The 144,179-nt window shown below is 41.1% G+C and overlaps 3 protein-coding genes across 8 annotated transcripts; 1 reads left to right on the forward strand and 2 right to left on the reverse strand.

Annotated features, from left to right (window-relative positions):
• The first annotated feature begins 251 nt into the window (after nt 1–251).
• On the forward strand, nt 252–39,422 carry MYEF2 (myelin expression factor 2). 6 transcript variants are annotated; one of them, XM_084888960.1, is made up of 16 exons: nt 253–586; nt 6,095–6,303; nt 7,525–7,585; nt 8,923–9,016; nt 16,649–16,840; nt 17,576–17,729; nt 18,259–18,308; nt 18,428–18,491; nt 23,269–23,370; nt 25,178–25,228; nt 25,510–25,578; nt 25,870–25,968; nt 26,262–26,333; nt 28,052–28,260; nt 28,340–28,391; nt 36,318–39,422. In XM_084888960.1, the coding sequence occupies exons 1-16, from the start codon at nt 420–422 to the stop codon at nt 36,479–36,481; spliced, it is 1,809 nt and encodes a 602-aa protein (XP_084745086.1). In that variant the 5' UTR covers nt 253–419; the 3' UTR covers nt 36,482–39,422. The 6 variants fall into 6 exon arrangements, with proteins under 6 accessions (XP_084745088.1, XP_084745090.1, XP_084745091.1 ...); XM_084888962.1 differs by lacking the exon at nt 26,262–26,333 and having other exon boundaries at nt 252–586; XM_084888961.1 differs by lacking the exon at nt 25,178–25,228.
• SLC24A5 (solute carrier family 24 member 5) lies at nt 37,038–57,765 on the reverse strand (the record flags this gene model as incomplete). Its single annotated transcript, XM_084889014.1, has 8 exons — nt 57,114–57,765; nt 44,641–44,724; nt 44,443–44,546; nt 44,018–44,118; nt 42,199–42,482; nt 40,336–40,542; nt 37,841–37,942; nt 37,038–37,360 (listed from the first exon to the last, which is right to left on the reverse strand). The coding sequence occupies exons 1-8, from the start codon at nt 57,340–57,342 to the stop codon at nt 37,038–37,040; spliced, it is 1,434 nt and encodes a 477-aa protein (XP_084745140.1). The 5' UTR covers nt 57,343–57,765.
• A 74,778-nt stretch (nt 57,766–132,543) lies between these two features.
• Nucleotides 132,544–132,910, reverse strand: LOC311620346 (large ribosomal subunit protein P1-like; the record flags this gene model as incomplete). The annotated part of the gene is made up of 2 exons (XM_084879661.1): nt 132,544–132,741; nt 132,791–132,910. The coding sequence occupies 2 exons, from the start codon at nt 132,908–132,910 to the stop codon at nt 132,544–132,546; spliced, it is 318 nt and encodes a 105-aa protein (XP_084735787.1).
• Nucleotides 132,911–144,179: the final 11,269 nt, after the last annotated feature.

A 144,179-nucleotide genomic window follows, 5' to 3' on the forward strand; every position in this document is an offset into this window, starting at 1 on the left:
CTGAAATGAATAGTCTGCATGGAGCAGAGCCCCGGAGGTTTCTAACACCCTGAGCCTCCCAGGGAGCAAAGACCCCCACCACGGGGTGCCCAGCGAGCGAGCGACAGGCTGGCGAGGGGGGCAGAGCCTGACCCCACGGGGGGCCCTGGTCAGCCCCGCCCTCCCTCCCGCCATGAGCGGGGCGGCCTCCGCATCCCCGCCCTTCCCCCCACCGGCCGCTGCAACCCTGCCCTTCCCCCACCGCACTCCCACCCCCCACCCCGCTCAGCCTCCCCACCGCCGGGCCCCGGCTGGTTCTCGCGAGATCCGGGCCACTGGGCGCTCGGGGCCTTTTCAAATCGGGATCCGTTACCGCGCCCCCGGCCGCCGCCATTGTCGCGCTCGGAGCCTCGCAGCGGCGGCGGAGCAGCGGCGGCGGGATGGCGGACGCGGACAAGGCCGAGGGGCCCGGCGCCGCCGGCCACGACAGCCCGCGGCAGCAGCCGCCCGCGGAGCCGCCCGCGGAGCCGCGGCGGGAGCCGCCGCCGGAGACGGAGAAGCAGCCTCAGCTCGGCAGCGGCGGCAGCGGCGCCAACGGCGTGAAAATGTATTGTCTTTTCCTCCGGGGACGGGACGGGGCGGGGGCGCAGGTCGAGGCCGGGGCCGTTTCCCGGGGCCGGGGCCGGGCTGGGTCTCCGGGGAGCGGCCCGGAGGAGCAGGTGCAGCCGGGCCGCTCCCAGGCCCCGCCGGCCGGCCGGCCGGCCTCCCGCCCTCCTCGGCGGCCCGGCCCGGCGCGGGGTGCGGGGTGCGGGGCCCGGCCCGCCGGCAGCCGGAGGGCCCGGCTCCCCCCTGTGCCCTCCTCCGGCCGGGGGCCCGGGAGCGGAGCCCTGCGGCCGCCGCGGCTCCCGGGGAGTGTCCGGCTCCGGGAGGCCGGCGGCGGGTGCCCATCACTAGGCAGTAACTAGGGATGACATCATCGACATTTCCTCCCGGGGATCGCCCGGCCTCCGGCCTCGTGCTGCCGAGCTTTGTGCATTCAGCGGTCCCGTTGTGTTTTCAAAGGAAAGGCTCATTTCTGCACGGAGAGCTAGGTACCCAGAGGAAGTTGACCAGATCCATTGTGTTCCCCTAGAATTGGAAGAGGTGCTTTACAAAGGGGGAGAAACATGTGCCTTTGCTCGCCCTTCCCGCTCCTCAAATGTGTGTCCACCCCTGCAGGCTTTTTTTTTTTTTTTTTTTTTTTTTAACTGTGTGTGATGGCAGGCTCATCCTTTGGTAAAATGGTACAGCGATATTTCCTTAATTGGGGGAAATCCATTACTTTGAAGGTCGCACCTGTCACTAGAGCCTATAAAGAAGGGAGCTGATGGGAACACATCATGATTTGTGGTGACTCTAAGGAAGTGTGATCACCACCCCCCTTTGTTCTTGTTACCAGAGGGTCTGTGAAGTCAGGCATTGGTTTGTGTATGCCCAGCTCTTTAAACCTGAAGTTGAAAGTATGTGTTATTTTTCCCCTTTCTCAGTGATTGTTCGGAGTAGAAGGCAGTGAGCCTGTGCTCACACTACAGTAGGCCAGGGGCATGCTCTTTCTTCCGTTTTGTATAAGAGTGTTGGAACCAGTGTAGTTAATCGGGATCAGTCTGTTTGAGGGTGGTTTGCACATAAGGTTGGTTAGGATCACTCTTGCTCTCAGTTTGGCTTGAGTAGGATAAGGCAGTACCTCTAGCCAGAAAGGAGGTGAAGGTATAAGCGAAGGAATGTGGTGCACCTCAGTGACTGAGGAACCAAAAGTGACTGAAGCTCCTCCTTGCATGCTTACCAATATGTGGGGCTTTCAGGGCTTTGGCATCATAAATATGAATGAAAACCAGTGAAATGATACACTTAAAACGTGCTTTTCTAAAAATATCTAAACATGGGTCTTGCCACCCTTTTCTCTTGAACAAAAAGGGTAGCCTTGGATGACAGAGAGTAGTCCTACTTTACTTGGATATGAAAAGTTTTATATATCATGGAACAAGATTCCAATGTGTGTGGAGCCCTTCAGTGTATATGTTTCCACAACAGGTAAAGCTGGTATCGACACTTCCATCAGATCCAACAGTCTCTAATCCCTTTTAAAGTCTCACTGTGGTTTAGTTAGACAGGAGAGGAGAGAGGTGGAAAAAGAATCTCTTTAACTTCTAATTGGAAAAAGAAAATGCGAGGTGAAGGAATGTTACTAGTAAGTCCGAGTGCAGATCCTTTTCATATTGCTTGTTATTCATTCCTCTGCTATCTTTTCCAAGAAGTTGAGTGAAGAGGTCAGTTTACTTTCTGGGGTTTCTGGTACCATCTACTCTATTCCATAAAAATATATAATGGTCCAGCATGGGTGACCTACTCACACTGAAAAACTAGCAATCTAACAACCATTTTTTGGACCCTACGAACCAACAGGAGTAGTAACACTCAATGCATAAACTTGAATTGATTTCCCATATATTTTTAATGATAAGAATTCATAGAGATGATAAAAATTACCAAATATTATCTTAAAATATATATTGCTTAGAATTAAACACAGTGCCTCTTGTTATCAAGATTGAAATGACTTTTGCTGAGGTTAATCCATAGACACAGGATGGAGACCACTATGTCTTACTCATCTTTTATCCCCAAGGTATTATGATTAAAAAGACCCAGTAAGTACTTATTTAAGAAATGTAGAAGTGAACTTTTATGATCATGAAACTCATATACAGAGGACTTAGTGGGCATGTTCACAACTTTTGTCAAGAAATTAAAGATGTTTTCCTAGGTGTAGTCGTCTTTTGTGAGTGTGTGTGTGTGCGCCAAATAGTATTCTACCTCTCTTAAGTGAATATCAGGAGGAAAAATAGTATTGTTGTAACTCCTCATTATTTAAGGTTGAGTAAGTATGTGGAAATTGAGAATTATATTAGGGTACTAGTGTAAAATATTAAGCGTTGGAGAAGGGTGAAATAGTTGAAGTAGAATAGTATTTTTTAAAATCATATTATGAGTAAAGAAAGGAACTGGGCTTAACTTTGGATCTCATGCTATAGCTTTATGTTTTAAAAATATTGAAACATTTTCTTGTTTGATGTTCATTATTGATTTCTTTAAAAAATTCTGCTATCATTTGGGTAGGAATAATTCAATCGTAAGAGTAGATAACATTTTTGTAACTTAAAATAGTCATAGTCTGTACAACAGTATGGTGATGACCAGAGCGAGAAGGGTTGGGAGGAGGTAGAAGAGTTAGGTAAAGGGGGATAAATAGTGTTGGTAGAGACCCACAGATTGAGAACCACTGCTGTAGACCATTGGAAAACACAGATATTTACATTATGATTCATAACAGTAGCAAAATTACAGTTATGAAGTAGCAATGAAAATAATTTTATGGCTGGGGGTCACCACAACATGATGAACAGTATTAAAGGGTAGTGGCATTTGAAAGGTTGAGGACCACTGGTCTAAAGGAATAGTTTGGGAATTATTATATGAATTTCTGGATATAGTGCCAGTATTTTGATATTATATAGCATTGTTTTCCTAAGAGATTTTACATATATTTTTACTATGTCTTCCATAATGTATTTAGGACATAGAAAGAGTTCAGAAAAGGAGTAATTGTAGCTTCATTTCTTCATCAGATCATACCTTTGGCTCAAAACTAATCTGCCTTCCATAGGCAGTCTTAATTATGCATATAGAGGAGCAGCTGCCATTTTTGGTAGTTTGCTAGAGTTGGACAGGTGAGATGATCCTTTCCAAGCTGTGCCATTTCTGATGAGGGAAGATGTTTGATAGTGAAGGTGTCCCTTTCAAGGTCTGAAAAAGTGGCAAAGCAAATGTGGTCCTAATGTTTCTTAATTTTAGCAGTTTTTCTACTAAAATTAAGAGCTAACTACCATTTGACTGTTCACTCATTTAAGAATTAACATTTATTGAGCATATGTTATATGCAGTCACCAATGCTAGATGCTGCTGATAACAACACAGTTTTTGTTTTTGTAGAGTTTTATAAATCATATGTATGGCTGTGTTTTTTCTTGCTCAGAAAAGTGTGTGAAAAGTTCTATATATCATGGAATAAGATTCTAGTGTGTGTGAAGCACTGCAATGTATGTTTCCACAATTGCTTGGCTTAGAAGATAATTTAGACCCTGGATTATGAAACCTGATTGGTTATCAGATTATCCAGAAAGTTTAAAAAAATGTAGATTCTTGGATGCCATTCCCAGAGATTTTTATTAATATACTAGAGGCCCAGGGCAAAAACTCATGCATGGTTGGGGTCCAGTCACCCAGTCATACATAAATTCATGCACAGGTGGGTCCAGTCGCCCAGCCCAAATTGGGGAGGATCAGGGCTGGGCCAGCTGGGAGGAGGGGCTACAGACAATTGGCTGGTGGGTCCTGCCCAAGATTGGGGGGAGGGGAGTGGGCTGATTGGGGGCAGGGCTGGCTGTGGGGAGGGGATATGGGTGGGGGAGGCTGATCAGGGATCAGCTGCCTGGGGAAGGGCTATGGGAGGTTGGTTGGCTGGCCCCACCCCCAATTGGGCCAGTTTGCTGCCTGCAATGGGTATCAGAGACCAGTCATTCAGTCATTCAGGTGTTCCATTTGCTGGCTTTTTATAGATGTTTATGAAAAATAGCTTTAAAATCAAAGTTTTAGTTAATTTTAAATTCACTAGTGTAATTAGTGATTTAAAATAAATTTGTTATTTCTGTAAAAAAAAGTAAATTGCTTTTCAAAAATATATATTTAAGTTTTTATCTATAGGATTTATTTTAAGTGTATACTTACATCCAAAAATGGTTAATGGATAGCATCACATATAAAACTGATTATAGTTTTATAAATTAAATAACTTTTCAGTTAGGGCCTCATTAAAAGGTAGTTTTGCCCTGGCTGGTTTGGCTCAGTGGATGGAGTGTCGGCATGTGGACTGAAAGGTCCCAGGTTCGATTCCAGTCAAGGGCATGTACCTTGGTTGCTGGCACATCCCCAATGGGGAGTGTGCAAAATGCAGCTGAATCGATGTTTCTCTCTCATCAATGTTTCTAACTCTCTATCTCTCTCCCTTCCTCTCTGTAAAAAAAAAAAAAAAAAAAAAAAAAAATCAATAAAAAAATATATATTTTTAATATATATTTTATTGATTTTTTTTTACAGAGAGGAAGGGAGAGGGATAGAAAGCTAGCCTCCTGCACACCCCCACCAGGGATGTGCCTGTAACCAATGTACATGCCCTTGACTGGAATCGAACCCGGGACCCTTCAGTCCACAGGCCGACGCTCTATCCACTGAGCCAAACCGGTTTTGGCAAAATATATATATATATATTTTTTAAAAAGGTAGTTTTATAGAATTCTGGTTGGTGGTGTATTTAAGTACTGCTCCCTCTACTTCATCTCTCTATTACAGATAATACTAATAAAAATGACATGATTCTATAATGTGCCCAATTCTAGTTTATAGGTTAAAACACAGAAAATTTTGAGCATGAAAATATTAGGATAACATCAGTTTTCTATGTTGATTAAACTGAAAATACAAAAAAATTTGAGTTATGGGAGTATGTACATATATAGATATGTAGTTATACCTATTTTTTTTTTTTTAACTATTTTTCATCAATGGAGGAGAAAAGGTCTGGGAAGAAACTGTTAACCTTTAAGAGATGAAAATTTTAAGGAATCATTTTGTAAAATAATTTTTTAGATTTCTGAATAAGGCCCAGAAAGTTAATTCTCCATTAAAGGTGACAGTTTTACATACTGTAGGAATAAAATCAGGCATTTCCCCCTCTTAAGTTCTAATGACATTTTATTATGCATTATGATGAGAAAAGCTGGGTGATTTTTTTGATTCTGCAGCTATATAATATAGGGGGGAAAAAGGATTGTGAAATGAGAATTTTGGTAATATGCCCAAATCCTTGCTTTGAGAGATGGCATTGGGTAATTTCAAAGCCAGCAATCTGATTTTCCAGCTGCTTTGCTGAGATCTAACTTGTGGATAGTATTGTGAAGTGAAGTGATAAATATCGAATGTTTAATATAGACTTCCATTTTGTTTTGTTTTTAATTCATAGGGAGAATGATGAATCAGTGAAAGAAGAGAAATCTGAATTAAAGGAAAAGTCTACAGGAAATAAGAAGGCCCATAGATTTCATCCTTATTCAAAAGACAAGAATTCAGGCACTGGAGAGAAGAAGGGTCCAAATCGTAACAGAGTTTTCATTAGCAACATCCCATATGACATGAAATGGCAAGCTATTAAAGATCTCATGAGAGAAAAAGGTAAACATCTATGATAAACTCACTGTTGAATAATCACATTGAAGGGGGAGGGAACTAAGCAAACTTTTTTTTTATACCTCTGAGCCACACAGACTCAAATAATTGATTTTTGTTTATTTCTTGACACATGAATTAATCATTTCCTCTTCTTTCACTTGACACAGTTTCATTACAAGGTAGTATGGATAAATAAAGTTTTTTCCTTTTTGTTATTTTAGCAGGATAGTAGCTAGCCAGCATATGCATGCCACCAAGAACTTTGTTAAAGTGATTGCTTTGTTTAGTTGAAGTTTTTATAGATTTTTAAAGGGCTATTGCATTAGTTAAGTAATACATTTAGCTGTTAAAGTATGAATAATAAGGTCTGATAATTTTTTCCCAAAAGCTGCTTTGTTATTATCTTGGTGGAGTCTGGAATCTGGCTGTGGAATTCATTTTGTTTGCATTGTCATGAATGCGATGATGCTGTCTCTGCAGTTCAATTTAAAAATTGTGTTATTGCTGTTACAGTTTTGTTTTCAGAATAACCTGAAAACCTACATTTTCTATACATGGTTGGTTTTTGGGGAAAATAATTTTAATAATTGATCTTGTAAAAGTTAGTTTTGTTATCTCTTGAAAAATCGAGTTTCAACAGTCCTGCAAACTATGTACTTGGCTTTGAGGCTGATCTCCTCTAATAAACTAAAAAAAAAATTGCATTGGTGTATCTGTTGTAAGGTGACAACTATTTGATTGGTTTTATTCATTGACTTTATTTAGAAAGTGTGTGGCTTGCTGTGAAGCATGACTTGTAAATTTAGTTTGATGGCAAACATGATTGAAGACATTCAGGTAGGAAGTCACCTTAAAACAGCTGTTGTGTGTAGGCGACTAAAGTTATTTGAAAAGTGCTAATGTTGATGTTTTAATATGATAGGCGAAGGGACCATTTGTATGTATATGTGCATTTGTTCACCAACTATATCATGCTGGCCAAAATATGATCTGTAGTATGAATTAGGTTAATATGGTTGTTAGCTTTTTTAGAGAATGTGGATGATGTACATTTCTGAAAATCAGTTAAATTTACAGAGCCATTGACAGGAGGTATGCTGGTCTGGTTTTGATTGTTGGTGAATAAGAGGTGCTTTCTGTAGAGCTGTGCACAGGGTGCAGTAAAGCAGACACGGTGTTTAAATGCTTTGTCTCTTGGTATCTTCCTTTTGTGTGTCTATGTAGTTGGTGAGGTTACATACGTGGAGCTCTTTAAGGATGCGGAAGGAAAATCCAGGGTAAGTGCGTGGGCAGTAACCTGCTCAAGGTTTACAAGTGCCTCGGCAGTTTACTTTCTGTATCATACTGTACCAGTTTTTTTGGAAACTTAAGTTTCATTTTGTTTTACTTTATTAAGCAAGATTTGAGGCTTTATACTAGCAAGTCTGACACTTATACAAATCAAGCTAGCAGCCTGGAAGGGATGGGTTTTATAAATGCTCATAAAGGGCATTCACTTTTTTAATGCTCTAAGGTAATGCTTCTTCTTAGACAATAGATTTTAATATAGGATTTTTTTTTGTTGTGTTTTGTTGTCTTCAAGGATATTTCAAAAGTCACTGAATTGATATTTCCTTAAAGTCCTATGAGAGGCCTGTAACTTAAAGGTGCTGATTCAGAATGTATATTTGGAATTTATATTGAAAAAACCTAATTTGTAGCCTACAGGACTACATAAGAGGCAGTGCTCTGACCAATTGATATTGATGACATTGATGATTTAAATTGACATAGAAGGGGTTGGGTGATAGTCAATTTTGATTTTTAGCAGCAAGAAAAGAATATGCTGAAAAATGGAAAGTTCTTAACAGTATTTAATTTTATTAGCAAAAAACAATTGGATGCACAAAACAAAAACTTGGTCATTACATCCATTGTCACTTTGAACAGTAATAATGACAAGGAATTATTTTTAAAAATGATACTACAAATTTGTTTCTTTAACATAGGTGATTTTTTTTTTTTTTTCTCCTTCTTGGGACTGGATGCTGTTAAGTTGTATGCAGCCAGTTTGAGAACTTTGTTAAAAGTGAGATTAATATTTCCTATTTTGATTTTTTTTTATAAAATTGAAAAATATACATTTAAAACTATTTGTGTGCAAAATAGCTTTAAACTATTTCTAACTATGGGAAGGACAGGTATATTGGAGTTTTCAGTTATTTGTTTAAATTACTTTTGATTGAATTAGTGCAATTACATTATATTAGTTTAAACATAAAGAAGGGTCATCTAAAATGTATTCTAAGCTTATTATGCTAGATCCTACTATCTTAAATAGATATATTTAAAATTATAGAAACATTGTGGTCACTGCCTTTTATGTTCTGGAGGTATAAAAGAAAAAAGTGACTATTAACTGATTGCTTTTAATGACTTACATGTTAGACTCTACCATTAACTTCGTCTACTGATAAAACCTTTTTCTCTTTTGCATATATTGACAAATCTTCCTGGATATAGGGTTGTGGGTAAGAATTTTTTTTTTTAAGTATCTTAAGTCAAATTTAAACTTCTGATTGTAAAAAAAAAAAAAATAACCTTAGTACATAAAAATTTCCTCCCAATTTTTTCTCAATTAAGTGTGGTTGAATTTAAAGATGAAGAATTTGTAAAGAAAGCACTAGAAACCATGAACAAATATGATCTTAGCGGAAGACCCCTGAATATTAAAGAGGTAAGAGTTCTTATATTTGGAATAATTTAAACATTTGAATATAAGGACATATTTCCTTTGGATTTTTGTCTGAGTACATTTTCTTTGTTTTGTTTTAGCATAGATGTTCATTAAAGCATTATTTATTGGTGATAATTTTGCTTATACATGATTTTCTATTTGACTTCAAGCAGTTATCCTATATATATGATTTGTTTCAAATTATTATAAGCAGAGGTACATTATTTAAATAAATTTCAGGACCCAAACTATGGCCAATGTGGCTCGGTTGGGCATTGCCCTGTGCACCAGGAGGTAGCCAGTTCTCAGTCATGGGCACATGCTCCGGTTATGGGCTTCATTCCCCTGGTAGAGGGTATGCAAGAAGCAGTTGATTGATGTTGCACTTTCATATTGATGTTTCTCTCCTTTTTCTAAGAATCAATAAACTATTCTTTAAAAAAATTTTAATGATGACACGATTTTATTGATGTATACATTTTCAATTTTTAGATTGTGTTGCTTAACTTGAAAAATATAGTCGATACTAGAGGCCTAGTGCATAAAATTTGTGCATGGAGGGGGTTCCTCAGCATGGCCTGCACCCTCTCCAATCTGGGACATCCCTCTTGCAATCTGGAATGACTGGCTCCTGACTACTTGCCTACCTGCCTGCTTCCCTGATCACCCCTAACCCTTCTGCCTGATTGCCTGATCTCCCCTAATCCCTCTGCCTGCTGGCCTGATTGCCCCTACCTTGCCCCTCTGCCTGTCTGATCACCCCTAACTGCCTCTGCCTGCTTTCCTGATCACCCCTAACTACCCTCCCCTGCCAACCTGATCGCCCCTAATGGCCTCTGCCTCGGTCCCCACTGTCATGGCTTTGTCCAGAAGGAAGTCAAAGTCAGACATCTGGAAGATGGCCGGTCAACCTGGTCTAATTAGCATATTACCCTTTTACTAGTATAGATAGATTATATAGGATAGGATTGCTTAAATGGACGAGGGGAAGAGCCTTTTTCAGCAGGAGAAAATGCTCTTGGCAGACAAAAACACATAATCCTATATCTGGACTAATAGCCATATGCATTATATTGCCAAACCAGTCATTAAATACAATCATTTTCTTACACCTTACACAAAATAGCTGTTTCCCTTAAAACCCTTCCTCAGCCCCTACCTTAGGCTCTGCCTTTGCAGTTCACCCAGATTAGGTTTTGATTGGTCAGTTTCTATGCCAGTCAGCGTCAAAAATCCCACCTCCTAGGTAGCCATTGGCTTCTCATAATTCACTCAGATTTGGTTCTCATTGGTCGGTTTGTATGCCAGTCAGCATCAAAAGCTCCACCTCCTAGGCAGCCATTGGCTTCTTGCAATCCACCCAGATTTGGTTCTGATTGGTTGATTTCTATGCCAGTCATCATCTCCAGGACTATCACGGGGCCTGATCATAGAGGTAGGGCTGTTCAGCAGCCACCCCAGGCTGCTGGCGAGCAGCTGAACTGCTGACCTCTGGGGGGGAGAGAGAGAGAGAGGCTTGGGTGCTGACGAGGGAGAGAGAAGCAGGGTCTTGCATCTCTTTCCTGGCCTCACCAGCAGCTACTGCCACTGCTGATCAGCCATGCCCCTCTCTCTGAAATGAAAGGCCAGCAGTTCAGCCTGCTGACCTGCTGTGTGCACAGCCTAATGAACAGTCAAGCCTCTGGTCATTGTGGATGTGATAGATCCAGGGTTTGTATATATTAGGATTCTTATAGTTGGTAATCGAGTTTGCTTAATAATGCCTTAATAAACACCTTATGAATTTGAATAAAATTGATATTAACTTTTAATAAAATTAATATGAAATTATATCAGATTAAAATTTTTTTGAAGTTATGTCTGTTAGTGAAATTTATAACTGGAACGTGGAACTCCCTAAAATGGAGATATTCCCTTTGTGTGGAATTGTTGGAATATTAATAAATTGATAAAAGAATGATCAGAACGTATATTAAAAAACTATTTATTGTTAAGTATAATTGACCTTAAAAATAAGTAGCTTGAATAGCAGTCATTTTCTTATCTTCATTTAGTTCACATTGTTAATCTTATCTGAATAGTTTGATCACAGACCAGACCAGTTATATATATACACTAGAGGCCTGGTGCGTGAAATTTGTGCACGGGGGTGCTGTGTCCCTCAGCCCAGCCTGCACCCTCTCCATTCTGGGACCCCTCGAGAGATGTCAAACTGCCCGGTTAGGCCTGATCCCACAGGCCTAAATGGTCAGTCTGACATCCTTTTCACAATCCAGGTCTGCTGGCTCCCAACCACTCATCTGCCTGCCTGCCTGGTTGCTTCTTACTGCTTCTGCTTGCCAGACTGATCAACTCCTAACCACTCTCCTGCCAGCCTGATTGACTCCTAACTGCTCCCCTGTTGGCCCAATTGCCCCTAACTGCTGTCCTCTGCTGGCCTGGTCACCCCCAATTGCCCTCCCCTGCAGGCCTTGTTATCCCTAACTGCCCTCCCCTGCCGGCCTGGTTGCCCCCAACTGCCCTACCTTGCTGGCCTACTTATCCCTAATTGCCCTCCCCTGCCAGCCTGGTCGCCCCCAACTGCCCTCCCCTGCTGGCCTGGTCAAACCTAACTATCCTCCCCTGCAGGCCTGGTCTCCCCCATCTGCCCTCCCCTACAGGCCTTACCCCTTCCTATTGTCCTCCCCTGCCAGCCCGTTCACTCATAACTGCTCTCCCGTGCTGGCCTGGTTGCCCCCAACTGCCCTCAGGCCTAGTCCCTCCCAACTGCCCTCTCCTGCAGGCCTGGTCCCTCCCAACTGCCTTCCCTGCTGGCCTGATCGCCCCCAATTGCCCTCCCTGCCAGCCATCTTGTGGCAGCCATCTGTGTCCATATGTTGGGGTGATGGTCAATTTGCATATTACCTCTTTATTATATAGAATATCTTTGCTAAAGTCTGTATTAAAAAAGGATAGAGTATATAACTTTGAGACCATGAAGAGTTTCCAGTATTACGGATGTTAATCATTGGTAATAGAGCAGTACTATCAGTTACAATTTTAATTTACTCTAGTAGTGATTTGAGTCCCAGCTCTATCACCTTTTAGCTATGTGAGCAGGCATGTTACTTATTCTCTACTAAACCTTAGTAATTACAATAGTAGTAGAGATAATATTTACCTAATAGGGGTTTTATGAGGATTAAATGAGATACATGATAAACCTATATATTTCCTATCTCTAAAATGGAAATAATACTAAAACCTATTAATAGTGTTATAAGGCATCAGGTATATATATGTATATATATATATATATGTGTATATATATATATATACACACACACACACACACACACACACAAACACACACAACATTTAATAATGTTAGTATAGTGCTCAAAATATTGTAACTATATAATAAATATTAGCTTTAATAATCCTACCTAATAAAAGTAATATGCAAATTACCCATCACTCCACTACACCCACAAGCCACACCCACCAGTCATGTCCACCAGCCAATCAGAGCAAGTATGCAAATAAAACCTACCAAGATGGCTACCAGAAGGGAGGCATGGGTTTTTCTGGCAACTGAGGAAGCCAAGCTTTCCACACACTCTGGCGGGCCCAGGCCTTCACTCAAGGATACAAAGTTTCAATTATAGAAGGTAAACAAATCCAAACAGAAATGGCTGCTGGCCATAGAGCAAGCAGGAGGCTTGGCTCTGTTCCAGGCTACAAAGTTTCAATTGTAGAAGGTAAATAAATTCCAGATACCAGGGCCTCTGCTTGGGTTGCCAGGGGGCGTGGCTGGCCTGCAAATTACTACAACCACAGGCCCCTCGCCCAGGCCACTCCACGTCCCAAGAGAATCCCACCCTGATCTGGGACACCCTTAAGGGCAAACCAGCTGGTCCCCACCCGTGCACCAGCCTTCTATCCTGTCTAATAAAAGAGTAATATGAAGATTGACCATCATGCCAACACACAAGATCAAGATATCTGCCCCCATGTGGTCAAAGATCCTGTCCCCATGTGGACACAAGATGGCCAGCAGGGGAGGGCAGTTGGTAGGGACCAGACCTGCAAGGGAGGGCAGTTGGAGGTGATCAACCCTGCAGCAGAGGGCGGTTAGGAGTGACCAGGCCAGCAGAGGAGGGAAGTTTGGGGCAAACAGGCTGGCAGGGGAGCAGTTAGACATCAATCAGGCTGGCATGGGAGTGGTTAGGGGGAGATCAAGCTGGCAGGCAGAAGCAGTTAGGGGAAATCAGGAAGGCAGGCAGGCAAGCACTTGGGAGCTAGCAGTCTTGGGTTGTGAGAGGGATGTCCAACTGACCCCTCATTTGAAGGGTCCCAGATTGGAGAGGGTGCAAGCTTGGCTGAGGGACACCCCCCCCCCCCTCCTGCCCCTGTGCAGGAATTTTGTGCACTGAACCTCTAGTAATTAATGTTGTTATTCCTGTCCAAGGTGGGGATGTTACTGGTCATTTTCTCTTATTTCTGAGTATATGTTGATAATGCAGTAGTTCCATTCTTCCTTGTCAATAAAGGGATACATTCCAAGACCCCTGGTGGATATCTGAAACCACGGATAGTACTGAACCCTATATATACTCTTTAAAAAAATTTTTTTTATCCATACATACCTTTTCACTTAAAGGAAGCTCTGCAACTTCCCTTTGGCATATTTGAATTGCCAGTGTCACTACTCTTGCATTTTAGGACCATTATTAAGTAAAACTAGAGGCCCGGTGCATGAAATTTGTGCCGGGGGGGGGGGGCGGGGGGGGGCGGGGTCCCCCCTCAGCCCAGTCTGCACTCTCTCCAATATAGGACCCCTCAGGATGTCCGACTGCCAGTTTAGGCTGGCCTGCTCGCCCCCAACTCTCCCCTCTCCCCCCGCTAGCCTAGTCATCCCTACCTGCCCCCCCTCCCCCAACACCAGCCTTGTCACCCTTACTGCCCACCCCCCTGCTGGCCTGCTCACCCCAAACTACCATTCTCTGCCAGCCTGGTTGCCCCACATTGCCCTCTACCAGCCAGGTCACTCCCAATGGCGCCCGCCTCCTCCTCTTTAGCCTGGTCGCCATGCAGCCTGCTATTCAGTCATTTGTCATCCCTCGCTAACCCCCCTGCTGGCCCGGTTGCCCCACACAGCCTGTGTTCGGTCATCTGTCCCATTGTTTCAGGCATGATGGCCCCTGGCTTTTTATATATTAGGATAAGGGTCACTTGAACACAAATTCTGTGATAGCATGATAGTTGATCTGATAACTGAGGTGGCATTTAAGAGACTAAAGGGTGGGGGTAGTGTGTATAGTGTGGAAGATGCTGGACAACAGTCGGATTCGTGTCCTAGGCAGGATAGTGTGAGACAGCACAAGATTTTATCTTACTACTCAGGATAGCATACCATTTAAAACATATGAATTGTCTATTTCTGAATTTTTCATTTAATATTTTCTGATTATGCTGACTGTGGGTAACTAAAGCCAAGAAAAGCAAAACTATGGATAATTAGTGCCTGCTATAGCTTAAAATGAAAGGACATGCTACCAACATATACAAATATCCCAAATCCCTTTATTGAAGTTAGCCTCTGAATTCCTCTAATCCAGTTTGAACCTGGGTTAATTTTTTCTCTCTGGTTGGGAAGTGGAGAATGGTAGAGAGAGTTTAGACTGTTATGGTCTGTGTCAACCATTTATTTAGTTTTTTTTATGTGTAAGCCAGGACCAGTGTTCCAGAAATGTGTTGATATCCTAAATAATTTCCCATAAGGGTGACATTTGTAGAATAACCTCTCTTTGGGTCATTATTATTTTGAGAATTATGATTTACTGTTTTATGGTGTTTTTTGTTCTTCAAAGACAAGTATTCTAGATTCTTAGTGTTTTTCTTTTTAATTGGAAACAAAGTTTATTGGATACTAAAGGCCAGGTCCATATAGTTTGTCTTCTTTTAAGTTTTAGCAAATTGTAGATCCTCAATAATATTTCAGAGACCATAAAATATAATTATGTGATCTATGCCAATAAAGCATACTTTTATTTTAAACCTTTCTAAGAGGAATAAATGGTATAGTTTGGCCTAATTAAATGATGAGATGTTCTTTATTCAGTTAACTTTTTGGATTAATATCGCTAAAGGTCCTGTTTCTGGGAATAACTGATTTTCCAACGGGTGTTATGTCAGTGCTGAGAACTACTAGTGAGAGTCTAAGGAAAAGTTTATTTCTAGGATTCATTTATAGAATTTTACTTCATGTAATTCACTGGGGGTTTGTAACAGTTATAAACTAACTATTGGCTTTTTTTTTTTTTTTTGGCAATAGCAAACAATAACTAGCATGTTGACATCCAAAGGAAAAGGAGGAATAAAAACTATGTTATATATAATTTGTGTTATATAAATTGTATTGTATATGTGTTTTATATATGTATATATGTTTATATATGTTATGTATATAAAAGACAAATCAAAACCTAGTAATATACTTTATTAATGTTAAGGACAAACAACCTATCTTAGTTCATGAAACATTTAGTCTACTGTGTTCTCCTTCATAGGTAACCAAAATCTTAAATTTTGTGTTTGTGTAAGATTTTGAAACCTTAGACCTGAAACATTTATTATTTTATAGCATTCTCTAAAAACACTTATTTCTTTACTTCTGTATTTCTTTTAATTCTTCATGATGAAACAAATATTGGAAGCCAGAATACATTTATTCTTGCATTCATTTTTTCACCTTCTATTCTCCAAGCCTCCCTAGAGAATTTATTACCTAGAGAATGTTTTAAAGTCACCAAACTTTCTTTTAGTATTCCCAGACAGGCCAGCAGAGTAGAGTTGATGCTTACATATATCATAATCATTTGGTATTGCAGATGAAATAGCCTATTATTGTGTTTAGGTGCTTTTTTTTTTATTTTTTGCTTTTCATCTAGTGAGATGAGTGAGAAGTATGTTTAACTTCTTTGATTTAAAGGTAGAATATTTCTCCTATAAAGTTAATTAAGTAAAAATATCATTGCTCACTATCATTCTTCATTGAGACACTTAGCCGTTCTTTATCCCCTTTCCCCCGCCTTACATCATAATCATGTTGAGGAGGGAAAGAGGTTGGAAGGTGGATAATTACAGTTTGCTTGTTCAGGAGTGAAATTTGCACATTATCATAATTCCTCTCTGTCCCAATATTCCTGGGTTTTATAACACTCTGCTCTGTAAAGCTTTGAATTAGTCTCAGTTTGTCTTTGCATTGGTCATCCAGTGGTAACAATTCTCTATTATTGCATTTGGGAAAGAAAAGAATTACAGTAAGTATTTTGTTCTTCTTTGAGTTATGTGTATGTGTCCTATATTTTTACACTAGTACAAGGGCGAAATTAAACTAATTTCAAGTTCTTAAGTGACTTTAGTGATTGGAAAGAGGTATTTAATTTATATTCCTGGAGACTATAATCTTTTATCTGTCTACAGGTTTTTATGGGACTGAATTTTCTGGATAAGAAAAAAGCTTACTCTTTAAGAGGGCCAGTAATTTAACCCAGATGGGATAGCTACTGTAGAATTTGAAGTTGTTGTTTTAATTGTGTAGAGTTTCTGATGTATCTAGTGGTACTTAACATTCAATGTGTGTTATAGGATCCTGATGGAGAAAATGCTCGTAGGGCATTGCAACGAACAGGAGGATCATTTCCAGGAGGACATGTACCCGATATGGGATCGGGGTTGATGAATTTACCACCTTCCATTCTGAATAATCCAAACATTCCTCCTGAGGTTATCAGTAATTTGCAGGCTGGTAGACTTGGTTCCACAATTTTTGTTGCTAATGTAAGTTGAAGCTTTAGTCTAAAATTTTACCATTCAGATATAGTTCTAATTATGAGATTATTTATTTAGATGAATGGGTTATAGCTTTATAGAACAGTTTATTTTTAACTGAAGTAAGCCAAACATAATTATTATAAGCTGAAACCTAATTAAATTAAATTATATATATATATATATATATATAGAGAGAGAGAGAGAGAGAGAGAGAGAGTATATATACAAGTGTTTAGAATTTTAAAAAAAGAGAACTGTGGAATTGATAAACATTTAGCAGTTCTTGGAAAATATAAACACTTAGCAATTCTTTTATTTTTATGTGACTTTTGTTTTTATTGGTAAATGGATTTCTTTAGCTTTAATATTTGATGTCTGTGAATGTGCATGTTGTAGTTGGTTTGTCATTTGTTCTAAGCTTTTGAAAGTCAGTGATCGACAATACTTTCCAAAATCCGAATTTCTTTCAGTAAAAATAGGTGTGCAAATTTCACATGTACAAAACAGGATTGAGTAGGTGAGAGACTATTTTTGGAATTTAAAAAAATTAAGGCGAAGGAACAACATAGATGTAGCTTACCTAATTTTAAACAACTGAAGATCTTTTTATTTGAATATTGTTGACATACTGTTTAAGAAGAATTATAGTTCTTTATAGTTTTGAGAGTTTAGAAAATATTTATTATTTATAAATGGGGAGGGGTTTATTAGGTACGTAACTTTATATGATTTTATATTAAGCTTGACTTCAAAGTTGGTTGGAAGAAGCTAAAGGAAGTGTTCAGCATAGCTGGAACTGTAAAGCGGGCAGATATTAAAGAAGACAAAGATGGCAAGAGCAGAGGAATGGGCACAGTCACTTTTGAACAAGCAATTGAAGCAGTTCAAGCAATTTGTATCCTAATTTACACGTTAGGGTTATTTAATAAGGTTGAAGAAGCTTAATACCATTTTTTTGGGAGTCCTGGAATTTAAGGTTTCCTGGTTTAAAAATATGTGTTAGACTTTAGTCTCCAGTAAGCAAAACCTTTTCTATGTCCAAGTACTAAAGTCACTCTTAAAACTTGAATTAGCCATATTGTACAGACCTGGTATGAATCTTTTTCTACTTTTTCTTCTTGCCACAATTAACTATGTATACATGCTCTTGACAGTTATGCAGTCTATTGTAAATTAATACAGTTACTTTAAATGAAGACTTGTTAATTTTCTTTTTTTCAATGGTTGAAGTAAAATATTATATTTTATATATAAAATCAAACTATAAAACAAAGAATTGAAGTTTTTGAGTATTTGGAAGAGACTAATACAAATAAGTAAAATATTAAAGATAGTCTGATTCAATAGGATTATTAAAAATGTGTTTGTATTCAAGTATAATTTTAATAGTTGTCTTAACTGGCTTTCCTTAACTGAACCAACAGCTATGTTCAATGGGCAGTTTTTGTTTGATAGACCTATGCATGTGAAAATGGTGAGTTCCTATATATCACTTCATCTCTCCAAATTTTTCAAATCTTTTATCTGCTATCCTCTATGTTACAGATCATTTTCGTTATATAGTAACCTTATAATTATTGTTTTTGCAAATAGGATGACAAGTCTGTCCCTCATGAAGACTATCGTTCACATGACAGTAAAACACCGCAATTACCTCGTAAGTAAAACCCATTAGAAACAATACAGGCTATTGTTTTTCAATTTCATTATATGCTAAGCAGAATTGTGGTATGTTTTTTTTTCATGCCTATATTCCAAGCTGCCCAAAGTTTGGAGTTAGTTTAGAACTATGGAGATAGTTTGGCATGATTGATTAGGAAGACTGAGAAGATAAATATTTGCCATTTTTTTCTCTCTTTGGTAGCTTTTCCTCATTGTAAAAATAATATATACTAAAAGATTTGGTTAGTTTATATACATGAGTGGGGAAAAAAATCCTCTTTATAATTTTACCACCCACAAGCAACCTCCATTATTACATTGTTTGGTATTCTTTTCTAGTCTTTCCTTCTATGTATATTTTTTACATAGTTGATAATTGCCATATAATAATTTTGTATTTTTTGTTTTGTTTAATAAAGTATAAATATTATTCCATGTTGAAAATTCTTCCCAAATATTTTTTATCAGATGTATAATAGTCTATTATATGGATGCTTCATAACTATTTCACTGTTAGATATATTTAGGGTTTTAACTTTTTCCCCTAAATAGAGTAATTCATGCACTTTTGTATACAAATCTTTGGTATATTTTTGGTTATTTCCTTAAGATAAATATCCCGAAGTAGATTTATAGGTTCTCAAAGTGTACTCATTGATCAGTATTATCAAAATGTTTTCCAAAGGATTATAAAACCACAATGTACTATACTTAACATGTGTCTCAATACAGCATCTATAGAATGAGGATAATAATAGTACCTATTTCATGGGATTGGCATCAGTATTGTATAAGTTAATCTATAATAATAAAAACCTAAGTGACCATTGCAACCAAACAGACGACTGGAGAGGCTGCATGGGGTGACTAGGCTGGCAGGGGGGGTTAGTGAGGGGCGACCAAACAACCAAGCCAGCAGGCTGCGTGGGGTGACCATGCCGGCACCAGGGGGCAGTTGGGAGTGACCAGGCCAGCAGGAGGGGTAGTTGGGGCAATCAAACAGGCAGGCAGGTGAGCAGTTAGGAGACAGTGGTCCCAGATTGTGAGACGGACATTCGACTGCTGGTTTAGGCCCGATCCTTGGGATGTGCTGTTGCTTTCAATTGGACCATTTTAAGGGACTGAGCTGAAAAAGGATTTTCTTGACCAGGTCACATTGATCTTTCCAATTTAGCACATGCTTCTGTACTCTACTTTTTAAAAAAAGTATGTGGTTTTCTTAGCCCCTAATTGCTACATTAGCTAGCCAGGCCCGGAGCAGCGGCTGCCAGGCTGGGAGCGGCCAGGCCCGGAGCAGCTGGGTCTGGTGCGGCCAGGCCTGGAGCAGCAACTGCCAGGCTGGGAGCGGCCAGGCCCGGAGCAGCAGCTGCCAGGCTGGGAGTGGCCAGGCCCGGAGCAGCGGCTGCCAGGCTGGGAGCGGCCAGGCTCGAAGCAGCCGGGTCTGGTGCGGCCAGGCCTGAAGCAGTGGTTGCCAGGCTGGGAGTGGCCAGGCCCGGAACAGCCAGGTCGGGTGCGGCCAGGCCCGGAGCAGCAGCTGCCAGGCTGGGAGCGGCCAGGCCCGGAGCAGCGGCTCCCAGGCTGGGAGCGGCCAGGCCCAGAGCAGCGGCTCCCAGGCTGGGAGCGGCCAGGCCCAGAGCGGCCGGGCCCGGAGCAGCCGGGTCGGGTGCGGCCAGGCCCGGAGCAGCAGCAGCCAAGTCCAGAGCAATTAGGTCGGGAGCGGCAGTGACCAGACCCGGAGCAGCTGGTTGTGGAACGAACCAGAGCAACAGAGGCCAGGCCCATAGCAGCCAGGCCCGGAACAGCTCGCTCCTCGCCTGCCCCTGCCCCACGGCTGCCTCTCAGACATGGCTGGAAACTTTTGCGGGAACTTGAGGGTCTGCTGAATCAAGTGATGAAGGCTTAGATCTGGATGTGTTGAGTTAGTATAGCGCTGGGGTGTTGATCTGTGAGTGCCTTGGGTGGGGCCTGAATGAGGCTGGTTGACCTATTTGGAAATGTCTTTTGTGTGAAATGTATCATTGGGCATGAGGAGGTATTATTGATATGAGAAAATGCTAAGTAACTGATTTACTATCTGAAAACGGATTTACTATCGGGGAAAGGGAGGGAGGAAGAGACTGAACATAAACTGCACCTATGGATGAGGACAATGGGGGATGGGGAGGGGGCGGAGGGTGGGGTGGGAACCTGGTGGAGGGGGGAAGAAATGAGGAACCTTTGTAATAAGATGAACAATAAAGATTGATTAAAAAAAAAAAAGTAGAATAAAACAACTCTAGCTAGTTTGACTCAGTGAATAGAGTGTTGGCCTGAGGACCAAAGCATCCTGAGCTTGAATCCGGTCAAGGGCTCAGACCTCGGTTGTAGGCTTCTCATTAGCAGGAGGCAACTGATTGATGTGATTCTTTCACATCAATATTTCTCTCTGTCTTTCCCTCTCTCTTCTACTCTCCGTAAAAAAAGTCAATGGAAAAATATCCTCAGGTGAGGATTAACAACAAAAAAGATAGAATAAAACAGTTCCTATTTAAATATTAATTAGTTCTATCTTTAATTATTTTCTTTGAAGAGAAGTAGTAAAAAGAATATTGGATTTAGGAACAGAAAACTTAAACTCTAGTCTTAGTCCCATAGCTAACTGGCATTGTGGAAGTAAACTAAGGTCTCAAAAATTTCCTCATTTATGGATAGTAGATGTGAAAACACAAGTACCATCCTACCTAATAAAAGAGCAATGTGCAAATTGACCATACCTCTGCTACACCCACAAGCCACACCCACCAGCCAATCAGAGCGAGTATGCAAATAAACCCATTCAAGATGGCTATGGCCACAGAGAGCAGGAAGGAGGATTAGCAATGGAAGAAGCCAAGCTTTCCACCTGCCCTTGCTGGCCTAAGCCTCCACTCAAGGATACAACATAGATAGAAGGTAAACAAATCCAAACAGAAATGGGGGCAGCCACAGAGCTGGAAAGAGCGGGAGGCTAGGGTTGCCCCCGGCAATGGAGGAAGCAAAACTTTCCGAACACCCTGACCAGCCCAGGCCTCCACTCCAGGCTACAGTTTCAATTATAGAAGATACATGAACCCCAACAGAAATGGCTGCCGCCACCAAGTGAGCATGAGGCTTGGCTCCGCTCCAGGCTACAAAGTTTCAATTGTAGAAGATAAATAAATTCCAGATACCAGGGCCTCTGCTTGGGTTGCCAGGAGGCATGACTGGCCTGCAAACCACCACAGGCCTCTTGCTCAGGCTAACCCACTTCCCAAGGGAACCCCCACCCTGATCTGGGACACCCTTCAGGGCAAACCAGCTGGCCCCAACCTGTTCAACAGGCCTCTATCCTATCTAATAAAAGAGTAATATGCAGATTGACCATCACTCCAATACACAATATGGCTGCCCCCATGTGGTCAAAGATCCTGCCCCTATGTGGACACAAGTTGGCCAGCAGGGGATGGCAGGTGGGAGGAACCAGGCCTGCAAGGGAAGGCAGTTGGGGGTGATCAACCCTGCAGGGGAGGGCAGTTAGGGGTGACCAGGCTGGCAGAGGAGGGAAGTTGGGGACAATCAGGCTGGCACGGGAGTGGTTAGGGGGAGATCAGGCTGGCAGGCAGAAGCGGTTAGGGGCAATCATGAAGGCAGGCAGGCGAGCCGTTGGGAGCCAGCAGTCCTGGATTGTGAGTCGGACATCCCTTGAAAGGGTCCCAGGTTGGAGAGGGTGCAAGCTGGGCTAAGGGACACCCCTCCTGCCCGTCCCCGGGCCTCTAGTTTATATATAAGGCTAATATTCAAAGTATCCCCTCTGGACTTCCACGGGGAAACTGGGAGTTCGATCCCTCATTATGATGTGCGCTGACCACCAGGGGGCGACGCAAAATAAAGGGAGGCCCTGGCTGGCAGCTGGTAGGCCCTGATGGGCCCTGATCGCCAGCCAGGCTTAGGTACCCTATCCTTGTATGAATTTCATTAACCAGTTTTCTAGTGTAAATATAAATATGTATTTGTGTCAAAGATAAAAGTAGGTAATAAAACATTTTCTTTATTCAATATTTTCATGATAATTTTTAGTTGGAGCATTTAAAAAGGAATTCTTAGATCTTAAGTGGTTCTACAAATTTGAGAAAGTCTGATTTTTAGATATGTATGCCACATATAAGGTGATACAATATTCAAAATCCTCTTGGTATTTTATTATTCCTTTTCCATATGCCTTTAATTGGGGTATGAGATACACTGCTTCATAAAATACCTCTCATTATAAACTAGAGGCTGGCCTGGTGAACAAAATTAGTGCACTTGGGAGGGGAGGGTCTCTCAGCCTGGCCTGCGCCCTCTCACAGTGCGGGAGCCCCACAATCAATCGCCCCCACAGAGGGAGGCCCCAGCCACCTGCCACAGCATTGCTGGCCAGATAGCTTGGGCCTGCCTTTGTGGGGTGATTGTGGGACAATGGCACACACACCCCCCCCCCCCCAATCATGTTGCACCTTGGCTGGCCTGGCTCTAGTGTGTGTCATAGCGTGGTCATCTGGACAGTCATTCTTTTTGGCCATTTGGTCAATTTGCATATTACCCTTTTATTATTATAGATAGTACTATAGTGAGGGTTCAGTGCTGCATTCCAGTGAAAACAAGAACCATTGGTCTTATTTACAAGTTTTAGGGATACTACATTTAAATTTACAGGCATATAGCTCTTTAAAAAAATGTAGTACCAACCAAATAATCATAGATGGATTGATAATGTTCTTATATTTGTGTTTCAGGTGGTCTTGGAGGCATTGGAATGGGACTTGGCCCAGGTGGACAGCCTATTAGTGCCAGCCAGTTGAACATAGGTGGTGTAATGGGAAATTTAGGTCCAACTGGTAAGTACTTTAGCTTTATTTCTTTTTAAATTATGCATTTGCTAGGTCATAAAACTTACATGCACTAGTTTGTAATAATGTTTAAAGCCTATAGTTGATATTTAGGATGTCACTGCAGTTTGAAAAAGGGTGAAACTTTTGGGGAGCAGAGAACATGAAAAAGGATGGGCAAATGTCAGGAGGTTTTCTCTGAGGCCAGCTGTACTGTGGCTGGTCTTTTAGTACTGTGGAGTTTTGAAATGGTTTAAGGCAGAAGGTGAATGTTCAACATAGTGCCTTGCATATCATGGATATACATTATTGGTGGAATGGCTGAACGGCTACCATATAATAAACAGTTTAAATTTGCATATTTAGTTGGGTAGGTAGTTTTTTGTGTAGTATTCAGCTCTTCACCTGAACTAACTTACAGTTTATCTTTGAAGATTGGTTTCTAAACTTTTTGGTTTCAGAACCCTTTTATAATCTTAAATTTTTTGAGGACTCCAAAGTACTTTTGATTATATAATTATATTAATTAATATTTACTATATGAGAAATTAAAACATTTATCAATTCATTTAAAAATAATAAATCCACTCTGTTAACATAAATATACTTTAAAAATATTTTTAAAGTTGATTTTTAGAGAGAGGAAAGAGAGAGGGAAAGAGGGGAAAACCCATGATGCTAGAGGGAAACATTGATCAACTGCCTCCTCCATGCCCCCTACCTGGGATTGAGCCTGCTTCCCCTACCTGGGATTGAGCCTGCTTTCCAGGAATGTTCTCTGACTAGGAGTTGAACCAGCAACCGCTTGGTGCATGGGACAACACCCAGCCAACTGAGCCACACTGGCCAGGGCCATAAATTTGAGGAAAATATATTTTCCAACACAGAAGAATTAGAAGAGGGCATTGTTTTACCTTTTTGTACATCTCTTTAATGTTGGGCTTAATGCAAGACAGTGATGCTGTTTTATTTTCTGCATTTAGTTTGTTACACTATCATATATCATGTCGTAGTTTTTGGAAAATTTCACATTATACTCATGAGAGAATGAGAGTAAAACAGTCGAATAGTATCTTAGTATGAGTGAAATAGTTTTGACCTATTGGGCCCTCCATGATCCCAGACCATACTTTGGGAACTGCTATTTTAATTGATAAACTAAGAGTGATCCGATTCATTCATATATATATATATATATATATATATATATATATATATTTTTTTTTTTTTTTTTTTTTTTTTTTTTTTTTTTTGAGATGCTATAACTACACTTTAAGTTGTGGGAATAGTTATGCTAATCATTTTGATCCAAACAGATGGAGATTTTCTTCCTTACTGTTAGACCTTCCAACCTCTTAAATACATACTATTTTTATTCTTTAACTTCTTATTGCTCCCTTAGCTATCATGTGTAGCGGAGTCTGACCTGATGTCTAAATCTGCTGTAGTGATACTTCTGTGTTTGTCTTGTGGAAGGGGTGAGGGAGGGGGGGATCAGTGATAGGGTTATCTTTTGTCTGTTCTGCAAAAATAAACAATAAACATCTAGTCCTAGGTATTTTCTAAGTGAACATGAGTGTGACCAGAGAATTTTTTTTTTATTGTCTAATAAATATTCAAAGAAGCCTTTTTGAAGAGTCATGACTAGACATGTGCTGTGGCATAGCACTTTAAACCATCCCACCCATGTCCTGCTGCTTCTCTTAGTGTTCCATTGTGTCTAAACCAGTGGTATCTATTTTATTGTATTACATTATATCATTCTTCAGTCATAAAAATAAGATTACTGAAGTACATACTGTGTATTTTATTTGAGGTATGGGAATGGATGGTCCAGGTTTTGGAGGAATGAATAGAATTGGAGGAGGTATGTATAAGCACTTGTTTTTTGTATGTACCCATCACCACTTTTAGTAAACAAGGAACTGTGTTGAGAATTCCAAGGGAAAAAAAGTCTTGATTTATTGTTGGCTCACTTTCTAAAGGCTAATAGCAGAAAATTGAGCCTGGTACATACGTAAGGGATATAGAAGGTGATGTGCACAAGGTAGGGTAGATGAAGAGCTTACTGGTGAGACTTAACTTTACAAATGTATCTTTCAGCTATACAACTGAGAGCCACATCTCAAAATTATCTTTATTCCATAGGAATTGGGTTTGGTGGTCTGGAAGCAATGAATAGCATGGGAGGATTTGGAGGAGTTGGCCGGATGGGAGGTAGGTAAATGTATGTAATGGGTTTTATATGCTATATTTTGTTTAACTCAATATTTAAAAATGTTTCCCCATACTTAGGGGTGGGTACTATAGATGTCTTCAGAGGGCATTTGTGAGCACTTGGTAATAGGGACAGGCATAGTGAAACGAGATATATGTGGCATGTGAGGTAAGTTGGGTAAATCACAGACCTTTTTTATATTTGTCACTTTTGCTGTCACTATAATTTCAGTGGATTACTGTTTATTGATATACTTGAAAAAGGGCTAATTTGTTGCATGATTTTTTCAGAGCTATACCGTGGTGCAATGACTAGTAGCATGGAGAGAGATTTTGGACGTGGTGATATTGGAATAAATCGAGGCTTTGGAGATTCCTTTGGTAGACTTGGTAGGCTGGCTGCATACGTCTTTTCTTTACCCAGGTTATAGTTTTCAAAGTATGTTTCTCCTTTTCGTGTGAAAAATTGGAAATTTATAATATTTCACACAATTTATTGCTAGAAGAAAAATACTTTATGGATTTTAATGTACTAGCTATCTTTTTCACTGTCTTACACATTTGAACCCTATTTATAGAAGACTATACTTTTACTGTACATCTTCTGAGAGCATAGTACCTTGGGACTTTTGAAGTATGATTATTTAAATTAATTAGTGTGTTATCTTTCCGTCCTTGTTTAGGCAGTGCAATGATTGGAGGGTTTGCAGGAAGAATAGGAGCTTCTAACATGGGTCCTGTAGGATCTGGAATAAGTAGGTTTAAATTTTACTAGAATTTATTCAGTAATATTTGTGTGCTTGCAAATGACTGCAAGAGTAGTTATTGTAGTATAGTAATACTTTGTTTTTATATGTTGATGTCTTGTTATAATTTAGAGAAACTTTGATACTTACTGACCTTTTCTATTTGATCACTGAAATTTCTAAAGTAACTTTGAATTTCACTTATTTGATATTTCTAAACTAACACCACAGTATGTGTTAACCATAAGCCAACCCCCAGAATCTCCTTTCCAACTGGGGATTTCTCTGATCATGTGTCAAAAACAACTTTTACCTTTGCACCAACTTAGTTTCCTTGCTGATTCTCTACAACTGCTTTTGGTTTCTAGTTTATTTCACCTGCGAACAACTTTTTTGTCTTTTGGAAGACACAGGTGAATTTCCCCACATAAAATTCTTCTAGAGAGAGACCTCCTGAAGTTGAGGGATAAGGTTGAAAGAGATGCATATTTCCTCTCCTCTTAAATCTTTCCTGTGGTAGAATCAAGAGTAGTTGAAACACTGGGGAGTGCTGAATCTCTTCATCTGTTTCCACTACAACGTTTTACACCTTACCTTAAGGCTAAACACACGGCTTAGTTTTTACCTCTGTTGCTTATTGAATTGTGTCTCTGAGCTCTCCATAGTTTATTGACTTCCTTTAATTGATTAAAATCTTACAAATGGGAAACACAGTATATTTGAACTGAGTGAATTCATAAATCCTGTCAGCAAATGATACCTATTTCCATTGTTCTTTGCTTCTCATTTTATTCCTTCTTTTCATCATCTTTCAGCCTTGGCTATTTTCCTATTAATGGTAACTTCCCTACCTTCTGGTTTTCACCTCAGTGTTTATGCTTTTTAGCTAATTTTATATTTATTATCTACTGAAAGACAACTTGAGGGTGATGTTAATTTTTAAAATTTCTATGTATGTGGATTTTAGGTATGAGAAAAAAGGATAAGTTTTAAAAATGAGTAGGACTAGGATATTTAAAGAGGATGCAACACATAGAATGAAGTACGTATGTGCTCTGAGCTAAATTCTCAAGTTCTGGCTAAAGGGATATGATTTCATTTTTTTGTTGCTACCTCCTCAAGTTTTGTATAACATTGAGATTAAAAGTTACGTGTTTCCCTGGTTATTGAAAACTGGATTGATACAGAAAGAGAAATTGTATGTGAAACTGAGGTGAAAGGGAAGCTAGGGAAAGAATATTATGTAGGAGAGTAACGGTGTGTTGGAGTTGAATGATTTGAATTTGCCCCATTTATTTTTGCCTAGCAATTTTTAAGCTTGGTGCATTATTAAATAAAAATGAGGATAAACACTATAACATAATGGATAAACAGTAGAAAACCTATATAATGTATTTGATAAATTTTATGATCAGTATACAGTAACTTTATAGAAATATATGTATATAATGTATTATATTCTGGCTAAACTTAAGAAATTCAATTAGCCATTCAACTAACCAAATGTATGCCAAATTAAATTCTGTTTCTTGGAAGATTCTTATATTGTGTGTATGAAAATAATTTTATGCTTACATATTATCTAATTATATAAATTAATTTTTCTCTTCCTTTCTTTCTCAAAAATGATTCTTTCCCTCCTCTTCTCTTTTTTCCTCTTCCTTCTTCTGATTTTAAAATAAAAACACCAAACTTCAAAATCCTCTCATCCCTTCCTGAAAATCCAGGTGGTGGAATGGGTGGCATGAACAGTGTGACTGGAGGAATGGGGATGGGACTGGATCGGATGAGCTCCAGCTTTGATAGAATGGGACCAGGTATAGGAGCTATACTGGAAAGAAGCATCGATATGGACCGAGGATTCTTATCGGGTCCCATGGGAAGCGGAATGAGAGACAGAATAGGCTCCAAAGGCAACCAGATATTTGTCAGAAATGTAAGCAACTAAATATAAAGTATACTTAAAATTATTTTGTGCCATGTATATCTGTTACTAATACCTTTTTTCATTCTAGCTGCCTTTTGACTTGACTTGGCAGAAACTAAAAGAAAAATTCAGTCAGTGTGGTAAGTATGCCAATAACTGCAGTATGTTGCTAGTGATTATGGAGGAAAAGGTGATTTTAAACTTTTAAAGACTGTGTTTAGACCTTTACCTGTTCAGATACTTACTCCTGGATAGTCTACTTTCAATTCAAATAAATTATTTTGCTTTACTCTGACTTAGAGTAGTGCAAATAACTACTAAATACTATGATTTAGAGTAGAGCTTGTCATTGTCTCCTGTGGATAAAGAAAATGCTTGGTTTAATACCTGATTATTAAAAGGTTCCTATATCATGATTGTTCACATTAAAAAGAATTTTTATTGGGGAAATACTAATAAATGGTATATTTATTTTCTTATTTATAGTATAGCACAGTACATTCTCAGCATGACCCAATGAAATGCCGTGACATTTAAATGATTTGAAGTTAATAGATGACCCATTCTACATAACTTATTGCCCACTTAACTAATAGCATAGAACTCACTGTCTGGATTTCCTTAGACATAGGTATATTCTAGTGGCCCTTCTAATTCTTTTATAAACTGTTCTTGGATATAATGATACTATCTATACAACTTAATATGTTCATTAGGTTTATAGAAGATGACATGGTTTAGTATTTTTAAAAGAGGACCTTTTGTGTGTGTGTGTGTGTGTGTGTGAGAGAGAGAGAGAGAGAGAGAGAGAGAGAGAGAGAGAGAGAGAGAGAGAGAATTAGTGTAAGTGGAACAAAGTAACATTTTCTGCTAGTATTTTTCTGTTATTGGGTGGTGTCTTAGAGACTGTAATCACAATAGTAAGCTATATAGTTGGTGTATAATGATGAAAAGGGGCTAAACATGGTATATTCAGCCTTTGAGAGTTAATGAAAAGTTAAGAGTGTTTGAAATATTACAATAATTTTTGAGATCTTGAAGGGGATGAATTTAATATTCTCCCATGAAAATAGCCTGTGTAGCCACTTATCACAAAGTGATAGATCACTTATGAACAATTTGCTCACTGTGGAATCTATTATCTATTACTAGGGGCCCAGTGCACGAATTCGTGCACCTTGAAAGGAACTGTGGGGCCACGAGGCTGCGGTGGGCATAGGGGCGGGTCTTGGCCCATCCTCTGTGCCCCTGCCTGGCCCCTCCTACCTCAGCCCCTGGTCTCTCTGCCTGCAGCCCCGCTCCCATGTGCTACCAGCTCTGGCCTCACTCACACTGCTGATGGTGCAGAGTGATTGGGGCTAGTGCCAGCAGTGGGTATGAGTGGGGCCAGCCCCATCAGCGGTGCAAGTGGCCACTGCTGCCCTGATCACTCCTCAGAAGCAGGGGGAGGTGGAGAAGCCCTCTGGGGTGATTGGGGACGGCAGCTACTACTAGCACCTGCTAATGGCACCAAGCAATTGGGACTACCGCCAGCAGCGGGTGTGAGCAGCTGCTCTGGCACTGGTGCTGGCAATGGGTGTGAGAGGCGGTCGCTGGCCCCGATCGCAGCTCAGGAGCAGGGATAGGTGGAAAAGCCCTGAGGGGCAGTTGGGGCCAGCAGCCACCACTTGCACCTAAGGACGGGGTCCGTGATCAGGGCCAGTGCCAGCAGCAGGTGCAAGTGATGGCTCCGATGCTGGCAGCAGGTGCGAGCACCTGGCAGGACCATGGCACTCGGGAGCAGAGAATTTTTGGTAACCACCAGAGGCTCGCCCCATGACAGCAACTGGTGCCCCACCTTGGTCTGGCACCCCTGCTCACTTGCTCCACCATCCCACTACAGGCCATGCCTGCCATGTTTCGTGCTCTGCCACTTGCTCTTGACACCATGTTTCTTGCCTGTCCCCTGGTGGTCAGTGCATGTCATAGCCACCAATTGTTTGGTTGTTCCACATTCAGTCTATTAGCATATTAGCCTTTTATTATATAGGGTGTTCTCGGAGTACTTTATACCTAACTTCTGTAATAATCTGTTCACATGTTTTCTTCCTCCTAGGTAGAGGCTCTTGGATATAATGAGACTATCTATACAACTTTAATATGTTCATTAGGTCTATAGAAGATGACATGGTTTAGTAAAAATATATATATTTAAGTGAGTTAAATATTTTGAGCAAATCTTCGTCTATTTAGTTAGTTACTCATTTATTAAATCTAATACTATATTTTGGCAGTTTGTTGTAATTAGTATTTGAAAAGGCAAACAAAATAATGAATTATCTTCACCTTCAAAAAATATTCAGTTTGAGTCCATTTAGGATGTACTTTCGGCCTCATTTTTTTTTTATCATCTTTTAAAAATAGTTTATTTAAAGAAGAGAAACTAAACTTTTTTTTTTAATAAAGAAAAATTGTTGAAAATGAGTCAACTAATAAATAGTCCCCACTAAGAGAAGGCAGACTTATGAAGTTGTTTTGAGGTGCTGGTAGTCTTTGCAGGAGTAAGAGACCTACCAGAATGAGTAAGCAACATCTGGCCATGAGTCTCATAGATTACAGAGGAATGAACATACTGGGTAGGGGCTTAACTGAAGTATATCAAATGAGGAGCAATGGCAGTAGGTATAGATAATCTCTGTTGTAATTTGAATGAAAAAAAAATTTCCAAGTGAGATATGGCATTATTTAAAAAAATAGAAATGAGCCTTAGGCTGGTTTGGCTCAGTGTGTCAGACTGGGGACTGAAGGATCTCGGGTTCGATTCCAGTTAAGGGCACATGCCTGGGTTGCAGGCTCGATCCTCAGTAGGGGGTGTACAGGAGGCAGCCATTAGTGATTCTCTCATCATTGATGTTTCTATCCATCTCCCTTCCTCTCTGAAATCAATTAGAATATATTTTTAAAAAGTAAAAATGAAACAAGATAAAGAACAAAGTGGAGCAGACAAATAATCAAAATGTGACCAATATTGAGTTGACTACTCTTTATCCTATTTAGGCAGATTTCCTTTGATGTCAGGTCTGAGCAAGGCTTGAAGCAAATAAAGTTTTTTTGGTGGGCTTCTACCTGAAAGTGGTATTGTTTTGACCAAAGGACATCAATTAAAACACATTTTATGAAAGGAAAAAATAGTACCGTATTTTCCGGCATATAAGACGACCCCATAATTTTACAGTTAAAACATAGGTTTAGGCCTATATTCGCTGTATAAGACTACCCCCCACTTCCGAGGCAACACCAGTTCTTTTTTTAATAGACCGCCTCTCTGACTCTGGCCAATCTGAGCAGGCTTTTTACTAGAACACAGTGCACTCTGGCCAATCTGAGCAGGCTTTTGTTCTAGTAAAAAGCCTGCTCAGATTGGCCAGAGTCAGAGAGGTGGTCTATTAAAAAAAGAACTGGTATTGCCTCGGAAGTGGGGGGTAGTCTTATACAGTGAACATAGGCCTAAACCTATGTTTTAACTGTAAAATTAGGGAGTTATAGTTATATCATGAGAACAATAATTTTTATTTTTCTTCTCAATTCTAATTGTAAAACCTGACTTTTGGATTTATATTAAGATAATACCATACTTAAATAATTTCCTGCCATCTTTCTGTTTTTAATCTTGAATTGCATTGATGGGAACTAAACTAAGTTATATAGTAATTCAGAATTAAGTGTCTATCGACAATTGTGGAAATGACCTGGCTTGTATGAACTGAACTATCCATTTTTCTGCTCTATGACTTGGTTTTTAAATCTTAAAGAGCTTTTCTTTCTTACTATGGCAAGTTTCTTTGTAACCTGCTGTATGCCAGCAATAGACTGTTGCAGTAAAAGGCAGGTTTGTCCCCCCTCCTGAGCCCAAGGCACATACGTATATTCTCTTGGTTGCTTCCTAGTAAGCATCTAGTGGTATTCCATGTATCTCCCCGACATCATCTGCCAGTAAATGGCACACTAGTAGTCCCTCTGCTTATTAAATTTCTGTAGTGGTTAATTGTCCTCGATGGAGCAATTAAAAGGCTAAGAAATATACTTTGGGTCATATTGCCCTCAATACAACATTTCCTCAGCCTTTATAATTCAGGAAAAAAGGTGTTCACATATTCCCAAATATAAAAAAATGAGTAATAACTGAGTATAGTAAAATAGGTCTCTTTTATCCTGCCTTATATAATTCATCAGTGACATTTTAAATATATTAACTGACCCATTCAGAGTTGGACCCCATTATTAGTTCAGGTTGTGCTAATGAAGTCAAATGGGCATAGTCTTAAATTTGTCCTGTTTTTTTCTATACCCTTTAACTACTCTGGCCTTCCGGCTTAGTTTCATGCAGTGCCAAGACATTTTAGAATTGCAGTGCCCAACTATGTTAATACTGTTACAAACTATGTAAACAAATATAGTTTTTCCCCCCACAAATTTCCATTATGTAGTTTTTTACCTGAGAATGCTTATTAATTGCGATAGATTTTATTTACTAAAAGCACATGCTTCAAGCTTGAATTGTGGACTTTGACTCTAGAAGAACTCAACAGTAAAAATAATATATGAGGAACATTTATTGATGTAGACTCTTTATTTGTAAAGAAACACTAAAAACTTTGTGGTTTTTTGGGTTTCTTATGTCATGATTATTTCTTGTAGAATATCTGATTTTACTTTTTTTCTCCTGTGGTTATGTTATGTTACAGTTTTGCTTTAGACATAGATTTCATTGAATCATATATTTATGCTTAATTTGGTCTACTTTTAAATATGCTTCTCTTCTTTACATAAGCATTGCCTAAACTATACGCCACAAGAAATTATTTGGCTAGGTTAAATGAAGTAGAAAGTTTTCTTTTACTAAAGGATAAGTCATTTTTATAACTAGTAAAAATGTAACAGCAAACATTTGATTATTCTGTGAAACCAATTTCTCATTGCATACTATTTTGTTTTATACGTTTGCTAAAATAGTCCTGTTTTTGTTTTTCTTGGAATCATACAAGATATTTGTAGATATTGAAGTTACTAAAGGAAGTCCTCAGAGAATGTAAAAGCCAGAGAGGTCTAATTCTAATCAGTTATTTGAAACTAATTTTTTTCTCCTTAAATATTTATCTTAAGACAAGAAAATATCTTAATTGATGTTTTTATGGGGAAACTTAGCAGACAGTTCTTTATAGTTCTGTGCCTACTGGGATTTATGGAACAGTCTATCGATGAAACAAGTATCTATAGGCCACTTTCTATATAGCCTGAATGTCAAGTACCTTTGCTAAGAGACCATGTGAGATCAGCGGTTTGGGTGTCTAATCTCTAAACCAGTGGTTTTTAACCTTCCTAATGCCGCAACCCTTTAATACAGTTCCTCATGTTGTGGTGACCCCCAACCATAAAATTATTTTCGTTGCTACTTCATAACCGTAATTTTGCTACTGTTAATGAATCGTATTGTAAATACCGTGTTTTCCGATGGTCTTAGGCAACCCTGCTAGCAGTTGGACCGCTGCTGTATTAAAGGGTTGCAGCATTAAGAAGGTTGAGAACCACTGCTCTAAACCAAGTTTCAAGTACCTTTACTAAGAGACCAACTTTATGAGGTCAGCAGTTTGGGAATCTGAGTGATGATCACTAAACCAAGAAACAGTTGAAGTAGGGGGAGATGGGTGGAACTTGTCCTGAAATATTGAGACAGATTTTGCAAGAGATAATTATATATTTTCCTTTGAAGTTTTAAACATTTCGTGCTTGAATGAACATATGGTGGGATACTTATATTAAGAAAAGAAAACAAAACCTACATTTTAGGTAAAATTAGAATGATGACAAACTTTTAATCGTAAAAGCCCTAGAACAGTGGTTGGCAAACTCATCAGTCAACGGAACCAAATATCGACAGTACAACCATTGAAATTTCTTTTGAGAGCCAAATTTTTTAAACTTAAACTTCTTCTAATGCCACTTCAAAATAGACTCGCCCAGGCCGTGGTATTTTGTGGAAGAGCCACACTCAAGGGGTCAAAGAGCTGCATGTGGCTCGAGAGCCGCAATTTGCCAACCACGGCCCTAGGAAATTAATCTACTGAGTATTTAACATAAAAAATAAATTTTTTTGTTTTAAGTAGTTCTCTTTAAAACCAATGTAAAGTGCTGCCATTTACCAACGTATACTTCTTTAATTAAAGTCGCTTTCTTCCAGGTCCCAGCATTCAAGATATTAAGAGGACTCTGAAAATTGCTTTGTATCTATGTTAAAGTTTTTAAAAATAAATTTTCCAGTTTCATTTTATGATATTTATTAGAAAATGTGATTTCTCTCTCTGTGTGTTTATTTTTATGTGTATATATTTTTAACCAGTTATAGGGCAAATATTGTTTGGGTATATTTTAACCATTTTAACTTCTCAAAGGATTAGTCTGTTTTATAACTTTTAGAACACAGTTGAAGACTTCCTGCTCTGGTTTACAAAATCATGATTTGGGCTCAACGTGACATTTATTAACATGGGTCACTTAATTAGTTTTGAGTGAATGAGTAATTGCCTATCAGTTTTAAAAAATAAAGTTATAGTATGGGGTGGGGGATGGATGAAAAAACAGTAGGAAAGTACTCCAGGATGTTCCAGATAAGAATCAATCAGATCAAGTATTAAAAAAAAAAAAAAACAACAACAACAACAAAAAACAACCCACAAACCTTACTGGTGCATTGAGATTAAAAGTTGTTCCCATTGCCTGAATGCTTCTGGAATTTTTTGTTAAGCCCTTTGCTTTTACCTCCCTCCTTCTTCCCCCTTTACAGAACTAACTCTGAACTAAATATGTCTGGCTCTGATTTGTTGCCAGACTAAAATTAGCCCATAGAGATCTGGCAACTACAGTATTCAGGGGAGGGAAATATGGTAAGTAGTCACACACATCACACTTAAATCTTTGTGGGTCGAGTGATCATACATCCCAGGTTGCTTGGGGATAGTCTCACTTAACATATGTTATATACTCTTTCTAGTGTTCTAGTTTGGATGATAGATCTTTATGGCCACTTTGTATTATGATAATTTACTTCAAATTCCAGACTCTCGAGTCAGGAATAATTGTCTAGTTTTCTTTCTCTTTCTGGAAACTCCTCTGAGGTTCTTCTTTGTGCTCTTATCATAACTGTTTTTACCTTTATTGATTTAAATCTTCAGTGTCTCTTCTATGCCTATTTCTATATATATTTGGTGCCATTCCTACACTTGGAGTTCAGAATGTGATATTGAGTAAATTACTTTGCCGCTGTGGTTGGAAAGCAGTTAGCGGGGCCCTTCGTGACCTGGTAAAAATTAAATTTCTGGGCAGTTGCTATTATTTTCAGGGATCAAAAAGTTGAAATGGAGGATAAAGTGTAACGGAAAGGAGATTGGGCGAAAAGCAATAATTTTATCTAAATAGTTTTCTTAAAATTTGTCATTTGTCACCCAACCAGCATGGCTCAGTGATTGAGCATCGACCTATGAACTAGGAGGTCACTGTTTGATTCCTGGTCAGGGCACATGCCCAGATTGTGGGCTCAGTCCCCAGTAGGGGACCTGCAGGAGGCAGCTGTTCAGTGATTCTTTCTCATTGATATTTCTATTTCTCCCCCTCCCTTCCTTTCTGAAATCAATAAAAAAGTATTTTAAAAAAATAAATTTGTGGTTGTCATTGGGCATAGTGACTTGGTGGCATTTTGTGCTAGCTTGCTTTATTGCTATAAATTTTGCTTCCAAAACTAAGGATTTAAGATAAAAATTAATTTTTTGTTTTAATAAAATATTAAATCCTAAGCAAATTTATTTTAGTCCAATTTTGCATATTCTAACCTGTATATATTTATTACTTTATGTGAGTACCATTATATTCAGAATATAAAGTGATGTGAATAATACTTACATATGTTATTTTAAAATCATTAATGTTTCTAGTCAAGTTACATACTGCATTGGCAATGAAAATTTTCAAACCCGCGTAGTTAAATATGGAACCTGTTTTAATTGACGAGTAATTCTATAATTTTTCTTATACAGGTCATGTAATGTTTGCAGAAATAAAAATGGAGAATGGAAAGTCAAAAGGCTGTGGAACAGTCAGATTTGACTCCCCAGAATCCGCTGAGAAAGCCTGCAGAATAATGAATGGCATAAAAATCAGTGGTAGAGAAATTGATGTTCGCTTGGATCGTAATGCATAATTTCAAACCACGGTTGGAACATTTTTACATCTGTTTTGTTGAATCTCCTAGTAAAATTAATTTTAAAGTAATACTGTATGCTTACAAATGTTGTAAAAATGAACTTTTAAAACTCCCACCAGCTTTTAACAGGATAGTGTTAAATATACTGTGATTTTTGTTATCTCAAGTTTGGGTTTTTAAAGACAGCAAATCTGGTCATTCAGTTTAAATGAATGGTTATACTGTTTTTAATGAAATAAGCCATTTTCATGTTATTTTCAGTACTACATAGTGAGGTTTGTTCAAGTTTCTCCAGCTTTTATCAGCTTATTTATTGTAAGTTAAAACATAGATTTTTTTTTCAAAACTTCTGTTATCTATATGTAATTGTTCTTGATAAGAAAGTACTCAGACAAATTAGGATATGATTTTGGTTGGTTTAAATTACTTTTCTTCAGTAAAGAATTATTGTAAGTTTTAGAGTCTAAAGTTTAGGATATTTTTTATTTTACTTAAATGAAGAAATGGAGTTTCTCTGCCCCTCCCTATCATTCACATTTTCCACCTATTAATATTAATCTCCACAGCCCCTTATTTTATTATTTCCAATAATTCCTAGTTCATATAGAACTGATAATGTGGCAAGTCCCAAGTACAATAATAGACAGACTATTCCCAACTTTCTGTCTAGTTTCCAGCCATTGAAGTGAACTGCTAAAAAAAGAAAAATAATTGAAATGTTGAGAGAGAGAGTTACATAAGTTAGTCCTCTGCTGTTCACTTCTACAGGAGCTGATGTATTTATAAATACAGTTTTAATCAACCATGGAACACCTAGGCACAGCATATCAAACACATTGGATCCCACGATGTTAGACATAGCCATATCTCCTTTGCCTGCAAAAAAGAGCATGGTGTTAAAATGTGCATACCAATACTGTATTTTAATAATAAGCTTCATAAGAAAAGACACTGGATACTTTTTGTTTGTTGGTTTTGGAAAATTGTATTAGAGCAAAAGTCTTACTGAATTTGTATTTTTTAATTTGGGGAGGTTAGTATTTAAAGTATTAACATTTATTTATCTAATTATCTTTATTAAAGCATTTTTCAATAAGGTGTAGATTACTTGTTGCTTTTCATTCTAATTTAACATGTTTAATTACAGTTTAGTACACATTTCAGATGTGTTTTCTTCGGGGAATTAGATTTAGTGAAGTTAATGTTATTAAGTAGTAAATCCTTCCTCTTGAGTTACTCCTTTTTTCCTTCAAGTATGTTACTGAAGAAATAAATAGATTTAAAGGCAACTTTGCCTAGTGTAGTTCAGCTAGGCTTTAAGAATGAGCATTGCAGCTGGAGGGACCTAATTCTTACCTTTTCTTGCAACCAGCACACTTGCAATCGTGTCTGGTATGCTTGTTCCTGCTGCTAATAAAGTAAGGCCCATTATTGTATCTGGAATTTCTAATGTTTCCCCTGTAATAAATATAGATATTGTAAGTTACAAATTTTACAGGTTCACTAACCATCTTCTGCAGATATTTCAGATACGTATTTCCTTCCTGAACGAAAAGAAAATAGGCATATTTAGATTACAGAGCCAGTATGTATATACTTAGGTTTTAGTTAGCAAAATGACTAAGATTGGTAAATGGGGTAACATGGGTAGTACAGATTTTTTTCTTTTAAATACTTACCCGAGGATATGTTTTTATTGATTTTAGAGAGAGAAACATAGATGTGAGAGAGAAACAGCAATTGGTTGCCTTCCTTAAGTGCAACCCAAACCCTAGTTATGTGCCCTGACCAGGAATTGAACCTGCAACCTTTTGCTGTAAGAAGTAGTGCTCCAGGGCAGGTAGGACAGATTTTTAAAGACAGATATTTAATAGACAAAATTCTACCAAGGAGCAGTTCCCCTCCTTGCTATGCTTACAGAAGTTTTGGATGTCATCACTATTATAGCATCGAGGCTGTTGCTTAATGTATGCTAATAATATTGGTCCCCTTTTTCTTATTAAAAACTTTTTTCTTACAGTGTTCAGTGTTAAGCAAATTGTTTATAGCTATTTTTTAAATATAAATGTGTTAATATGGTATACATTTTTAACTCCTACTTTAGTGATATACCTCAATTTAGTGTTTTCTTTGAGAAATATCCTAAATCTGAAGAAAACAAAATAGGGTTCTTCTTGAGTTTTTGTAACATTATAGTCCTAATTTATTAATACTTCTGTTAAATTTGATGTCCGTTCAACATTTTTCAGTAATGTATTTATTCTAGGAAACAGGTCCAATGGGAAGTTAAAAAAAGTACACGTAACTGCTCTTTTATTGTTATAATTGAACACTTGCTTTAGAACTACTCTTCCTTTCAAATATTAATTTTAAAAAACCTTTACGTAGCTGTTTATTGCATGCTTATATATATTGATATTGGACTTGATTGTTAATTTTTGTTATGGTTGGCCAGAGTTCTTATGTACATAAATAACATATAAATAACATCTTGGGGATGTTCTATGATCTGTTACTTGATTTTGCTCTTTTCCTGTTTTCCCAATGTCAAATGTGTACTGGCTGAGAAAGTATGGAGAGATCTAATATGCAAGCTAATTGGAACTATTTTATTTTCCTCTTTAAAAACAGAAAACATTTTGTTTTTTTTGCTAGCATACAATTCTAAGTTACATATTAAATTGGAAAAAGACAGCAAGTGTGGTTTTTTTTTGTTTGTTTTGTTTTTTGTTTTGTTTTGTTTTTGGTAAAGAGCCAGATAGTAATTATGTTAGGCTTTGCAGGCAATTATTTGGCTCCACTAATGTAGTAGTGAAAACATCCATAGATAATATGTAAATGAATGACCCGATTAGCAAAAAACAGAAGACCAGTGCTTTGGACACTCAGGAGGTAGTTTGCTCACCTCTCATACTAGTTCATTCAGGTTAACCTTTGGGAGAAAATTCCTGAAGTTTTTGTTTTACATTTATATTTAGTTTTTCCTTTTGGACTAGGAATTCTATGGAATTAGAGCTGATTATGGCCAAGCAGTAATAGTTAAATTTTAGTTGTAAAAATAGTAGAAACCTAAAATGAAACTTTATTTTAGATCCTTTTTACTTATTTCATAATATAATTATATTGCCATGTCAAAAAGCAAAATAAAAACCCTGCTAGGTGTGGGTCAGTGATTAAAGTGTTGGCCCTTGCACTGAAGGGCATGTACCTGAGTTGCAGGTTATATCCCTGGCCAGGTTGGGGCACAAGTGGGAAGCACCCAATCAATATGTGTCTCTCACATCCATGTCTCTCTCTCTCTCCCTCTCCCTCTCTCTCTCTCTCTCTCTCTCTCTCTCTCTCTCTCTCTCTCTCTCTCTCTCTCTCTCTCTCTCTCTCTCATCTCTCTCTCATCTCTCTCTCTATCTCCCTCCCCCATCCTTCCCACCCTTTCACTCTCTCTAAAAATCAATGGCAAAAATAAATAAAAAGCAAAATAAAATGTATTCCAGTTAAACTGTGAACATCATTATTTTCCCCAAACATTGCCATCTTGCTATATTTTCTGTTAGGTGATTGAACTTAATATAGTTATGTTAGTCTAACAGACATCCTGTGAATTTATTTCATTTATGAGATGATTCCCTTAACTCATACCCCTGGGCTGTATAATTTTGAGAATATGGTTGATATGGAATATGAACTCACAAAATCTGGGTGATTGGTATATTAACATTGAATTTTTTGATAAATAGCATATTTACTCTTTGCTAGAAAATAAATTTGCTCCTTAGCTAGACTACCTTAATGAGTTCTTATGTGAAACTGATTGTTTTCTTTTTAAATTGTGCTTTTGTGTTCAAGATACATACCAGTTATGGTGACCATCCAAACAAGGATATATGTAAATGCAGATATCCAAAGTGCCGACATGAAAAAGGTTATCACAAAATAATTTTTCCAAAATTTTCTTCTACAATCTGGTGTGGTTAGAAAAAGTAATGTAATAATAGGAAGGGATAATACCCACAAAATTCTTTTGAAATCTGCTTCAGGCACGTTGAAAACACTTGGTGGATCTGTTGAGAAAAAAATGATTCTGAATTTCTTAAATAGCCAATTATGTTAGAAATGTCCATTTAGAAAGCTATATTGAAATAAATTAGCTGTATCAGTTTTAAGAGGCTATTTAAAACATTTGAGTACCTCATTACTGATATTGCTGGAAAAAGAAGCTAATTGAGACTTTAGGGCAAACAGTGTAAAATGTGATTCTCAGCATTTCTTGAGTTTGGGCCTTCATCAAAATGTCTTGGGTCATTCATTAAATATGTTAGAGATGATGTTTGTGGAATGTCAGTTGGACATCTTTTTGTTTTCTACAATGTGGGTGACCTTGAGTAATGTTTTTTTTTCTTATGGGATGGTTGTCTCCACTGCCCAATATTGATGAAGCCACAGCCTGCCCTATGTATCTTATAATGTATACTTAGGGATTATAAAATAATTTTTATTAAGTTGAATATTCCATTCTAATTCTAATTGTAAGTTATTTTGAGGGGCTTTTTTCATTAATTTACAATTCATCGCCAGTCTTAGAAACAACCTTAAGAAAATATGAACTAGTATAGATTCTACATGTAATGTATAAACTTGAGTATGTTTCTTTATTCAATTTGTCTTATGAAGTTAATGGAAGATAATAGCATATTGGGTAAAATGGGAATTCACTTTAAAATAGTTTAAAAATTTGTATGGCATTTAGAGAATAATATACCCATTTATTTGATCAATCAAATTACAACTAATGCTAGTAAAATAACTAGTAAAATTTGCCAAGCCTCAGCCAATGAGCCATTAAGTAAAATTAGGTATCATTTTAGTGTAAATAGTAAAATTTGGACTGATTCTTTTCAGCTTCTTGTTATAAAATTTAACTTAGAGATGAATAACTCTTATACCTGAAAGACTAGAAACTAATTTTTATATGAAGGGTAAGAGTCGTGTTTTTATATTTTGTAGGTAGTAAATTAGGATACATCCCCTTCCTAATGTACTAAACTAAATTTAGAATCTGTTTTATACAACCATTTTATATAAAAGTAACCTCTAAATTGATATTTCTGGTCATAGATGAATTTGACTTTCTACCAAACATATTTACCTAAATGGTTTCCTATTGCTTCAAATTACATGTTTCAAACTCAACTCCTTTCTTCTTCTCACCAATCCTTTCTCCTAAATTCCTAGTTTTTATAAGCAGTGTTCCCTTTTCTTAGTCATTTCTGATCAAAGTTTAAGAATTATCTCTTCGCCCTTTTATGCCCGTGTATAGTCTTTTAATTGCCCGGTCTTTGTGATGCTTTCTCTGAATTGGCTTATGTCTATTCATTCCCACTGCGTTCTCTCTGACTAGGCACCTCTTAAACACATCAGCTGTTTATTAGCCTCTTATAGACAGCTGTGTCTTTTATCCCTTGTTCTAATCTTCCTGCTCACAACCTATCCCTTTTAGGAAGCACAGTTCTGCTTTATTTCTTTATCTAAATATATAAATCCTCATATTTTAGTCACCCCCCCCCCTCACCCTTTGGTATTGGAAGCTTCATAAGGATATGGACTGTCTCTGCATCTCTGAGTCTCCAATGTCTTTTATATAATACGAATATATATTTGCTCAATTAAATGAAATGACTAGTGAATAGACTTAGTAGTGGACAGGATGTGGTTTTTACCTTCAGAAACCTGATTAAGACCATGTAAACTTATAGAAAGCTGGGAGTAACCGGAATCCTCATAAAATATTCCACTATCATTTCTGGATGGTCGACGGATGAATGGCCGACCCTCATCTTCCCATCCCATTAGTAGTTGATGTTCGCTTCTATCCTCCATAGCTTTGACAAGACGGGTACAGCAGGGACTGCATTTCTTTATAATATATTGGCTAATTTTAATGTCAAAACACAGCACCAGAACATATAATCCATATATCAAAAGTAGTAGAGTTCCTTCATACCTATAAATTAGAGAAATTTGTGTTTTTAAATAAAAAAATAAAATTATTTGAGAATAGCTTTTAAGCAGCATAATTTTTAATGCAGCATTAGAATAATCAAATATTTTTAGGTATGTTTTGGTGTAGATGTGTTACAGCATTATTATAAATTGATAGGAGCTTGAGTCTTCCATATTTAAAAAACAAGGTTTTGAAACTCAACTTCATTTATAGATTCCTTTAAGATGGTGGGCATAAAAATACTTGGAAAATAATGATTAAGATTTTCAAAATTAAAGTGAAACTAATGGATAGTAATGGGTAGTCTTCATCTCAGTTCATTGGCAGAATCCATTCCCCAAAATACATAATTATAAGAGAATATAGCATGTGTTAATTTTAACTGTCTCTTCAAATTTTATAGTGTAGCAATTCTGTGTAAAAATTTGGAATATGTTAGGCTTGCTTTGGGGTTTTCAGTTTCCTATACAGTTTTTTTTAATATATATATAATATTAACTAAATAAGAAAACAAGATATTCTCAAACATAAAATTATACCATAAGCACTGAAAACTTTTTCCCCCCTGGTTTCCTATTTAAAGAATTGTGATTAGCTAATACCATCACATTTGAATCTTGCCTTTACCCTTTATAGCTAGTAAATTGCTACAGCTAGAAGCACAGAGCTCTTGATTGCCGTGGTGGAGGGGTACTCTCACAGTCATTGTCCCCTTACAGATAGCAGAGAAATATCCCATCTGTAACCCATGGTTTTTCTTTGGGGGGAAGACGAGTTCCAGAATGATTCATTTAGAGATTTTGCTCCCTGCTAGATTTTAAGGTTTTTGATAGCAGGGATTATGCAGCACTGCTAAGTTAGTTGTACTGCCGAGGGGAGCCACCTGTGACATTTCTTTTTCCCTTATGATTGTCAGTGTAGTGGTAAATACCTAATAGGTTCTTGGTGCATATCAGTTGAAAAAGTTATCTGTCTACTAAGTCACTCCCTTTTTTATTTTCTCGGAACAGCAAAGCATAGGGAGATAAGTTAAAAAAAGCAAGTAATTCTTAACATTAAAACCTAAATATTTGTTATTCTGTGAGGAAGAAGGCTCTAGTTCCTCTTTCTAAATGAATAGAGAGAAAGATGAAAGAATTCAAAAGGGCATTTACTTTCTCCATCCCCATCTCCAATCTTGTGACCATAACCACTTCTAGGCAAGGTGAGCAATAACCCAATAGATGAAAAAGCCAACTGTTAGTACTTGAATGGACAACAACACTTGGGAGACTTCCTGGTCAGTCAGTGGGAGAAAGAGGGATGATAATATCCAGTGACTAAGGAGACAGAAAAGGAGACTGACCACTAAAAAATGCAAAGAAGGGAGAAAAGTGCAGCCAGCAATTGTGATGAGGAACTTTAAAAGCCCAGAGACCACTGGAAAGAAAGGGTGCGAAAGTGGCAGACATTTGAAGTTACTAAACCATTAGAATTTCATGAAATTTTCTCTATAATTGTGTTTTACATAATAGTGGTAATTCTTTCAAGCTTACCAGTACACTTTGTTGTCGAATATTATGCCAAGAACTGCTGCTACACTAATCGCATATGCCGCACAGTCTCTGAATAGGGGCCAGCATGATAGCGTTGAAACCTATAAAATGATAATTTTGTTTCCATTACACTGCAACTTCAAGTACATGCTTAATGTAATAAAATTGTATATTTGTGGCTAAATATCTTTTGCATATTGCCTAGAGAAAAAGGAACTTCAAGGAAAATTGTTTCTAAACCTCTGATTTTCATAAATTTGATCTAGAGCTATTTGTGGGTTAATCTAAAATTGAATACATGTTTGTTTTTCTACTGATTAATAAACTTGATTGAACAGATTACTAGTGCCTTGTTTGTTCTAGACTATAAACAGTTCTTTAATTTGTCAAGACAATAAATTTTGTTGAAGAGTTTTTGTACATACCACATTAGATAGCAAGCCACAGGCTGCACAGATGCCCAGGAGATTATAAGTTGCAGATCCAAGAATGGTGCTAATGCCAATATCTCCCTTTGTGATAAATGCACCTATGAGCAAGATAGTAAGCAGGTAAGTTAATGTCGACTTGAAAGAGATAAAATCACATGGGATTAGCAAAAAAATAGGAGATGCAATATTTACCTAGGAAAGCAGTCACTAATTCAGGAGCTGAACTACCGGCTGCCATAAAAGTTGCACCTGCAACATCCTGAGACAATCCAAGGGCTGAAGACAAATGAGATAATATTATGCCCAGTAAATTGACAAATGAAAAAGTATGTCTTTATAATTAAGTACAGTAGATTTTCAAAACTACAGCTTACAGAAAAACACACACTGACCTCAACTGGAAAAGTAAAATAAGCAGGTTAAGAAATAGAAGGACTCACTCCTTTGCTTTCATTGTCACTCCATGACCTAAAGTTTCTGTAGAAAGGGAGAGAAGGCCAGGAGTGCATCAAAGCACGCTGCAACTCAGTCCTCTGAATGCATTGTGGATCTTATGGGACCCAGAAAAGAGTCTTTCCTGGTTGTAGATGTGTAGCAACAGCACAACTTTTTAAAAACTGGATTCTTCAATAGGAGCTGAGAAAATGGGTAATTCAGGAATCCTAATCCAACTTGAAAGAGGAGAAAAAGTGAATATTGGCAGTATTTAAGATCTGTAAATGAAGCTGAATAAAGGAGCATGCTCACAAATTGGTAATTTCAACCTTATCTAAATACGAAAGAGGAAATTAAAAAACAAGATTGACTATTGTATAACAATGCTAATTTAAATTATGAAACCATGAACACGGTTTTAGGTTACCCTATTTTCCGGCGTATAAGACGACCCCCTAATTTTACAGTTAAAACATAGGTTTAGGCCTATATTTGCTGTATAAGACTATCCCCCACTTCTGAGGCAACACCAGTTCTTTTTTTTAATAGACCGCCTCTCTGACTCTGGCCAATCTGAGCAGGCTTTTTTTCGTTTCAAAAGTCATCTTATACGCTGGAAAATACGGTAGGAAATCTAGGAAAATACTCAAAATTGTGGGTATCCCCCATGTTGGCAAGCAAACAAATCCATTCAATGATTGATGGGATAAGAGTCTTAAATGTTTCTCCCCTTCAGTTTTAGAGCTAAGGGACCTGCTATGGCAAGGAGAAAAAGCCATGTGGAGGAAACCACCTTGCTTAGGGAAGGTTGGGACAAGGTAGCACCAGAAATGCCCAACCAGGCTTTGCCGGGAGAATGAAAATTAGCTGACAGATGTAGCATGCTGAGCCTTATTTACCTGGGTCACACAGACTAAAATTCATGTTCCCAAGGCTCTTGATAGCCATCCTTGGCTGCTGTTTATTGTTTATTTCATCTATTGATTCTTGACACTTCAGTCTTCCTGGGGCCCTCAGATTCTGCTGTGCTAGCTTGAGTCACCTGTGGTCAGTATTTTTTTGTTTTTTGCCTGTGGGGACCATTATCTGTTGCTTATTCTCAGGTCCTCCTCATGTTCTGCTTTGCTGGGACATCTACTCTTGACTTTCCTGATTTTTTTTTTTCCTTGGCGTGGCAGATTGTATTTTACAAAAATGGCTACAGTATTTCTGCTCACATGATTTCCCAGAACCTTTTCTTTCCTTATCAATAATAAAATTTTTTAAAAAGGTAGAGTTTGTTTGTCTCCTTCTGGGCTTGGATATGCCTTTGTGACTCATGCTTGGACTGACAGAGTGGCAGGGCCATTTGCCAGACTAAGACATAAAAGGGCAAACTTCCTCATGCTCTCTAAGAACATTTGCTTTAGAGCCACAGTTGCTATATAAAAAATCTGGCTGCCTTGAAATCCCCATCCTGGAGAGACCCGAGGAAGAACCCAAATTGAAATGGAGATGCACAAGGGATCATCTGTTTTGAACCATCCCAGGCACCCACCATGTAAGGGAGGGGGCTTTCAGATGACCTGCCTTCTTTTAGGTTCTTGAGCAAAACCACTTAGCTGACCCCTGTTTGGGGGCGATTTGGTAAGCAGGAATGGATAACGGGAACACCTAGCTATTGGTCATTTATTTGTTGCATTTACTGACAACCTACTATGCCAAATGCTTTTTTATGTACTGAGAATAGAACTGTAACAATCTTGTCTTTAGTTCTAGTGAGAAGAAACAGACAAGAAAGCAAGCTCTGTTAGAAATAGTGAAGAACAAAAGCATAGAGCGGGAGTATGAGTTGTCACAACAGAAAGATTGTAATTTTGCATCAGGTTACTGGGAAGGACTTCACTGGGACTGTAACTTCAAAGGGAAGGAGCGAGGCACACATACACCTGGGATAACATAACAAACTTCAAAGGGAGCGAGCCAGGCACACATGCACCTGGGGGAAGAGTATTCCAGGCAGAAGGAGGGAGGGCAAAGGATCTGAGGTGGGAGCCAGCCTATGTGTTCAAGAAACACAAGGCCAGCATGTATGGAATTAAGTGTGCGAAGGGAGGGAGGGAGTTGTTAAGGTCAGAGGTAACAGGCAGCCAGATCATGTAAGACTGTGGATCTGGTAAGGACTTGGGCTTTTATTCTGAAAGATTTGGAAGTAATTACAAAGCCATCCACATGCTTCCTGCTGATGGTACCAAAATCAGTCAACTTTCTTTTCTTTTTTTTTTAATCCCTGTGGGGTTATTTGGTCTCAGAGGCCCAACCAGCTCTAGTCTGTTAAGCTTTGTGAAAAGTGCTCTGGGGAGAGTCGGGATGATCCAATTCAGGTCCTCTATCCTATTCCTATTTGCCTCTGGTCATGTCACTCGATGAATACTTACCTGCAATGACTAATGAAGGGATAGAAGTAATGATTTATGAAAGTCATATTTCATAGCATTTCTTTTACTGCCTAGAGAGATTATATATATATATATCATATGTAATAAAAGGCTAATATGCAAATGGACCGAATGGTGGAACAACAGGAACATCCAACCAACCAACCAAACAACTGGTTGCTATGACATGCATTGACCATCAGGGGGAGTGCATGGAACATGGCGGGCGTTGGCCATGGTGGGATGGTAGAGCAGGTGAGTGGGGGCGTCAGACCAAGGCAGGGTGCCAGTCACTGTCAGGGGTTAGCCTCTGGGAGTTACCAAAAATTATTTGCTCTTGTGCACCAAAGTCCCGGACGCCCAGCACTTGCACCTGCTGCTGGTGACTGTGCCAGTCCTGATCACTAGGTGCTATCAGAGGTGTGAGCAGTGGCTGCTAGCCCTGATCATCCCTGAGAGCTTCTCCACCCCCTCTTGCTCCTGAGGGGCGATTGGGGCAGCAGGCACTGCTAGTACCTGCTGATGGCACAGGCCCCACTGGCACCACTGCTGGCACTGGCCCCAATCACTCTATGCTGTCAATGAGTGTGAGCAGAGCCGGTGTCATCAGCATGAGAGAGCAGCAGCAGGGGGAGTGGGGCTGCTGGCACAAAGGGAACCAGGGGGCTGCGACAGGAGGGGCTGGGCAGGGACATGGAGGATGGGTGAGACCCATCCCTGTGCCTAGCACAGCCTCATGGCCCACGATTCCTTTGAAGGTGCACAAATTTTGTGCACGAGGGAGAGGGATCCCTCAGCCCAGCCTGTGCCCTTTCACAGTCCAGGATCCCTCATATTTCCCAAGTGGTTTTTAGTGCTACCGAGGAAGTGCTCCCCAGCCATAAGCCCGGCTTCTGGCTGAGCAGGGCTCCCCCTGTGGGAGTGCACTGACCACCAGGGGGCAGCGCCTGTGTTGCCCCCTAGTGGTCAGTGCGTGTTATAGCGATCAGTCACTCTGCCCTTTGGTCGAGTTGCATATTAGGGTTTTATTATATAGGATATCACTTTATATGATATATAACAATTATATAATTACATATTTTTATGTGTGCGTATATATGTATACTTTTATTACAATTCTGTGATGTGTAGTAAGATCAATTGTCCGTAAACAAAATAGATAAAGATAAAACCTATTGCTCTGTGATTAACTTTTTTCATTTTAGGTGCAAAATAATATCTTACATTGATGGTATCTAATTCACCCTCATACACATAATTTATTAATCTCAACTATTCTCAAATATGCGTGATGCTATTTTCATTTTACAGACAAGAAACAGGTCCAGGAGGTTAAATAATTCAGTTAGGTGGATAGTGAGGATCTTAAGTGTGAGAAGTTACTACATAAACCCCAAGTATATTGGTTCTAAGTCCAGTGCTATTTCAATTTCATGACAGAAACCCAATATAACAATGGCAGTTAGGCAGGCCAATTATAACGTTATTTTCTTCTCTGCCTCGTGGCACTGGCACACAACTGCCCCCAATTTATTCATTCCTTGGGGGGAAAATAGTTACTGGGAGTCAGAATGTAGAAGTTTAATAATATTGGGTATTATCATGAATTCTCTAATCAAATCAGGGCTAGATAATATGTGCAGGAAATTGAAAAGGAACAAAATGCTTTATCTTGAAGTTACTGTCCAAACTCAGTGCAACGGAGGAGCTAATGACCCCTCTTCATTTAGCCGAGGAGTGTTTCATTGGAGAAATTCAATCCACAGTGCGATCTGTTGGGTTGTTGCAAGGGAGGGAAGTAGGTGGCCCTTTGAACACTTCAGCTCTCAAAAGGCAGTAACGACCAAGTGTGTCGCTCTTCACTGAGCTCTGATTGAGTCAGGAGAGGACTCAATCAGAGCTCAGTGAAGAGCGACACACTTGGTCATTACTTGTATCGAAGGGCGTGTAAAATTTAGAGATAGTTTAACAAGCTATATCTTAAGGTTCTCAGCATATTTTGTAAAAATGGTTTCTACATCTGAACTTTAGAATGGCCTGGGTTTGTCTTTGCTGACCTTTGGAGAGCATTTCTTTCCTCTCTATTACTCTAAATGGGTAATCACAGTCTCCTTCAGGATATAGTAGAAAAGTTTAAGGCGAGTTTGCTTTATACGTTTAGATACCATCACATTGTTTATATAAAGTGAAAGTCGGCGATAATGAACTGATTACTAAAACTCAGCAAAAGTTTTAAGCGTGTTTGCTTCTAGGATGCCATGTTGGGAAGTTTATAACAGTTTTTGAAAATTTATTTCTGGAAATATAGGAGGAAAGGGTTTAAACTAAAATGGAGACCCGGATTCTGCCGATAAGTAACTTAATATGAGATTTTAGATTAAGTCATTCAGACAAGGCTTGTATTTTGCCACCTGTAAAATGGGGAGTTAGACTACACAATTTTTAACACATTAATTAAAGTAAAGTACTGACTGACACTATACTTTCTATCTGGAAGACAAAACAGGCTGGGCGCTTAACATGTTACGGTATCTTCTGATTTTTCAATTTCTACTCTAAATGTAGACTATGAATTCTGTATTTCATGTTAAATAATCCCATAATAAAAAACCCTCTATATTATTTAAAATTTAGAAGATAGAGGGAAATAGAAGAGGCAGAGTTACTTACATGCTTACCATTGTGTTTAACCACTGCTATCATTTTCATGTATTTCTAGTCTCTTTTGCATTTTAATAGAGTTATAACTATAGGCAGTGTGCACTTTGGTATCCTCTGGCAGGATTTTAAAAAGTCCTCATGATGGCAAATTTTCATGCTTTGTGAATGGATTTGAGTTTCAGAAGCAATCAATAGTCAGTCAGACTCAATTCTAGTGACTCCAATGGGTAGTCATGCTATGTAATTCTACTTAGGGCCCAAAATGAAGTGTGACAGCACAGCCAGTGTGGCTCAGTGGTTGAGAATCAACCCATGAACTTATATGTCACAGTTTGATTCCACTCAGGTTGTGGGCTCGATCCCCAATAGGGGACGTGCAGGGGACAGCATATCAATGATTCTCTTTTACCATTAATGTTTTTATCCCTCTCTCCTTTTCCCTCTCTTGGAAAAAAACCCCAAAAACACAACAAGACAAAACATAAAAAGATAAAGAAAATAAAAAATGAAGCATGACAGCAAACCAAAGCTTTTTATGGTTTGCAAAACTCATCTTGACACCAGTTTTAAATATTTTTCTAGAAATATTTTTTAATAAAGTTAGCATTCATTGGAATCAATGCCTGCCTCTCATTGCCCAACTGCATGTATATTCTATGAGGTTCTTAAGAATAAATAAAAACATTATGAGCACTTTATAGTTACCATCTTATATTTTGTCTGCACTATGATGGGATAAATTCTGAAACCCTGTACAATGGTTTTAAATGCCCGATTCCATTGAAAAGGCACTCTCTTCATTCCCAACCTAACAGCTACAACATTACAATGAATGTCACTGTCCTAAGCCAAGCATACCAAGCCCGTGCGAGACATTTTATCACCAAACCTCACAGCTACCTGAGTTTTGGCCCAGTGTCACGTAGTAATTGTAGAGATGGGATGAGCACCTAGATCATTTTTACTTTAAAAAGCTGCCCTTTCAGTATTCATGTAGGTAAAGTGAAGACATTAATACTAATTATCACCATCATCATCATCATCATCATTGCCTAGTCCTGCAATAGCATCTTGGTAATATCCAAAGGACTTGGCACTTTATTTAGATCCAGTCACCTGGCGTAGATTTAGCAGCAATCCAAGGGGACCACAATTTAGATGAGAGAGAAAAGAAAAACAAAGAGGATGAAATGCTCTTAGGAGGATGAGTGGCCCTGTGGCAGGGAGGCAGCACTATTCTTAGGTTCTTTGTCCTCCGGGAAGGCTTTGCTTCTGTAAATTTCACAAGGATTAAGAAAATCAAACACTGAAACTGTAGGCTGCCCAAATGCCATACTCACGGAATTACTCTACTCCCTTTCAATTTTATCCATTTAGAACCAAATCTACCTGGAATTAAAACTTGCATTTCTTTCTTATTGTCTATTTCTGAAACACAAAGTAGAACACAGGCAAATGTTAGTTCAAAGCAGAGTGAATACAAATAATTTTAATAAAGAAGCAAATACTTTGTTTAATTATGTTTCTCTATATCTTACTAAGATTGTTTTCACTTAAAACATGTTATACCTCAAAGGATCAGCATGTGAAGGGATGAGAATTGTTAATTGAATAGTATATTAGTGTGACATTTAAGATGAAAAGTTTCATAACTGGCTCATTGTGAACTTTGAGCTATATTAAGCGACCAGTCTTAAGGGGTTCTCAGTTTTTTGTGTAGTTAGCTTAGGAAAAGGTTAAAAACAGAAAACCTGCTCTGAATAGTGGTTAAATAATTCTAGGAGAGATTCATTACATATAAAAATATTAGAGGCCAGGTGCATGAATTTGTACACAGGTGGGGGCCAGCCAGGGGAGGAGCCACTGGAAGTTGACTAGCTGGCCCCACCACCGATTGTTCTGGTCATTCTGCTGTTCCAGTCACTCGGCTTTTATATATATAGATGTAAAAATAAATTTTTTTTGTTTTATAGTGAACTTTTGTGTTTCTAAAAATAAACTGAGAGCCCAGATGATGTGGCTCTGATGGTTGAGCAGCAACCTATGAACCAGGAGGTAATGGTTTGATTCCAGGTCACTGCACATATTCCGGTTGTGGGCTCAATCCCCAGTAGGGAGTGTTCAGAAGGCAACTGATCAATGATTTTCTCTCATCATTGATGTTTCTATTCTATTCTCCCTCTCCTTTCTGCTCTCTAAAATAAAATAAACAAAAAATTAAAAAAATATATTTTAAAATATATGTAGTTTCAATATAAATTAAATTAAAAATATAAACTATATTAACTTATAGTCTAAAATACGACTATTATCTCTCATTTTATTTTTAAAAGTATACTTTTATTGATTTTACTTTATTCATGGGTCAATGCTCAACCACTGAGCCACTGCAGCTGGGCAAATATTTTTTTAAACAATAAAAGATTGCTAAAGATGGAATAAAATGGTATGGATTTTAAAGTAAAAGAAATAAAAGAAACTCTAAACAGTATTCTAGAGATGTTTAAGGTATTGTTTAAAGTTGCTAAATGGGTTATTAGGTACAATAAAATAATAAATTTAATAAACTTACTTCCTACCTTGTGGAATTGTACTAGCTTTTATTTGCCTTAATCTTGGTTTCCAAGCTCTAGCAGATGCATCTAGACTTGGTATGTGCCCCAAATACATTGATATTGACTTTGATCATTCACCATCTTCACCTTCATCTTTCCTGAACAAAGGATTCTAATCTTGGTAGTCTGTTCTTACCTACTAATGAACACTTAGTGTTTGCTATGTGCTAGGTCCTTTTGTAAGCAGATGTATTTCCTCAGTACTTGGCACACAGCTCTCTGAACTCAGAGCTCTAGTTACCCTGCCGCACAGTCAGATCTAGTAAATGGTGGGGCTTCAATTTGAACCTAGGCTGTGTCAGGCTCCAGAGTGGACACTTTCAACCACCTCAACTATGTGGCACTGTAGCATAGAATGGCCTTCTCTCCCTCCATCCCCTTTAAGGATCCTCAGCATTGCTATCGACCATTCAACAAGTATCTGGTAGAGGCGTAGAACAAAGAGGACAGAGCCCCAAGCAAACCGTGCCAGATATGAGTACAAGGCGATGTGACTGACTTCACAAACCAAACCGAGCAGGGGAACTTTCCTATGTCAGGCTTAATGACCAGAGACCATCGAGGCTCCCCTCGCTTCCTTGTCATTTGGAATCCTCTCTGTTTCTGTCTTTGTCTGTCTGTGTCTTTCTTACACACACACGTACTCCCAAGAGTATCTACACAAGTACTGTCTAGAGCAGCACAGCAGATGGGAATGAGGGAGGTCTTCATGGTTTATTTCTTACCTCATTATCCTTAGTCTAACTTAGATAATATTTCCCCTCTGACGACATCTTTTAACCCCTTATCCTGAATTTCCCATCCTTTCCCCACTTAATAATATGGGTTCATTTTACTTCAGCCCTCTGTGGTCAAAGATTCGTCATTGGCCTTTTTTTCCTGTAGAATCTAAATGGGGGTGGGGTGGGAAGAGAGGGGCTTAGCAATAGCATTTTCCCATATTGGTTTTACACAGTTAAGATGACAGCACGGTGTCTCAGGTTGTCTACTGGGGCATGTGCTGCTTTTCCAGTGTTGAGTGAGAGAGGAGGGATTCTGTGACTTTCATGATTCCAAGTAGAACAAAAAGAAGGGAAAAATCCTAGCTCGGAGCCTCAGGTAGTTTACAATCCCCAATAGGTTGCCAAAAGTCTGAGCTGATTTTTCAAAGTGGATTCTCACTATTTTGTAGTATACTTTGTCCATTATTACAGTGAGTATTTGATGAGGGTTTATTTATTTATTTATTTATTTATTTATTTATTTCTATTTTTATTTTTATTTTTTGGGGGGTGTCAACATTTTCAGTGCCCTTGAAAGGGAAATATCTTAAAATGGTTCATATCAAACAGTTCTTCTGAAACAACCACGTTACAGCAGCTGATCTGAAACAAGGATGTATAAAATCATATCATCTAGCAATCAAGAACATTCTTGGGTTTGGGTGCTAGAGAGACCAGGGCTTTGCCATATACTGACTGTGTGTCTTAAGAAATTGTATATCTTCTCAGCCTCAGTTTTCTCTTCAGTAACTATCTAATAGACCCTACTTTGTAGGGTCTTTGTGGAGACTAAATGAAACCATATATATTTAATTTAGAACCATGCTTTTGTCATTATGATAACTAATAAAATAAATGAATGACTAAATAACACTCCAGTACTTTGTGGAATGCATCAGTAAACTATTTTGAGGATAATGTTAATTTGCTGATGGGATGGGCGGAACTATTGTCACTCAATGCTAGCTAATCAAAGAACTATGGGGGAATGTAACACATTTGCATACTTCTCTGTGGATGTAAACCACTTTCAGGGAGATTGCTTTTTATTGCTGATGTTTAGATGTGGATGAGACCATGCTAGGTCTTGAAAGAGAAATAACAAAGTTAATTTATAGACATTTTTAAAAAGAATTGAGCTAGCACTATTTCTATCTCGTTTTGTTGTTAGTATTTTCAGTACCCAAGACCAGGGTCAGTTCTTAACTGCTGAGGAAGATTGGGCAGTGGTGTGGCCTCCTCCTCCAGTCACTCATCTGTGGTACCTACTGCATGCTATTTCAGAGCCAGGAGTAGTGTGCTGAGAAGTGCATGTTGTTGATGATGTTTCAGAGTAATTCCACAAGTGGCATGGTGGAAGTGATTGTTACAGATACTTTGTGAAGTCACTCACTGAAGACTGTTCTAAAGTGGCAATCTAAGCTTTAATGCAGTAGTCTCTCTCTGAAGGGCTAGATTTATTTATTTACCACTGTGAAGACAATTTTTTATGCATTTATTCTTTCAGTCAAGTCATTGTTCGATAATGTGAAAGCAAAACATTTTTAAAGTGATTATTTTACCTTCCAGAAAAAGAAAGATTCTAGGTGGGATATATTACCTTGAATTGAAAGTCTTTTAGACATATAATTAACATTATCTATTTAGGTTTTCTAGTTAAAAGTATGGTTCTTCCCACAAGGATGAACAAGTGGATTATTGCAACAGAGTTGAGAGTATAGAAACATGTATATAAGAATTTAGTACATGAAACTGATCAACTTTAGAAAAAAAATAGCATTGAGTACTATAGCAAAACAAATTCTTAGGGGATGAAATAAATTAATTTAAAAAGTATATAAAATATATAAATAAAATAAAATATGACAATTTTGCTGACCAATGGATAAAAAAAATCTAAGGATAAAGCCAAAAGGAGAATCACAAACTATAAATTTACTTAAAATATGTAAAATTTCAATGTGATAAACACACAAAATACAAAAGCAAAAACAAACCATGAAAAAAACATATGATATAAATTTTGTATTAGAAAAAGGGATAGTATTCTTATATTTAAAAAAGTCTTAGAAAGCAATAAGAAAAAGATAAATTACCCCACCCATACCCACATTAGAACATGGGCAATAAAACACAAAAGAAAAAAATAAATTTCAATACACTTATAAAATGTTAACCTCAGAAATGGATAAAAAATAAATACAAACTTTATAAAATGAAGTACCATTTTTAAAGCAACTAACAAAGGCATTGAAAATGGGATTGTTCGTAGCTTTCTGGAATGGAAGCTACCACATATTCCGGAGGTTTAGGTTCGCACACCTCTGTGCCATGCTTTTGGCAATGCATAAGATAAAGCTTAAAATAGGCATAGCTCTGCATCTTTGCCAGGAAGTGATCAGAGAAGTTTGCAAAGATTTTATGCAAATAGGGGTATAACATTATTGAAAACAGAAAATAAAATTAAAAAACAAAATCAAGTGTCTCATAAATTTATAATGTTAAAAATGATAAATTTCTACATGGTGATTACTATGCATAAAAATAGTTTATAGTGATCAAATCATTTACAAAATCCTAAAGTATAATGCAACCATTAAAAATTAAGTTTTTGAAGAGCATTTAATACGATGGGAGATGTACATAATTCGATATTACAGAAAGGAAAAGACCTTAAATTGAATCTATAGCAAGATCCAAAGGCTGAAAGGAAATACAACCAGTGGTAACTGTGGGGATCTCTGGGTGATGGAAATGCAGATGATTTTACTTTTTTTCTTTTTTCTTTTTTTAAATAATATATTTTTATTGATTTCAGAGAGGAAAGGAGAGAGAAAAGAGAGATAGAAACATCAATGATGAGAGAGGATCATTGATTTAGCTGCCTCCTGCACACCCCTTACAGGGGATCCAGCCCACAACCCAGGCATGTAACCTTGATCAGAATCAAACCTGGGACCCTTCAGTTCGCAGACTGATGCTCTATCCACTGAGCCAAACCAGCTAGGGCTCTTCTGTTTTTCTTATATTTCATCAATCCAGGTAAAAACACTATGTTAAAGTAATTTAATCTCTATTAAATGAAAACTATCAATATCATTTTAAAACAATGTCAGTCTAAAAATGCATGCATTTACATCTATGTAAGTTAAATAATAACTATAACAAATGTCTGCTGACTACTCTATAATTTTTTTTCCATTAAACAAATATGTGTAGAGTGTCCCCACTCTATATGTTGCCAGGTCTTGCTTTAGGTCCTAGGGGACAGCTATACTCCAGAGAACAAGAGAGAACAAACTTGGCTTGCCTGCCAGCGGCAGTGGGGGAGGAGCCGTGGGTAAAGGAGAGTTTCTGTCCATGCTCTTCTCTGTGAAGAAATGCTCACTGTTTCTGTCCACTAGGTGACCTGACCTGTGACGTAGACTTTCTCTGAAGTGCGCATGCCTAAAGAATTAAACTAACCATGCTGGCATTGTTGCTTATGTGGCATAAAACATCACTGATACCTTGATTTTAGGGACCAGGGCACCAATGAAAGTTCTATGCTCAGAATTCTGGGAGATGCCCGTAACTGAAGGGATATAAACAATGGGCTTAAGCTGGTGGATCTTATTCTCAGATTCCAGTAATGAAGCCGAGTTACAAATAGTGAAATTCTGCAACCCGTTGAGAGGGACAGAGGGCTGCTGAGCTATTTCCAGGACAGCCAGGCCCATATGTGTGGGTGGCACCACTGTTCTGGAAGGCCACCCAGGAGATTCCCAGCCACTTACATTCACTGATGAGTTCCAAGGAGGGCAGGAAGTACTCGTCGCAGACAATGGACAGGGCCAGGAACATGTAAAGGATAATCAGGAAGTAGATTACGATGCCTCCATCTGCGCGCTCCTGTTTTGTGAAAAACCCTTCGGGAAACTCCGATGACGGAGAAATGACACACTGGGTGCCATTTCCTGGTGAGGAAAAGGAGGTGAGAGTTTGAAGGATGTTGGAGTCACACATTCCAAGCTCACAAAGGGAAATTGCTTAAGAAATCTGTGAAGTGTGGGGTTTCTGGGTGGAATTTTAAGAACCCTGGTGACAATGTACGTAGCCCTTTTGAATATGATGTAGTTATAGATCCGGGGATAAAACAAGTCTTTGAGACCCGAAAGAGAGGCTTTAATGAAATAAGCTGATGATAGTGGAAGAATCAAAAAGAGGAAATCATGAAGTCACTCCTCCTCCCTGCTTCATTTCTAAAAGCGAATTCCAAACCCCTCTTCCTCCTCAGGTAGAAACTCTAATCTCAGATCAGTAAGATTTCTAATATCTGAACAATTTCATTTTCCCGTTGCAGAACCCACGTTGTCCCCAGGCCCGAGAACAGTCACCCACTGTCCGCAGAGTGAGTTTCTGGGATGAAAGATTTTTTCACGATGAACTTGCCAACAATAAAAACGGAGGCTGTCCTGCTTCACGGTGTCTGTGAATTATTTCGGTGCTATCTTTGAGGTTTATCTGAGGGATCAAAAGCGTTTCATATGCTTCCAAATGCTAAAAATCAGAGCACGCACAGGAGGAAGCATAAGCAAAGGGGGTCCAGGGAGAAGGTCCCTCTGTCCCTTCATTTATAGGCAGAGACAGCAGCAGCAGCAGCAGCAGCACGGGTAGCTGACCCCAGCACCCACCTACCTGTGGCCCGTGGGAGGCGCTGGGGCAGGGAGGCCCCCGGGGAAGGCAGGCGCACAGCGGCCCAGAGGATGCTGAGGAGCAGGACCCTTCTTGTCCAGCGTGGCCGCCCTTCTGTCTGCATGTCTGCTGCGCTCTTACTGCAGTGTGCAGCTTGAAGAGGAGAGGAAAGGAGGGTTAAGCCGGATCATGTGAGGAGTCTCCTTCCTGCCCAATGCCCTGCCCAAGGCACACATTTCAGCAAAGCCAGTGCAGGAGGGAGGGTGATTGGCGCCAGCCAAGCTTCTCTGATCAGGAGCCCCAAGCCCCAGGGAGGCTGGAGGAGATAGGGAGGAGAGCAGGCAATCCTGTCCACATCTGCCCTGGGCCCACAGCCCCTGTGGGCCGATCCTGGTAGCTGGTACTTTATGGGACCTTTATTTAATGTTTTCATACTGGCTCTGCCCTCAACTTTTTCTAGATTTGTAAGGATCCGAGCTTTTACAACTGCTTCCACTTCTCTCTATCTCTCGCTAGTAGAGATTGTTGGGGCTGGTGTAGGTGTCTTCTGTGGCTAGTGTGGCACCTTTTATAGACAAGGATGAACTGTTTTTGCCATTCATCCTTGTCTCTAGTTAGGGCTAGATGCAGGAAGGTGACTTAGGAAGCTGCTGCATTATCTAATGGAGGATTGAATGACGGGGGCTTGAACCAAAACAGTGGCAATGGGCATGGAGAGGAATCAACAGCTTCAAGAACTGTTAAGGAGACAGAATGGATGCTACTTGATCATTGATGAGCTGTGCGCTCTGCCAGAAGTCATCTGAAATGCAAATTCAACAAGGCAGGGAGTGTTCAAATATAGACCTCTATCTTCCCCACCCTAACATTGACCAGGCTTGTCAAGGTGTTAAGAACTTGTGGCATTACAGTAACATGTAGCTAGCTAATCCCACTTAGTTTGAGTCCTATTACTGCTGCCTACTAGTTATGCAATCTCTATGTTCCTCGATTTCACTATCTGTCAAATGGGAATGGTATAGTACCACCTATATTTGGGTGGTGGTGAGAATTGCATAAATGAATGCATGTAATCTAATTTGAAAAGCTTCTTCCACAAGGTCAACATTATCTATTTGTTTATGTTATTATTATTATTATTATTATTATTACTCTTGATTGAGAGAGAAGTTTCTTGGCTTTAAAGGAATTTTATAGCTTTCAGCTCTCAGTTCCTTTGTTTGCAGAAAGAGCATATGCTTGCTAATGTTTAGATTTAGAAACTGGGTTTTTCTGGAAAAGAGTTGCTTCTAGATGTTTGGGATCTTGGGTTGGTAAAAATTCTCAACCACCCTTTAGTTCTGCTGGGAATTGGTACCCACCATAAACCTCTCTGAAACTGTCATTTCGAGGAACTGGCTATTCAGATGTGGTGGTGAGGCTGGGATGGTGAGTCACTACAGTGCATCCCAGTAACAGAGTAGAGTTTCTGCTGCCCACACCGGCGGGGGAGATGGACTGGCCCACTAGACTGTGGCTTAGTACCACAGTGGCTAAGGCCAGGGAGAAGGCCATTTACTTTGGTGCTGAGTGGAAGTGAGCCTTTTCCCCCCCAAAATGCATAGTTGAACCAATGAGTAAAACGAAACATTATAAGCAAGCAAAATAGCACACAAATGCAAACCCATCGTGAATACTTCCAATGCATGGTGTTAATCCAGGAAACAGGAAGTATCTGAAGATATAAGCCTGTTACAATGGGAGAGCTATGTCTTACCTGCAGTAAGTCCTTAATAAACATTTGCTGATTGATTAGATTGTAGTGAGTCTTAAAAATACACTCCATGAGCAAACATGTACTTGCTCTGAAAAGCTATATAATAAAGATTTATCAGGAGAAAAGAATTTAGGATGCTACTTATATTTGCTTTATATATTTATTCTTCATACTCTTAAAAAGCTTTTTTATTATAAAATAAAACACAAAGAAAGCCATACAAAATAACTATAGTTTATTTTTATATTATTGCTGTTGTTATTGTCATTTTTTTATATGATAAATGCCCCAGGTTAAGAAACAGAATTTAGCCACCCTAGAAATTTATTCATGTGCCTCAATCTCAATTCCCCCTTTTCTCTGAGAATAACCAGACTCCTGACTTATATAGTCATGACTTTTAATGTGTATTTTTAATAGTTTAAATCACCCACCCCTGATTGGGTATCTTCTTTTAAAAAAGTCCGTTGAGTCTCTTTTAGTATAAAGATTTCTCATCCTTCCTTTTCTTTTCCTTATAAATTATCTGTTGAAAAATCCACGGCATTTGGTCTGTAGAGTTTCCCAGATGTTGCTGATTGTGTCCCATAGGACAGCTCAATGTGTTCCTCTGTTTTCTATGGTTTTGTGTTGGGCAACTGGATGCATAGGCTTGATCAGACTCGTTCTGTCCCTCTGGCAAGATGGACTGTGGTGTGAGCTTTCCTCAGAAGCACACAATGTCTGCTTGTTTCTCTTTTGGTGACGTTAGCAGCCTTTCATGCTTATTACCTTAATCCATTCATTCTTTAGAGGTTGCCTAAGGGTGGCATTCTAATTCTATAATTTCTTTTTCATTTGTTACTTGGGATATTTTACAATGATATGATTTCTATCATCTACTCTTTGGGTACCATGGATACCCAGTTTATATGAAAATGACAAAAATACATGCTTGATTATTTTTCTTTATTTATCAATTCTCAAGATTACTGGTTCTTTGTTTTCTTCCAAATATAATCAATTCGATTTTTTAAATTATTATAAATTAATGTATTGAAATGTAGTTGATGGGTTCTAATTGCAATTATATATTTTTATCTTCATCTGAGGATATGTTTATTGCTTTTAGAGAAAGGGAGAGGAGAGAGAGAGAGAGAAAAAGAGAGAGTGAAAGAGAGAAAAAGAGAGAGAGAGTGACAGAGAGAGAGAGAGAGAGAAACAATACTTGGTTGCCTCCCATATTGCATTACAACTAGGAATCAAACTTGAAACATATTATGTGCCCTGTCTGGGAATAGAACCCAAGACATTTTAAGTGTATGAGACTATACTCCAACCAACTGAGCCACTGGGCCAGGGCAGCAATTATCTTTTCTGAAGCTCTAATTTTCTCACCTTTAGCTGGTGGAAGCTTCTTCAGGTTGTCTTCTAAGAACATTTGACATGATATTAATAGGTTTTGATAGCTTTCTCACTCCTTGATATAAAAAGATGTTCCAGGCTCATCTTACACATAAAACCAGCCATGTATCAAAAACACCTCTTTATTTTTTAATTGAAAAGTGTATTAAGACCATGATCAGAAATCTAGGTTCCTTGAGATGCTCACTATTATTGGGTCGCTTCCATTATCTGAAGGGATGCTATTCTGCCCCTTTGTCTCTTTTAATCTTATAACTCTGTGTAGGATTTGACATCCATGCCTTTCATTTCCTCACTTCCATGAGAAATTATTTTTTCCTGAGTTTTTAGAAGAAGGTGTTCAGTATAGCTTTTCTCAATGCACAGAGATCCCTCTGCCATTGTTTACCTGTAGTGAGATTTCCTGGCTCTGTCCTCCACTCTTATTTTTATTGGGAACTTCTCTTCCCCCTTTTTCTCTGGTGTCTCTATCCTGCTCAGCTTTTATTCCATGTCTAGAAATTTCAAGTCTATATGCATCAGCCTTGATCTGGAAGGGAGCCCTGGTTGATCAGTTTTTAGAGTTCAAATATGTCAGACCTACTATGACTCCTGGTATTCACCCACTCTGCGACTGAGCCAAACCTTTTTCAGTTTTAACTGCTCTTATCAGATTTTCTGTGCCTTTCCTGTGCTTTCTCCCATAGAAGCTGCTGCCATGCACGTCTGGTGTCCAAGAGTGGTTTGCTCCCACTTATTTGTATTTGGGGTTTTGGAGATAGCTTGACACAATTTTACTTAAAATGCTGTTCATGCATCTTTGGATTTGCTATCTAGTTGCTTTGTCTGTTCTACGTGGAGATTCAGCAAGAGTGTAAAACCATGCCACTTCTGTCTCCATTTTGAAAAAAACTTTTTGTTTTCAGCCAAAGGAATTAATAGATTTAAGAATAGCCATGAAGGTTTTTTTTTGTTTTTTGTTTTTTTGTTTGTTTGTTTTTTTTTTTGGTACATTGAACAAATGCTTTGCTTTACAAAGGTTCTAGTTACATACAACCAGTGGGAAAGTTATCTGTTATGTAAAACTGCATACAGCTAAATTGTTAGATAGGTTCGTGCTGAACAAACAAAACAAAGCTGAACCTATTGGGAGTTTGACCTTGGGAAAATAACCTAGAGCTTCCTTGTTCTCATTTTAAAAAAATATATATTTTATTGATTTTCCACAGAGAGGAAAAGAGAAGGATAGAGAGTTAGAAACATGGATGAGAGAGAATCATCAATCAGATGCCTCTTGCACACCCCCTACTGGGGATGTCCTGCAACCAAGGTACATGCCCTTGACCGAAATCAAACCCGGGGCCTTTTAGTCTGCAGGCCGACGCTCTATCCATTGAGCCAAACCGGCTTCACCCCTTGTTCTTGTTTGTAAAATGCAAGGGCTGGGCTAGATATTATTTTAAGGTATGGCTTTAACTCTTCTCCTTACTAGCACCATATTAGACATTATTAAACTCTGAGTGGTGGTTTGTACTGAAATTAAATTAAACAGAGAAGTTCCAGAACAAGCGACCTCTTGAAATGGCCAAGTAAATTAACCCATCAAAATGAGCGGTACAGTGGTTATTGATCTGTGATCAAGTTATAGATTGGTAGTCATATTTGTTTTTAAAGAACAACACTATCAGAATTATCTTCAGCTGTCCCTTGCTCACTGACAAACTTCAGGTAAACAGTCTTCTCCAAGATACCTGGGCCTCTGTGAGTTAGGCAGCACCTGGGTGCCTGGGAAGCAAAGCTAGCAGGTAGGTGGTTACTGAACCAAGGGTCTTCATGTGCATCATTCAGTACAAGTATCCCATCATCCCTACTGGATAGATGAGTGGGTCTCCCTAGCTGCTCCATACAAGGACCTGATGGCTTTTAAACTTACTGATGGTGTGGCACTTACCCACACCAGTTTAATTAAAATCTATGGGGGAGGCTCTGGCATGGATATTTAAAAAGTTTCCCAGAGGACTCTAAGAAGGTTGAGAACTACTGGAAGAATATTGCTATCCCTGCTTTAACAGATGATAGATTCAGCCAATTGCCTAAAATCTAAAGTTACATAATCTTCAACTAAGTAGCAGAGCCAGAATGTAGACAAAGGTCTATGTGATGCCAAAGCTCATGAACATCCTTATCTGCTAAGCAGTGCCACCACGTCAGGATGGAAGTTCTGTGAGGGCAAAACCATGTCCAACTTCCTATTGCACTTCCAGGGCCGGCTGGGCACACAAAGGGAATTTAATAATATTGTTGAATGAGTAAATAAGAAGTTCCACAATGACTCTTCCTTGACTACATCCACAGGACCGCCTAGGGACACACAGGGTGTTTGTTACTTGGCACTTTGCTCCCATCAAAAGCCATCTGTTCCATTGTCTAAGCATTAGTATCTCCTGAGTGGCTCAATTAGCTCCGCAGCTCCACCTGCTGATGCTTCAAACACAGCTGGGATAATCTCCTGTTACCACGGACATGGGAGAATCTATTAGGAGCCCTGTGAAATCTGTCATTTGAAAAGATCTTTGACTCTCCTTCATAGAATGAGGGCTAGGAATGCTGGCCACTCTCAGCCTTGTATTTTCTGCACTACAGCACTGAAATGGAAGCTTTCATAGGCTGTCCCTGTTACTGTGAAGACAGAGGAAGGAAAAGGAAGCATAGCTAAGGTGTTCCATGCTCTGTCTCCATATATAATATATAAAAATTATATAATATACATCAGAGAAGTGCACATATTTTGTCACTTCCCTTTGCAAATTAAATATACAGAGTCGAGTTCTACGAGGTAACACTTAATAAAGTGAGGGATTGATTGTCACGACGTTAAGAACAACCTGGGAAGGCTGGGTAGAGGGTGTGTTGCATGTGAACGCATTGCTCTAGGGAGCCTTGAATGTCTCAATTGCCGCTGTCCCACGAATGGCCCTCCCTCAGCTGCTTGCACAGGAGAGTAACTTGGGAATCTGTATGCCTCAGAGGTTTTAGCTCCACACAGCTTTTTCATATTTTGTCCAAACCTCTGTGTGGAGTTGCTAGCTTGAGCCTCATGTCAGCCAGCTGGTCAGCATTCCACTCAATGGTTCATGTATTTAGAAGGTATCTGCCAGCTTTCTTTTGCTTCATCCTCAGTGAGTTCACCACCAAAAATTGGGGTCAAGCAATGGCTTACAGTATGACTGAAAACTTTCCATTTTTAGCCAAATTCTTTTATCATTCACTGCTGTGTGGACTCAACTCAGTGAAAATAATTTAAAATATTTTCAACTCCAAGAAGACCTTCATGGTCTTCTCATCCCCCTAAACCCCCTTCATGAGAGGGCATATTCCAATTCTCTGAATACTAAAGGGGAGTTCAAGTTTGCAGATCAAATGTTATTTACAATAAAAATATTCTAGAGTGTAAATAATTTCAGAATTAGCTAAACCTGAGTTAAATCTCCACTCCTTCATTTTATTTATTTATTTATTTATTTATTTATTTATTTATTTATTTATTTATCAAATCTATTGTGGTGACATTGATTAATACAATTATGTTGGTTTGAGGTATACAATTCTTAAGTCTCCTTCCATTACTATTTATCCCCCACTTTATCCTTTTCTACCTTCCTCCACCTCCCCTTCTCTCTGGCAATTGCCTTGCTGTTGTTTGGAACTCAATACATGGGGGACACAGCACATGCTATTTAGGCTGTGCGATTACAGACCTAGAACATCTGCATTTGTAACTCCATGGGATCACCGTTTATATTACTAGAACTTGGCAGAAGCTTAGCTGTCAATGAAATTGAATGCATTGGACAGGCCATCAGCTGCTAGAGGGAGGGAAAATAAGGGATTTTTAGTTATATTTAAAAAAAATTGGAATTTTACTTTTAGAATGTTTTTTAATATTGTTGCTCACACTTCATTTATGCTAGCTTCACTCTGACGTTGTAAGAATTTAAATAAAAGCCTGTGTGAGTGTTCCAGTACTTGGTGGTTTACTGAGTGACCTGGAAAAAGGCCTGCCTCAGTCTGGCTTTGTCATTTTCTCCTCCGGCTCTATTTCATGGAGATGCTCTGAGGGACTGGTGAGCGAGACAAGAAGTGGAGGGGCCGTGACTCAAACATGCTGGAGTGTGGAGATTTATTGTCTTTACTTTAATATAATAAACCCCCTCAGGGTCTGAGTTAGCATCATCATTTTTCCTTAGTCTGCTCTGTGAAGGCTGCCAAATCTACGTGGAGAGATTGATGCCTCCTTTACTCTGAATAATAGGGACAAAGGCATTCATCAGGGATTCTTCAGAATTTGCTGGCCCTAGAATTTCTCCCCAAGGTTTGGAACTCAAGTGTCCTAGAGCATTTAGGAGGGAATATGAGAGAATGTGGTTCTGAAGAGAGAAAGCCAGTAAGTGCTTTGTAATGCTCTCTGTGCTGGGACAGGCTATTCACATCACTTTATGTGTTTTGAAGTCCTTCCTTGCTAAGCAGAGAGAGGTTGTCATAACTGTTGTGTGTGTTGGGGGCGGGGGGAGGGACGGGGAGGGCTGTAGGAGTAGGGAAGTTGACCAGAAAGATCGACTCTTGCAATACGAGTAGCTCATGTTCCAGTCCATGCATTTCATAACTGTTGTTGGGACTGAGACTCAATCTGATCTGCTTTTAGCTAGATAGTTCCAAAGAACTAGAAGTGTATTACTATTTTCTAGAACCCAAGGACACACATAGCTCACCTTTTGCCCTTCTTTCCCTCTTTTTTCAGCTCCCCCTCCCCGCAATTGATAGGTTACTATGCTAGACAAGCAGGTGTACCTCTCAGGTTCTCCTGGAGGGAGGACTTGTTGTTCCAGCATGTGGGTGGGGGTGGGGTGTTGTCAGCAGGTGGCCTCCGGAGACTGCCTGAGCTGTAGAGAGATGCCTCACCTGCTATCACACCATCCCCTGCTGTCTAAGCAAGAGGGGGACGGGGATGTAGAAGTCCAGCCATTTCAGCCCGACACAGACAACTCTGATGGGCAATGCTCATTTTGGAGCTCCCTGCCGACCTAGGCTTCACTGGACCTGCCTTGAAGTTCAAGTTCTTCCAATTCCCAATTCTGCTTCTTTTCTTCCCTCTCACAAGTGCTGAGCCCCAATAAACATTATGTGCCCCAAATTCCATGTTAGTAACAGCTTCAAAGTGCCCCACCTGTGAGAGGCTCTAGCCTGCCTGGTCTCTGGTAGAATCCTATGCTCAGAACTCCAGCCTACTCTTGATATGTAAACAGTTAGTTTTAAATTTTAGAAAACACATTTTCCCTTTAAAACAAATCTTGGCTTTGAAACTTTTGTTGTCATGGACAAAACACACACACACACACACACACACACACACACACACACACACACACACACACAAATTGAATTTATAACTCAAACTTGAGAAATGGCTCCTTTGTTCTAGGCAATGTTTATCCTTTTTTTTTTTCTTAAGCAATGAATGCCATTGAGTCCATGGGTAGATAGCCACAGGGCAAGAGGAAATTAAAAAAAAAAAAAAGAGTTGGAAAGTATTTATAAAACATTGTCCACATTATAGCTACGATGCAGAGCTTTGTAAACTCTAGAGTACTAGACAACCTCTGGAGTTGTTGCTCTTTTGATGGAAGAGCGCCGTTCTTTCTGCCAGGTTGTTGTCCATTGAACAACTGGGCTGGCCGCGACTTAGTCTCTTCCTCAGCAAACTCTGCTCCAGGTGAGTTGGGAGGCTGTGCAGATAGGATGAAGCAGCAGCCGCAATGGCAGGAATGGATTTAATCTATCCTGTTTCCCCGAAAATAAGACAGTGTCTTATATTAATTTTTTCTCCCAAAGTTGCGCTAGGTCTTATTTTCAGGGAATGTCTTATCTTTCCATGCGCTAGGTCTTATTTTCGGAGGATGTCTTATTTTCGGGGAAACACGGTAGTTAGAATATTTTAATTTCAGCCCCTGTCTTTTCTGCCCTTCTTTTCTCAGGTGCTTATTTCCTGGTGCTGGAGTGCCCTTCTAATCCAGAGATTTTCAGACTTCCTCCTGCATACATAGGGAATGACAGGTTCTCTTTCAAAGGGTAGCCTTCTTTTCTGTGTCTTCTGTGCTTACCTTTTGACTGTGATGGAGCAGCCATCAATATGTCCTATGTGGGGACTTCTGTCACTGAACAGTGTGGCCATGGAGAACCCAAGGGAACAGTGGTCTTGAATTTTCTTTTAAAGGAATTTAGCTGCAGCAGTTAGCATTCAGTCAGCAGCCCTTTAGATTCCTTGGCTTCCTTTTAAGAAGGGTCATGATGAGGAACGCGTACTAAGCTGCCATGTGGATAGAGTCTCTCAGTGGACTGTACTTTGTGAAGTAATTGTCTTTATGTTCCTGGGACACTGAACCAGGCTCAGATGTTATAGTCAATCCGAAAATTCATAAAGACCCATGGTTTTCTTTAAAAAACAAATTAAAAATTTTGTTTTTTAAAGAAAACAAATGGGTCATTATGAATTTTGGCCCTTTTACATGGTAAAATAGATAAATGTTGCCTAAAAAAAAAGAATGAATTTTTAAAAAAGCTTTTTTTTTGAGCATCTACTATGAGCCATCTCATGTTTTAAGCTTTTACAAATATTATTGTATTTAATTCCTAGCAACAACTCTAATATAAAGTTTCTACTAAGATTTGCATTTTATATATGAAACAGGCATCCATTCTGGTTCATCCTCTCACTGTTTATAAGGAGTTGCTAACTACCTTTCTGCCACAGTCTTTATGAGGCAAGGGTTCAGGAATCTGGAGAAGGAACTGTGACATAAATGGATATACTAGACAAGAAATATAAATTTGGAAGGTATTTGGGGGAGGCAGGCAAAAACTAGATCTCTAATGGAATGGGCTCCCTGAATGTCTGGACCCATGGCTTTTTATTCTCACATTTACCCATTAGTAAAGCAAACACACATATCAAAGGTAAGGTTTGGTAAAGAGTAAAAGATTATCAGGTTAGGGGAATTGCTTACAGCTGTTCAGCCAGCAGGTAATAATATGCAGATTTTCAGCCCTGAAGAATGTCAGAAGTCCATCAGCCTTTTGAGGACATTTCACATTTATTATAACCTGCTGGTCTTAGCCTACAGCACCTTTCTTTTTGAGTTACTCAATAACTGTTCGCTGAGCACCTATTGTATGCCAGGTGCAATGTCAGTACTGGGGACAGAGTGCTGAATAAAATACAATTATGGTCCCTGCATTGTTGGAAGTCAAAGATGGTTGGAGTGTGAGGTTCTTGAGGAGCAATACTTGCATATCAGATTTTTTTTTCTTTGGCTGGGGAATAAACCCCAGAACTCTGCTTGCTGTCTAATTCTTCTTAAAGGCTTAGTTGGGAGAAACCAGTTTTCTGGAAATTTTCTAAAAAATGTATTGTATGCAGCTCATTTTCCTTCAAAGTTCCCAACCTTAGTGAATGACACCACCCTGCTTGTCATTCTTGACACCTACTTCTCTCATCTCCTGCCACATTTATCAATCACTGAATCCAAGTAGCTCTTTCTCCTAAACATCTCTTGGGTCAACACATCCTTCTCCATATCCAGTGCTACCATCACCTGTTGCCCAGACAACCAGGTGATGGGAGCCTCCTGACAAGGGTGTCATCTCTTTGCCACTCTACAGCCCACTGTCCTTTCAACACCTGTGTGTGAAGTGGCCAGTTGGATATACAAGTACACAGCTCAGGTGTGCAGTCTGGTGGAAGAAGAGGTGTCAGTAAATGAATTTCACAAAGAGGGTCACTGAGGTACGAGGAAAACCAGAGGACTCTGGTATTGCCATGTTAGAAGACAGATAGTTCCCAAGGAGGAAGTAATAACAGGTTAATATAAAACACAAAACAGCCCATTATATCTGTCAGCACAAGGATCATGGGTGACCTTAACAGAAGTGTTTCACTGGAGTCCTTAGGACAGAAGTACAATTCCTGTGAGAAGGAAAGAGAAGAGGTGGGTTTTTTTATTTTTTTATTTTTCCTGTATGTGAAAGAGAAATTGAATTAGCCGTTGAAGGAGAACATTAGATGTGGGGTATGTTTTGTTGTTTATACCATGGGAAATTCTATAGCATGTTTGTGCATTGATGGAAATGATCCAATAACAAGCAAGAGACTGAAAATGCAGCAAAGAGAGGGAATCCTTGAGGAGGTGCTGAGGATGAAGGTCAGTCCCAGAGCCCCAGATGGTAGGTGGGCCTTTGTTGGAAGAGCTCTGTTTCCTCCACTGAAACTAGAGAAATGGAGAAGATAGAGAAAAAAGGAGGTTAATAGGTTTTTGTGGGGAGGAAGATATATGTGTTATTATCTGGTTGTTTGTACATGTTTTTCTCTTGAACAGCATTTTTCTTTTTAATTTTATTTTCCAATTACAGTTTACATTCAGTATTATTTTGTATTAGTTTCAGGTGTATGACATAGTGCTTAGACAATCACTTATGTTTGTTACAAAATGTTCCCCTAGATATTTCCAGTAACCAACTGGCACCATACATAGTTATTATAATATTATTGACTATATTCCCTATGCCATACTTTACATCCCCTTGACTGTTCTATAACTACCATTCTGTATACTTCTCAATCCCTTCACCTTTTCCACCCAGTGTCCCAGTCCCCCTCCCCTATGGCAATGATGGTTTATATATTTTTAAAGCAAACTATCATTTAAAATACCATGTTTAATTCACATTTGAACAAAGTTTGAGGAACAAGACTGTAAAAAAGATATAAAATAATCATTGAGACTGGAAAAGCTTACTAGGGAAACATACTAGCAAGAGGAGAGTCAAGTGTTTTGTCAAGTTTGAGCTTTTGGTCACAAATTTAAAGTGAAATTGGTCAGTTATATTTTGGGTGTATGTTTTTTCTCAGTAACTATTTTTTTAAAAATCTTTATTGTTGAAAATATTACATGTGTCCCCCTTCTCTCCCTATTGACTTCTCCAACCCATTCCTGTCCCCTGCCCAGACCCTCACCACCCCACTGTCTGTGTCTACGGATTATACATATATGCATACAAGGTCTTTGGTTGATTACCTTCCACCCACCCACCTCCCCCACCTTCCCTCAGTGATTCTGCACTCTGTTTCATGCTTCCATGTCTCTGGATCCACTCTGTTGATCAGTTTATTTTGTTGATTAGATTCTACATATGACCCAGTAACTATGTTTTAAATGCAGTGTGGATGAATTGGACTCAGCTGGGCTTGGTTTGATTCCATGCAAGAATACAGAAGAAAGAGGTGTAAAGGAGGAGAGAAAATTTTCACAGATGATTGTAATTATAGACACGTGATATAAATGAGTAAGAAGGAAAAAGAAGAGGGAACTCATTGGTGGATAATGAGAATAAGGTTGATGGTTTGGAGGTATCAGTAGGTTAAAGAATTATGTCAGTGAGCTGAATATAGAGGAGGGTCAGAGAAACAGATTTGGAGTTGATGCTGATTGCAATAATGCCAAGGTAGTGTGTAATAAGACTACTGGTAGATCAGCTGTAATAAAGTGGAGAGAAAAGCAACTGGAGTGGAGAGAGTCAAGGAGCTGAAAATCTGAAGTTTAGATGTCATCTCATTTTGGTTACATCTCAATGTTTTATAGTTGTTGGTCTATTGAATAAGTACTACATTTGTCCTGTCACAGCTTATTTTCTAATTCCCAGTATAGTACCTGATCTATAAAATACTCAATATATATTTACTGAATGAACAAATAAGTTCATTCTTTTAAAACATTTTCAAGTTTCTTTTGAATAGAGAGCTGCACCCTGGGACACCATTGTCTTGACTCCTCATGGACCACTTTTTGTGAGCTGCTTCGAGGGTAATAAAATTTACTGCTGCCGTAGATGCTGTAAGAAGCACTCCTCTTTAATTCCCCACAGATTTTAACACAGGAGTATGCTGAAGAAGTCATTCACTCCCTCACACAGCATTCCCTTCATTAGGCCTCACAAGGGTAATTTTCCTAGGATTTCATTGCTAGGATAACCTGTGCCTCTCTTAAGTGAACGGCGCTTTGTGAGTCTCATAAGCAAGCATGTTATCCTCTTTGCTTTGCCCATTTCAACCAGATTTATGGCTCAGGCTCAGCTTTAGCAATTATGCATAAAAATGTGGTATGTATTTCTTAGGAATGATTTTACCCTTTGCTTTATCTGATTATCATTTTCTGATTTCCTCATCATGGTGATTTCTTCTCATGGTTTTTCCCCCTTCAATTCTAGACTCTTTCTTGAGTATTTAATGCTAAAGTGTGTTTCCCAAGTTTTAGCTACATGAAATTTTCTTTTAACTACTTCAATTGGTACAAGCTTCTGGAGATCACGGGAGAAGCAAAACTATTATTTTATAAACGATGATAGTAAAGATTCATCAGATTATGACCATTCATAAATAATACATGTTTCTAAGGATTTATGGAGCTAATCTTTTTGAGTTATGCTTAGAATGTCTATAGCATATAGTTTTCAAAATGTCACTTATTTTGGATTTAATAGCAGGCACAAAATTGCTTACAAAAAGTGAATGCATTTCTGATCACTTCTCAATGAAATAAAAGGATCCTATCTGAGACTCTTAATTTAAGGAAACTTATTAATTTTTTTAAATATATTTTATTTTATTGATTTTTTTGCCTCCCCTCCCTCCCTCCCGTACATACCCTCCCTCCCCAGAGTTCCATGTCCATTGATTGAACCTATATGGATGTACACAAGTTCTTCGGTTGATCTACTATCTCCCCCAGATCTTCCTCCCCTCCCCACTGTAATTCGACAGTCTGCCTGTTGTTTTACTGTCTCTATATCTGTCTCTTGGTTCATCAATTTATAATGTTCTTTATCATCCACAAATGAGTGAGGTCATGTGGTGAGGAAACTTATTAATTTTTAATCATATATTTGCTTAATCAAATGATATAAGATGTGTAAAGAGAACTGAATCTTGACCAAGGAGTCTGGGAGCCATATAAGAAGGGCACATGGAATACTAAGCAGCTGTTTGTTGACAAATATGGACAGAAGAACTGCTATATGGGAAAAATGATTGAAACAGAAAGATAAGTAAAATGCTACAGGACTAAGCAATAGGTATACTGGACACAAAAATCTACAGACTGTAAAGAAAATGGAAGGGGAGAAAGAGGAAGTGTTACAATGCGCATTTTGCAATACACCATATTGGAGAGTCATTACATCTGGTCAGTACATTACATACTGTCACTATGGGAAAGTTGAATTCATAACACTAGCTGAGACACCTATTATGTTTTACAAGTGTCCTTTTCCAAAGGACAATACACGGGCACCCCTCAGCCAAGTCATGTGCCCCAGTGGAGTGAGACCCAACCACTGCATGTAGGTTGGTGAGGGACAACTGGATGCTTCTTTCTCTACAGTTTGATCCCAAGTCTCAGTAAGTGTTGTATAGAGAAGAATGAAATTGTTAATGGTGTTTGCAGTGAAATATAGGAAAAAGTAAATAAATAGCATTAGAGTTTTATCAACAAGTGTAAAGATCTTCCAGAATGGTATAAGTTATATTGGCACAACTAGTTTGTAAGCTACCTCCAGTCCTTTCTTGGGAGAAGCTGGGTTACTCCTTAAAGAACATAAAACAAGACTACATAAAGTCATATAAATCACTACTGGATTTTTTAAAAAATGACTCTGGAGATGCTTATTGTTAGTATTATTAGAACTACTAGCTGTCATATGTTGTGTGCTTCTAATTTATTAAGCAATATGCTAAACAATTTTATGCCTTATTTAGTCCTCATAGCAATTTGATGATAAGTACAATCACTATTCCCATGGATGCAATCTGGAAATATTTAGTGAGTTCCTAATATGTTCTGGCAACTTCTCTAAAGTGAGGGAGACAAAGATCTTGCTTTCTTGGTGCTTCCCTTCTAATGGAGGACAATGAACATAGTAATGAATTCTAGGAGGCATGTACAGTTAGACAAGGGTATGGAGAGTGACAGGAAATACCATTTTAGGCAGGGTGATCTGGAAGGACCTCTCTGAGGACATGCCAACGGAGAAGAGACTGGTATACAGAGAGTGTGTCATTTTACAAAAGAGGAAACAAGAGCTCAAAAAGACTAAGTAACATGCCAAGGTCCCACAGATGGAACATGATAGAGCTGGAATTCAAGTCCAGGCATCTCAAACTCTGGAACCTTGACTTTTCACCATTAACTTCACTGCCTCCAGGTTCCAGGCTAATTCCACTGCAGGCCCAGAGGGAAGTTTTGAAGGGAGAATCTCAATTCCTGGAATTCCAACTTCCCAAGTCAGGGCTTGCTGCTTGCTGGGGCTCAGGTGGCCATCTTGCTATGGCCACTGCAGTGTGGCTAGGCTACAGTTTCATGGCTGGGAACCCGTTTTGCTGTGTGAAAATAGTGGGAGGAGAGTATTTTGGGGAACTGCGATGCAGTGTTAGCACTTTTAATGTGCTGCGTGACCGGGAACCTGCAGAATGTTCAAACTGCTTGAGGGTAATCCATACTGTGTTCTTAGCCTGAATCCTACATGATAAAATCGGTAGCAGCGGAAACACACTTCCCCCTCTGAGCTCCTCTCATTTATTTTCAGTCATGCTGTAGTCGCTGCTGGGAAGGAATGCAACTCTGTACCATTTACACTCACCAGCCTACATTTGTCCAGGTAGGACTCCTGTAACCTTTCCATCTCCCTCTTGGTATTCCCAGTGTATATGTCAGTCTCTGGTGGTCCGATGGCACTGTGTGTATAGACTGGGTCCAATCACCTTCTCTCCCAGTCCAGGGATGAGCATTAGTAGTAGGTGCTTGTTTATAAGAAGGATGGAAAACCATTCTATTGAGAGTAGCCTGGATCTGGGATAAGTTTCAGAAGAAACCCTGGACCCTAAGACCAAAATAATAGTCTTCAAGCGGATGTAGATTTGAATACATTTGAAAATTTTTATGTCACAGATGGTCTCAGAAGAATTATAACCTGTTCATTCATTTGCTCATTTATCAAGTACTTATTAAATACCTTTAATAGGCACATCAAAATTCTTAATGCAGGAGATACAGAGAGCACATGGTCTCATGGGAGAGAGACATGAACAAGATCATTGCATTTAGTGTTATAAGTGGTTTAAAGGAGGCATGAGCAGGGTGATGTGGGAAAAACAAAGAGTGACACTGTTGGGGAATCCAAAAGGCTTTACAGAGAGGGTGCTGTTGGAGGTGGTCCTTGATGGATCAGTAGTATTTGCCAAAGGAGGGAGGAATGAAGGGTAGGATAGAGAGGATGGCTTGCCCAAAGACTTCACGCTTAGCCTGGCTTACTCAGAAAACAGCAAGGGGATCTGAGATGCCCCTGCAGGGAACTGGGGGGAGGGATGACTGGAAGGCTGGCTTGACCAAGGGCCTCTGCTCTCAGCCAGGAGACTAGGTCTTTATCTTTCCCTCCGTGGAATGGAGCCATACGTTTTTGGAACAAAAAGGGGCCTTATAGAAATCTATTGGATAAAGAACCCAGACTCAGATAGCGACTGAATTAAACTAGAAAATTTAAAAAAGAATATAATTTAAAAGTTACTGTCAAAGGAAAAAAACCTTTTGAGGATTTCTGTTTTGATTGAATTCATCTATATTATTTATCAATGTAAACATTTTGTTTCTTAAATGTGCTTGTGTTTCAGTGGCGGACACTGAGTTGTAAAGATATCAGGTTTTACAGCCAAGTTGAGTCTGTCAGCAAGTTTACCGCACAGCATTAAGATTAATGCTGTGGCCGTGCACCCACACCACACAGGTGGGAGGATAAATTGGAACAGTCCTCCTGAAGGGCAATTTGGCAATGTACGTCAAACATCCAATGAAAGCTGAACAGTTGACCTCTGGATTCATTTTTAAAGAATCTGTTCTAAAGGAATGGCCAGGAATGCATCTACAGTATATTTATTCATTGTAGTGTTGTTTATAATGTCAAAAAAGTAGGTAACTTACATTTTCTAATAAAATAATTATGGTACAATGGAGTGCTTTGTAGATGTTAAGATGATTAAATAGAATTACTTGTTTATATGGATATAAAGTTCTAAATGAAAAAAAAAATAGGTTACAAAATAATAACCCTAACCTTGTAATATATAAAAGACTAAGTGACTGACCATCTGTCCATCTGACCATCTGACCACCCGACAGGCCGGTACATATGACATGCACTGGCAATTTAAAAATAAATGTTGATTCACTCATGCATGACACATATAAAGCTCTTGCTGGTGCCAATTACATGCATGTGTTTCGATCTGTCATTGTCCATAGTAAATTTAGTTGAATCTCCTATTATAAAGGGCAAATAACGATATTAAAATATTAATATTTCTTATAATTAATTTCCTTTCAATGTGCATGAATCCATGTACTGGGCCACTAGTCTTGTAATATTTAGATATAGAGTCTATGTATGTGTATGAAAAAGTTTAGGAAAATATATACCAAGATGTTAGCAATGGTTATGACTGATTGGTAGAATAAGCCAATTCTTAATTTATATTATTGGTTTATCTATATAATTTTTAGATTTTTTGTTTTGTTTAACAATTAACATGTATTACCTGATTACTTGTGCAATACAAAGTTATACATTATTTTCCCCTAGTTGTGCAGACTGGCTGGTTGCTTGTTCACCACAATCATTTAAGACTCTTCTGTTGTTCCATTTAAGACTAGCCAACAACTGGAGGAAAAGAAAATTGAAAAGTTTGGGACGATATATTATGGTTGAAAAAACTCTGCCTATGTAGGCCATGTCTATGATGGGAAAGATAAGCCAGGCTTATCTCCACTTCTTTATGGAAAACACAAATCTTTAGATTAAGCAAGACTGGCCAAGTTCCAGAATTTCCATTTCCTCAGTAACTGAGCGGTCTAATATTTGGATAAAAGCATCTGCTATTTCTAAAATCATCTATGCTGAGCCTTACCTAGATTTCCTATCAGAAATCATGATTTTTATATTCAACATATAGATATGGAAATCATGTGCAGTTAAGGGGAATTGCTCATTTGTTCTTTTGCCCACTTATTTTGACTCTGGTATTCAAATGTGCATCACCCAAATCTAGTGTCTATTTCAAGCACTTTCAGAAAGAACCTTTACCTTGGGTTATATGAAAATGGTGAAGGAAAAACAATGAATTGAAACACCATTCACTATTCTTTTTAAAAAAATATATTTTGGTTTCAGAGAAGAAGGGAGAAAGAGAGAGATAGAAACATCCATGATAAGAAAGAACCATTGATCGGCTGTCCCCTGCATACCCCTTACTGGGGGTCATGCTTGCAACCCGGGTGTGTGCCCTGACTGGGAATCAAACTGTGATCTTCTGGTCCAACCACTGAGCCAAGCTGGCCAGGGGGGTCCATTTGCTGTTCCTATGCATAGACTTCAAGACGTGAATGAAAGGTATGCAGCAGATTCTGCCCTTTCCTCTTGTCCTTCCTCACCAAGGACCTTAGAGATAACCTTTGATTGCACTAAGTCCGGTCCAAACTTATTTATGCAGGTCTCATGTTGTTCTTATGTGAAAAGATCTGCATCCTGCTTGTGCCTTATTGTAGAATCTTTGCTTATGTCAGAATAAAGGACTGAGATATTGTGTCGATGTTCCATTTTCCTCTGTATTTCAGATGGAAAGCCAAGTTGTTTGTGTTTCTTTAACCTGGAAACTTGCAGGTAAGAGAAGAGGAATTGCTTGAGAAAAAGGCTGCTCTTGTGTGTTATACAATCTTGAGCTCATCAGAGAGATTGAGTTGGGTGCAGGACAAGAGTGGTGCAGAGCGAGCACCTTCATGACAAGGTGAGAACAGGGACTCCCGGATATTAAGGGGGGTCTGGAGACCAGCCAGTCTGGAGAGCAGTTGGGACACACCCTGTTCCCCAGTACTCTGCAAGGGACAAGGCTTTGAGGGCGAAGGACAGGAGAGTACCTGGGCAGGGTGGGCATAGGTTCTTTGCTTCAGAGCTGTCAGACTTCAAGGGACTATGTGGACATAAAATTTGAAGATGCCAAAGAAGCCGTTAGAAAAATGAGGACCTGCCCCTGCACCAACCTATGAACCAGAAGGTCATAGTTCAAATACTGGAGGCTGGAATAAAGTCTGAGGGGCCATATATCCCCAGTCCTGAATGGCAGGAGCTTGGGGCTTATGTGGTTGATAATAAAGAAAATGGTTTCTGGCTCCAATGTCACCAGCTCTGAGTCCTTCAATAATACACTTCTTAGAAGACCTTGTTTCCCTTCAGTATTCCCTAACATGCAGCCTGTGGTTTGTATAGAATTCTGATTGTTGTGGCCATAAAAAGAGGTTGAACTGTTGCATTCCCTTTGTAAGAATTAGTCATTTGTGATCCAGAAGCTGAAGTTTTAGGGGCTGTGATTATTTATGGAATTTGTGACTCTTTTGTGCGGGAAAAGTCACTTCCAGTTTGGTGCTAAGAATAGATAACCCATTTTTGTAGCTTTATGAGATCTCCTACATCACATTATTTAAACATCATCCCTCCCCTCTATATCAGCTCCAGCTATAATTGTTTCTCTGTGCCTTGGAGCAGGTAATCCATTTTTAGTTGTGCTATTAAAAACTATGCCATTGATTATTCCTTGGTTTATGTCATGGTTCCTGAGGCTATGATTTAAGTCACTGTAAGTTTGGATGTCTAATAGATGTTGCTTGTGCATTGGATGAGACTGTTAGCACAGGCTGGAGCAAGGAGGTCAACACAACATGGAAATGAACATGGGTTACTTACTACCTGTGGATGAGAAATAAAGTCAGGAGCCCTGACCTCAGGTTCTGAGAGTTCAGTGGAAAAGTTAGAACATAGCTATCAACACCTTTACCACACAAATAACCTTAGAATAAGGCAGGAATTGATAAGGGTGAGACTCAAGTTACAAGGCATTATGGGTATTTAAAGAAGAGAGAATTTGTTTCTGGATGGAATACTTGTAGAATAAATAGTCATGGATGAGGCATAGGATGTGGAGAGGTGAAGGAAAAGATAATTTATGTCTATTTTTGAGGAGGCATTGCAGCTAAAGTCTGTGGATTTGGTTCTTAAGATAACCCACAGGCAATCTAATCCACCATTTTTATTTATTTATTTATTTATTATTATTTTTTTTTTGTATCTTAAGCCTCAGTTGGAGGTAGATTGGAACAAGGTAAAGTCATGCTCCATATCCTTTTAGGGGAGTTTAAATTCTTTCCATTTTCATTTTCCCTTTTCATTCCTTTTATCAGAAGATCTAGCTGAGCCAATAGTGTGATTTCAGCATTCTCCAGAGATGAACATGACTGGGCGAGGGGAGGTTTAGGACCTTTCTTACCCCTTGGCTTTCCCCATGTTAGGTATCCAGCAATTTATGGCTGAACAGCCTGGAGACATTGACTCCTTTCTCTCCCTCTCCCCTTCTTCTCTGCTCTGGTGCCACTGTTAGGCCCAAAAGAGTGAAGTGTGGAGAACGTGGTTATCACTACAAGGTGCTCTCCACACACGGCAGGGTTCTTCAATAAGGCAATGGTGAAGAGGAGAAGCAGCTGGATAGAAAAGGTTCCACACATAATGGCACTAGGCCTGGCTGTTGTATTGCAATCTAATTCTAGTTTCTGATAATCATTGAGCACTTGCTTGCCACAACACTCTTGGCATGCATTATTCTATTTAATCTGAATCACTACCCTATGAAGGAGATACAACTGTCATGCTTATTGTATAGATGTGGAAATGTAGGCAGAAACGGGAAGACAATTGTCAAGGTTACCAGCTAATAAGCATTAAAGTCTGGTTGTAGAGTCCCAAAGCATAATTTTCTTTTAAAAATTTTTTAAATCCTCAACTGAAGATATGTTTTCATTGATTTTAGAGACAGAGAAGAAGAGGGAGAGAAAGAGAGAAAGAGGGAGGGAGGGAGGGAAGGGGAGAGAGAGAGAGAAAGAGAGAGAGAGAGAGAGAGAGAGAGAGAGAGAGAGAGAGAGAGAGAGAGAGACATTGAATGGTTGCCTCTCATATGCACCCCCACACCCCAACAAGGATTGAACCCACAATCTAGGTATGTGCCCTGCCTGGGAATTGAACCCATGACTTTTTGGTGTACAGGATTATATTCTAACCAACTGAGAGCCACACTGGCTGGGGCTTAAGTCGCACTAACTGCTTTCAGAGAGCAAAGCAGGGAGTGTATAGGGAATTTCTGCTCCCAGTATTCTGGTAGGTAATGGAGATATTGCTGAGTTTACTTACATTACCAGAGATAATTTAATGAACTGCATTAAGACAAAAACAATGGTTGTACTCACAGAATTCATGTCTCTCATTTCCTCAGATGTTTTCTCTATCTTCTGCCATCAATAGGGCAGTGGCTAAACTGGCATTTTTAAAAAGCATCAATAATGAATTGAAATAGCTTTTTGATGGAAAAAGTATTGATAGCCTATAAAAGAGTAACACGTTTAATAACTTGCCTAGAGTTGACTGACAACAGCAAATGAAACACATTTGCAGCATGTTGTATTTTGCTGGTTTAGATTCTGAAAAATAAATACCAATAAACTCTCCTATTGAAGATCACTGGCTGTGTGTCTCGAGTTACAGGACTGTAATATTGATTCTCCAATCAGGAAACATGAGTGTGCATCCCTAAATATGCCTTTGCTTCTCAGACACGTATTTGTATAATTCTTCCGCTTCCTGTAGTAAGACTGATATTGAACCTATATTCTATGTTCACTTGTCATTTACAGGTTCACAGCCAATTCTCGACGCTATTTCCAATACCGGAGAGGGGGAGCATTTAGATCTAAGAAAACCTGGTTATAAGGGAGAAGGTGAGGAGTGCAATGTTGTGCTGTGCATGAGTATGATTTGATAACTTCTTTAAAAGGGAAAGTTTAATTCCTTGTTTTCCAGTCAGGTCAAAATATTCTCATATGAAGTTATCTGCACCAAGCTGTCACATGACAGAAGAAAAGGAAAGCAGTAGTTGCTGTGACTGTGGCTGGGGCTGGAGGAACCTATACGTTTCAGTATATGTGATTAATTATTTTTGCACTTCATAGTGTGTGCATGTTTTACCTTTTCACTAAAACACAAATGAGTTTCCTTTAAGACTGCATATGCCCTTAACAGACCTATTGCCCTGGGGTCCTAGAGAACAGTGCATGCCAACTCCAGGATCATATAAGGTTAAATTTCTGAACTTAATTTCAATTTATTTGCACCACAATCTCTCTCTCTCTCTCTCTCTCTCTCTCTCTCTCTCTCTCTCTCTCTCTCTCTCTCTCTCTCTCTCTCTCTCTCCTTGTATTAGGGATATAGGCAAGTATAAAATCTGCAGAGTGGGCCACCAGGTTGCAGACCAGGCAGGGAAGAGCCGACTTATAGTTCAAGACCATCGACTGTCAGAATTCTTTCTTGCTGGAAAAGGTCAATCAGTTGAGGGGAGAGGTCATTTATTTATTTTTTATTTTTTTTTTATTTAGATCTTCAACTGATTAAATGAGGCCAAACCTTACTTGGGAGGGTAATCTGCTTTATTCAAAACTCACTGATGTAAAAGTTGCTCTTACTCCAAAACACCCTAATAGAACCATTCAAAATAAGTGTGTTGCCCAGCCAAAATGACACATAGTATTAACCATCACAGAGACCTAGACACACAGGGAGGAAGATGATATGAAGGCAGATGTGAAGATGCAGGCAGAGACCAAAGTGATGTTGCCTACAAGACAAGAAATGCTACGGATTGCTGGCAAAGTCCAAAGGCCAGAGAGAAGCATGGAATTGTGTCTCGCACAGGACCTCCAGGAGGAATCAATCCTGTCAACACCTTGATTTTGGATTTTGGGCTCCCTGAATTGCAAAACAGTAAATTTCTGTCTTTTTAAGCCACTTAGTTTATGATAATTTGTTTCAGTAGCACTAGGAAGGAAGCCAATACATAGCTTCAGGAGTAACATGGCCTTATTTTCCAGTGAAAATCAGGGTCTGATGTCCCACTGGGAAGGGGATGCAATGTACACGATGCCAGGCACATTGCAGAACTCTGTGTGGGCGCTAGGGAGGACCAGGGAAGGGTAAGAAAGGCTTAGGGGCGGGGCTTCCAGGGTACACAAGGACCAAGAGCCAATGGCAAGCTACACACCAAAACAAGTGCAACATATATGATAAGGAAATAGGGGTTACTTTCCTTATAGATGAAAAACTGCTGCAAAAATAAAGTAATAAGAAAAACCAAAGTGCCTTTTAGAAACATGAGGAAAGTTAAGAAAGAATTTCTAAAGAAAGAATGACAAATGACTACTATATCACCACCCGGATGACCCGGCTCATGGCACATCCTGATTTATATTAAATTCGTGCTCAAGATTTACTCCTTTATGTGTGTCCCAAAGAGTCATGTTCAGAGTCCAGCGTGTGAGCAGACCTCTATGAGGCCAGATGAAGTAATGGGGGGTGCTCACAGCTAAATCCATCAGCAGGAGAGCTACTGCTGCCGTTCAGGAATAGTTCCAAACCCGGAACAAAGGGTGTTGTGAAATATGAAAGCATAATCAATTGATTAATCAATAAAGAGGCATTTACTGAAGACCTCTTTTGTCTCCCACTCTGCACTGTCTCCCACTCCCACTCTGCACTTTGAGGAGCAAGAGAACAACTCGTCCTGCTCCAACTACCCCCACCCACCCTGCCTTGGAGGAGAAAGAACAGGACCACGACCCAGGAGGATGAATTGATCAGTTCAGATCATATCAGTTCTGGCTATCCATTAGAATCCTTAGAGAGCTTTTAAAAAAATACAGAAGCTACTAGAGTGTTTCATCGCAGCACTACTTACAGACGCTCCACACTGGAAATTACCCAAATGCACATCAGCAGTTGTGTGGGTAAATACCTTTGGATGACTCATAATGGAGCGGTAGCATTTAGCAATGAGCATGAGAGATTGACAGCTACATGCAACAATGTTGATAAATCTCTTTAGTATAATGCTGAGGGAAAGAAACCAGATAAAAAGGCATCATCCTTAAATGTCCCAGCATAATGTAAGACGTTAACAATAGAGGCAACTTGGTGCAGCATATGCAGGGTCTTTGTAATATTCACACTTTTTTTCCCCCTATAAATCTAATCTGTTCTAAAATTTAAAAGCTTATTTAAATATAGAAAAGTCATACTGTATGATTCCATTTGTGTCAAATACAAAAACAGACAAAATTTTCCCTCTGCTATTAGAAGTCAGGGACGTGTTCGCACTGGGAGGAATGGTGTCTGGAAGGGTACGTAAGGGGACCCTGGGGAGTTGGTAATGTTCTGTGCCTTTATCTGTATGCTGCTTACAAAGGCATGTTCCACTGTGACAATTTATCGAGGTGAACACTTATTTGCACTTTCTGTAGGTAACATTTTATTTCAATAAAAAGTTTAAAGCTAGTCTGATGTTCATTCTACCTAACTAAATTAGATTTCTTGGAGGAGGGCTTGGGCAGTGGTGCTTTGCTTTTTGTTTAAAATGTACTTTTATTGATTTCAGAGAAGAAGGGAGAGGAAGATAGAAACATCAATGATGAGAGATAATTGTTGATTGGCTGCCTCCAGTACGCCCCGTACTGGGGATCGAGCCCCCAACCTGAGCATGTGCCTTGACTGGAAATGGAACTGTGACTGCCTGGTTCCTAGGTGGATGCTCAACCACTGAGCCCTGTACCAGTATACAGGGCAGTAGTGTTTTGTTTTGTTTTAAAAAGTTATTTTCATTTAAATTTTTGTTAATCCTCACCCAAGGATATTTTTCCATTAATTTTTTAAGGGAGAGTGAAAGAGAGAGGGAAAGACAGAGAGAAACATCGATGTGAGAGAAACACATCGATTGGTTGCCTCCTGCAGGAGCCCTGACCAGGGCCCAGGTCGGGGAGGAGCCTGCCCTTGACTGGAATCAAACCCAGGACCATTTAATCCACAGACCGATATTCTATCCACTAAGCCAAACCAATTAGGGCCAGGCAGTAGTGTTTTAAAAAAGCTTCCTAGGTTATTCTAATGTTCACCCAAGACTGAGAGCCCTGCTATTTGTCCTGTGGGCAGTGAGAGGAACCAGAAACCAGGAGAGCCTGGAGCTATGAGTTCCAGCTTCCCAGAGAAGGCAGACCATGCCTGGATCCCCTAAGGCTGTAAGAATGATGAGGCCAGCGGGAGTCCACCATACATGAGCATTTCCAGCCGAGGAAATATTCAATTTCAAATTCTCATTTTTTTTTTTTTTTTTTTGGTTGTTTTGCTTTTCTGGTAGTGGCTACATTTTCACTTAGAAACTGGATCCCTCATCTTAAATGCTCTTGTTGACCCCTTAGGTTCAAGCGTCTCACCAGGCTTCATACAAATAGAATTAAAACATTATTTTATCTAATTTTTACTCTTCTTCATTTCATTTCTACTCCAGCTTTAGCAGGCCCTCTAGAAAGCTTGCTTGAAATAATGACCAGAAAAACAAGCCTCGGCATTTAGGTTGCACCATAGAAGCAGTCCCTGTGCCATTAGTGACCAGCTGCTAAGGCAGAACACATTTAAGACTTCTCAGGGGCAAGGATGGATAGATCCCCAGCTCACAGTGGATCTTACGTCTGAGAGTGTGTCACTGTTTATGATTATTTTTAGTTCAAACAATCCAGTTAACTCTCTGGTGAGGGTCATGAGGGGCAGGAGAGCTAAGGAATTGACACTAAGAGCATCTGTGAACTTGCTGGCATTTTCATTCTCATTGTCTTTACCTTCTTGGTAGCAATGATGATAACGGCTGGACTTCATTGAATGTTGACATCACACCAGGCACTCTGTCAAGCACTTTCCATGAATTATCTAATTTAAAAAATATATATATATTTTATTGATTTTTTACAGAGAGGAAGAGAGAAGGATAGAGAGTTAGAAACATAGATGAGAGAGAATCATCAATCAGCTGCCTCTTGCACACCCCTATTGGTGATGTGCCCACAACCAAGGTACATGCCCTTGACTGGAATTGAACCCAGGACCTTTAAGTCCACAGGACGATGCTCTATCCACTGAGCCAAACCGGTTTTGGCCCATGAATTATCTAATTTAATCCTCACTTCAATCTCCTGCACTCCCACTTGACAGATGAAAAATCTGTTGTACAGGATTAATAACTCAGCCAAGACACCAGTAACCATTAGAAGCAGAGCCTGTTATGTCAGAATAGTTGACTTCCAGACTGCACTTTTAACCATGGTGAGGTCCTGCCTGTGGTTGTCCCATCAAGTTGGGATGATGTGACACTGTAACAACTTGTCCTTAAAGTGTTTATCTCCTCTCTGTCCCTCTCCAGATTTATCCCACCTCACCCTACACCTTACTATTTGTCACCTCATCTTTTCTTCTACCTCTGGCTTCTTTTTTTTCATCTCCCGATACTCGAACCTCTATTCTGTTTCTCCTCTCCCACTTCTTATCTCCAGATGAGTAGATGATAAATTAAATCATGCTAAGATCTTGGGATTTGTAGAGTAATTTCTCTCAAGAGAAACCTTGCAAGGAGGATAGTGCTTGTGAAGGTGAAGTGAACTAGCCCAGGGCTCAGCAAACTACACCTGCAGGCCTGGCCCTGTTTTGGTTGGGGGGAAAAAAAGTTGTATGGGATAAAAGCTGTGCCCTTTTGTGTATTTGTTATTTTTGATTACTTTGGTGCCACAGGGCAGAGTAGAGTGATTACTACAGAGGTTGCATGAACCACAAAGCCTACTTACTATCTGAGCCTTACAGAGAAACTTTGCTCACTCCCGAGTTACTCTATGGAGACGCCCTCCTCAGAACTGGGTGCATAGGTGCTCAAGAAAAGCCAGTTTCCTCTTCTGTAGCTTCCAGGTATCTCCCTGCACGGAACTGTGGGCAGGTTCCGAAATCACCTCTGCTCACCCACGGTGGGCATAGAGGCTGCAGTCCTCACGGAATATCCATTTGCACTTTGACAAGTAAAAGGATGACAAGGGTCCTCAGAGAAACAGAGCACTGCATTATTCATTTTGCAGAGAGCATTTCCCGGTATTGGAGCAGCAGGGGAGCCCAGCCTGGAGGGAGCAGCCAGTAGGGGTGGGCTGGGCGGCGAGAGCCACGCCCCAGTGCCACACATTGGGCAGTTAAGGAGCTGTTTCTTTCACCAGATAGAAGAAGAGACTGGATTTCTCTTTCTAATTATGTTTAAAATATCGAAAACTGAAATTAGTCATTAAGCACTTGAAATTAACTGTAGTATCTGCTTCTTTATTATACTTTTGTTAAGGACCATTGTCATCATGTAATCCTTGTTTTTTATGGGTTAGTGGCCGGGGTGGTGTGGGGATGGTGGACATAGAACAATCTGCAGAGGTCCTTGCTCCTGGCTCTATTCCAGGTACCCACTAAATGCAACCCCCATTCCTCCATGAATTCTACTTTCTCTAATTTGCATTATTGGGCCACCCCCCCCCCCCCAAGTGCTATTTCCCTTCCAAGGGACACCCAAATACTAGGATCTAGTCTTTTCTCCAAGATAACTTACCTCTTAAATACATCAGATGGACTTGCTCTTTCACACTGTGCCTCCAGCACTCTAAATGACACCGATGACTCTGTGTGGCTGGTACAGTGCTGGAGGTGGGAACTAGTAAGAAATTAATTCTGCCCTAACTAGGTGGCCCAGTTAGTTGTAATGTTATCTTGTACATCAAAAAGGATTGTGGGTTTCATTTCCGGTCAGGGTACATACCTAGGTTGCATGTATCGGAGGCAACAATCGATGTCTCTCACATCTATTAAAAATGAATCCTGTCATCCTAACCTACAGTAGCTTCCCTGGAAGGCAGGCTTCCTAGAACAACTTCATTCTGGGAGCAAGAGTGAGGGAGGAGGGCAGTGAGGCAGAGGGGAGGCGGGTGAGAGCCAGCTGTAGAGCGGGCCTCCTCCAAGTGAGAAGGATCACTTCATCTCAGGACAGCATTTTCTAAGAAGTTGTATGAACTGGGTCCGGGAGAGCTGACCCTGAGGAGAGAAGTGGGGGAGAATTTATCTACCAGCTCCCATCTTCCCTACCAGCCCCTGAAAGTTTCATTCATGGGCTCTTATGCCCCGTGCTTCCTAACTACAGGCACTGGCCCTGAGTGCGGCTCCAAGCAGTTCCAGGGCTCCTAGGCACAGGGTAGCTACTTGGTCAGCATTAGGTGGGTGCCCCTTGGCACACTTGCTAATATTTCCTCACACAGATTGGCTTTCCATGTGAACACCACCTGCAGCTCTCTGGTGAGGCTCAGTCTGAGGCAGGCGCATGCCTGCCCCATGTATTATACCAGGATTGGAGAGTTGGTGGCTAAGCACTGCAGTGTCACTCACTCCATTGTGTGAGCCAACCATGAAGCCTGTGCTGTGCGTTCTCCCAGACCAGTGGTCAGCCAACTCTTTAGTCGACAGAGCCAAATACCAACAGTACAATGACTGAAATTTCTTTTGAGCCAAATTTTTTAAACTTAAACTTCTTCTAACGCCACTTCTTCAAAATAGATTCACCCATGTCGTGGTATTTTGTGGAAGAGCCACACTCAAGGGGCCAAAGAGCCGCAGTTTGCCGACCACGGTCCCAGAGGCTTCTGGTGGACTTGGAACCCTGCTCTCCACTGCAACACCCTCTCTGTAACACACATGCTGCCTGGCTTTCCTCTCCTCCCCACCTCACTCCCCCACTCCCTTATCAGTGCTTCTGAAATCATCTTTACATTCCTATCTCAACATCTGTTTCTGGAGAACCCAACTGAAGACAACAGAGAGGCCCCGGAGGAGGTGCCACCATGTGCTCTACCTGAGTAGGTGCTCCACCTGCAGTGACAGCTTGGGCGGAAGTCAGGGAGCCCAGAGGACCTGAGGTGGGCGGACAGATGTCTGATGGGTTCTACACCTGGCAAGAGGATTCCAGTTCACCGATTCTAAGTAGGCCCCGAGCACATTTACTTTGTGCAGAGACTGTGCGGCACCGCCTGTGGATCCATGCACCGATACCTCGCCATTGTGAACCAGGCACTGTGATCACCGCCCACATTTTACAAATGAAAAAGCTGAAGCTCAGAACAATGAAATAAGCTGCCTTCGGCAATATAATAAGAAAGGGCAGAGGTGGAACTTGAGCCCAAGCCAATCTGTATCCGGAGCCTGTGCTGTATGTTAACTGTTCAGGGAGGTGCATTTTAACCATAGCTATTTGCAGGTGTGTCGTGACCCAGATTAATGTTAGGGTACAGGGCCTTCCAGGGAGCCTGTTCCATGGAGTTTTTTTATCAGACTCCGTTTCTCATTTGAGTATGTGAGAGTGTGTGTGCCTGTGTGTGTGTGTGGGTGTGTCTGCATTGGGTGGTGGGAGCACGGGATCTGGGGAGTTAATATGCAGAGACCCCTTTCCCTGCAGGGTGACTCAGAGCAATAACCTCCCACAGTTTGCAATCAAAGCAGGAGCTGGTCAGTCGCAGTCTCATGTCTGGCTTTAGGGCCTTTTCCAGGACCACAGGCTATTTCTAAATTAGACTCTAACTTACTGGCCATCAAATAGCACAAAACAAAACAACTTTTTGATGAGTTAAGTGTAAATGAGTCAGAGGCAGAGAGATTAAGTTTTCCCTCAAATACACATGGGTTAAAAGAAATTATAGTCTCCAGAGGCGCCGGCTCCTGAGGCCCGAGTTTCTGCTGAGTCAGCACGCTGAGAAAGTTTCTGTCTGCCAAACCCCAAGCGCCACTGGCATCCCTGCCTCAGCTTCTTGCTGAATCCAGGAGGAATCCATCTTTCTAAATCCTTGCTGTCCGTCAGACCCGGGAGCCCATTTCTGTGCAAATGACTCCTTGTTATAATTTGTTATGTCACCTCCTCACAGACTTAGGGACTTTTCCTTCTTTTTTACACCAGACCCAATGTAGTATTTCAACACGTCTCTCTTCCTCCTCTGTCTCTCTCTCCTGCCATACCACCATCTCTCTGCACCCAGAGTCAAAACAGGAGTGTGTGCCCTAGCCAGTTCCTGAGTGGTTAGAGAACTGGCCCACAAACCAAAGGGTCATGGGTTTGATTCCCGGTCAAGGGAAAGCACCTTGATTGCAGGCTCCATCCCCAGCTCCAGGTCGGGGTGAATTCGGGAGGTAACCAGTTGATGAGTGTCTCTCACATTAATCTCTCTCTCTCTCTCTCTCTCTCTCTCTCTCTCTCTCTCTCTCTGTGTGTGTGTGTGTGTGTGTCCCCCTCCCTTCCACTTTCTCTAAAAATCAATACAAAATATCCTCAGGTGAGGATTAACAACAAACAAAGAAACAAACAAATAAAACAACAGGACTTGTGACAGGGCTTTCTTGGAGGCCAGTCCCAGTCCCACCGGGCCTCTGGCAGTACATTCCTGACAGGTGCAGAGCAGGCAGGTGAAACGACAGCACCATGCAAAATGCAAGCAGACATAGAGACGCATCGCATTTCTCCTGCTAGTGTCCCTCTGGGTTCCCATGAAATCATCTTTGGGGACAATTATTATTATTTTACTTAAACATCACTGTACATAGCATCCTCCCATTCCACTGTTAAGAACAAATGATTAGAATCAAAACAGCAATGCGGTATCACCTCACACCTGTCAGAATGGCTATCATCAACAAATTAACAAAGTGCTGGTGAGGATGCGGAGAAAAAGGAACCCCCGTGCACTGCTGGTGGGAATGCAGACTGGTGCAGTCACTGTGGAGAACAGTATGGAGTTTCCTCAAAAAACTAAAAATGGAACTCCCAGTTATTTGACCCATTTATCCCACTTCTAGGAATATTTCCCAAGAAAACAGAAATACCAATCAGAAAGAATATATGCACCCCTATGTTAATAGCAGCACAATGTACAATAGCTAAGATTTGAAAACAGCCTAAGTGCCCATCAGCAGATGAGTGGATTAGAAAACTGTGGTACATCTATACAACGGAATACTAAGCTGCTATAAAAAAGAAGGAATTCTTAGCATTTGCAACAGCATGGATGGAACTGGAGAGCATTATGCTAAGTGAAATAAACCAGTCAGTGAAAGATAAGTACCACATGATCTCACTCATTTATGGATAATAAAGAACATTATAATCTGATGAACAAAAGTAGATACAGAGGCAGAGAAGCCTCAAACAAAACGACAGTGGGAAGGCTGGGGAGGGTTGTGTGAGGGGGAGTAAGAGATCAACCGAAGGACTTGTATGCATGCATATAAGCATAACCAATGGACGCAAGACACTGGGAGAGAGGTGAGGGCATGTGGCAGGGATTAGAGGAGGCTGGGGGAAAGTCAATTGAGGGGGAAAAAAGGAGACATATGTACTACTATTTGTAATACTTTAAACAACAACAACACAAAGAACAAATGATTAGAAAAGGATGAGATGATTTGGAGTATCTACATACTTGCCATTCCCAGATTTGAGCTAAGAATGTGTCCCTGTTGTAGGGAGGCTATAAAAGTGCAGGAGCAGGAGAACCACCGAGGTGTCCTTGAACGCTGTGGGCAGAGGCAGCGGCACGGCATTGATAAGGAGCACACAGGCTGGCCGGGGTGAAGACTGAGCACAGACTGGACCAGCTTGCCTGGATTTGCTCATTTGCAGGCAATTCCAGTTCCAAGGTGGGTGAGACAAACAATCCAGAGCCAGGAAAATAAACTTCTTCTCTTTGCATTTCAATACCAATGGATACGGTTTCCAAAAACGGAGCCACTGGCACCGGCCAACACCTTTGCCTTTGGCGTGAGTTTTAATGAGCAGCCAGACTATCGCTGTCTCTCACAGGCTTTCTGCACAGGATCAGGTGCTGCCTCGGAAGCCCACTGGGAGAGCCTCTGCCAACCCCACCTGCAACATTCCAGAGGGCTTGCCCATAGGGGCACTTCTCCTTCTATTGATCCTGGAAGGTGGTTGGGTCTGAGTGTGGGACAGAGTCCAGAAAACATGCACATCAACCCATCAAATGTTCTGTTGGGTTGGTGGCATACGCTGGCATAGAACTGTGCCCATTTAATGGTCTGCACACAGCCCATGAAAGGATTCTGAAGCACGGCTCTCTCTGACACTGAGCCTTCCACGTGGAAGCCTTCGTAAAGTTGAGCAGCAGATGGAAAACTCTATCGAACCTTTTATTGGCCGTATGTCACTTTTGAGTGTTGGCCAGCACACCGAATCTGCAGCTAATATATAATGATTTAAACAGCAAAGAGAGCAGCTGCACTTTGGCTTCGGATGCCCTTCCTCCAGGTTGCGGGAGTTTCTTGAGCTGCTTTCTTTAACCCTGCACGGCCTCTGAATCGTTACCAGGTGCCACCAGCTTTGGAGCCGCATCCAGCTTGGTTGGTTGGTCTCTGCCTTTTCCTCTTTGAGGCCCGGGATTTGTACTTCTTTGTGATCATCATTATTTAATTGATAAGAAAATGCTGCAAAGCACGAGACACGAATGTTTTTATACTTCTGCCTGCATGGCTCTTTCTCTTCTTGGATGCAACCTCTGTTGGGGTGACTGAGCAGGCCTTCTGCTCGGTCTGCAGGATGTGTCCTTGGAGGAGATTGTGGGAAGGCAGCCCATTCTGATTTATGAGGACACGACCTGGGATAGCGTTCCTCTGGAAAAATTCAGCTCTCTTACTGTCAGAATCTTCTCAAAGGAAATGATGAATATGAGGAATAGGGAGAACAGGCCACCTCTTGGCTCTTTGGTCTCTCCTGGCTCTTCAATTCCAAGTAGTTGAAGAGCCAAGTCTCCATCCCAGCTGCCGTGGACAGGCTGGCTGGCTTAGCACTTGAAACCTCGTGCAAAGAGGCTCCTTGTTATCAAGTTAGAGTTCCATGGTCGTTTCTGGGGTCAGTGTGCTGGTAACTGCCAGGAAAGAGGAGGAAAACAATCTAAACTTGCATGCCTGCCAACCACGAACCCAATAACTCACTGTAGGAATATATGGTTGTTAAAGTTGTGCAGATCATAAAAAGGCTCTATAGTTGTCACTCTAACAAACTCCAACTCAGGTTTCTGCATATTAATTCCTGCAAAACTCAGCTACCTCCCTATTATTATTCAAAAGACTTTGGACAGCATTGTGGATAAAAATTATACCAGAGTACATCAAACCCAATGATTTCTATAACATCTGGAGTGAAGCATTTTGCACGGGGACTAAAAAGCACATTTGTCATGGGTGTTTGGGTTTGTTTTCTGTTTTTACAAAGAGAGAAAGTTAGAAATACCTTGCCTACAGGGATTTTCCGTTATCTGTCCCTGTGCTAAACTGGACACCTCACAGAAGAATTATAGCCTCAGTTTCTGTATTTACAGGAGTTGATTCTCTTTGTAGGCCTGATTAACATTTTGTCCTATGGTAACTACACTTTGGGGAATTTATCCTAGATAGAACTGCTCTGTGAAATAACATGTGTACATGGCTAACCATTCCAACATTATTTTATGAAAGCAGGAGATTGGGAACAACCAAAACATTCATCAGTGAGAGCGGACTGATTTATAATATATTCATACACTGAAGGCAGCTGTATAAAAGAACCAAAATGCTCTCAGCAAATAGACATGGAAAGAGCTCCAGCACCTTTGTTAGTAAGTCAGACACAGAAAAGTAGTGCACGATGTATTCTATTTTGATCCATGGACACATGTATACATATAAAGAGACTTTGGGAGAGTGCATGAGATAGTAGGCTGATAGGATAACACAAACAGAAACCAGAGGAGAGAAGAACTGGGGCTTCTTAACCTCTTAGAATCTGGCTTTTCTGGCCATTGTTTGTAGCCATTGTTTCCCTCCTGGCTCACATACTATGTCCTAAATGCCAAACTCTCACCCTCCGTGGTGTCACTTCCCATGGTTGAGCATACACTCCTGTGGAACAAGGTCACTCCAGTGTAGTACAACCTGAAGTTCTGTTGCCCCCTAATCCTGAGTGCCTGGGAATGCCGCTTACAGTCATGAGCCTCTGCAGATACAGAGAGGAAAGAGAAAGGAGTGTGACTGAGTTTCTGCTCTCTTTGCAGAGGATCTCTTTTAATCATTACAATGGCCTATGGCATGGGTGCCATTATTACCTCATTTTACAGATGAGAAGACAGGAGTTCAGAAAACTTAACTGATTTGCCTCCAGCCTACATAATAAGGTGGAGACTTGAACCTCAGAAATCATTCATGCAAACTTGTGAGGGCTCTTGTGAGTGGGAAATACAGTAGTGTTCCATTCAGCTCTTTGTCTTTTCTTCCTACCCTTGTCCTCCAGAGTCTCTACTGGACTGTTTCTTCCACTGCTCTGGCTGCTTACTTCCTGGTTCCCTTTGCTGCCTTTTCTTTTCCTCAAACAAGATTGTGCCCAAGGTTTTGCCCTTGCCCTCCTCCTAGCTAACTTCCCTCTCTGGAAGAGTTTTCACTCACACTATATGGGTTTGCCTTCCAAGCCTGTGTCTGTATCTCCAGACAATTATTTCTATTAGCCTGAGGGACATTTCCACCTGGACATCTTGATGGTATCTAAGGTCAATACTTCCCAATCTTTCTGCTCATAATTTCATTCTTCTTTTTCTTTCCCTTTTCTTATAATACACACCCCAAATGCCCTATCCCTTACTCTCAAAATCTAGAGAAGGCTTTGGTTCCTTTTTCTCCCTTGCTTCCAGTTGCCAGTAGGTATAATATTCTGCCTTCATATAGCTCAATCACTCATCACTTCTTCCCCCAGTGCCCTCTTAACTGACATCCCACATTTAGCTTTGTTCCTCTCCTAACTGTCTGATCAATAATCTTCATACAGTGCGGCATGCACACTGAGACCTATGTGAGTTAGACTTTCAAATGTTAATGAAGAACACACTCAAAAAGACTTTGTAAATGGAGAGGCCAGGAGCACAAATTATTACAAAGCTGCAATTCTCCCCAAATTAATCTATAAATATAAAATAAAAATACCAACAGGGCTTTTTCATATTTTTTTGGTAACTAGGCAAGCTGATTTGAGAGTTCTTATGAAAAAATAAATATGCCAGAATATTCCAGGAAAATCCTGAAAAGGAGGAATGAAGAGGGAGAACCAGTCCTAAAAGATATTAATATCATTATAAAGTGATGAGAAGTCAGGTGCACAAAAATCATGCACTTGCATGGGGAGGTCTCTCAACCCAGCCTGTGCTCTATTGCAGCCTGGGAGCCCTCAGGGGATGTCCAACTGGTGGCTTGACCCAATCCCCATGGGGAGTGGGCCAAGACATCAGTCGGACATCCTTAGTGCTGCCGTGGAGACCCCAGCTTCCTGCTGAGCAGCCCTCCTCCTGTGGGAGTGCACTGACCACCAGGAGGCAGTTCCTGTGTTGAACATTACAGCTATCAGTCTTTCTGCCATTTGGTCGATTTGCATATTAGCCTTTTATTATATAGGATAGCAATTAATATAGGTTAACATCTGTACATGAATAAACAAGCCGAACAATAGACAAGAATAGATCCAGAAATTGGTCCCAATACTTAAATGAGAAGTTAGTATTGATAAAGGTTGCATATCTTAATCAGTGGGGAAACATTTACAATTCAATAAATGGTGTTGGAACAATTGGGTAGCCATCTGGAAAATAATACAGTTGTATTTCTCCTAACTCTTTACACCAAAATTAGTGCCAGATGGACTATCAACATGAAAATTAAACTAGCACATTTTTAGGGGGAAATGAGGGAGAAATTTTAGTGACCTTGCGGTAAAGAATGTCCTAAACATGATAAAGTTTAAGAGACATAAAAGATGGATAAGTTTGGCTCTAAAAACCAAGCATTTCTGCATGGTAGGAAACATAAATAAAATCAAAAGACAAATCATAAACAGGGAAAATATTGTTAACAAATATGTCAAACAAAGGGCTAAATTTGTTAAAATAAAAAAACAACAACAACCTACTACAAATCAATAAGAAAAAGATCAACAGTCTGACAGAAAAATTTGCAAAGGACAGGAGCAAATGCAGAGAGTAATTCCCCATATCCCCAGAGGATACATTGCAAGACCCCCAGAGGTACCTGAAACCATGGAACTTTCACCCTTTCACTTAAAGGAAGCACTTTACAGCTTTTCTTCGGCGTATTTGAGATTCCAGCATCACCACTGTTGCACTTTTAGGCCATTATTAAGTAAAATATGGGTCACTTGAACACAGACACTGCAATACCATTACAGTCAATCTGCTAACCGAGGAGCTACTAAGTGATGAATGGGCAGGTGGCGTGTACAGTGTGGATCCGCTGGACACAGGGATGATTCCCATCCAGAGTGGGGGGGGGGGGGGGAGGGACAGCTTGAGGTTTCATCACACTATTCAAAATGGAGGCATTAAAACTTATAAATTGTTTCTTTCTGGAATTTTCCTTATAATATTTTCGGATTGCAGTGATCCTGGATAACAGAAACTGTGGAAAGTGAAACTGTGGATATAGAGGATGCCTGGAACTCACCAAAGGAAACGCAAATGGTGCTAAGACAGTTGGAAAGATGCTAGGTTCCCATACAATAAGCAAATGTAAATTAAAACTGCATTTCTCCATCCAATATATAGAGTTTCTTAAAATGTAAAATTTTAAAATATATTTTTATTGGTTTAAGAGAAGAAGGGAGAGGAAGAGAGAGATAGAAATATCAATAATGAGAGAGAATCATTGACCAGCTGCCACCTGCACGCCCCCTACTGGGGATTGAACCTGGAAACCTGGGCATATGCCCGTGACCAGAATCAAACCTGGGACCCTTCAGTCCACAGGTTAATGCTTTATCCACTGAGCCAAACTGGCTAGGGCAAAATGTATTTTTGACAACCTATGTTTGGCCAGGGTGTTTGGGAAACAGACATTTGTACATTTTAAGGTATGTAAATTGATACAACCTCTAAGAGGGCAATTTCAGAAAATCTTTCAACATTTAAAATGTGCCTATCCTTTCATACATCGATTTCATATTTTGGAATTTCCCTTACAATTATATCTAAGCTTGTGCCTGAAGAAATATATAAGGATATTTAGTGCTGCACTGAGTGTAATAGCATCTTTGACCATCTCTTAAACAAAACAAAACAAAACAAAACAAAACAAAACAGAAAAACAAAACCATGGAATGCCACACTTAGCCTCTACTTAAATTTCCCTGGTTGTTTCCCACCAGCCATTGAAATTTCTGTCATCTGGCCCCAGACTGCCCTTTCTGTCTTGTACCTTGCTTTTCTCTGTTACTTGCATATTGGGCCGCATGAGCACATTATTTGTCCTGCACCTGCCCATCCTAGGTAATCATGCTGTTCTGATACTGGACTTATGTAGTGACTTAGTTGGTATCTAGGAAGTAAAAAAACCTCCCCCCCCCCCCCCATTCTTCCTTGTTTTTATGGAGTCAGGATTCTATTGGAAACCACTCTTAGTTTTATGGGTTACAAGACCCAGTGAATGATAAGAATCTATCTTAAATTCTTACGAAAGGGCTTAGTTACTGAAGAAGCATTTCTTAAGTGGTCCCTCAGCACAGACTCAGAGGACAGTGTTACTGCCAAGTGAGCAGATGGTCTGGGGAGTTGAAAATGTGGATATCACTGGTCTGCCCTTGGTGGCCTGCAAGATGCAGATCCATCTGGGATGAAGCCTTCGGGCTAGTAGTCAATAGTCCCCAAATGGGAAGTTTTCTCTCTTCCCGGAGGTGTGGGAAGAGAGGAGTTAAGAGGCTAGTACAACACTGGACAGAGAAAATCTTGGTCCTAAAAGGAAGCCATGTGCCCACAGGTGAGCAAACTGGTTTAGAGGGGTAGCTGCTTAGCTTCAGGTAACTTGATACCTCATTTAAAGCTAGGTTAAGCACCAGGACCCAAAATGGGATCAAGTTCAAGTTATTAGGTGACTGGAGCCTGAATTTTGGCCCAAATAATGGGGTCATTTCTTCTTTTTTCCTTCCCTCTTTCATTTCCTAATATGCTCTGTAGGTCCTTCTCAATCTTAATTTATCTGTAATAAGTTTACCTTAGGTGAATGTATTCTTGTTGGTGATGTGACCTCTAAAAAAATCACTTTCTCTCTCTTAGCCTCATGTTCCTCATCTGAAAAAATATAAGGGAGATCATGAGAGACACTGTGGGTAGAGCAACCAGCACAGCACCAGGCACCTAGTTGGTGCTACTATGGTTCACCTTAGAAGGAGCTAAGGCTGCTTCCTGATTACAAGATGCCTGAGTTGTCTCAGGCCTCTGGATGGGGGGTGCCTGGAGCAGCAGGGTATTAAGGAGCCTCGCTATTCCCTGGTTCCTTGCACATCAATGTTCTCGGCATTTAGATTTCTTGCCTATTTTGAAAGGCTGGACAATGGCTCCCTGGTATCTCCTCTAATGCCACAGCCCATGAGTTACAGCTTCTGCTGACCTCTCTGCGGGGCAGGACAATGGGCTGGTGACAGCTGCGGGAGCCGTGGTAAAAAGCCAGCAGTCCAAGCTGCCACGGGGTTAATGACACTGTGGCATTGGGGTGGCTGTCTTGAGGATTATAAAAAAAGAAAAGAAAGAAAGAAAAACAAGGGGAAAACTCCCAAGCCCCAAAACAAAGACAGATGTTTTGACTTAGGAAAAGAGCATAAAGAGATAGCAGTTTAGAAATTTGTTTTTCTAAGAGCAAATAGATGACACTTAATTGGTTTAATATAAAATAAATTGGAAGGCATTTTACATTTACATCAAAATTAAGACAAAAACATAAATGAAAACTTGGTCCTCTCTACTCCATTTCTGTCCTCATTTCTTCTCCCCTCCTCCAATACAATAAATGCCCTCCTTCCCCCTTTAGTTATCCCAGGGGGCTCAGGGGCCTGGAACTGGTGCTGTGGATGTTGTAACCTGTAAACGGGAAGCGTGGGAATCCCACCCCCTGGCTTATGCTGCTAAGTGTACTTGAATCTGACTGAGGCCCACTGAGTCTGTTCATTTAAATGTGAGTTTTGCATGCTAATGACAGGCAGTGGAGACCCATTATCACTGGCATTTGTGGAATAGGACCCCAAGGACCCCAAGGCTGCGATCCAGGACACCTGGGTTTTAGTTCTGAGTTGGCCCCTAATTGTTGAATGACTTTGGGAACACTCCTCCACTTCTTGGGAACTCCACTCTCTACTGTCTCTTCCTCGTCTAATATCCAAAGTCTGTGCCTTGGGCAGAGCTGCTGTTTAGGGTTGTGAACCTTAGCAGCCCATTCTGGCACAAGTCAGGGTTGAAGTCCGGCCTCTGCTCCCTTTCCACAGCTCTGCCTGCCTGGAGAGGGGGGACTGGCTGAGACCTAGGAATGAGCAAGCATTTTTAAGAGGCTTGGTCCTGAAAGCCCAAATAGATGGCTGTGCTTGCAGGATGGTCAAGAGTGACCAGATAACAAGGGAATCTGCAGGAGAGATGATCTGGAGTTTAGGAGAGTGAAGAGGAGGCTAAGAGGCCTGGGGGAGGCCGGGGGTGGGGGTGGGGGTGGGGGTGAGGAGATAGGGGGGTAGGGGTAGGAATGATCAGAGAGAAGTCTGTGGAAGGCAGGGGGAGGATCCCTTCTCCAAATGTCAGGGTGACTTGGAGTTCAGCCCAGCCGCCCTGCAAAGATAAGACACAGAGAAACCGGTCAGGGAGGCCGGTGCACGCCCCACAGCCTACACAACTAGGACAGAGGCTGTGTTTTGGCGGGTGGACAAATAGCGGCGGGCTGGGTTGTGGGGGTGAGCATAAGATGAGAATGACACAGACTAAAGCCTGTGCTTTCAGGGAATGCAGAGCTGGGATTTGAATAGAGCCTTCCACCCCATAGTAAAGTGGCTTTGCCTAACTGATTGGCCCCGGTTGTGTTTTGAAGTCCTAAGATGCTGAAGAGAAATGGAGGCCCAAGTGGCGTTAAAAATAAGACCCTCTGCTAGGGCTACCCTGGACTGGTTTGTCTTAGAGGGTAAGATGGGTGATGACCTGGAAAACCAGGCCAGGAAACGTAAATATATATATATATTTAATGGCCACCAAGAGATCGGTAAATCCTAGGATGTCCCCAAAGAAGGCTGAGGACAAACTGAAAAAAAAGGGGGAAAGAAACCTCTTCTCAAAACACATTCAGACCCATGGGACGTAGGAAAGTGGGGGAGCGTGCTGGGGAACCCAGGGGAGTGAATGAGCAGCTTCGGCGGAAGCGCTGTGGAGAGGGCGGATGGGACCTGAGGCTGGTCTGGGAGTGAGGCCGCTGGGGGCACTTGGAGCTCAGGAGGAAAGGCTGGTTTATTCCGGGGGACAGAAGCAGCAGCCAGCGGAAGTCGGGACCCCCTGCAACCTGCTTTCCAGGCCAGGCTGGTCCAGCATGATGAGGGAGCGGAAGGAAACCCGTTTTGTGACGATCAGTACAGAGCTTGCATCTGGACTCTCCCAAACTGTGCTAGAGGTTTTCTTACTCAGACAAGCTGAGAGCCCCCTTGAGCAGTAGGGATGGGGGAGTCAGGAGGGGAGGCGTAAAATGTCAGAGAAGAGTGCAGAACTGGGCAGCCATCCCCAGTCACCACCTGCTTGGAGGCCGAGGAAGAGGAGAGGCGCACGTGGGGGGTTTGTCACGGAGCGAGCTCGTCGCTGGGTTAGATGAGTGTGATGGTGGGTGCTCGCCAGCCCCTCTCCGGGGCTGACCTTGCTTACGAAATGGAACCCTGGCTCTTAAAGGCTCTTTTTTGTTCTCTGAGCTTGAGACTAGCCTTGTGCCCCTTTAGTGAGTACCCGAGGCACAGGTCCTGGACTCAGACATGCCAGAGGCTTGTTCAGGGGTGTTGTCACAGCAGAGGCGCCCATTCACACTTCACAAAGCCGGTCACCGCAGGCGCTTGCTGCCTCCCCTGCAGCCCTGCCTGTGGGCACCGATGCCCACTGAATACCCAGGGCTCGCACTCACTGCCCAGAACCCCGACATAATTTTCTTATGGGGCAGATGAGAAATTCAGAGTGCGGGAAAGGCAAGAGGCCTGCCAAAGCCACAGGCCAGCAGCCAGACCAGATCACCTGCCCCTACTGCCCCTCATCTCCCCGGCAAAGTCCATCTCCTTCCGCAGGCCTTGAATTGCCCTCATTTCCTTAAACTCGCAAATTTTTCTTCGACAAAAGGGATTTCTATTTCTTGTAGTAAACAGTTACACCTTCGTGGATATGCTGGTCACCAGAACAGACACACTCACACAAACACATCCTTGGCAAACATTGTCAAATGCAGATTTGCAGGCCAGAAAAGAAAATCAGATAACATTATAGTCTCATGTTTCTTTAAAACTATCATAAAACCAAAAATATCCTATGGGCCATAAAAATCATTAACTTAAAAGTAAGCTTTAAAACTTGACTGCAAATCAACAAGAATAAACAGAAAACTTAAACCCTTCAGACTATAGCAGTAACTATTTTATTGATCTAAGGATTAAAGCCAAGGAGGAAACTTGGCAATAGACGGTGCTGATGATTGCTGCCCTTTGGGAACTTTGAGGCACGATGGGTGGTTAAGTTTTAGAACCCCAGGAGGGTCCCCACCATGAAGAAGTTTCAACAAGGTTCTTTGGGGGATAGCCCAAAGCAGTATTACTAGCACCCCGTTCTGTGGCCCGGTGATCAAATAAAAATGCTCTGTAAACTCTGAAAGGTGTTACAAACGCAAGTGGCGCCTGAGTCCTGGAGGCCAGACTTTAGATCTCGCCTACTGTTACATGCTCAGAGGTCCTGGACTCAGTAAATATTTGTTGAACGGATGAGTCAAATATTCTACAAATAATACCCTTCTTGCTGAGAACACTCCTCAAGGATTGGGAGGAAGCAGGGGCACTCATTTACCTTTTATTTGCAACCTAAAAACTGCTCTCAGTCAGCGACTTTACTGCATCCTACTTTGCTCAGGGAGTCTTATAGAAAAGAACTATCACTTGATATCACTTGATTTCTGTGATCCAGTGCTTGGAGTTTCCTTCCCCAGACCATATGTAAGTCCATTGAAGGTACACTGACATCATCTTTTATGTTTCTCTTCACTCATTTAGTCAACAGATACTACTGACCACTTATGAAATGCCAGTAACTCTATTGTTGAAGTTCCAACCCTGAACAACACAGACCAGTCACTCCTCTGCTCATGGAACTTGAAGGTTAGTGGCTGGGGGAAGGGTCCGGGCCCCAGTGGGATGGACTGTGCTGTGAGCTGCCTCCACCTTCTAAGGCTTCTTTACATTCCGATTGGCCAGTGCACTGGGATGCTGGTGCAGATGGCCACAGAGAGTTGGAGAAATGCTCTCAGCCATGACTTCCTCCCCTCCTGTCCCTTCACAACCCTTGCACTTTCACTCTCTTTCTCTGTAGAAGTTGTGCAGCACAAATGGACTGGTTCTGATATCCACTGAAACTACTGGTGTTTGGCTTGGGATGTAGGGACAACGTTCTGCCATCTTGTTCTCAGAGGGTGCCCAGGGAGGAACCTGGCTGCCTGGACATGTTCTTCTCTCTGTGGAGCCCCGTACTACAGCAGCTATGTGGTACTAGATCTCAGCTGTGCACTCGGAGCTTCCAGGCCTTCTTCCAGGGTCAGGATGAAGCAAGGCTTTCCTCTGCTACAGGAGCTCGGTGAGGATGCTGGGCCTTATGAAGCTGTTAGCTCTGGCCCCCTTTGTCCTGGTTTTCTGCAAAAAGCTTGGAGGGAAGGTGTGGTCCCCACTAAGACTCCTTGCCGTCTTGAACTGTAAGAATGTGTGTAGTGAGACACAATTCCAACCCCCAAGGAGCTCTGATGAAAAGAGCTGTCAAGTCCAATGATTGGGTTTCCCTCAGGGGTTCTGTGTGATGGAGTATTTTACCCCAGATCTGAGATGGTTCCAGCCAAATTGTCAATTTCACATTGTAGGAGTCCTTGAACACATTTGACCTGGCCATCTGAACTAGCTTGAGAGCCTGGCTCTATGCCTTACCTCACTCCCAGGAAGCTAGAGTCATTTGGACAAAGATTTGGGACCTCCACCAGGTTATTTAGACAACCACCAAAATAAACAATTCCTTGAGGCCACTTAAAATCCATTCTAGAATAAGGTGAGGTTATAAATACAGAAAATGATAAAAATAAGGAATTGATATTTGCCATAACAAGAATTTGCCTTGTAGGACTCTGCCCCACTTCGTCCTGTCCGGTTGCCTGGTTATGTATACACTGCCCTCTCTATAACAAGAACTCTGCTTCCATCTGTCCCTCTTCCCACCCCTTCCTGAAAATGGGGAAGCAAACAGCCAAGACTCAGGAACAACGCTAAAAACTACAAAACATTAATGGAATAGGCACTCGAAATGAGATTTTTAAAGAGGCACTTTAAATGCAGGAAAGACCTTAGCACTGACATCAATGTTCCTCTAAGCAGGAAATAAAATCTACAAATAAAGTTTTGTTGGAGGGTGCATCATTTTATTTCATTAATATTCACATTCCGGACTCACATGTGCAATGGTGGAAAACTTCATGAGACAATTTTGTTGTTAGGAAATAAACAGCAGCCCCAGAGCAGCTTAATAAACATTCAAAGCGCCATCCACACTGGGCACAGGTGTTCTCCAATTGCTGCCCGTGCTGATGTGTCATGAGTTAGCGCTCCAAGCGCCATTATCATTTGTGTTCTGGCTTCGCATCCCACGTGCCACTGGAATGAAATTGACCAATTTGTCCTGCCTTTGTGTTTGTGGGGACAGGCCTGTCTCGGGATCCTCTTAGTCATAAACCTGTCTTCCAGTTTACCATATTTAGGTAAAAATGACACTCCTCTCAGCTCCCCTTCAACCCCTTCCCTCCACACCGCTCCCCCTCCCCCCCCCAACTGTTCAAGGGCAGATTAACCCTGAAAAAAGGTGCTTGAGAGTCTCCTGGTTCATTTCTCCTTTTGGTGTGGCCTCTCACAGCCGAGCACTGGGACCTTTAAAGCTCGACTCAGTGATCTTCTCTGAGCAGGTGTAAGGTGGTGAGACAATGCACATCCCCATCCACAACCTGGAGAGTTTGAATTTTGGATAAACTGGCCTGGCCTTGGAGAGAATTTATTGGGCTTTAGGAAATGACCGTGCTTTGCTATTTACAAAAAAACAAAACAAAAACAAAACAAAAAAACACAAAAAACAAAACAAAAAAACAACACAATCATACGTGCCGTGTTATTCAGCCTTCATGTTGGCATTCCCACTATCCTGGAGGCACCGAGGAGTGGCTTTACAGGCTCCCAAGACCGGGCTTTTGTTCCCAAGTGCGGTGTTTCTCCTCTAATTCTACAGCTACCCCAAAGGGGCATGAATTTCCGATGGAACTGCCTCTCCATTTAAGGTCCTTCAGGTCATCTGGGGGCTGGGCCTGCAGAGGGAACATCCAGATGAGAGACCCAGGGCAGAAACCCGAGGGAAAGAAACCAAGGGTTTCAGCACAATGCATTTGAATGGGAAGGGATCCTAGAGGCAGGCCAAGGGGGAAGCCACACAAATCGCAGCTGAGAAACCAGGGGAAGTGACTGACCTAGATACGCAGGGTTTGGTTTAATCTCTCAATTCTGGTTAATTCCTGTGCCATTTGCTGTCAGGTCTGCACAATCAATTGGCCTAAGGAGATAAGAGACCTGTTGAGATTAATGTCAGGAAGAAAACCCAGCACACTTTCCTGTGGAAGCTTCGGTTTTTCTCAGCAAGTAAGCTAGAAAAGCGAAGAAAGGAGGCGGTGCTGATGGTTCCACTGAATTCCACCCGACTGGACAAAGCCCTGACCTTCCCGAACCTGGTCCTCACCTCTCTCCCTCCGCCTGCTGGGTAGGAATGAAGAGGAAGTGAGCGCACGTGAAGAGAGCACTGTGAACCCAGAGCTGCTGCACAAGAAGGGCACACCCTGACCTTGTTGAAAGCCCAGGACTTGACTGTAACTTCAGGGAGCTGAAGAATGGAGTGGTTCAGAGCACAGGCCTCCGTGACTGCTTTTGTGGGATCACATCAAATGATGCCACTCTACATTGCACAAGGGCCTCTGCTGCTCTGAGTCTCAGTTTCCTCCTCCCTAAAATGGGAATAATAAGACGGATGTGTAGGTCAGGTGAGTAACATGCTATTTGCAACAGTGCTTGGAAATTGCGTAGTAAGTATCTTCACGATCGCCACTGTTGTTATGTCTGTTGTGATGGCCTAACCAGGTTCCATTTTATCCATATTCTTCTGTTTCAGTAGCTCTGAAATGAACTGAACTCCAGATCTGAAGACTCAGGATCTCTGTGGTAGTTATCTGAATTTTAATAAATGTCCCAGGCAGGTCTGGTAAACACTGGCCCGCTGACCAGTTCCTCATCTGGGCCCTGGAACCGATTTAGGGTGACTTCCACCTTTCAGGCCCACATCACCTCTCCCCAGCTACCCTGCCCGCTGTAACCAAGAGGCATTCTGTTTTCTCATCCTTTGTGAGGAAGTGCTGCTTTCCTCTAGGAACAACTGGACTTTCCTGCACCCTGGCCATGCTCAGCTCTTCCTGCTCTTCCTTCCCTCCCATGGCCAAGCCCTCCCCAATTGGCCATATACCAATGGTCGCATTTCTTCTTTGAGGCCTTCTTTCTCTTTTCCCCCTGTCCAGCAGAATTTCTCAGGAAGCAGAGATAGACCATCTTCTCCATAGACCTGTCTCCCAGCTCACCTGCAATGCCCTTTCAGTTGGAAACTGGACTCCAATGGTGAGAAACTAAGGAGCTGTGACCCCTGTGTCACCAGCTGGTGTCTCCTCACCCAGTGGTGGTGGGTGTGACTGAGGAGAGGATACTATTCTCCCAGGAGGCAGATCTTGCACTTACTCCAGGACTTGTGGTTCTGATTCCACATCACATGGCAAACCCTTGGGCCCTCCACACCCCGTTTAAGTCCTTTGCCTTGTATTTGGCCCAGTTCCCCATAATTGCTCTGTTGTCACTTTGCTCTCTCCACCATTGCTGCCCACACAGGATGTGGGTCCTGTCTCCACTGCCTGAACTCAAGGTCTGAAACAGCTGGATGCAACCACCACCTTGGTCTGGCTGGCTTGCGAGCCTTGCTGAGCTGTCAGTGGGAGAGAATTTTGAGTCTAGATTGTGAGGTCCCATGGTGATAAGGAGGTCAGAGAGGAGTCTTGGGGCCACAGACCAACCTCAAATGGCAGACCTCCTTGGAGACACGGAACTAGCAGAGGGCAGCCGAGGGGCAGACATTCCTGGTGTTTCTGCTGCTGCCTCTGCACCTCCTAGGGTTCACCACATGCTTATTTAGATCTGTTGCTTGACTGGCTTTGTTATCAGATCCTGTCTCTCTCCTCCAAGCCCTCTCTTTCTTCTATCCTCTGCCATAAAGGGGGTGAGGGTACAGAGGCAGGGGTGGGGTAGGGTGTGTGATATTTCATACCGTATCATGGGGCAAGGAAGCCCCCACATATGGGAGCCATGGCTGGGAAGGGTCCGCTCTCTTCCTGCATTATCATTTCTCCAAGGGCAGGGAGAGGGCAGTGAGAAGGCACAATGATGGTGTTTATACACTAGGACTGTTGACTAGCTTCTTCTTGTATAGATTCTATTTTTTCTTCAGTAATCAAAGCTGACTTTTTGAAAGAACAAATACATGATTTGCTCTTATACTTATTCTTTTGTTAGCAAATATTCACTGAGAATGTGCTCTGCCTGGACCCTTGGGGGAGAGGCACTGAGAAGTCTGGGAAGGTGGATGAGACAAGCCTGTGGCTGACACAACACCTGAGGATGGGTAGGTCTCAGAGAATGGCTCTTAAATGGAATCAGGAAACTCTGATGAAGGTGCTATAAAGGAAATACGTAAAGGTCAGAAACTTTTTTGGCTGCAGTGCTTAGGGGAGGTATCAAGGTTGAGATAGAACTTGAGGTGACTTTGAAGGACAGGTGTGCATATCACCTGCCAGGTGAGGTGGACATGAGTTGGCCTGAGTAGATATAAGGAGCTGGGAGGGTTCTGGCATATTTGGGAAGTGAATGATGTTTAGTTTGACTAAAGTCTAGCGTTTCCTAAGGGAAATCCTATATAATAAAAGCCTAATATGCAAATTGACTGAATGGCAGAATGACCAATCACTATGATGCACACTGACCACCAGGGGGCAGACACTTAGTCTGCAGGCTCCAGTCTGCAGGCCCCAGTCTGCAAGCCCCCAAGCAAGCCAAGGTGGGTGCCAATGGAGGGGCCCTGATTGCCCTGCCAGTTACCTCACAGATTGATTCTGATTGCCAGCCAGGCCTAGGGACCCTATCCATGCATGAGTTCTGTGCACTGGGTCTCTAGAAGTTAGCTAAAAGTCTGTAAAAGCTGGCCAAAGCAAGGCAGTGGAAGGCCTTAAATACAAGACAAGGATTTCAACTTGATTTGGTCAGATAGGTAATAGGTGAGTGAACATGGAAACAAATTTTGCTTTAAGAAATGGAATCTTTCCTTCTAGATTAGGAACATCATTATTAAAAACGTTTGGGAGGAAAAGGGTGGTGGCAGTGTGAGTACAAAGGAGAAGATGAGATATTGCTGGTGGCCCTAGGGAACACAGACCATGGAGGAAAGCCCAGGCTGGCCCACACTAGTCTCATGGAAAGAAAATCAGAGATGATTGAATACTTTCTTTTAAATCCTTCATGATGTTGGATGAGGGAAAAGGTATCCAGGTTCACTAATTCCCTGGTTTATTCATTAATTTTGTTTAACTTTGTTTCATTCAGTAGATATTTTTTCTCTTTAAAAATTTTATTGAATTTACTGGTTTGACATTGGTAACAAAATTATATAGGTTTCAGGTATGCAGTTGTATAATATAGCATCTGCATATTGTATTGTGTGTTCACCATCCCAAGTTAAGTCTCCTTCTATCACCATATACACCTCCTTCCCTCTGGTAATCACCATACTGTTGTCAGTATCTTTTTTTTGTTTGTTTGTTTTGCTTATTACCTTTACTTTTCCCACCCAGACTCCCAACCCCATCCCCTCTCCCCTCTGACAGTTGTCAGTCTGCTCTCTGTGTCTATGGGTGTTCCAGAATCTCAGTCACCACCTGTGAGAATGGGGCCAGTCTTTTTCATGTCTCTGCTTTTCCTACCAGTATTGATGTGGCTTCTTTAGTAAGTCCTTGGTTATAAGACTTCTCTTTTGCTAGTCTTCAGTTCAATATTCAGGTTACTTGCTCTCTATTTTAGTTGTAGTTCCAGTTTGGTCCTAAGAGAAGGTGAGTGTGACATTCATTTTCTATGCTGCTATCTTGGATCTCAGTGGCTATTCCTTTTGACTTCAGGATGAACTATATATGAAGTCACAAAAATGAGAGAGTCCCTGCATATTCTCTCTCTCTCTCTCTCTCTCTCTCTCTCTCTCTCTCTCTCTCTCTCTCTCTCCTTTCAGCTTTGAGAATGATTAGAGGAGTCCAAAATAACTACAGGCTGGAGTCAGGAAGACAGAAGCCATGATGTGGGGCTGAAAGACAGGTCTGTGCTATAGTTGGGGAAAGGAGTTGAGGAGAGTCTTTGTGGGAGATATAGCATTTTAGCCAGATGGAGTAGATCAATAGGTAGACATAGCAGAGGTGAGAATGGCATTCCTCGTGAGAGCAAAGGTGAGGAGATAGAGAGCAAGGGGCAGGTTTGGAACATGTTACATGGTCCTGTTCAAAAGGTATAGAGGATGAACATAGCCTTGTTTATAGCTAGGATTTTGTTTTGTTTCCTTTTGTTAATGAAGTAGAGAATAACCAATGGAAATTCATTTAAATGGCTTAGAAATTGTGGTTTGTTTCCAGTTATACAATGTTTTGATTTTTTTGTTGGGCCTAGAGGACATCCCTGTCAGTTATCCAGCTGCCAAGTGCTCTTTGATTAGGTGATTTTTCTATTCTTGCCCAGAAGTATATCTGTTGGGCTTTGACTTTTAGCAATAATGTGTTCTTGGGAAGGAGTCTTTCATTATTCACCACCCAAGGGGTACAAATCATGCTGCTTTCTTTAGGGAGTCTGTTTAGGGATATTAAAATGTGTGGGTGACTAGACATAATGAGGAGATATATTGAAATCACCCAGTTTCATAAACATATTCATGGAAACTCAAATGCTCACGGCCAGGACCAGGCTGAAATTAGTCTTTTGTGCTCTCTTATGTCATCATTGTGGATTTTCCTTCTCTTTCAGAGTGTTGCTTCATCAAAGGACAAATAGAAATATTATGACAGCAGTATCTTCTTTATTCTAAATAAGAGGACAAGAAGGACCACCCCAGGGTAAAAGAGACACAATTAACCAACTTAATTATCAGCATTAAACTGTTAGTAAATCTTAACTCTGTTCTTTTGGTAACATTATGTGTTGGCATGATTAAAGTAAATACAAGAATAGATTTTTTTTTCTTTCTCTTTGGCAGGCATGGTAGGAAGATGGTGGTTGCATTTAGGATGTTGCTTATCAAAACAGAAAGGATTCTAAAGAATTCAGGAGAATCAAATCCTAGACATGTTTTTTAAGAATGAGGTTTTGAACTTGGTACCTGATAATAGTCTCTTCCTAGGGCTGACATAACAAACTACCATGAATTAGGTGACTTAAAAGCAATAGAAATTTATTATTTTACAGTTTTAGAGACCAAAAGTTTGATAGCATGATGTCTCCTGGAACCACATTCCCTCTGAAGTGTCTCAAGGAGAATCCTTCCTTGCCTCTTCCAGCTTCTGGTGGCTCCAGGTGTTCCTTACCTTTAGGTTGTATGACTGTAATTGATGCCTTTTTCTCTATATGTCTAAGTGTCTGAAATCCCCCTCTGCCATCCTATGTAATAATAGAGAATATTCAAATTGTCCATGACACCGTAACATCACCACCAATTGCAGGAGGCTGCCTGCACAGGTGCAGCGGGGTGTTGCTGGAGATGGGGTGGAAAAAGGGATGCGCCCTCAGAAGGTGGGACCAGCCCAAGGCAACTCGAGGGACTGAGGATGGAGTTTGAAGCTGCCAGAGAAGGCCAGAGGGGTCAGGGGCTGGGCCAGGTGCATTGGATCTCAGCAGGGAGATGTTAGGGTGTCAAGGCAGGGCTGCAGGTGGGTGGGCGGGGCCACGCGATTTTGCCCCCTGGGCACCCAGTTCTCTTATAAGGATACGTATCTTTGAAATTAGGTACCCTAAATCCAGGATGATCTCTGAGTTCCGTACTTTAATTCCACCTGCAAACACCCCTTTTCCAAATTAGGACACAAGTTCCAGGAATTTATATGTAAATTTATATATAAATTTACATATAAATTTATATATAAATTATATATATATTGCACCATTAAAACTATGACACTGAAGATGCATTCTCTGCTAGTACAAGGATGTGGTCATGGTCCTTGTTGATGGACAGGTCATCTTCAGGACAGCAGAGCAGGGTTGGACTGGACTCAGTGAAGGGAGACAGGAGGTTGCTGTGAATCTCTCGAATTCAGCCACACTAGGAACAGAAGAAGTTATATTTCTTACTGGACAGAGATTATAAATTCATTTTACTAATCACAGTATGCTCCTGAAACTTATCAATAATTTTACAGATAAACTTCATGGCTGGGAATTAGAGATCCCCAAAGAAAGTCACTTGTCATTCATAACACACTTTGTTGTTTCTTTCCCCACCCCCTCTGTCTCAAAAATAGAAAACTTTGAATTGATCCAGTTGGACATGTGAAAGCTTGAGAGCTCTGAAAGACTGAGTCTCATCAAATAAAAAAGCGCATTTTAAAGCAAGTCTCCCTACATAAATGGAAGGCAGCCCAGTAAATAATAGAAATCTAAGAATTTTTCAAGAATATTTAATGGCACCCCATAAGGGCGAAAGTTCCTTATTTTTCATAGGGGGATATTAAGATATAGGGAAACCAAAGCCATAAATGCAAAGTCAGTTCCCTAAACTATAATTTCAAGATCCCTTTTCTCCTCTGGCTGAGAAATATAGCTGCTCACATATTTCTGCCCCTTTCCTCCAGTGCTCTGCGGTGGCAGTGGCGGCAGAAAATTGCCAGGAGAGCACTGACTCACCGGAAATGCTCTCCTTCCTAAAGTAAACAGCAAGAATGGAATCATGTCAGCACCATTTGCCAATTTTATTTTTAATTGCCTAATATGCCTCTAGTCACTGAAGGGGAAATAAGTGAATGAGGGCTGGCGTGAGCTTAAAGACCAACATTATTACCTAGTACGTTTGTTTAGATCATTTTCCACCATCCACCTGGGATGCAGTTATTTGTTAGCATAATATGGTTACGGATCTATCTGCAGGGCTTCAAGCTGGAAATTGAAACTTGGGCATGATTTAGCTGAAAGTTACTGGAGCATTCATAAAGCTGTCAGAATTACAAGAGAAAGCACATTAAGAAAACGCCAGGGCTAGTTGCTGTTAAATGGATATTCAAACATTGTCAGCATTGTTATCCAGAGAGGGCTGTTCTAATTTATAGGCTCCTGTACAAGGGGATAATGGTAGCTGCAGGTTCAAAGGAAAGTGGGTCATAGGAATGACATTAGGAAGAGCGATCACAGGTTTTAAAGCATAAATCAGGTCACGGGACAAAGGACTTTCCCCCGATTTTTTAATTTATTTACATCTTTAGAAGATATTCCCAATAATAAATCACATGGATAGAAAACAATGAATGGACCAAAAAGGCACAAACTCAACTCTTATTCATTTATTATTGAGTGTCATTTGTATGCTGGGCACAGTTTTAGGTATGAAATATTATGTAGACTAAACAGACATAGTATTGGTGACAGACGGTATTCAATTGTCTAGTCTTAACAAAAGCTTATCGAGTGGCATGGACTATGGTTGATATTCTGTGAATTCACAATCCTATACATTTGTGACTTTATCTATGTGGGAATTGTGGTGTTAAGGAACCCCTGACCCTGAGAATTTTGGGGAGTACCCAGGTGTCTCCCATGAGTTGGGTGATCACTCTGCCATCCAAGCTAGAGATCTGTAGTCTTGGGCTTCAGTGTACAGAACAGCTGTTCTGAACTGAAACTTTGTTCCCATTTCTGTGACTGCCTCCATGTGTACAGCCTCAAGGCTGGAGGAGCTGAAAATCTGGGTGTGCCCCTGGCAGCCCTGGGACGGAGCCACGTGTCTGTGCCGGGGACTGGCGATCTTTGTTATCTATCACCTCCTCCAGCACACTGAGCTCAGGTTGCTTGGGCCCCAAATGTTACAGTGTTTGGCCAGGCAATTCTTTCAATTTTCTCTCTCAAGCAGAGACTCCATTGTAATGTTGCATCATCTGACCTATCTGTATCCATTTCCTCAGCCCCACATAAATCGGAAGACGTCAATGTGTATAAGGAGAGTGGAGACATCTCATTCTCCTCCTAGCGGGCTTCTGAGACCTGAAGCCTGCCAGATATATTATTACACATGCATGCATCTTTGACAATAGTGTGGCCTGAGAAAATCTGGGGCAGGTGACCTTAGGAATAAAACCACTAGGTCAAAATCAAATGCCACGAAATACAAGGTAGAAAAGCCAGTATTCTATGAAAATAGACAGGAAGATGAGCCAGGCATCCATTACAAAGGCAGGAAACATATCTGGGTATGAGCCCTATATCCAGAAATGAAGTTGCTAAAGTTAGAGTGCAATAATTAGAAACATGGAAATTGACATCTAAGATTAAATTAAATTGGCAAAGAGCAGGATGATCTGCACCCAGATTTTTACTAGGGAGAATTATTATGTTTATTCTGCCATTTAAGATACGGCAATGAGCGCCTGCTCTGATGCAGACTCTGCCTTAGCTAATGGGAAGATGAGGATAACGAGTCCTTGTCCTGCCTTTAAGCAGCGTAGAGTCTAGCACTAGGTCAGAGAACAGCCTTTGGGACAAACCCAAAGCACTCCCTGTTCTTGCACAGCCTGTGAGCCAACAGTGGCTTGCCCATTTTTTAAATAGTTGGGGGAAAGAAATAAAAAATAATATTTCCCAACATGGAAAAATTACATTGACTTAAATGTCAGTGAGGATAAACAAAGAGTTACTAGGACAGAGCCGTGCCCGTTCGCTCGTGTATTCTGTGTGGCTGCTTTCCAACGACAGCGGCAGAGTTGACTACTTGTGTGAACCACAGAGCCTGAAATACCTCCCCTTCCTGATCTAAGAGACACAGGGCATGACTTAAACAGGAATATGGAGGTCAAGAGGTACCCAAGGCTATCCCTGGAGCATTGAGGAGATGCTAATGTAAAAGAGGCACAATTTTCAGTTTGCTTACGGCCACTAGAACAAATGTATAATTAACCAAAGAGAATTTTAGATTTTTTTTTTCTTTTTGCTATCACCTAAACAAAGAACCAAAGAAACAGGAGGCAGGGAGTTGCTATATTTCCAGCTTACCTCTTCTGGTTTTGTTTTTTTTTAAACTTATTTTATTATTAATTTTAACACTATGATATTTCAGCTTTCTCTTACTTCCAGTTTATACACACAGGTATACACTTTGCATTATTACCAGTTGTCTTATATATTTATTCAAGAAATCCTGCATAGGTTGGAGTTTTTTTTTTTTTTTTTTTTTTTTTTTTTTTTTTTTTTTTAAAAAGAAAGCTTCAATGTGTGAACGGTTTGAAAGCTGTGGTCTGGAGCAGCCCAGCAAGGCTGCTTCACTGCACATGGATCTAATGGCAGGTCTTCCAGTGAGAATGGGGTGCCCTGTGAGCAGTGCCTTTTTATTGGATTGGCCTTCTGCAGGTGAGGAGGGTGAACTTGGGTGCCCGCATGTCAGGGGTGTACCCACCTTGGCAGGTAGCTGTGCCTGGCTGACCTGAGAGGCACTTTTAAGTGGGACCTCTTCCATATCTGACCCAAAAGAGCTGAGCAACAAACAAACAAACAAACAAACCCACACAGATCTGGGGCTTTGCTCTCTGCCATTTTGCTCTCTCCCTTTCGACTTGCTCTAGTCAAAGTGTAAGCCTGTGCTCTAATGGGCAAGTAGCCAAAAACAGACTGTGGGACATCCTACAGGCCAGCGGGCCCAGCTCCTGTCTGACCTCACCTGGGTGGTCAACAGACACTCCTTGCTCTGAGCTCTGCTTCATACCAGGCCCTGTGCTGCCACATGGACTCACCAAGAGGCAACTGTGCATTGGTTGTGGGGCTGGCATGTCTGGATTCGAATCCTACTTCTGCCATTTAGCAGCTTGGGGCAATTGACTCAGCTTCTATGCTTCAGTGCTTGTTAAGTGAGGAAAATAATAGCAGCTATCTCATAAGGTTATTGAAGATGAAGTAAATTAATCCATAATAACCATTTAGAACAACTCCTGGCATGTGGTTGAGTCTTTAACATTTGCCATGATTACGATGATGATGATCATCATTACTTTGCTGCCTTGAAGATGTCCATTCAGAGTCAATCCTAAACATTAATTTCAGGCTCTTGACATTTTTCCTGGCACTTCATCTTCATAGGTGAAAGCTTTCTCTATCACTTCCTGTCTTTATATTTTTTTCCTGAAGACTTTTCCTGAATTCTGGCCTCTTCCACTGCTCATTATCTTTTTCTCTTACTTCAGTCTTTTAAATTCTGACTATAGTAATCCAGCGTATATGCCCAGACCCTAACTTTTATTATCTGAGTGAGGGGGAGCACAGTGAAGTGGTCAAATACTCTGGAGCAATATCATTGATGATCCAGTTTCTGTCTTAAAGCATCAGTCATTTTCTTTGCAGCAGAAACAGTGACCGTTGCGTACTTGTTAGATTGAATTGGATTCTATTCTTGCTTTGACAGTGATGAAGATGCCATTCTCAAAAATCTATTGCCGCTTTAAATTAGCCGAGAGCTCAAGAACTGGACAGGCATCCATTCATTTACATTGAACTACCTGATTCCTTCTGCCTGACTGTTTCGCTCTGGAAAACAGAGTTAGGAATCTCTGGCTCCTAATCTGCACGAGGTATGTGTGGTGATTCTTCAGAGAGATGATCCTTATTCACAATTTCCTGGGAGCCTTGTGTGAAGTGTATCCTTACCGGGCTCCTTATCTGTTCCCAACTAATTTGTTACTGACTCAGCGTCCTCTCTTTCCTTGCTCATCTCTGAGTTTCAGAGATTGCCAAGGGCTGATTTAGAATTGTAATAGAGGATGAGCGAGTGCTTTATTTATCTATGTCTATGTAGCAAACGTAGCAGCTTGAAACAACAAACATTTATCATCTCAGCGATTCCCTGGGCTAGGAAGCTGGGAGTGGCTTAGTATTTTGGCTCAGGATCTCTCCCAATGTTGCAAATGAGTTGTCAGTCAGTGCTGCAGTCACGTGAGATTTGACTGGGTGGGAGGATCCACTTTCAAAATCATGAACATGGCTGTTTGCTAGAGGCTTTATTCAGACCCTTGCCATGCTGGCCCCTCTGCCGGCTGCACACTGGGTAGAGCAATTAGCTTCCTAGGGAGTGAGCCGTGTGAGTAAAAGTGCCCAGGATGGACGGCACAGCTTTCATAGCCTGACATTAGAGATGCCACATTGTTATTTCTGTACAGCATCCGACACACAGATCAGCCCCGGTGCAATGTGGGTGGAGAATGCACTAGAGCAGTGGTTCTCGACCTTCCTAATGCCACGACCCTTTAATACAGTTCCTCATGTTGTGGTGACCCCCAACCATAAAATTATTTTCGTTGCTACTTCATAACTGTAATTTTGCTACTGTTCTGAATCGTAATGTTTTCCAATGGTCTTAGGGGACCCTGCTAGCGGTTCTCAACCTGTGGGTAATGACCCACAGGTTGAAAACTGCTGCTGTAGAGCCTTAAGACCATTGGAAAACACCGATATTTACATTGTTTTATGGTGGTGGTGGGGGGGGTCACCACAACATGAGGAACTGTATTAAAGGGTCGTGGCATTAGAAAGGTTGAGAACCACTGCACTAGAGTATTGGGGCCACCTTGGAGCTTAGAAGTTGACTATGCTATTCTGCCCTCTGGTCCCTAGTGATTCATGTTCCCACATGCAATCTGCACTCATTCTTACACAGGCCCCCAGAGTATCCCGCTGAAGCCTCCACTTGAAATATAGAATCTTGTTGTCTAAACCAGGTCCCAGAGAAGAGCTCCTCAGGTCTAGTTCCTTAAGGGAGACTCCTCAGGTACAGCTCTTCTTCACTGACAAAATCAAAGAAACAAAGTCATCTGCTCCCACACCCAACATACAATGGGGGGACATATACAGGGGACCGCTGTAGACTTTCCTGTTTAAAAAAAAAAGGGGGGGGGGGGAGAATCTAAAGCACAAAAAATGTGACTGGTATTTCAGAAACAGCAGTTCTGGACCAGCTCGACAAATGTCAGATGTTGCTCGATTATGTATTGAGGCCTAGGAATAATTCTTCGTGGCTCTCAGCCCTGTCTTCACAATCTCTCCAGGGAAGAAAAAACAAAAACAAAAAATAAATCAAATAAAAAGAAACAGTTTTTTCTTCCACCCTTAAGCTGATAGTAAGAAAAAAAATACTGTCCTGGAATAAGAGTACAGGGAAATGGTCATTGCCATGTAGCTAATGAGAGTGTGGAGCAGTACAAATTTGCCAAAGAGTTGCTTGGCAATGTTTATCAAAAGGTTTGACCCAGTAATGCTTGCCTCAGCTGGCCATCCTGCCCATTGCTGCTCTTAGCTCCTGCCTCGCCCTGCCCGCCTTAAGAGCTGCTGCTTATTTGGTCATGATGGCATTACGGCAAGACAACCACGGGCCTTCTATATAAGATATATATATATATATATATATATATATATATATATATATATATATATGAACGAATATATATGTATATATTTTTCTACTATACTAAACTATCATTAATGACATTAATGCATATCTAAATTAACCTAGGAAGCTGTTTGGTTTAGTTATTGAGTGAAAAAAGTATTGAAAGATGGAACGGAGGGGCCGGAGAACCAGGACCAGGACATAGGCTTTATTGAAGGAGAAGACCCTGCCGGCTGCCTTCCAGAGGGGAAGGAGCACATGTGCCGGGGTGAACACGCCTTTTGAGGGGAGAAAAAGGAAGGGTTGGAGCTTAGAGCACTCAGCACATGCTGATTGGTGATTTCATGTAAGGCACATGATTAGGGACCTAGGGACTTAGGAATCCAGGGCTTAGTGTATTTGGCAGGTGCTTTTGATTGGTGGTTCAATGTACAGTCCATATAAGGTGCCTGGTTAGGTGCTCGGGAATATCCGTGCTGCAGGTGGAGTTTACATCATTCTCTGTCGATCAATTGGGGGAAGGGAGGATCTATCAAGTATATGTAGTTGTCTGTCACATTTTGTAAGTATAGCTCTAGATATAATAACATGGGTGGCTGTATCTAGAATGTTAGCAATGCTTATTTTTAGATTGTACAATTATGAAAGGTCACTCTCCTTTTGCTTATTCGATTCTTTTTATTTTATTTAAAAATTTTAAATTGATTTTTAGAGGTAGAGAAAGAGAGAGGGAGAGGAAACATCTATATAAGAGCTGAACATCCATCCTCTGCTTCCTGCACCCCCCTATTGGGGAACAAGCCCATAACCTGGGCATGTGCCCTGACTGGGAATTGAACCAGCCACTTTTCAGTGCACAGGATAATGCCCAACCAACAGATCCATAATGGCCAGGGCTTATCTTTAGATTCTTATTTTTCTACGAATGTGTATGTCTTGTGTAATAAAATATAAATTTTCTTCCTTGATTGAGTAGATTTGCTTAAATCTGAAGCCTTTTTGGAAATAGACAACAGCAGTCGAATTTCTAGCTAGACGTTTTAAATTTCTGTGAAATGTGATTCAACTTTCTTCATTTTTTAATTCAATTTCATTCATTAAATTTCAACTTAGATCTTTTTTTTTCTCTTTTTTTTTTGCCTGGGTCCTCTGTGATGTCTGCTCCCTGTACCTAGAAAACTTCCCTTTCATTTGATAAGTAAAGCAGTCAGAGAACAAAGCCACCAATGTAATTTGAGTAGGTGTGGATCAGAATGAATTAAGCTGCAGGAAATGGTTTGGGACTGTTTTTCAAGATCTTTATTCTTTTCAGTCTTTTGTATTCAGGGAAGATTGAAAGCCCAAGTGGGAGAGGAGGGCTTTCAGGTTCTCAGGTTTTTAAAATGCAGGTCTCGAAGGCTTAGACTGAGCTTCCTCAGCATGACAGGAATAGAATTTGGTGCAAAAAGCAAGCAAATAGCCTTGATGTATCCTGGGCTTTCTCTCCTCGCTCCCACTGTCAAACACCCTTCTGCATTTTTTCTACTTCTTCCTCCTTCAAGCTCCCTAAACTGCCAGTGTCCTTGAGTTTGGACATCCTCCTAAAGAAAGGAGAATCTCTGGAAAAAGTAAGGAAAGAAAATGAGAGTTTATTTTCAGGGGTTGTTTTGTGTGTGTGTGTGTGTGTGTGTGTGTGTAAACAAATTGCTCAATGGCTGTGCCAAGTTTATGTATATTGCTTTGTTTGTTTATTTCTGCACACACACGTTGCCCTAATGCTGTATCTCTTTCAGGCTTCTCACCTACCCCCTCCCTAAAACTTCACACTCTTCTCACATCCACAGAATTCCTAATGGCGTGGCAGTGGTAACAAAGAGGAGGGAAGGATGAGATACTGCTATAGTGTAATTCCCATTTTACAAAGGACGCTTCAAAAAAGTCTAATTATGGAGTTATTTATTAAAGGCCAGCGGCATACGAGGGAGTAAAAGCTCCAAATCTTGAAGCCCCAAACAGCTTGCCACATCTGGCTTATATTGGCAGAATATCACAAAAGTATCAATTACATCTTTGGGTCTGGAATGAGGAACCTGTTTCACGATTTTTCAGAAGTGAAACTGAGCAAGTTAGTTATCTAAAGTATCTACGAATCCCTGAGTCAACAGAAACACATTATCTGGGACAAACCACCTGGACAATTTAGAATAATTGTGCTATCCAGATTCTGGGATCACTGAGTCTATAGGAATGCACTATCTATAGCTGCTGAGGCAATTTAGGATAATTAACTGTCTTGGGTCCTAGGAATGTGCTTCAATGACCAGTGAGATCACAATCAATGGGATATTCAAACCACCATCAATGGATTATTCAATCATACATATGTTCAGAAAATCAAAATAACTTTTAAATAAGTACACAACCCAAAACAGCAAGGTTAAAATTTTAAACAGCAATTTTTACCCAAGTATGGTTGCTACCATACTTCAACACACAGAGTAGTCTTGTCATTGACAAGAGGTGTAAAAGCGGTTGAGAGATGGTCTGAACAGAACAGGCTACAGGATATCAAGATACGGACACTCCTGTTCTATTCAGGTTTATGTATTCATTTGTCCATCTTTAATTTAGTCACCATTCTTCCAACACCAATGTAGTTCCTATATGTGTCAGACACTTTGCCAGGCCAATGGAATAGATGGATAAACCTACTTCCAGCACTCAAGCAATTCATAGTCTACAGACATGCTGGCTGAATATGGGTGTTCATCAGAATCACATGGAGGCCATAAGGGTACAAATATCTGGGCCCCAACTCACATCTTCTGAATCCAAATTGTCAAAGAAAGGTTTCAGAAATTGGTATTTTAATCCAATTTCCCAGATAATTTTGTGCAGTCAGCACTGGGAAACTATAAGTAAGGACTTTGTGATGCAAGAAAGAAAAAAAATTAGTTAAGAACTTGAAGACAGTGTAATTGCCAGGCTAGCCAGTTCTTCCTCTCGATGCCATTGTAATAACCTAGTTGTTATTTAACAGGAAAGGAGTGAAAGGGGAGACCAGAAAACATAGGATGCCATTTTCACAGCTTTGCCCCAAAGCTGCATTTAACTGTCTTCAAGTCTGTTCCCTGATGATTGATGGGGCATGGGACCAGACAAAGACAGTTTAGACGCATGTCCAGTAAGGTCTGAGTGACCTGGGAGGCTAATTGTCCATCAATCACACATGGAAACAGGTAACTGGCCAACGTAGGGGTGGACACTGCAAGTGCTGGAAATCTAACTATATAAACTAAATATATAAACTTCCAAACAAAGGAAGTTCGAACCCCCTTCTCTCTCATGAGCTGGCCCTCTTGGGACTCAGGAGCTGCAGAGGGGCTGCTCTCCCCTGTGTCCACATGGCACATGGTCATCTTGGACACCGAACATGGACTGATGATGTAATCTGGCCTGAATACTAACCACACCGGCTGGAACATGGAACAGAAACTCTGGACACTGGCCCTGTTTCTGACTCTGCTGAACTCTCAGGTGCCCCTCTTCCAGGACCAGCTTAAGGGGCAGGGGGCTTTAGAACACAAGAATTGTAACTTTACACTAATAAAGCCTTCTTCCACATTCCATTCTACCATGTTAGCCTTAGAAAATTCATTTTCTGAAGATACTGCAAGAGCCTCACTCCCACTGGTTTCTGGCCCATTTATGTCTCTGGCATCACTCTATCCTCCCCTTTCTACCATTCCTCCTTCTGTGAACATCCGAGTCAAGGATAGTGTGTAACAACTTGCCCCAAAACTTAGTGCCTTACAACAACAACAACGAGCTTGCTTTCACAAGTCTGCCGGCTGAAACCAGCTGGGTGGTTCTGTCCCAAATGTTACGGCTGATGTCACTCAATTAGCTGCATTCAGCTAGGAGTCCAAGTTGCTCTCTTATCCTCTGAGTTCCTCTCCACATGGTCTCTCATAACTCAGTAATCTAGCTCAATTCTCTTTGCCACTTTTGCAGCTAACTTGCTAATAGTTCCTTTAAGGCCTGGGTTCAGATGTTCCAGAATATTACTTCTGCAGCATTTCATGCATTCTATCCATCAAAACAAGGCACAGGCCAAGCCAGATTCAAGGACAGGAGAAACAGAATCACCTTTTATTGAGAGGAGCAGAAAATAATTTGTGGTCATCTTTAATCCACCATAGATTTAAAGAAATCCACAGGAATTGTTATGCTGATTTATAAGGCCTACACAACCATTGACTTCATAAATGACTTCAAACTAGCAGTTTCAGATATGGTTCTAGAAATCAGTCATCTTAGACCAAGAACTTGGCTAGTTGTATAAGTGGCCATAAATGAACAATAAAATTTAATAGGGACAAGATGGGCCTACTTCACTGGGACTACATAAAAAAGAGCTAAAGATAAAAAATGGACAAACAAGGCATGATAACGTAATCTAGCCTTCTTGCCAAGGAAGCAAGCATGATGTTAGATATATATATCTAGAAATTCTAACCATAACTAGACTATCACATCCACTTTGGGCCTTTATGATTAAGGTTCAGAGTTCAGGACAGGAATAGGAATGCTTTTTTTTCTTTCACCAAGGGGTCCAAAATTTGCACTGGGAAATGAAACTTTGGATGAGTAAAGAAAGACAGTGGAATGTCAGGCCCTCAGCCACCTACCTGTTGACTTGGTAGAGACAGGATTTAAGATGTAAACTAGACATATCTTTTCTCTGTTTCTCCTCCTACAGGAGGTTTCTTAGAGTAATGTCAAAGTCCCTGCAAGAGGAAGGGAGGCCCCACAAGGCCCCACCAAGGCTGGCCTCCCCATCCAGCTTCATCTTCTACAAACATTCCCCTTTCCCAGGCCATTCCCACCAGAGCTGCTTTTCTGCTGTTCCTTGAAAATACCACACACACTTGTCTCTAGGCCTTTGTCCTCACTCTCCCCTCTGCCCCGAAAGCTCCTCCCCCAGATCCCTGCACAGCTCACCACATCCTCACTTCTCTCTTGACTCTGCCTACATTCAGTATATCACCCCACACAGAGCACTCCCCCTATCCCCATTACACTGTTTTACTTCCCTCCTAGCACTCACTGACATATGTTAATTTCTTTCTTTATACATTTGTTGCTCTCTTCCCCCACTGGCATGCTAGCTTCAGAAAGATTGCAGCACTGTTTTGTTTTCTGATATATTTCCAGAGGCCCTCATGGCTGGCACCTTATAGACACTGAGTAAGGGTTTCTTGAATACACAAATGGGTCTGCTTGTGAGACTCAGGGAACTGAATGCATGGCCTGCATCCTCGTGGTCTTTCCTTGAAGCTTGTTAGATTGACTTGCTGGCCAATGTGTTGCAGAGTCCACGGGGCCAGGAGACCCAGGTTTAATCCTGTTCTGCCTCTGACTTCTTTGTGACTTTGGCTAAGTATTTAGCCTCTCTGTGTCTCATCAGGCACTTCCCCCATAAACCTCAAAATTTCAAGGAATCTTAGATGGGAAAACGTTTTTGGAAAGAAAATGAGTAATGGTCTTATATTATTCTTGGAGCGTCCTGCCTGAGGCTCTAGGCAAGAGAATTGCAAACCACTCTCTCAGTCCAATTCTTTGTGTCCCCTGGTGAGGAGGGACATTGTCAGCCCAACTCATTGTTGACGGTGGAAGTAAAGGTGATGCGGGGATTCTCAGGAAGGGGGCGGGGGGGGGGGGGGGGGTGGGAGAAGCACAGGATAGATGAAGATGGCAACATCCCAGACTCCGGGAGATGTGGGTTTTATCACTGTCAGAGTAAGTTAGAATGCACATCTGGAATACTTGGGCAGGGGTTTATTAGGGTTTTGAATTCTTCTTTTGGTAGAAATGGTAGTTATTCTCTAAAATGCTAATGAGTATAGTAGGAGCAGGAGCTTAGATATCAAATTCCCTAGGTTTGAATTTCTTTGGCCACTTATTAACTATGAGACAACAGGCTAATTACTTAATCTTTTTATTTATTTATTTTTAAAATTTAATTGATTTTTAAAAAGAGAAAGGAAGGGAGAGGGAGAAAGAAAGAGAAACATCTATGTGAGAGCAGAAAATTGATGGGCTGCTTTCTGCACACCCCCTACTGGGGATCAAGCCAGCAGCCCAGCCTGGGCATGTGCCCTGACCAGGAACTTAGCTGGCAACCTTTTTTATGCACAGAACAATGTCCAACCAACTGAGCTACATCAGCTAGTGCAATCTTTTTAAATATATTTTTATTGATTTTTACAGAGAGGAAGGGAGAGGGACAGAGAGTTAGAAACATCGATGAGAGAGAAACATCGATCAGCTGCCTCCTGCACACCCCCTACTGGGGATGTGCCTGCAACCAAGGTACATGCTCTTGACTGGAATCGAACCTGGGACCCTTCAGTCCGCAGGCTGATGCTGTATCCACTGAGCCAAACTGGTTTCAGCTAGGGCAATCTTTTTAAATCATAGTTTCATCTTCTGATGAAGATTTTAGAAACTACTATGCCAAATCATTATGCAGATTAGATAAAATATTTCATACAAAGTTGCTGGAACCTATACATGTTCATTATTATCATAATCATTATTGCTGTTATCAGGAATCATAGTCACAATAGTAGTTCCGGGTCTACCACTTAGTAACTGTAACCCTCTGAGTCTCATTTTCTACTCAATAAAATGCATGGTCATCTACATTACAAGGCAATTATTCCAACCTTGCTTTGGAAACCATATGTTGGTGTATGTCAAAGAACTTCGGAAATGTGTAAGCTTTATCCAGATGTTAATTATTATCAAATGTTAAGATTCAGCTCCTTTCACAGGCTCCATCTCCCTCCCCCATAGAGCATGATGGCCCCTCAGCCCTGGCTTTGGCTCCACAGTCTCCAGCCTCTCCAATTACAGTGTCAGATCATCCTCCAGACCTAAGGGGACCAAGGATCTGAGTCCCAGATGCAGTATAAACACAGGCCTTTCTCTCATCAAGTCTTCACTAGGGAATCTAGAAACCATGATGGAGGAACCTATGTTAAGAGGTACAACTGCAAACTCATCTGAGGGTTGTCAAAACTATCAACAAAGAAGGTTGTCGAGTTCCTCTCCCTGCAGTTTTAAAAAATAAGTCTTGCCTGGAGATGAGTCTGAATTATATGATTTCTCAAGACAGTATCTCATTAAGATTCCACGTCACTTCCTGGGTTTGTATAGCTTCTTTTGGAAAGTTAGGCCCTTCGGTAATTGAACATCTGAAGGAACTGGGCATTCATTATCTGAGGATTAATTCTGAAGGCAGGTCAGGAGATTCTACAATTTCAAATCATTTTGGTAAATGGTCATTTGATTATTATCCAGCTGATGCAATTAGAAAGAGATCTTTGAACCCAATCTTTGTTCATATCCGTGTTCTTAGCATTTCTGTGTATAAAGGTCTTTGATTAATTTGCTGCTGAATTTCCTTTGTAGATACATCTGTCCCCTCTGTGATATAAGGAGTGCCTTGGGGGCTAGAACAATTTTGTCCTTGTGTGTGTCTCACTGGGTATAAATTCTACAAAGTCAACGTTTTCTTTTGTTTTTAATAAACGAATAAAATTTCACTTCTTGGGATTGTCACTAAAAACTTTCAGCATACATCTTGGATTTGCTTTGTGGTTGTCTGTTATCTAGAAATAAAATAATTGGCAAACATCTTCAAGTAAACTTTTCTAATAATTTGGAATTCATTTTGATGAAATTAAGTACATTTATGGAGTTTGCAGAAATCATTTCAACATGTGAGGTTTATCTACAGAGAATAGAATGAGATTTGCTTTCCAGACTACTCAGAAAGTGGGACAGAAGAAGGTCCCTAGTTATGTTAGCAATGAAAGTAGTTCTGAAATTCTTGTGCTTTGTCATTGGGTTGAAATGAAAACATCTGGCAAAAATTGACAATTTAGATCCATTTTTTTTTTCTGGGCCAGGAAATTCTTGAAGCAGGGGAATAGATTGAAGTTATGAGACTTGAATCTTGATTCTGCCTTTATTTAAAACTGTGGACCTCAGTTCCTGTGTGCATATATGGGGGTGGAGTGGAGAGGAAAAGCTCTAATATTCTGTGGCTCAATGCTAGGTTTCTGGTAACTCACCCATCAGAGAGTGGAAATAGCAGGGAACTTTATGGTTCTGACAGAGGTCCTTACGACCAGAGTGTTTCACAGAGCCCAAATGCCTGAACGTGGTGAGGGACATTCGCTGCCTCATGGGTTCCTGACTGAGAGCTGTGGTGGTTTGAGCAGTGCCTTTGAGGACGGACTGAATGGGGCTCTCCCCAGATCTGCCACTCATTAGCTTTGTCACTTTATATATGTTAACATTTCTAAGTCATGGTAAAATCTTAATATTACATTTCATTGAGAAATGGAAATAAAAAGTAGTGCCCATATGATAGGGGTATTGAAAGGACTGAAATGATGAGGCATGTAAGATGATATAAGAAGCACTCAATACATAGCAAGAGCTCAAAGACAATAGTGGGGAGGTGGTGATGGATGGAGATAACAGTAACCACGATGAATAACCGGAAGAGACAAGGACATCCATTTCCTATCTGTCTCTTAGATTGCCAAGACTCTTGGCCCAAGAGGATTCAATTAATTTTGTAGAGAGTTTAGCAGAATACCTGGCACACGGAAGAAAATACATGAATATTTCCACACCCTCCAATAGAAATCAAGCTTCTGCTCCAGGAAGCAGGAGAGAAGGAAGGTGTTTGCTGCCATTTAGACATTTTCTGGGCAGTGTTGTCCCATTTCATGATCAAGAAGGAACAACGTATTCCCTCCTCGTTGTGCTGGTGTCTCTATAGACAATAGGTGCTCTGCCAGAGAGCACCAAACACTCCTTTCTCTTCCTCTTTCCTCCCACTTCCCCTCTTTTGTGTTTTTCCCTCCCCTTTTGGTTTGCATTCAAGTTATTTTCCCTCTGCTCTGATCGTCCCCCTCACATCTGCTCCCATCCCTCTTTCCCTGCTCCGCACATGAGTCATGAGGGCCGCTCTGACAGAGGTGCAACTGTTCTTTGGCAATCAAAGCTCTTCTCATGCCCTGCCCCAGTCATACGGCAATGCTGCAAATGCCAGCTCAAATGCCAGCACAGAGCTGGACCCCTTTCATCTCTGCCTTTTGAAGAAATTCTTTGTTGAGGTTTTCTCATAAAACACTATCTTGAGACAGAGTGCATTTTAACCCATTTGTTTTGCTTTTCTTTCTCATTCCTTACAAAGGGAATGGAAAGTTGGACTCTGTGAGAAAACTCCTGCTGAGCAGAGAGGGCCTCCCACGAAACTCCGCCCCAAACCTGGGTTACAAATGAGGTGATTCAGGAGACCTCATCAGCCCACGTCTTCCTTAGGCCTTACAGGTTACTCACGGAGTCACCCGAGAGATTGTGAACTTGTCTTTAGAAATCAGATGTGTTTTCTTGTTTGAAATTTGAGAATCTGAATTTGTTGTATCACATCAGTTTTTGTTTTAAATGTTTTAAACTGGTTTATGATAAGCCACTAGGAATACCTCAGGCTCAAAACTTATTTAGAGAGCATATTGGATTTTGAGAATAATTCCACCAGCTTGTCCTTCTGTTAGGGCTTTTGTAAAAGGCTTTACTCCTCACACAAGTAAACAACCGAAAATGAGATCAAGAGTCCTTCAAAGTCCCAGCATTTAATACTCATTTTTAGTTACTTGTTTACATTCAATCTAAAAGGCCTAACAAGGTTGCAATAATGTGGAGGAATTAACTGTCTGAATTCTAGAACTGAGCTGATACTTTCTCAAGAGGAGATTCTGGTAAGGTGTTCCCAGGGTAATTAGGGAGAGCCTGAAGGATGGATGGTTTGGCCTGTAGTCTTATTCTAGTTCTAACATGCTTCATTCCTCTCCAGGTCCAGGTGTGTCAGCAACCTTCCCATGAGCAATATAGATCATTTCTGCTTCCTGCATCTGACCTCCAACCTGGACTTAACAATTGGTATTGGGCATCTACTGTGTGCTCCTACATTATCTTTAACCTTTATAAATGAAATATTATCATCCTAATTCTTCAGGTAAAGAAACTGAGGGTCAAATAATCAACTAACTTAACCAAATATGGGAGATTATCATTTCAAAATCTGGTCTCAGCAGTGTTTCCTGTTGCACGGCTTGTCTAAAATCTTGACACTCTCCCATCCAGAGGTGAGGTTCATTCTCACTCCCCTTTAAACTTGGCGAGCCTTTGAGATGGCTTCAACAAGTAGAATGCTGTGGAAGTGATGCTGTAGGACTTCTCAGATTGGGTCAATAAAAGGTGACAATTTTCTATCTAGCTCTTTCTCTCTCTCTTTTTAGGAATACTCACCATTGCCACCCAGCCACCATGATGTGAGGCTACATGGAGAGGCCATGCGCATATGTTTTGGCCAGTAGCCCTGGCTGAGTTCCTAGCTGACAACCAGCAGCAATTGCTAAGCTTTTCAATGATTCCAGCCCCCAGCCTCAAGCCACCCCAGCTTATGCCTCACGGAGCAGAGATCAGCTGACCTTGTTAGGTCCTGCCCACATTGCAGATCCATAAGAAAATAAATATTGTTGTACTTAGATTCTAAGTCTTAGGGTGGTGTGTGACATAGCAAAAAACCCAACACATTAAGCTTGTATGGCTAGTCTATGGATGATCCAGGACTCCAACTAAAATCTGTATGTCTTTACATCCCTGCAGCCTGGTTCCTTTGTCCGAGGTTCTTATATTCCTAAATCTTACTCCTCAAAAAACTCTTCTCTCCATAGTTCTCTTTCAGCCTGGAACCCAAAGCCATCTGCCTCTGCTTGGTGTAGGTGTGCTTATTGCTAGCCAGCCCCTAATTAACATCTAATATATAAAAACCTAAACATCAGCATACACACTCCAGATAGAGTTTATAAACTCTGGCTTATAAACTCAGGAAACTTTCCACATTAGATTATGCATTTCATTATAATAAGACATAATAAGAAGTCTTCATAAATATAGTTAGCATTGTGCAGTGGTAAGTATACAGTTTCTGAAACCTGAATATCTGGGTTCAAATCTCACTTCCTCCATTTACCAATTGTTTGACTTCAGGCAGTTTAACATCTCTATATAATAGTTTTCCCATCTATAAAATGGGGTAAACAACAGTCCCTATCTCATAGAGTTGCTACAGTGGATTAATGAATTAAGGAATTAAATCCTTAGATCAATGCTTGGCATATTAGCTTTCAGTGAATATAAGAACTGTATTTCTCCACTTACCTTTTTCTACTCAGACTATAGGACAGGAAAATAAAAGTTATTTTTTCCTGTTGTCTGTTTTCCTCTGTTATTTTGTGGACACACTTTTGTGCATGTGTGTGTGTGTGTTTTTCTCATGAATCTATTCACCTATTTATTTCTTTATTCAAGCATTTAGTGAGCCAGAGTAGATCACACTTTTGTTCTGTGTGGAGGATAGGGCAAATCCTGCTGGGCTTGTCTTGCAGTGGGAAGGACTCCCTTCCAGGCTGGCTAGAGACTTTGGCATGTTAGGTTCAGCCTTGCCCTTGTCTTAGCTACGTAAACTCATAGGCCAATTGAGAGTTTTTGGTTTCACTGTTCATTGCAGTGTATGTGAATAGATGTGTGAACTGAAATGCATGTTGGAAGACACTTGAGAAAATTGAGTATCTCTCCATAAGGACTTAGGGGAGCCAATGGACAGGTAGCATACGAGATGGAAAAATCTTTCTGCCTTAACACAGATGATAGAGAAACGCAGACAATAGTATAGGACATGGTGGTGGCTGACACAGCACCAGTGGCCACCCAGAATTTATAGGTTCTTTAGTCCAATCTCCTCACTTGCAGGTGAAGCCCCAGGGATAAAACAACTGCCCCGAGACTTTATCAACTGCATGGACTTTAAAAATCTGGTGGTTTGATCATCTTTGACCTTGACCACCAATGACACGACTTTAGGGTCCATTCATGAACTTAGATTATGACCTGGATTTTCCATCTTCATTATTAACTTTCTGTAAATTTTCTTTTGCCTGAAGAAAAACGAAGGTAGACAGGTAGCTGCAATAAAGTGATGTATATTTAGAAGTGCCATTTGCTGAAACTAGCTGAGTGTCAGATTGTGGGAAACATATAATTATCCAGTCTGTCTTGTGGCTGAGGAGCCCCGTTGGAGTGATGGCTAAATTAGTTTCTGGATATTATTTCTGGCTTCCGTTTAGGTGAATCTAGGGATCCTAGGAGGCACACAACTCTCTGCTATCCCTGTGTTTTCAGGACCTGTCCTTGCTTCAGGAGGAACAAATGTGATATTAACACAAAATATAAGTGGAAAAGCTTCCGTTGGCCCTGTGCAGACCGCCTGGCTTTTTATACCAGTTACTTGATTTCTATCACTTGTCTGTCATGCTCTTGATGTCTTTGTTGTCTCAGTGTGCTGTTTAGATGCTCAGTGCCTGCTCTGTGGAAGCCCATTCCTTTGGAGCTGGTGTTAATGAGGTCCCAAGAAGCACTACATTTTTGCAGCACAGTTTCAGTTTCCCAGAGAGATGGATGATATGAAACAGGCAAAAGGGCTCCCTCGAGGCAGCTTGGCGAACAGGACCACCAGGAGCCCTGCGTGGAATTCAATCAGGTGGTGCTGTGGGCAGGGGAGGGAGGAGAGATCCTTTTGACAGGAAAACAAATTGGAAGGGAGAGAAAATCAGAAGACAAATGCCAGTCTTCAAAATGGGGGCTGAGAGTGGAGGGGCACTGCATTTGATCAAATCAAGGCTCCACACTGCAATGGTTTTCTAATATTCTAAGGGAGATTTCTCTCTGACATTGCACTGGGTTTTGATAAAGGTGTCTCCGGGGGAAAGACACTTGCCTACGTAGCTTTTGGGTGCTTTGATTAATCTCAGTTCCGATAATGGCCCCCATTTGGGTGGTTAGAGAAAATACATAGGTAGGTGGTGATTGTACCTCCTTCCTTCTCCTGTCAGCTTGCATTGAATGGCAGTCCTTTGCAGATAAAAAGTTGGGAGTAGAATTCCACCACATGCATTTGCATGCATGCGTACACACACACACACACACACACACACACACACACACACGAATCTGAGAACTGAAGGAAGTTTTAGAGGAAGGTGTCCTTGTTATTTTCTTAAAAGTAAAAATTGCATTGGCTAAAAAATGCATAGCACATCTGAGGGCTCTTTGTAGCGTTTTGCTTCTCTGCCTCAATGTTCTATGCATTTCTAAGGAAGGAGACTTCAAGGAAAGGAAAATCTAGCACATGCTTTTAGGTTTCAGCCAGTGAAGTTATCTGTGGGTAGTTCTAAAGCCAGTGATTTGTCATTTGATTCACGTACAGCCTAATGACTAGGAGATTTAGACAACCGGGTATAAATCCTGGCTGCTCCATCTACTTAGCAAGGGACCTTGAGCATTTTCATTAACGTTTTTGAGATTCAGTTTCCTCAACTAAAAAAAAAAAAAAAAAAAAAAAAAAAGGAGAAATTTAACACTGGTTCTATGGTGCAGTAAGGACTAATGAAATAATCGATATAACTGTAGCATGCTGCTTGCCAAGCAAGAAGTGCTCAAAAATCACCACCAATTTATTACAATAACAACAACAGCCTGAACTACTGGCTTTGGTGCCACATATGAGAGAGCAGTTCTGGAGATAAAACCTGAGATTATGCAGCATCAGAAAAAAAAAAAAAAAAAAAGACATTAAAGAATGAGCTTTATGGAAAGCGATCTGATTTGGACTATAAGGCTTTGTTCTTTTGGAACAATATCTCAAAAGTGGGCTTATATTAACTTACCTTTACAATACACAATGTGACCAGTTACATTAGACAACTTATCTTCTCAAAATGCCTATGAAGGAAGGGTGGGCAGTGGGTGGAGTGGGCACCGTCACTTCTCAATTAGAAATGAGGACCTGGGAGAAGGTGCACCCTACACCTGAAGTACAATCCTGCAGACTACAGTGGTGAGGACTGCCTAGTCAGCTGGAGGATGGGATTGGGGCTTTAAAAAGAAAGATTTTATTGATATTTTAGAGATAAAAGGAGGAAGAAGGGGAGAGAGAGAAAGAGATTGATGTGAAAGCCAAACATCCATCAGCTGCCTCCTGAACACCCGTTACCAGGGATCAAGCAGGCCATCCCGGGCATGTGCCCTGACCGGGAACTGAACTGACAACTTTTTAGTGCACAGGAGGAAGCTTAACTAACTGAGCCAACCTGGCTAGGGTGGGGCTGGGGCTTTTGACAGTGGGAGGAGGGAGAGATTATGTTATGAGACAATAGTCCCTGGGATTGAGAGATGACCAATGTGGTTGGTTGTCCTTTGATTCTGCAAATTGGGTTGTTCTTATGATCATGCCATATGGACATAACACACTAAAGATGAGAAGTGTATTTACCCATGATGTTGCTCTTTGACATTTATTTATCATTTATTCAACTAATGAGCACCTCCTTGTGCGAGGGACTGAAATCTCCCTCTCTGTACAAAGTCCGAATCCTCTGCCCTTATATTCCACATCTTAGTAAACAACGCAGCATGTGGTAGCTGTCTGAGCCAGGTACCTTGGTGCATCCTTGACTCCTCGCTTTCCCTTACTTTCCATTCCCAAAGAAAACATCTTGCTCATTCTTCCTTTCTTCATTCTTTTCAACTCACTGCTCTCCTCTCTTCAGACATGGTTGCTGCCATATCTCTTGTTTGGCATTCTGATATCCCTTCCTTAGTTGCTTCCTAAGTGGAATATAATCCAGAAAATTCTTCAAAGGCTTCTTCAAGAATGATGGCCAAATCCTTGTGTGACCAAAAGGGCATTTTCCAATCTGACTCTTCTCTACCCAGACACCCCTCCCCCTGCCACACCCTCTCTCTCTTGCTTCTTTGGGAACACAGGCAAGTCTAGCTCCCTATGCACCTTCCTGCTTCTGCACTCTGCTGTACCCTGACTTGACCTGACAGCCTGAGAAATACCCATGTTTCCTTCACGATTTCTTTTAAATGCCTCCCACCTTCCTCTGCAAGCCTTTCTTTTCTTTATCACATCTGTGCAGTTCTGATTATGTTCTCCATGATCATCCTTCCCTGAGTATTCTTCCAGCGTTGAACTAAGCACATTGGACTACAATTATTTGCATATAAGTCTGTCTTCCACATTAGATAGTCTTCCTCTCCCCAAGGTCAACAACCATGTCTTCTTCAGTGCTTTAATAAGCTTTATATAATTAATTAGGGAAATCTATCAATTTATAGTGGCCATATTTGAGGACAAGGTCATGAAGATATTCTCTTTGAAATTTGCTGTTTTCCAGAATGCTCTCTGATGGGTTGTAGGTATGTCACAAATGTTTTCTGGTTATATAGGTAGTGAGGATGCTGGCTTCAGCATCACTCCATCCTGTCAAGTCAAAGGGTGTGTGTCTGCTGTAGAGTCAAAGAAATGTCTAAGGTTCCTAATTACAGCATGGTAAGAAGATTCACAGTCCAGAAACCAGACTCTAAAGGGTGGTTAGCAAGAAAACTGGAAATAGGTACAAATGGAAAAAATGAAGCAAAGAGGGGATGGGTGGGAGCAGCAAGCAAGAGCAGGAAAGAAAAAGGAGTAGTGGTGAAATGGGAACATAGAGCCAACCTAAAAATAGACAAAGGTTTATGGCAATGGACACTTCATTGCAGCTTTGAGAGAGCAGCAAATTCAGCTTTTAAATCTCATTGTAAGTCTATTACTTCCTCCCCATCTTCCCTACTCTCTCCCTTGTGTAGGAACTTCAATATTATGTCACTTCATCTTTTTCCCCCCTATTAAGTAGATTTTATTTTTAGAGCAGTTTTAAGTTCACAGCAAAATTGAGAAAAAGGTACAGAGATTTCCCAAATACCAACTGACTCACACATGCAGAGTGTCCCCTACCTCAAGATCCTTCACCAGAGAGCTGCATTGTTACACTGGATGAACCTACATTCCACATCATTAGCATCCTTAGCCATTGTTATCACCATAGCTTGCCTCAGGGATCACTTTTATTGTAGTACATTCTATGGGTTTGGACAAATGTATAATGACATCTAACCATCATTATAGTATCACTAGAGGCCAGGAGCACAAAAATTCATGGGGGGGGGTGGGGTGGGGTAGGGGGTGGGGAGATTCCTCAGCCTGGTCTGCCTCCTTTCACAATACGGGAGCCCTCAGGGGATATCTTACTGATAGCTGTCTGGCTAACCTCTATGGGAGGCGACCAGCTGATCGGGGAAGACAACGCCCCCATCACACCACTGCTTCTGCCACTGCCGGCTGCCAAGGCTGCCTGAGCCTTGGTCCTCACAGTTACAGTGGCTTGCTGAGCTTTGACCCAGCCCTTGCAGCAGCAGCAGCCGCTGCCATCCACTGCTAGTCTGAGTCTCTGGAAGCCCATGATGTGTCAGCCAGGCCAGGAGGGCCTGGGGAGGTCTTTTCTTCCTGGAGCCATTCTTCCCAGGGTGGCAGCCACAGCTGTTTGTTAGTTAGTTTGTTTTCAAATTTTTTTTTTATTGGAAAGCAAGCTCTGGGCTTGCTGTTCCTGGGATCCCTGGGCCATAGCATGTGCCTCTAGGCCTCAGTGTACCCCCTCTCCCCTCCTCCTGGGTTGAACTACTGGTGGTCATTACAGTCGTTACACCCTTAGGGCTTTTATTATATAGGATAATAGTATTTCACTGCCCTACAAACCCACTCACTCCATCTATTCATCCCTCCCTTCCCTCAACCTCTAGAAACCACTGATCTTTTTACAGTTTCCGTAGCTTTGCTTTTCCCAGAATGTCATATAGTTGGAATCATACAGAATGTAGACTTTACAAGTTGGCATTTCTCACTTAGTAACATTCATTTAAGTTTTCTCCATTCTTTTCATGGCTTGGTAGCTCATCTCTTTTTAGTACTGAATAATATTCCATTGTCTGGATGTAGCACAGCTTATTTGTCCATTAACTTGCCAAAGGACATCTTTGTTGTTTCCAAGTTTGGACAGTTATGAGTAAAGCTGCTGTAAGCATCCGTGTGCAGGTTTTTGTGTGGGCATAAGTTTTCAGCTCATTTGGGTACAATTCAATGGGAACGATTGCTGGATTGTATGATAAAAAATATGTTTATTTTTGTAAGAAACTGCCAAATTGTGTTTCAAAGTGGCTGCAGCATTTTGCATTCCCACCAGCAATGAATGAGAGTTCCTGTTACTCATCCTTGTCAGCAATTGGTGTTGTCAGTGTTCTGGATTTTGGTATCTCATCAGTATTTTTATTTATTTATTCCAGAACTCAGTGTTTTATTGGAAGTGTTACAAAAGAGGCTTAGTCTAAAAGGTCAAAGCCCATGTCATCCCCAGGCTCCTCAGATTCTTCTTTCTTTGCCTCCACTTTCTTCTCCTCAGCTGGTGCAGCAGTGGTAGAAGGGGCAAGGACTCCTGCTGATGCAGCACTAGCTGCCAGGGCAGGTCCAGCAGATCCTGCATTGCACATGAGGCTCCCAACGTTGACATGGGCCAGAGCCTTTGCAAAAAAAAAAAAAAAGCCTAAGACAGGAAGGCTCGCCATTTACACCAGCTGCTTTAATGAGAGCATTGATCTTATCCTCCTCATCCTCAGGCTGAGGGCTAGTAATGCAGGCAAGAGGAGACGGAGACCATGGTGTGGGCGAGTGCTGGGCAGGCACTGCCATCCATGCTAGGGGCTGATGAAGTGAGGGTCTCTCCCCACCTGGTCTTCGCTTCCCCAAGAAGCACCTGGCTGGTAGCTGGGGAGAAGCTCATTGTCATTGTAATTTTCATTTCCCTGATGCCATATGATGTGGAGCATCCTTTGTTATGCTTATTTGCCATCTGTTTATCTTTTTTGGTTAAGTGTCTGTTCAGGATATTTGCCTATTTTTTAATCAGATTGTTTGTTTTCTTATTGTTGAGTTTTAAGAGTTCTTTATAATTTCTGGACAACAGTTCTTTATAAGATGTATTTTTTGCAAACATTTTCTCTCAGTGTGTGGCTTGTCTTCTTATTCTCTTGACAGTATCTTTTGAAGAGCAGAAGTTTTTCATTTTAATAAAGTCCAGTTTATCAATTATTTCTTTCATGGATCATGCTTTGGTGTTATATCTAAGAAATCATCACCATACTCAACCAAGGTCATCTAACTTTTCTCCTATATTTGTTGGGAGTTTTACAGTTTTGCATTTTACTTTTAAACTTCTGATCCATTTTTTAAAGACATTTATATATATATTATTTATTTTTTTTACAGAGAGGAAGAGAAAGGGATAGAGAGTTAGAAACATTGATGAGAGAGAATCATTGATCAGCTGCCTCTTGCACACCCCCTACTGGGGATGTGCCCGCAACCAAGGTACATGCACTTGACCTGAATTGAACCTGGGACCTTTCAGTTTGCAGGCCTATGCTCTATCCACTGAACTAAACCGGTTTCGGCACTTCTGACCCATTTTTAATTCATTTTTATGAAGATGTAAGGTCAGTGTCAAAATTTATTTATTTTTTGTATGTGGATGCCTACATCTTACTTTTGATATGAGTATTTTATCATTAAAAACAAATGTAGAGGTTTATAATGGTCTTTTATTGCTTCATTTTGCAATGTTTACACTTTCTGTTTATCAACAACAACCCATACTCGTCTCCAAGTACTGTGAAAATCTGAGTAGGTTTAGTGTTTCTCAGCTTTTCCCCACTACCTACCACTTTTGACACATTAGATTAAGTTTCAGCCCTGGACCAATCTGTCAAAGAAACAGGAAAGGTCTCTTGCTATGACACGTTTGCCAGTGGCTGAGGCTTGAAACCAGGTGGGTGTTAGCTCTTACACAGAAGCAATTTTTTCCCATCGAAGAGGCGGAATCACTTGATCAGCTCAGCCTAAACCTTTGCTTTGTGTGAATCAGTCTCCCTGATATAAACAGAATCTTTTGATAAATATGCTTAACAATTGGCCTAATTCTTGAGAAACTTAGGGAAATAAAGAAGACAACAATTTCTGCTTGGGAAGGAGAATCAAATCTATATATAGCTGCGCTTTCATTGTATTGACATTGTATGTGAATGATTTTAATATGGTGATCAGCACCCTGAATAGACTGTGCGTGACTGGAGACAGTGATAAGAGAGTGGTAAACACATTTCCCAGAGAGGCTCATAGCACGCTCTTGTTCTCACAGCTATCTCCAGAGCAGAGCGTCCCGGGCTCAATTTCTCATCAAATGTGCAAGATAAGGAATGGCTTACAGTAGCTTTGACTCATCACTCTGAGCCCACGATGGGGGAAGGGAACCACCTCTCTCTTCTTCATGCTCTCATGCCTTTGCTATTCCAGTGAAGGAAAAATCAATACCTAACACAGAGAGCAAATCGTGCATCAGCAGAGAGGCAGCGCGTCCCGGTGCCTGCCTAAAGAAGATATCTCTGGCAGGCCCTGGCCAACAGAAGTCCTGGCCGCAGCTAGCAGTGAATTTTCTATGCACAAGGGAGCATGTTTGCAGTAGGTCCATAGCAGGTATCTCTGCCTTCCACTGCCCCTCATTGCCACTCACCCCTCTCTTTCTTGAACCAGAATCCCCTCCTGCTGGATTCCCTTAGAATTTATTGCACACCAGCCAGCAATGAGCAGGCCAGGTTGAAGCCCAGCTTGAAGGAGGGTGTCCATGTTTTTAAAGCCAACATTTCTTTCTCCCTGTAGCGTTCCCTTTAAAATGAATGGTGAATCTGGGTCACAGACACCGAGATAGGCTGCTCAAGGTGCGGTGGGAAGTTGCATCATTTGCCTTCAGGTTGTAAAGCACTTATTTCAAACAGAAATGAAAAGGCTGCCCCAGCAAGAAAGCAGTCTGGCACTTAACAGAAGCTGCAGCCAGCAAGAACCACCCCAAAGCTGCCACTTCCCAGGGATGTGGTGATATATTTTGAAAATATTTTGTTTTGCCCTGGCTGGGTAGCTGTTTGTTAGAGTGTCATCCTAATATTTCAAGGTTGTGGGTTTGATCCCAGGTCAGAGTACATCCAAGAATCAACCAATAAATGCATCAATAAGTGGAGTAAAACAAATCAATGCTCTCTCTCTCTCCCCCTTCCTCTCTCTCTCAAATTAATAAATAAAAATTAAAAATATATTAAAATGCTTTATTGTAAATTACTTTGAGTTTTATATATTGATGTATATGTTATCCTATCTATGTAAATTACCTACACTAATAAAAGAGAAATATGCAAATCAATGGTATATCTGTGACACCCACCAGCCAATCAGGAGTGAACATGCAAATTAACCCAACAAAGATGGAATGTTAATTTGTATACACAGGCATGCAGCAAAGACTGAAGGCTCCAGTCCGAGCAAAGACTGAAGATTGAAGACTGAAGTCTGAAGCCTCACTGCGGCCAGGAGCAGAGAAGCCTAGTCTCAAGGCTTGGCTTCTCCGCTGCAGCCAGAGTGAAGCCCTGGGTCCTGGGTGCCAGAGGAAAGCCAATGCCAGCAGCCAGGGGAAGGAAGGCCTATTGCACAGATCTTCGTGCAATGGGCCTCTGGTATGTATATAATCTTACATATACACACATATAAATTTCAGACTTAACTAGGAAAGGAAGCTTCTTGGCTGTGCACAGTAGTCCATGGAATGATTGCCTTAAAGGATTTGCCAATGAATATTTAAGCACCTTTCCTCTTAGGACTAGTAATATAATAGTAGCCATAATCATGCTAGTTACAGCAATAAAAACAGCAATGATCACATGTTGAATATGTTCCATGTCTAGACACAGTGCTTAGTGCTTTATGCATTTTTTCTTATTTCTATTCTCACAACAGTTCTGACTAGAAGATGACATTCTCTGCATGTGTCAGAAAATACAAATAAAGACAGAGAACCCCAAAAGGCCTTACATTTACCATCTGCATTAGTTTTAGCCATCTGTTCTATTGGAATGTGCTGTCCAATTCCTTTGGAACATGGTGTGGAGTCTGCAATTATGAAATCAACCTGAAGATTGGTTGCCTGTTTTAAATGGCATTTGCAGGTTTTATGGTAAAGGTTAATATTAAAAACAACAACAATCTTAATAGCAAAAGGAACCTTCTATTGAGCACCTACAATTCAACAGGCACCGTTTTAATGGCATGGCATATGTTAGCTCATTTCAGACCTTTGAAATGGGTATTATTGTGTCCATTTGTAGCCTAGGAAACCGAGGCTCAGAAGGGGTAGATGACTTTCCTGAAGGTGGAAAGTCAGGTGTTAAACGGCAGAAGCAGTGTCAGAGCCACACTAGCCTGCCCCCAAAGTGCTGTGCTGCCCGGTGTCTACACGAGCTGTGTGCGGCAGGTGTGAGCCCTCCACGGCACAACTGCTGTGTAGGTGTGTGCGTGCGTGCGTGGCAGGTGGGAGGGGTAAGCTGTGAGAACTGGGGAAGGGGTGAGGGTGCCTGGCAGGAGCAACACAGATTGGTCTCTGGGACTGAAGTCTTTCTTTTCTGGATTATGTCTCCTGTGTCCTTCATCCTTCAGTGGAAATGACCTCCATGCCATTGTATTTATAATGTAGGGAAAGAACTCTGTCTGCAGGGAGGAGGGGTTAAAATTCACAACTTGGTCAGAGGCCAGCACTTGAAGACCTGTTTTACACTCTCACAGGAAGCTGTCTCTCCACTCTGCTGACTCCTACCACAACCATGTTCTATGATGTCATTGGGACCTACTGGCCACAGCTGATTAATCCAAGGTGGGCCAGTCTGGTTCTTCCCCTGAAATATGGATTTGGGACTCAGAGATACCAGCCTCTGTGGGAGCTGTGTATGACCTGGGAAGTTGAGAATGCTGATCAGCAGCAAGAGGAGTGATGTGGACAGACTGAAATGCACACAGAGAGAGTAGCAGGCACAAGGGCATCCCGGAGACAAGTCTGGTCTATCTCTGAGGCCTCACTGTGTCCCTGACCTGGGGTTCAATGAGACCAGATATAAAAAATTCAATGCAGTATGGCAAACTTCCATGCTTGTTTAAATCAATGAAATCATTGGCAGGCAAAGGTTCTTACTTCTGGAGTGTTTAAGGCCCAGTGCCAGGTTAGAGGACAGTGCTGCAGGGAGGAGGGGGGGGGGGGCGGGGGGAGGGGGAGACAGAGGATGCTGTGAGAAAGAAGCCAAGGAAAGTGACTGCATCCCTGAGTTTCCATCAAATCCTGAGAAATGGGCAGTGGTAGTCATAGAATTCCAGTAATGGAATTCCCTGTCGGTGGCAGGAGGAGAGCTCATCTTCTGCTCCCTTCCTAGCCCCTGCTGGAGCAGACTGGAAGGGGTTGGGGGAGCGCACGCACTGGGCAGGGAGCCCAGAGTAGCAGTGGAACAGAAGCTTAGCTCCCAGGGAGCCCATGGAGGAGATGGTGGCACCAAGAAAGGAAAGGGAGATTGTCAATGCCACACCCTATGGGAAACCTACAGAAAGGGGTTTGGAGGGACTGGGGGCTTGTGACCTGTGGGAGGGTGTGCTGTGTCACCACTGTTGTTGAGATGCTACAGGATCCCCAGGGCTGATGTGGTGTGAAGCAATGAACCCTATAATGCTGAGAAGGGCAGAAATGAATCTGGACTCAAATGAAGGTTCTCTAGCAAAGCCAACTTACTCTACTCAAACTCGAGTATGGAGCATTGTCTCCCTGCCAGGGGCATGAGACCAGGGGAGCTCACCAAGGTCCCCCCCACACCCCCAAACAGACCCACCGCCATTCTTTAAAAATGTACCCCCACCCTCCTTCCAGGCCTGTTCCCCGCTCCCCCCTCCTTCCCTCTGATTCAGTCCCTGGGGCCACATGTTTCTGCCTTGAAGCATGGATTCTAACTCTGTAATGGTGGTTAAAAAATCCAGGAACCCAGTCAGGTAACAGTCTTACAAGACCTCACTCTACTTGACTACATTACCTTTCCTTCCTTTTAAAAAAAAAAAAAAAAAAAAAAAAAAAAAGAGAGAGAAAGAAATGAATTATCTTTGCAAGGAGAAGTGCCTGAGCAATGCTATGCTTGACTGAGAAATCTATCCTTTTAGATATTTTTCTAAATAAGAATCTTTAAACCCTTCTTATTTGTTTCTTCTATGCATGGAAGCTCACTGGCCTTTCTGACAACAATTGTTGTGACCCGTGAGCAGAGTATCTCCAACATCCCTGGCTCCAGATCATCTTGGTGATGATGTGCTTTGGGTTGTGTTAAGGAGGAATTGATCCTTTGTAAGTCACTGCACACGTTTTATACCCGAATCAAAGAGAAATGTTCATGGCCGTCATTGTGCTTGATTGAGTCCTTATGCAAGACAATCTGGAAGTGTTTACGCAAGGCATTATGAACAATTAATGATTTACTCATCTGAGTTCTAACAACGTGTCCCTTGTTACCTGGGGTCCAGGAAAGGAGCACCTAAGTGCAAAATGTTATTAGTTTTTAGGGACAGGATGAGGAGATTAGAGGCATAACCTGGCCCTGGTGAAATACTCATTCTCGGGTAAGCTGCTTGCAGTTCAAATTGTAGTAGCAAAGAGGCTTAAGGTCCCCACTCACATTAATCTTTTAAGCAGAAATGAAGCCTGGAAACTCAGACACCTCCATAGGGAGAAGGTGCCTGGACCATGCACTGTAGGCATCCTAGGAATCACGGTGGGATCACAGCTGGAGGCCCGCCCACCGGCCTCCTGGGAGGACCTTTCACGCGGACTCTGAGCAGGCTGGGGTGGACAGGGGTGGGCAGGGTGAGAGGCTTTGTTTGGCTCCAGGAGGCACTTCGTCAGGAAAAGATGAGACACACATTTCTGACTGATGGGCTGTTAAGAGGTTTAAAATGTTTGACTTGAGTGACCTTAGGGAGAAACACCATCCTCTCTGGCTTAATGTGAATTAAATTTTTTGATTACTCCAGAGGAAGGAAAGGCATCAGCTCCAAGCATGCTTATTTGCGGAGAGCAAAATGAAATTAAACACTCCAGCAGAAGGCATTTTAGCGGCTCGCTGATCCCAGGGCATCGCTCCTTGCCACTCACCAGCAGTGGAAATTTGATTTGAGGGTAACGAATATTTTAAATGGAGTATCCCGAATCCACCTAACCATGTTTTTATCCAGAGAGAGTAATTGTACTAATTTGTTTATCCTGGGGAAGAAATGATGCATTTTAATATATTTTTCCCTTTCAAGGAGGTTGCTGGAGGTCTCTCAAGTACCGGAAGGAGAATTCTGGATAGGAATGCATGGTCCCCTGAGGGCTGGCATTTTGTGGATTTCCATATCCACTCATGCAGAGACCCCCCTCCTGGAGATGGGATGCTCAGATTTAAAAGAAAAGAAAAGAAAAAAGAATCTTGGGAATAAAAGAAAGTCTTATTGTTTTCATAAAAGTGTGTGTGTGTCACTAGAGCAGTGTTTCCCAAACTTTTGACATATGTGTACCTTTTCTATAATTTTCATAACGCTGAGTACCTCTTGTACTCATGAGAACGTAGAATTAGGCGCAGCTAAGCACAGTGCAGTGCATATCCCCACCAAACTCCGGTGCAACGCATACCCCCACCAAACTCTTCCCATACCCCTGGGGGTACGCATACCACACTTTGGGAAACACTGCACTAGAGCATGCTCAAGCTATCTTGATTATAATCAGAGAGCCCATGATGTGTTGTATGCATATAGGTATATTTACAGTCTGGGGCCAAGAGTTGTCATATTGTCACACTATTATCCTTGGGTGTTCCTGTGAATATGTCAAATCCTTCTGAGTTTGCAATGATTTGGACTTCATTATTGTTAATTATTGCTGGTGAGGGTTGAGTGCGGCAGGGGGAAGGCATGACTTCGATGCTTCTGAAGGTTCCTTATAGCCTTTGTTTGGGGATTCCATGAAAAAACAAATTAAGAAAGGACAAAGGAAGGCAAGACAAACAAGAAGATAGTCCCCAAGATCTTGGTTTTTTCAAGTGTGCTGCAATCTGTTTCTGATTAAGGCTTGAGCAGGCAGAGGCGACCAGGTGGGCAAGCTTGACTTTTCAGTGCCCAAGCAAGACTTTACAAAAAAGGGGGAGGGTGCGAGATGCCCTGCCAGCCTACATGCCAAGGAAGAGAAGGCCATTAGCAAAACGTGTGGCCTCTGCAGATTGGTCAGCAGATACTTCGTTGTTGTCAAGCAACGTCCTTTGGGAAGCTCGGTTTAAATTGTAACCCCAGATCTTTGACAAAGGAGATACTCTCTCTATCTCCTGTTGCTGGAGCAAATAAAAAATCTTCATATATTCTGAGTAGGGAAATGAAACTTCCGTGGCAAATCTCATAAAAATGTGCCCTGGAGATGAAAAATGGCATGCAAACCTCAGCCATCTGTATTAGTTATGAGAAAAGGCAGTGTGGACAAGGGAAATTATGAATTATGAAGTATTTTGAGGTGTTGCATGTTAAGGGAGACACTGATGAACTACAATGTGTCTGGAGCTGGGCGACGGCCGCTGATCCCGGTGCCGCCCCTGAGAGTGGTGGGGAGCACAAGCTTAGTGTGGGCTCTGAGACCCCTCCAATCATTTGAGAGAATCAAGGGCTCGAGAGCACTTAGCCTGGAAATAGATAACTCAGGGCAAATACAACAGCTCCCTGGACTGAATGAGAGCCTATCAGCTCTGATTTCCAGTGGCAAGAATTCTGTTTCTACAAAAGACAGTGCTAGACCGGTAAGTAAAGTTTTATAGAGGCAGATTTCTACTCAACATAGAGGATCACTTTCTAGACATCAGAGTGGTCTGATAGCAGGATGGGTGACCCCCAGGAATAACTCTATCTTCTTGTACTATAGGTTTCAAGCTGCACCTGGACACTGGCCTATCTGGGATGGTATAGGGAAGATCTCTGAATTGAATCAATAGATTGTCCAGCCACATGCATGTGCTTCTACACATGTAAACCAATCTGTATGCACTTAAGAAACTATATTGGGTCACACATGAAACTTGAAAAGATGAAGTGTATCTCCAGTCTGTCATTTCAGGTCCATCCCCTTTAGTATCCTATTTCTGGGCCCCTCCTTTCTTCCTTTGATTTGTAATTGGTTTTCCTGCTTCCAACCTCTCTTCTCCATAATCAATTTTTCACAGAACCTTCAGTGCATTCTTTTCTAAATTCAAGTCTATTAACTTTATTCCCTTGTTTAAATACATTCAGAGGCTCCCAACTCCTATCGGGAACACATTGGAGGTGCCTTGGTGTGGCCTACGAGGCTGGTTCCTGCTGCCTCTGCCTTTATTCCCTGGTGCATCCATGCCTCACCAGGAGCCATGCCGCTTCATGGCTCCTTCCTTCTCCTTGTGAACACCCTTCTGTCCCTCAAAACCTACCTCAGATTTCAACTTTGGGTCACCTCTCCTGACAGTCCCAGATAAAGTTCATCACCCTTTTTTTGGCGGTGACTTCATGGGATGCACTTCTCTTGTTGTGTAGTTCCTTCTGTTACCTGTCTGTGTCTGCTGCCATGTCTATATATTCCCAGCCTCACAAAAGCAAGGCCTGGGCCTTGGGCATCGGCCCAACCTCCCTGAAAGCACAGTGCCTGATAAAAAACAGGTGCTCATAAATACAGGCAATGCCATCAAAGAGAAACCTCTGGGAGACAATAACATCCATGCTTGCCCTAACATTTGTGAGTCCTGAAGCAACAGTACAAATGGAAGCTTGCATGCCAGATGTCTAAGAATTTAGAACTTAGAACTTGTAAATCAAGCTAACAAACTGTTCTGTAAAATAGAGTTTATCTCCCCGCTTTGACAAATATACCCTGATCAGGGCAATAGCAAATATGTATAAAGCTTCGTATTTTTAATGACTGAAAGTCAGCAAAATACCAAAGAAGACTGAATTTAAATATTAGTGTACATGTCTGAGAATTCTTTTAATGAGTTGGTGACATTTGCATAAGAATAAAATGAAGACATACATAATTCATAAATTACCTTATATTTATCCCATTAAATTTATTCTTTTCCATTAACCAGCAAAAACCACTAATTATGTAATTTTCACACAAATTGGGTTCTATTCACAGTGATCATCTAAATAATTGAAATGCTATTGTAGTCAAGATACACAAGATTTACATATATTTTCATGAAAGATGAATTAACAACAGCCAAAAATATAACATTATTTTCACATATATTTTCAAAGACTTTAAAATAAATCACTTAAACAAAGCTAACATTTTAAAATTTAATTTTTGAAAGGTTAACTAGACTTTATTTGATGTTTTATAAAATAAAACTATTTATATTTCTAGCATCCAAAGTCCATCTAGATGCCAACATAAAACCTCAGTATTATACTTCAAACATGATGTGTATATCCTATATAATCCTATATACTAAAAGCATAATATGCTAAGTGTCCAGTTGCCTGGTAAGTGGTTCAACTAATTAGCATAATTTACATATATAAAAAGCCAGTGACTGGGACACCATAACTACCAGAACGACCAGTCATTATGATGCCACAGTGGACAGCGAACAGGCCTGATTGGGGGTGGGGTTGGCTGGCCAATTTCTCTCCCCCCCCCTCCCCCCTATGATCCTTCCCCTTGGCCAGCCCGGCCCCCAATCAGCCCTTCCCATGCCAACACCCCAATTGGCCTGCAGCCCCACCCCCAAACAGCCCTCCCCATCCCAATTGGCCTGCAGCCCCTGCAGCTGGCCCCACCCCTGATTGCCCCCCCCCCCCCCAATAGAGAATGAACTGGCCAGCCAACCTCATGCAGCTCCCACCCCAGATCAGCTCCCATCTTGATCAGGGACAGGGCCTGCTTGCCAACTGCCGGCAGCCCTGCCCCGGTTAACCCCACCCCCTGATGGTACCTCACCACTCCATCAGCCTTCAACCTCTCCCCCATCCAGCTTTGCCCTCAATCAGCCCTCCCACTCTGATCAGGGGCAGGGCCAGCCAGCCAACCTCCCACAGCCCCTCCCTCCACTGCTGACCCCTGATAGCCCCCCCACCCCAATTGGGAGTGGGATCCATTGGCCAATCACCCATAGCCCCTCCCTCAGTCAGCCTGGCCCTGAACAAACCCAGATCAGGATGGGCCAGCTGGCCAACCTCCCACTATCTCCTCCTCCTGACAGGCAGGCTTAGCTTCTGATCTGCCCCAATTGGGGCCAGGCAGGCCAGACTTTACCCATGCACGAATTCGTGCATTGGGACTCTAGTATACTAATAATATGCTAAGGCTGCTCAACTGCTTGCTATAATGTGCACTGAACACTAGGGGGGAGACACTCCAACTGGTGGTTAGCTTTCTGCTGGAGTCCTTCAGCTGATTGAGACTGAACAAGACAGGCCGGACACTCCCTGGAGCCCTCCTGCAGTCCCTCCCCTGCTGGCCAACCTCCTGTGTCTCTCCTTGGTCTCAATTGTGCATCAGTGGGGTCCTTCAGCCTGGCCTGTATTCTTTCACATTCCAGAACCCCTCAGGGAATGTCAGAGAGTTGATTTTGGCCTAATCCTGCAGGCCAGGCCAAGGGACCCCACTGTTGCATGAATTTGTGCACCGGGCCTCTAGTATCTACATATTTAAATGCAATATGATTTATTTAACATGGCAAAATATTCCTCAATTGCCACATGCAACTGTCTGAGTACCTCGGTAATTCATGAGTCCACATAAACCACAAACTGGAATGTGAAGAGAAGCAGATAAATGGTTTCAGTGTCACTGAGAAATGTACTTCATTGTGTATAATTCCATTGCATTCATGCCATCTTAGAGAAAGGACTTGATGAATTAATTAATTTGTCTTCTTGCTTACTTAAGCACAAATTCTCTCCATGCCCAGAAGTTGTCTGCCTCCAGTGTTGGACAAGTGGCAAAACAGCTTCAAGTACAGTTCCTTTGTGTTAAGGACTTAGGGCTAGAGCTTCAAAGTGGTGT

This window comes from Pipistrellus hanaki, assembly GCF_964339955.1.
Source record: "Pipistrellus hanaki genome assembly, chromosome: 1".
Taxonomy (NCBI): domain Eukaryota; kingdom Metazoa; phylum Chordata; class Mammalia; order Chiroptera; family Vespertilionidae; genus Pipistrellus; species Pipistrellus hanaki.

Excerpts from the sequence above, each read along its gene's own strand:
- MYEF2 (XM_084888960.1), top strand. The coding sequence starts at position 420 with ATGGCGGACGCGGACAAGGCCGAGGGGCCCGGCGCCGCCGGCCACGAC. Across the intron at positions 587-6,094 it reads GGCGCCAACGGCGTGAAAAT|GGAGAATGATGAATCAGTGA; the intron begins GTATTGTCTTTT and ends TTTAATTCATAG. Across the intron at positions 25,969-26,261 it reads AGATTCCTTTGGTAGACTTG|GCAGTGCAATGATTGGAGGG; the intron begins GTAGGCTGGCTG and ends GTCCTTGTTTAG.